Source organism: Coregonus lavaretus, assembly GCF_964263955.1.
Source record: "Coregonus lavaretus genome assembly, chromosome: 24".
Lineage (NCBI taxonomy): Eukaryota > Metazoa > Chordata > Actinopteri > Salmoniformes > Salmonidae > Coregonus > Coregonus lavaretus.
The window spans coordinates 38861097-38982992 of record NC_140011.1 but is presented as its reverse complement, the minus strand read 5'-3'; the positions used below and the strand labels follow the sequence as shown (position 1 = coordinate 38982992).

The window sequence follows — 121896 nt, the reverse complement described above, 5'->3', positions numbered from 1 at the left end:
GTGAAACATACAGTAGCAAAAAAATATGGTGCAATAATGGACAACTCTTTAATATAGTTTTCTGGTACTGAACATCAGCAAAATGTAACAGTGACTTGATTTTTGTACAATGAATGTAGTTAGATAGGTTGTATTAAATACATATACTGTTCTTTCTAATAAATGTAAAGTAATCTTTAACTTCAGATATATTCATCACAGTGTGTTAATCTTATAGCTTTGTAGTCCTGACATTTGACAACAAATACCTATCAAAGTCCTCTAATGTGAGATTAGGCGTCATAAAGATGGGACAGAAGATATCACACTATATTTTCCTCCATTATTGTAATTAGACATCATGACAAAATAATTAGATCGTTGAACATCCTAGGCCCCAGTTTGTCAACAGCAAATGAAGACCATCCAGATCTGGGCTTTGGTCCAACTCTCTATTTTGCAACGTACTCAGACAGAATCCCTTTAGCCAAGAGTGGTGCCAGTCATACAGTGGCCTTCCCATTAGAGAGAAAGAGAAGGTGTTTTAGTGCAAGTTCTGTTCAGAAAAAAAGTTTGTGTTAGTACATACTGTACAACACAAAAAGCTTTGAAAAATGTTGAAAATCAAAAAAAGCTTAGATTTAAAAAGGGAGACAGTGCTATTTTAATCCAACAGTTTGCTTGAAGCCTCCCAAAGCTTTACAGAAGCACTGCATGCTTTCGGACACGCTTGAGAATGAAATGCTTTGCTCAGGTACTTTCCATGCTTCTGGTGATGAAAAAAAAAAATACAGACTCTCACAAGTAAAAGTGAAAAACACTTAGAAATCAGGACAATGACTAAACTCTAAATGCAACCAGTCACCACCACTGAAATCTTGTGCTACGTTGTTCCTAATGAAGGACATACTAAACAGCATTTTCACTAGAGGAAACACACACAAAAAACACAGAATTTATATCACTGTTGTGATTCACCCCAAAATACAAACTTATTTGCACTGCATTGAATGAAATATGTAAGGGGTTATCAACAGCTTGCGGGGTGAAAGGCACTTGGTTTAATGCATGCTGATTTTCAAAGTTACTTGCGATAGTATACTAGGCCCACATTATGCTGTGAAACACTTGGACACAAAAAGAATGGCACTTCAGAGAGGTCATGCTTTATATTACTGATATGCAACTGCACCTCGCCCATTCTAAATATGTATTATATAACAACACAACTCAGGTCTCCTTATTAAGGATCATGTCAAAGTTGGGAAAATGAAAAGGCAGAGCTTTGGCAATATAAGAACATGAATGGAGAAGTGATATCCTTATTATCCAGGAGAATGAGTTAGAGGTATTGGTTAGAGGTAATGTCATAAAATGGTCATATAGCACCTTGAGAATATTTTGTTTTTGCAATTTATACTAGTAAATAAATATGTCTCTCTCTATATATTTACTGTACTTTAGCACAGAAGAAAATAGGATGTCATGTAAATGCTATTTTTTTTAAACTGTGATTATTTCGCACAGTTGTACCTAACTAGGTCCACATTGTGGTGGTCTATGCTGGAATAATAAATTGCTTGTAAATCCTGTTATTTTCTGGTTCCTGTGTGTGAGATTAATCAAAGTTGAACTTCAACTCCTCTTACAAAGAGCCTCTTATTTCAACATGAAGTCTAGTCTCATTACCCTGAATATGGGCACTCCACTCTACATGAAGGTATCCATTGATTAGAAGACCAAAATGAACACATTCCCTCCATGTTATTCTATTCTAATCGATTATATCGCTCACTGAAGGGGAAACCCAGACACATCACAGGGGCTATAAAGCTGAAGTATCCATTTAGAACCGGGATCATCAACTAGATTCAACCACGGGCCAATTTTTTCTTGAGCGGATGATCGGGGGGCCGGAAAATAAATACAACATATTTTTAGACCGCAAATTGACCGCAAGAAGCCCAAACAGATATAATATTTGACTAAAACATAATCCTTTCAAACCTTGATTACATTTGGGGACATTGCCCTGCGTAGGGCGCTGTCTTTCCGATGTTAAAATGGGTGTCCTGATTCTCTGTGCTCATTCAAAATCCCGACCTGACCACATTCCATCATGGCCACCTAATCGTCCCCCTCATTCCTAATTGGCATGCAGTGCATTTGGAAAGTATTCAGACCCCTTGACTTTTTCTACATGTTGCTACGTTACAGCCTTGTTCTAAAATGGATTAAAGAAAAACAGATCCTCATCAATCTACACACAATACCCCATAATGACAAAGCGAAAACAGGTTTTTAGACATTTTAGCAAATGTATTAAAAATAAAAAACAGAAGTACCTTATTTACATAAGTATTCAGACCCTTTCCTATGAGACTCGAAATTGAGCTCAGGTGCATCCTGTTTCCATTGATCATCCTTGAGATGTTTCTACAACTTGATTTACCTGTGGTAAATTCAATTGATTGGACATGATTTGGAAAGACACACACCTGTCTATATAAGATCCCAAAGTTGACAGTGCATGTCAGAGCAAAAACCAAGCCATGAGGTCGAAGGAATTGTCCGTAGAGCTCCGAGACAGGATTGTGTCGAGGCACAGATCTGGGGAAGGGTACCAAAAAATGTCTGCAGCATTGAAGGTCCCCAAGAACACAACGGCCTCCATCATTCTTAAATGGAAGAAGTTTGGAACCACCAAGACTCTTCCTAGAGCTCCTCTGTGGAGATGGGAGAACCTTCCAGAAGGACAACCATCTCTGCAGCACTCCACCAATCAGGCCTTTATGGTAGAGTGGCCAGACGGTAGCCACTCCTCAGTAAAAGGCACATGACAGCCCGCTTGGAGTTTGCCAAAAGGCATCTAAAGGACTCTTAGACCATGAGAAACAAGATTTTCTGGTGTGATGAATCCGAGATTGAACACTTTGGCCTGAATGCCAAGCGTCACGTCTGGAGGAAACCTGGCACCATCCCTACGGTGAAGCATGGTGGTGGCAGCATCATGCTGTGGGGATGTTTTCCAGTGGCAGGGACTGGGAGACTAGTCAGGATCGAGGGAAAAATGAAAGGAGCGAAGTACAGAGAGATCCTTGATGAAAACTTGCTCCAGAGCACTCAGGACCTGGGGCGAAGGTTCACCTTCCAACAGGAAAACGACCCTAAGCACACAGCCAAGACAACACAGGAGTGGCTTCTGGACAAGTCTCTGAATGTCCTTGAATGGCCCAGCCAGAGCCCGGACTTGAACCCGATCGAACATCTCTGGAGAGACCTGAAAATAGCTGTGCATCTAACCTGACAGAGCTTGAGAGGATCTGCAGAGAAGAATGGGAGAAACTCCCCAAATACAGGTGTGCCAAGCTTGTAGCGTCATACCCAAGAAGACTCAAGGCTGTAATTGCTGCCAAAGGTGCTTCAACAAAGTACTGAGTAAAGGGTCTTAAAACCTGCGTAAATGTGATATTTCCGTTTTTTATTTGTAATATATTTGCAAATATTTCTAAAAACCTGTTTTTGCTTTGTCATTTGGGGTATTGTGTGTAGATTGATAAAAAAAAAAAAAACGATTTAATCAATTTTAGAATAAGGCTGTAACGTAACAAAATGTGGAAAACGTAAAGGGGTGTGAATACTTTCCGAATGCACTGTATATCAGTCCTCACCTATCCATCTGATAGCTGATGTGTGGTGAGCGGTCTGGCACAAAAATGGTCGCCCTGCATCACTGAGGTGGGTGCTACACATTGATGGTGAATGAGGTGAGTTTCACTCTACTATGTAAAGCGCTTTGAGTACCTCAGTTGGTAGAAAAGAGCTATATAAATTCAATCAATTATTATTATTAATTATTATTATTTGTATACGATCACATATTTACATTTTAGTCATTTAGCAGACGCTCTTATCCAGAGTGACTTACATGAGCAATTAGGGTTAAGTGCCTTGCTCAAGGGCACATCGACAGATTTTTCATCTAGTCGGCTCGGGGATTAGAATCAGTGACCTTTCGGTTACTGGCACAGCGCTCTTAACCACTAAGCTACCTGCCGCCCTACGTCTCTCTATTATGCGTGGGAATACTTGGGAACAGATTTCCAAAATTAAATCCACTTGGAGCTGATTTCCTGATGTTTTTACAGTCTTATGTCCAGCAATGAAAATTATATTAAAAGAATTAATAATAATAATTAGCTCAGAAAACTTAAAATCACATGTGATTTGGCCCACGGACCGCCAGTTGCGAGACCCCGGTTTAGAACGTTTTCTCACCACCAAATATTGTAGTGAGAGGAAGTAATTTTCTCATTGATGAAACATCTGATTTCAATGAAAGTTTCTGTCCCAAAACTAGGATCTGTTACAAACACAGTGCACTACGTTTTATAGACTTTACGTTTTGCCAAAGTTTCAAAAACAATTGCGTTGTTTAGAAGGAGTGCAAGGTCGAATTGAGCTTGTGCACATGCGCACTTTCCTAACAGAAATATGCAAATAAATGCTACAACGCGCCAATAGGCTTTGCTCACATCATTGCTTGTTCTGCCCACTATGATTCATTTGCTTCCACTGTAACACACACAGATGAACTATCTTGGGTTACTTATAAACATATTTGAATATATTCTACTGACCAACCGGATATGAGTTATGTCAATGTTCAACATCCTGTCCGGCCCGATATAGGGAGGTCGTTATTTGCAGATGATGGGGCCTTATGGAAGAGGGGAAGAAATGTGCCATACATAGTCAGGAAGGTACAGGAAGCAATTGATGAGGTAGAGCGGTGGGCATTAATGTGGGGATTCAGGTTCTCTGTAACTCAAACAGTGTTCTTTACCTGGAGGGAGGTGGGAGATGAGGTATGCTTGAGGTTATATGGGAGAAACTTGGAGAGGGTGGGGGCCTTCAGGTTCCTTGGGGTATACTTTGATACTAGACTGACCTGGGCAGAACACGTTGAGAGAGTGGTGGGAAAGTGTAAGAAGGTGGTAAATGTGATGCGCTGTCTGACGGGGAAGGCGTGGTGGGCTGGACGTTCCTCATTGAAGACCATGTATGGAAGGGAGCTTAGTCCAACGGTAGTTATTCCTGTAAATCCACCATGGCTACTCCCGCCTCCAGTAGTTGAGCTAGAAATGTTGGAGAGATTACAGAAAGATAGGGAGGGGGTTGATCCAGCTGATTTCTTTAAGAGACATCTGGAAACAGTGTATCAGGATTTTGTGGCCATTTACACAGATGGTTCAAAAGATCCAAGGACAGGACGTACTGGGTCAGCATTTGTAGTGCCTGAATGTGGGGTGGCAGTCAGGAAACACATTACAGATCATCTGGCTGTATATTTCCGGCGGAGCTGATGGTCATACTGTTGGCCTTGCAATGGGTGGAGGAAGTTAAGCCAGACAGAATAGTTATTTTCTCTGACTCATGTGCAGTGTTAATGAGTCTCCAGTCCTTTAGCTTACGTAGCAGACAAGACCTGCTTTATGAGGTGCTACAAACCCATGGCAGGATTAAAGAGATGGGTATTCAGATAAGATTTACTTGGGTTCCAGCCCATGTGGGGGTGGAGGGGAACGAGGCAGTAGATGAACAGGCTAAACAAGCACTTAGTAGTGGGGATGTTGATGTTGAAGTGTCAATGAGCAAGGCAGAGGCAAAAAGACTGATATATATACAGTGATGGTGCAGAGATGGCAGGAACAGTGGAATATAAATAATAAGGGAAGGCATTTATTTCAGGTACAGAGGAAAGTCGGGGAGGGGAGGACGGCAGGAAGGGACAGAAGAGAGGAGGCTATTTTTACAAGATTAAGGGTGGGACACAGCCAGTTGAATAAGACATTAAACGTGATAGGAAAGCATCCATCAGGAAAGTGTGATTATTGTCAGGAAATAGAGACTGTGGAGCATGTATTGCTACAGTATGGGCAGTATCAGAGGGAAAGAGAGAGGATGAGATTTAGTATGAGGGAGAAGGGGATACAGGAAATTAGTTTAAATAGTATATTGAGCAGAACATCATTAGATATAGTCTCAAATATTTTGTTATCTTTTTTAAGAGAAACGGGGTTGGCAGGTAGGATTTAGTTTCTCCCTGTCTCTGGCCCACATTCCAGTACGGTAGGTGGAGGTAATGCACCATAACGTTGGATGCCAACCGCCGATAAACCCCACTGAAGAAGAAAAATAACATCCTGTCCACGTGTCCCGGAAAAACAAGTTGGGAGTTTATTTTATTTTATGAAAAAGCTAGTTTGATAGTTAGCTTGCTAGCTAACTAATCTAACAAAGTTGTAAAAACATTTTGAAAATGCTTTTGCATAGACTTAATGCTACCTCTTAATAATATAATAATAATATGCCATTTAGCAGACGCTTTTATCCAAAGCGACTTACAGTCATGTGCACATACATTTTTTACGTATGGGTGGTCCCGGGGATCGAACCCACTACCCTGGCGTTACAAGCGCCATGCTCTACCAATTGAGCTACAGTTAGTTATTTCCCCAGTGCTTTATGATATCTAATTTGAGTATGACTACCTGTACATCACATTATGTTGGTGATGATTATAATCATAGTCAGTTTTGTTCATGTGTACTGTTATGACTGAATGAATACTACTAGCTAACTGGTAAATGGTTGTTTCATCCATGTTCTCATATTCTGATAGGTGTTTTGAAATAAAACCCTCTCTGGCTTTATTACACAAGGTAACGAGGAGCGGGGCTGGAATGACCCTCCACAGTTCCTGTACGGGTTGCAGACAGCAGCACAAGGTGGACCCAAGAGGACCCCTCTCAACAAGAGAGTGCCCCCACATCAACTCACTAGATCCCCCTGTACGTTCTAGACTCTGAGAGAAATGTATATATTGCACCTTGAACACGTTTTTAAATCCATTAATATTTTGAGTACTTTGATGTCTACTCAGGGGTTGTGTGATTGTCTTTCTGATGACTGGAATTTCCCTAGATGTCAGAGAAGATAATGAATCATCCTGGTTCTATTTATCCACAGTAGTGGTGCGCGGGTCAGCTGTTTGTTCACCCGCACCCGCCCGGAATTGCGATCAACCCATACGCAACCGCCCGACTATATGTGATAAAGTGAAAATCTGAGGCCCTAACCCGCAAATATAGAAAATGCGCTATAGGATACAGTCAAATACTGCAGAACCATTTTTTGACAGGGGGTGCAGTTTTTTTGGTGTTGCCTGATTTGAGATATGTTTCCGACATTTTATAATATAGTAATATGCCATTTAGCAGACGCTTTTATCCAAAGCGACTTACAGTCATGCATACATTTTTTTTTGTGTATGGGTGGTCCCGGGGATCGAACCCACTACCTTGGCGTTACAAGCGCCGTGCTCTACCAGCTGAGCTACAGAGGACCACATTTTGGTAGGCAATTTGTTAGTCAACTTGTCTATAATTAGATACATGTAGCTTCTCTTTTGTCAAAAGTTGCCCTAGAAGACTAAATAAACCATTGCTCAACAGATTAATGTAATAGATTGAATGAATGCTTCAATCTAGTTGACATCGGTGAAGTTCTCTGTCATCTGTCGCGGGTCAAAGACGTTTAGGGGGAGAAAATAAAACAAAAACAAACGGGAAAGATTTTATTTGCAAAATGTCCAAATGACATCAGTTTGACCGGTTGTAAGTAAAAAGAAAGCTGTGAAAACGACCCAACGTGTTTCTGATAAGATTTCAGTTCAGCTTCGATGCATATTTTATGTGGTTGAAATGATATCAGCTTTTATTATGCATTTATAATGAAGACAGCACCTCTACAGATCGTATCTAACTGAGCATTGCATTCTCTCAAGATGCAAAAAGAAATAAATCATATTTCTCCACTCCTGTTCCCAAGTCCAAATTTTGCCTACATTTGGTGTATAATTTTACTGCAAGAAATGCTTAATTCTGCAGGAGTTATTATTAAGGCTATAGCCCTATTCGCACGGGACTAGTATTACTAGAGAACGTTGGTTATGTATTTATTACCCCAGAATGTCCGTTATTCCAGGGGATGATTCGGATGTGATAAGTTTTCCAAACTGCCCCCTGTAATTCTTTATTTTTCATTTTTTTAAATAAATTGAGAGTTATGATGGAAGCCTGGAAGTTTTATTTCTATGTTGAAGATATTTCAACAAGTCCAGGCGATAACAGGCTACACTGATAACTCGAGTTTGGTTTCTAAACCATAACAAACCATCTTTGGTATAGTGTCGCCATAATATGTTGATTGATGAAGTGTGATCATAATCATTAGGATATTTTAGCGATCCACAGTAGAAGACGTCCTAAATACCCACCAGGCCTTCAGATGTGAGCTAAACAGCTAGGCCTAACTTGCACTTGATATATGCGTTTTTAGGCTATGGATGAGAAAGTTAACTTGTTCAGAACTTTTAGTTGCGTGGTATGCTGCTTTGCGATATATTAACAGCAAGGGTTGCATTAAATAGACTCGATATTTTTTTATGATGCATTTGGTGATGTTCAATTCATTCGCTCAAAACGTATAAACAAACACAGGACTTTAGAGTTAACAGGTTATTCTGGTTAGTCAATGTCCAGATTTCAGTTTCCATTAACCCATCTAAACAGTAGGCTACAGTTCCCTTGACATGCCATAGGCCTATTTGAAGTCCTGTCTTTTGACTGTAGAATTTGTATAGCGCCTCACAATCATCACACATGACATAGCCGGCACTGCTATCATCCTCTTTTACCACTTCAACAAATCTTTTCCAAACATGACTTTTCTGGCCCTGCCTTCTATTTATTTTCAACTCTCCTTTCGCAGCTTTTGTCTTATTGAATTAAACCGCCCCGCGGATATAACCACGGGGACTGCGGATATAACCACGGGGACTGCGGGTTCTGAGTCAACCCGCGCATCACTAATCCACAGGTCCCGTCCCAGGAACTTCTCCACCCTCAACAGTTCCAATGACTCCTCCTACCAACCCACTGGCCCCACCTCCATGTAGTATGAACACGCCCCCTCTGCCATGTCAGGTCGCAGCCCCTCCTGTTGGTGGGATGATGATGATGGCCACACCTCCACCACCTTGCCATGTGGTAGAGCACACAGAGTCTGCCAGTGGCCAATCAGAAAGTGAGCCAGACCTCGATGATGTAGTTACTCTTCTCAACTGGGCACTGACAGCTTGTAGACACAAGTCAAAGTAAGAAGGATTTCTCTAGCTCTAGAATTCCCAGCCACGGTTGACACCATTTACAAATAGCATTGTGTACAGTTGAAGTCGGAAGTTTACATACACTTAGGTTGGAGTCATTAAAACTCGTTTTTCAACCACTCCACACATTTCTTGTTAACAAACTATAGTTTTGGCAAGTCGGTTAGGACATCTACTTTGTGCATGACACAAGTAATTTTTCCAACAATTGTTTACAGACAGATTATTTCACTTATAATTCACTGTATCACAATTCCAGTGGGTCAGAAGTTTACATACACTAAGTTGACTGTGCCTTTTAAACAGCTTGGAAAATTCCAGAAAATGATGTCATGGCTTTAGAAGCTTCTGATAGGCTATGGCTTTAGAAGCTTCTGATAGGCTAATTGACATAATTTGAGTCAATTGGAGGTGTACCTGTGGATGTATTTCAAGGTCTACCTTCAAACTCAGTGCCTCTTTGCTTGACATCATGGGAAAATCAAAAGAAATCAGCCAAGACCTCAAAAAAATTTTTGTAGACCTCCACAAGTCTGGTTCATCCTTGAGAGCAATTTCCAAACGCCTGAAGGTACCACATTCATCTGTACAAACAATAGTACGCAAGTATAAACACCATGGGACCACGCAGCCATCATACCGCTCAGGAAGGAGAAGCGTTCTGTCTCCTAGAGATGAACGTACTTTGATGCGAAAAGTGCAAATCAATCCCAGAACAACAGCAAAGGACCTTGTGAAGATGCTGGAGGAAACTGGTACAAAAGTATCTATATCCACAGTAAAACGAGTCCTATATCAACATAACCTGAAAGGCCGCTTAGCAAGGAAGAAGCCACTGCTCCAAAACCGCCATAAAAAAGCCAGACTACGGTTTGCAACTGCACATGAAGACAAAGATCGTACTTTTTGGAGAAATGTCCTCTGGTCTGATGAAACAAAAATAGAACTGTTTGGCCATAATTATGTTTGGAGGAAAAAGGGGGTTAATTGCAAGCCAAAGAACACCATCCCAACCGTGAAGCATCATGCTGTGGGGGTGCTTTGCTGCAGGAGGGACTGGTGCAGGAAGGAAAATGATGTGGATATATTGAAGTAACATCTCAAGACATCAGTCAGGAAGTTAAAGCTTGGTCGCAAATGGGTCTTCCAAATGGACAATGACCCCAAGCATACTTCCAATGTTGTGGTAAAATGGCTTAAGGACAACAAAGTCAAGGTATTGGAGTGGCCATCACAAAGCCCTGACGTCAATCCTATAGCAAATTTGTTGGCAGAACTGAAAAAACGTGTGCGATCAAGGAGGCCTACAAACCTGACTCAGTTACACCAGCACTGTCAGGAGGAATGGGCCAAAATTCACCCAACTTATTGTGGGAAGCTTGTGGAAGGCTACCCGAAACGTTTGACCCAAGTGAAACAATTTAAAGGCAATCCTACCAAATAATAATTGAGTGTATGTAAACTTCTGACCCACTGGGAATGTGATGAAAGAAATTAAAGCTGAAATAAATAATTCTCTCTACTATTATTCTGACATTTCACATTCTTAAAATAAAGTGGTGATCCTAACTGACCTAAGACAGGGAATTTTTGCTAGGATTAAATGTCAGGAATTGTGAAAACTGAGTTTAAATGTATTTGGCTAAGGTGTATGTAAACTTCCGACTTCAACTGTATGTAGTTCTGTAATTTCGGTTAACCCAAAACTAAAATCTTGTGTAATTTTGTCAGATGTCGTCTGGCCACGAGAGCTTCGTAGCTCTGTTATTGTGCACTGGGTGAAATGACACTCACTGCTTTACCAACCGAAATGCTGAATGTTTGACATGTGCCTCTTGCAGAAACAGGTGTGTGATGATGTGGCGAAGCGCCTGATGTTCTTTGAGGACATGTGGAGGTCTGGGAAGTTGTCACTTCCTGTTATGCGAAGAATGAATGGACTGGTGCAAGGTAGGAGAACCTGTTTACTTTGATAGATGATGTCATATTTCTACTGAGGAAAAATACAAGGGTCAATAAGAGGGTCACCCATTTATATGAAAGAAATTAGTTAAACAAATGTGGTTCAAATTACCCAAAACACCTGTGATGCTCCTGTCTTTGTGCTCCTGTCAGAGTTGAAGACCTGTAACTGGGATGCTGCTGATGAGCTCCATCGGGCTCTGATGGTGGACCATGTTAACGAGGTCAGTCAGTGGATGGTGGGGGTCAAACGTCTCATCGCTGAAACGCGCAACTTGAACCCAGATCTTCTGCACAGACAGGAGGTAGACCAGAGTCTAGACACCAGCAGCACTGTCACGAATTCAGCCGAGGCTGCCCCTCCTCCTTGGTCGGGCAGGCTTCTGTGTTCATCGTCACCGGAGTACTAGCTGCCACCGATCGATGTTTTCTGTGTTACACTTGTCTTGTCTGTATTGATCACACCTGTTACCCATTATGTTAATTTGTTTCCCTATTTTACCCTCTGGTTCCCTCATGGTGTTGTGCGTGATTGTTCGTTGTTTTGCTGTCTTTTGGTGAGCCGGTATTTGCTCTTCCCTGCGTGGAGGATTTGCTCTGCTATTGTTGTTCTAGTAAAGAACTTTGTTATTATAGTTCTGTGTCCTGCGCCTGATTCCATCCTACCGCTACACCCAGACGCATGACAAGCACCGCGAACTCCGACTAGATCAATAATTACACTTTTGGAACCTTTCTATTAGGTTGTGGAATCATGAGGACTTACTGTTGTCCTTGTGAAAGCCGTTGTAACACTCACTTTTGCTTTTGTATTGGGAGATTGCACATATTTTGACATGGGTTTCCTGTAGTTATGCAATGTGCATATTTAAAAATATTTTTTTTTGAACATTCTATGAATTGCATTTGATTGCAGTGTCAATTGCTATTACCGAGATCCACCAATTCGGACAATACAAAGATAGCTTTATCACTGTTGACACAGTCTTTCCCTGTCGTGTCTTGTTTGGTTAAGGTGCTTACAGTACCAGTCACAAGTTTGGACACTTACTCATTCCAGGATTTTTCTTTATTTTAAAAATGTTCTACAAAACTATGAAATAACACATGAAATCATGTAGTAACCAAAAAAGTGTTAAACAATTAAAAAATAAACATATATTTGAGATTCTTCAAATAGCCACCCTTTGCCTTGATGACAGCTTTACACACTCTTCGCATTCTCTCAACCAGCTTCATGAGGTAGTCACCTGGAATGCATTTCAATTAACAGGTGAGCCTTGTTAAAAGTTAATATGTGGAATTTCTTTCCTTCTTAATGCGTTTGAGCCAATCAGTTGTGTTGTGACAAGGTAGGGGTGGGGGGGTATACAGAAGATAGCCCTATTTGGTAAAAGACCAAGTCCATATTATGGCAAGAACAGATCAAATAAGCAAAGAGAAACGACAGTCCATCATTACTTTAAGACATGAAGGTCAGTCAATATGGAACATTTCAACAACTTTGAAAGTTTCTTCAAGTGCAGACCATCAAGCCTATGATGAAACTGTCTCTCTTGAGGACCGCCACAGGAAAGGAAGTCCCAGAGTTACCTCTGCTGCAGAGGAGTTACCAGCCTCAGAAATTGCAGCCCAAAAAAACGCTTCACAGAGTTCAAGTAACAGACACATCTCAACATCAACTGTTCAGAGGAGACTGCGTGAATCAGGCCTTCCTTCATGGTGAAATTGCTGCAAAGAAACCACTACTAAAGGACAACAATAAGAAGAAGAGACTTGCTTGGGCCAAGACACACGAGCTGGTGGAAATATGTCCTTTGGTCTGATGAGTCCAAATTTGAAATGTTTGGTTCCAACCGCCGTGTCTTTGTGAGACGCAGACTAGGTGAACAGATGATCTCCGCATGTGTGTTTCCTACCGTGAAGCATGGAGGAGGAGGTGTGATGGTGTGGGGGTGCTTTGCTGATGACACTGTCTGTGATTTATTTAGAATTCAAGGCACACTTGACCAGCATGGCTACCACAGCATTCTGCAGCGATACGCCATCCCATCTGGTTTGCGCTTAGTGGGACTATCATTTGTTTTTCAACAGGACAATGACCTAACACACCTCCAGTCTGTGTAAGGGCTATTTTACCAAGAAGGAGAGTGATGGAGTGCTGCATCAGATGACCTGGCCTCCACAATCACCCGACCTCAACCCAATTGAGATGGTTTGAGATGAGTTGGACCGCAGAGTGAAGGAAAAGCAGCCAATAAGTGCTCAGCATATGTGGGAACTCCTTCAAGACTGTTGGAAAAGCATTCCAGGTGAAGCAGGTTGAGAGAATGGCAAGAGTGTGCAAAGCTGTCATCAAAGCAAAGGGTGGCTACTTTGAAGAATCTAAAATCTAAAATATATTTTGATTTGTTTAACACTTATTATGGTTACTACATGATTCCATATGTGTTATTTCATAGTTTTGATGTCTTCACTATTATTCTACAATGTAGAAAATAGTCAAAAATAAAGAAAAACCCTAGAATGAGTAGATGTGTCCAAATTTTTGACTGGTACTGTACATCAAAGGTCGCAGTAATATCATATTTATCTGGGCCATTCTCTCTTGTACCGTCGTGGTCAAAAGTTTTGAGAATGACACAAATTCTAATTTTCACAAAGTCTGCTGCCTCAGTTTTAATGATGGCAATTTGCATATACTCCAGAATGTCATGAAGAGTGATCAGATGAATTGCAATTAATTGCAAAGTCCCTCTTTGCCATGAAAATGAACTTAATCCCCCAAAAAACATTTCCACTGCATTTCAGCCCTGCCACAAAAGGACCAGCTGCCATCATGTCAGTGATTCTCTCGTTAACACAGGTAAGAGTGTTCATGAGGACAAGGCTGGAGATCACTCTGTCATGCTGATTGAGTTTGAATAACAGACTGGAAGCTTTAAAAGGAGGGTGGTGCTTGAAATCATTGTTCTTCCTCTGTTAACCATGGTTACCTGCAAGGAAACACGTGCCGTCATCATTGATTTGCACAAAAAGGGCTTCACAGGCAAGGATATTGCTGCTAGTAAGATTGCACCTAAATAAACCATTTATCGGATCATCAAGAACTTCAAGGAGAGAGGTTCAGTTGTGAAGAAGGCTTCAGGGCGCCCAAGAAAGTCCAGCAAGCGCCAGGACCGTCTCCTAAAGTTGATTCAGCTGCAGGATCGGGGAACCACCAGTGCAGCGCTTGCTCAGGAATGGCAGCAGGCAGGTGTGAGTGCATCTGCACGCACAGTGAGGCGAAGACTTTTGGAGGATGGCCTGGTGTCAAGAAGGGCAGCAAAGAAGCCACTTCTCTCCAGGAAAAACATCAGGGACAGACTAATATTCTGCAAAAGGTACAGGGATTGGACTGCTAAAGACTGGGGTAAAGTCATTTTCTCTGATATATCCCCTTTCCGATTGTTTGGGGCATCCGGAAAACACCTTGTCCGGAGAAGACAAGGTGAGCGCTACCATCAGTCCTGTGTCATGCCAACAGTAAAGCATCCTGAGACCATTCATGTGTGGGGTTGCTTCTCAGCCAAGGGAGTGGGCTAAATTTTGCCTAAGAACACAGCCATGAATAAAGAATGGTACCAACACATCTTCCGAGAGCAACTTCTCCCAACCATCCAAGAACAGTTTGGTGATGAACAATGCCTTTTCCAGCATGATGGAGCACCTTGCCATAAGGCAAAAGTGATAACTAAGTGGCTCGGGGAACAAAACATTGAAAGTTTGGGTCCATGGCCAGGAAACTCCCCAGACCTTAATACCATTGAGAACTTGTGGTCAATCCTCAAGAGGCGGGTGGACAACAAAAACCCACAAATTCTGACAAACTCCAAGCATTGATTATGCAAGAACGGGCTGCCATCAGTCAGGATGTGGCCCAGAAGTTAATTGACAGCATGCCAGGGCGGATTGCAGAGGTCTTGAAAAAGAAGGGTCAACACTGCAAATATTGACTCTTTGCATAAACTTAATGTAATTGTCAATAAAAGCATTTGACACTTATGGAATGCTTGTAATTATACTTCAGTATACCATAGTAATCCAGGCTCTGTCGTAGCCGGCCGCGACCGGGAGACCCATGGGGCGGCGCACAATTGGCCCAGCGTCGTCCAGGGTAGGGGAGGGAATGGCCGGCAGGGATGTAGCTCAGTTGGTAGAGCATGGCGTTTGCAACGCCAGGGTTGTGGGTGCGATTCCCAAAGGGGGCCAGTATGAAAAATAAATAAACAAAATAAAAATAAAGTATGCACTCACTAACTGTAAGTCGCTCTGGATAAGAGCGTCTGCTAAAAATAAAATAAATAAAAAAATAGTAACATCTGACAAAAATATCTCATAACACTGAAGCAGCGAACTTTGTGAAGACCAATACTTGTGTCATTCTCAAAACCTTTGACCACGACTGTATAATCTCCCTTGGACAGCCTTGTAAACAGTATTTTGCTGGAGCTAAGATGAAGATCACTTAATTCGTCCAATTGTACACGGTACTATGTATTATTCCTGATGCATGAGAAAGCTTAACAGTTTACCGTTTTCAATGATCTGTCATCCCCATGTGCTGTACATAATCATAAGAGCAATAGCTACAATAACAATATGAAAGCCCATGATCTACTTCTGTTGGCAGTGGCATTGCACTTTAACATGGACCAAACACGAGAAGACCAAATAATTCCGATTTGTGGTGAAAGTGTTCCTTTTTTTTTTTCATTTAGTTATGTATCAGGTAGGTTAATGCATATTATCACAGACTGTTATTTTTATCTGTTCTCCAGTTAGACAAAAAGGATGTTCCATCTTTTCATACTGGTTGGTCTTCCTCTATAGAGACAGACGCCAGGAGAAGCCACGAACACTCACCAATAGGTGGCGTCTTAGGCCTATTTATCACTGTGTTGTAGGGAGCTGTGATTTCTAGAGAAACTTGGGCACTTTATGAGATGGGTGGACACAAGATTTTCAGTCTTCATTTAATAGAGATGAGGTGTGGCTTTGTTTTGACCGAGTGAGGACTGTGACAACAACAACGTTGTTTATTGTTGCTAAGTGAGACTGTTTATTGTTGCTAAGTGAGACAGTAATTCATGTGAACTCATTACGGAAAATGTCATCCATCTGAAAATTGTCCCAGTCTACATATGAAAGATTGGAGCATGTTTGTGGAAAGAATATGTTGGAGTAAAGTTTGAATGTTTCAATCAAGTAGTAATTGAGCCGTCTGTATCATGGAGCCTCTCCTTTGTCATTGTTGAATGAAAGTGGGTTTAAAGCAGGAGAGATGGTCCTCTTTGATCATGGAATGGTTTATTCAGATCTCCTGTGCTTTGTTCACAGATGCTGATTGACTAATACAGTCTTGTTCACAGCTGTTGATTGACTAATAGTCTTCTTCACAGCTGCTGATTGGCTAATAGTATTGTTCACAGCTGCTGATTGACTAATAGTCTTGTTCACAGCTGCTGATTGACTAATAGTCTTGTTCACAGCTGCTGATTGACTAATAGTCTTGTTCACAGCTACTGATTGACTAATACAGTCTTGTTCACGGCTGCTGATTGACTAATAGTCTTGTTCACAGCTACTGATTGACTAATACAGTCTTGTTCACAGCTGCTGATTGACTAATAGTCTTGTTCACAGCTACTGATTGACTAATACAGTCTTGTTCACGGCTGCTGATTGACTAATAGTCTTGTTCACAGCTGCTGATTGACTAATACAGTCTTGTTCACGGCTGCTGATTGACTAATAGTCTTGTTCACAGCTACTGATTGACTAATACAGTCTTGTTCACGGCTGATGATTGACTAATAGTCTTGTTCACAGCTACTGATTGACTAATACAGTCTTGTTCACGGCTGCTGATTGACTAATAGTCTTGTTCACAGCTACTGATTGACTAATACAGTCTTGTTCACGGCTTCTGATTGACTAATAGTCTTGTTCACAGCTGCTGATTGACTAATACAGTCTTGTTCATGGCTGCTGATTGACTAATAGTCTTGTTCACAGCTACTGATTGACTAATACAGTCTTGTTCACGGCTGCTGATTGACTAATAGTCTTGTTCACAGCTACTGATTGACTAATACAGTCTTGTTCACGGCTGCTGATTGACTAATAGTCTTGTTCACAGCTGCTGATTGACTAATACAGTCTTGTTCACGGCTGCTGATTGACTAATAGTCTTGTTCACAGCTGCTGATTGACTAATACAGTCTTGCTTGGATTGTGTAGTGGGAGAGAGTGCGATTGCATGTTGGCAGGGTCAAGGTTTTGTTCAGTACAATCTGTGTTTACTGATTCCCAATACTGTATCTCTCTGTGGTACTGAATAACCTGATGCCTGGGTTGGGGCAAATACTGTATCTCTCTGTGGTACTGAATAACCTGATGCCTGGGTTGGGGCAAATACTGTATCTCTCTGTGGTACTGAATAACCTGATGCCTGGGTTGGGGCAAATACTGTATCTCTCTGTGGTACTGAATAACCTGATGCCTGGGTTGGGGCAAATACTGTATCTCTCTGTGGTACTGAATAACCTGATGCCTGGGTTGGGGCAAATACTGTATCTCTCTGTGGTACTGAATAACCTGATGCCTGGGTTGGGGCAAATACTGTATCTCTCTGTGGTACTGAATAACCTGATGCCTGGGTTGGGGCAAATACTGTAGCTCTCTGTGGTACTGAGTTTTCTGCACAGAAAAGGAAAGCCACAATTTTGTAAATGCAGATAAAATATTCTTATTGTAAATTCTGCTTGTCTACAAATTATGAATGTACAAGGACTTATTTCGTGCTTCAGTTGCACTTCTCCACTCAGATGAAATATCTTTGCTCTCCTCATTGGATCACTAGTGATGGGCATTCCGAGTCTTTTCGGTGATCCAGCTCATTTGGGTCCGTTTACTTAAAGTCGGCTTATTTGGCTGCCAAATGGCTCTTGGTTCAGAATCCTTAAAAGTCGACTTAGAACCATGATTTTCAGAACCATCTAGAACCAATCTCCAATGTAAAGCTCAAAAAGTAGGCTACTATTATGTCAGATGAAATACATTTTTACCTGGGCAAATGATTAGATCACCTTTTTATTTTTAACGCATTGCAAAAATGAGCGTGAACCAGAATGTATTTGTATTTGTATTTATTATGGATCCCCATTAGCTGTTGCTACTCTTCCTGGAAAAAAAGAAAAATTAAGGCAGTTGTACATTTAAAAAACATTACAATACTTTCATAACAGTTTTCACAACATATTACGTTTTCATGTATGCGGAGCCAAATTAACGTCTCTTTCACCGATGCGATTCGGTTCCCGACGTTCACCAAAAAGATCAGTTCAAAAAGAGCCCTTCGTTCACGAACAACCCATCACTATTCTACGGTGGCACATTTAAAATGCAAGACTACCATCAACCAAAACATTATGAAATGTAGCTGGCTACATTCTTTTTTATGGTAAACATTAGAAATATGATGGCCATGCATCGTTTTAGAAAAACATACCTTGCTTTTACATTGTAAGCTAATTTACTTATGTGTGGCTGCCAGCCAAATAGCGTTGCACTCCTGTTGTCATTGATGAAAACAATTTTCTGCCAAATGTGTTGCACTAATGTATTTTGTGTGAAGAAAAGTTATAGTTGCACGCCCCTTATCACTCCGCTCTATTGAAGTAAACAAATACTGACTTTCAATATAAAACTCAGGTGAAATGGTTTAAAACACAGATTGTATGATGGTCTGTGTTTTGAAAATGCAGATTTCTGAAAGCTAATGCGACCTCTGTGAAGAGCCAGATTCCTTGGTTGGGGCTATAATCATATTACCTGTCCACCTGGGAGCTATAACCCAACGCTTCGCATTTATATAATCTCTAAGTTCTCCTTCAAGTTCCTCTGCGTACACATCTCCGACCACACGGACACCGTGGTGAAGAAGGCACGACAGCGACTCTTTTGGCTTGTCCCCCCGGCTTGTCCCCGAGGGCCCTCACCATCGAGAGCATACTATCAGGCTGCATCACAACTCCACCGCCGCTGACCGCAAGGCGCTATAGAGGGTGTTACGCTCCTCCCAACGCACCGTCGGGTGCACACTGCCTGCCCTCCAGGACACCTACAACACCAGGTGTCGCAGGAAGGCCAAGAAGATCATCAAGGACCTCAGCCACCCGAGCCACGGCCTGTTCTCCCCGCTTCCATCACTCAGACCCAGGCAGTATAGGAGCATCATGGCAAAAACTGTCAGACTGGCCAATAGCTTCTACCACCAGACCATCAGGCTGCTGAATAGCCACCACTAGGCAGCTACCTGCTCCCCCTGTTCCCCTCCTGCCCCCACCCCCCAATGGACATTTATCATTGTTACAGGTGTAAATATGTACACCCCAACACAGTCGTATAGAGGGCACGACAACTCCTCTTCCCCCTCAGGAGACTGAAAATATTTGGCATGGGCCCTAAGATCCTCAAAAAGCACAGTTGAGAGCATCTTGACTGGTAGTATGGCAAATGCTCGGCATCCGACCGCAAGGCGCTACAGAGGGTAGTGCGTACGGCCCAGTACATCACTGAGGCCGAACTCCCTGGCATCTAGGACCTCTATACCAGGCGGTGTCAGAGGAAAGCCCTAAAAATTGTCAAAGACTCCAGCCACCCAAGTAAAAGAGTGTTCTCTCTGCTACTGCACGGCAAGTGGTACCGGAGAGCCAATTCTGGGACCAAAAGGCACCAGAAAAGCTTTTACCCCCAAGACTGCTGAACAGTTAATCAAATGGCTACCCGGACAATTTACATTGACCCCCTTTTATTATTTATTTATTTATTTATTTTCATTGTTTTGTTATTGTTTTTATTGTGTTATTTCCTTTTTTTATTTAGCAAATATTTGTCTTACTTTTTAACTTTGCATTGTTGGGAATGGACTCGTAAAGGAACCATTTCACTGTAAAGTCTACATCTGTTGTGTCACGATCATCATTCATAGAGGAGGACCAAGGCGCAGCGTTGAATGCAAACATTTTATTTATTAGAATGATCACACGATCAAAACAACAAAAGGAAAACGTGACGTCCCTGGTTACATAAACAAACCAACACGGAACAAGAAACCACAAATAATGAATGCCTACCGGCTACCTAAGTATGACTCCCAATCAGAGACAACGAGCTACAGCCGTCTCTGATTGGGAGCCACCCTGGCCAACATAGATATACAACAACTAGAACATAAACAAATGAAAACTCACACCCTGGCTCAACATACTAGAGTCCCCAGAGCCAGGGCGTGACAGTACCCCCCCCTAAAGGCGCGGACTCCGACCGCGCCAACCAAATACAACAGGGGAGGGACCGGGTGGGCACTCCGCCTCGGCGGCGGATCCGGCTCCGGACATGACCCCCACTCCTTCTCTAACCCCCCAAAGTACCCCTGGTCCGGTCTGGCCCTGCTGACCAGAGCTGAACTGAACACTGGTGGAGCGGATTGCTCTAGCTCCGGCGTGATGCAGCACCTGACCGGTGCCGGACCCACCACCGGTGGAACAGGCACGGGCCGTGCCGGACTGACGACGCACACCACTGGCTTGGTGTGGGGAGCAGGAGCGGGCCGAGCCGGGCTGACGAAACGCACCACTGACTTGGTGCGGGGAGCAGGAATGGGCCGGACTGGGCTGGCGACGCGCACCACAGACTTGGTGCGGAGAGCAGGAACGGGCCGGACAGGGCTGACGAAACGCACCACTGACTTGGTGCGGGGAGCAGGAATGGGCCGGGCCGAGCTGGCGATGCGCACCGTAGACTTGGTGCGAGTGGCAGGAACAGGCCGGACCGTACTGGGAACACACACCACTGGCCCTACGTGGGGATCAGGAACAGGCCGGACCGGACTGGCAACACACGCCAGTACCTCTCGCCGTGCCTCTACATCTTCCACCCCCTCTTCGACCAGTGGCCCCCGTAACCTGGCGGCCTCCTCTGCCAATCCGCTGGGCCGCTCTGCCGCGGTCTCCTGCTGGCCAGTCGTCCACGGCGTTAGCCCCCCCCCCAAAAAAATTCTGGGCGTCTCCCCTACCCGTGGACCAGGTCTCCATGTCCCTCGCCAGCCTTTCGCCCTTCTGCCACAATGTCAAGCCCTTCTCTTCCTCATTCGGCTTGACCCAGTCGAGGAGGCGAAGGAGATCTGTTAGGGATCTCCCTGGCGATGGCTCCTGGACACGCTGCTTGGTCACATCTTGGTGGTTTCTTCTGTCACGATCGTCATTCATAGAGGAGGACCAAGGCGCAGCGTTGAATGCGAACATTTTATTTATTAGAATGATCACACGATCAAAACGAAAACGTGACGTCCCTGGTTACATAAACAAACCAACACGGAACAAGAAACCACAAATAATGAATGCCTACCGGCTACCTAAGTATGACTCCCAATCAGAGACAACGAGCTACAGCCGTCTCTGATTGGGAGCCACCCTGGCCAACATAGATATACAACAACTAGAACATAAACAAATGAAAACTCACACCCTGGCTCAACATACTAGAGTCCCCAGAGCCAGGGCGTGACATGTTGTAGTCGACACATGTGACCAATACATTTTATTTTATTTGTATATATTATTATTATTATTATTATTATTATTATTATTATTATTGTTGTTGTATTTTTATTATTGCTTCAATCACTTCGCTTTTTTACCTGCACTGTTGGAGCTCGGAGTTTAAGAATTTCAGTGTACCCTGCTATTAAATCTGCGACCCTGTGCTTGTGACTAATGAACTCTGTTGTAGGCTAATCATGGAAGGCTGGCAGTACCACAGCTCTGGCACAGCAGTGTTGTCACAAGGCCTTCTGCCAAAACCACTCCCCTGTCATTATTTATTTGGTGAGAACATAAAAAATACTGGGAAGTGAACTTGAATGTAATGAAAGGAATGTGCATTAACACTGTTGATTTCAACACATACTGCATAGTCTACAGTGCAAGCAGACACTCGCTGTGGAGGTTGAGAAACGCTCTCGTGTTATCACACACATGCCAGTGCATCGCCACTCCTTAAATCCTGAGTGGCTGGCTGTTGTGTCGGATGTTTTCTCATCCAAGCAATGGTGGATTGAATGGTGAAACACCTTTCTTGGATTAGCACTTACATTTCCTGATTCTTCTCCTGATTACTGGTAGGTGGTTGTTTTCATTCCACAAAGTGAACTTGCGTGACACATTCCAAAATCCTGGCCAATGTGAATGCATTAACATGATCTGACACAGTTACACCTATAGAAACAGTTTCATGCTAGAGTTAACTGATGCTATTTCTTTGCATCTTGCCCAGATCTTAGTTTGGTCTCCATGGTGTGTGTGGAGGAGACTGTTTACATTCCTTTTCTTTTAAAAGTCAAGTCTACCACCAGCTACAGTATATGATCAACTGTTGTAAAGTTTCCCTGTTAGCTCCCGAGAAAAGGCAAATCATTTTTATTTTGTTCAACAACTCTTCTATGTGTTAAATTTGTTCACCAACCATTTTGTTTGCACTGTTAGTTGTAGCGGAAGGTCATATCTATTACGTCATCCATAACACAGCTCCATCAGCCTCACAGTCGCAGCCGGTATATCTTCTGCACTGACAAATAACTAAAACACTTCCTTTAGAGAGCAACAGACAGAGCTCCAGAAATCAGCAATATTTCTTAAAACATAGCCCGCTGGGCAAAAACTAGTTGAATCAATGTTGTTTCCACGTCATTTCAACAAAATAACTCAATGTGATGACATTGAATCAACGTGGAAAACTGATTGGATTTGCAAAAAGTCATCAACGTAAGGGAATTTCATATTTTTTTCAGCCACACTTTTAACCTAAATCAAATGACATGGTGCCATTTTTTTTGTTGATTTCACATTTAATTCATGTTAGTTGACAACTCTACCAAATGTAAATCAAAACTAGATGTTGATGTCTGTGCCCAGTGGGGGGTGTCAGGCTCATGAGACCTCTATGTTTGAACGGGTGGTGGAGGAAAGGAAATTGACAGGAAATCCATACTTCTATTTGGTTGTACATGTGAAGATACTGTGAGACTGAGTTGTCCATGCTGCTGTAAACTGACTAAAAGAAGAACCGACAACCAATCACAGTAATCCTGCTGGGCTGTTAAACTCCCTCTCTCCAGATGAGGGGCAAAGCAAGTCACTCTCTCTCTCCCGCTGTGGTGGTGATTGCTGAGACCATAGGCACTCATACACCCCTAGCAGCACTAATACGCTTCCAACATCTTTGTTGCTACTTCTCCATTTGAATTGTAGACAGCTGGTTTCAATTTTATACTGCCACTTTGTACTTCTCTCTGTCAGTTATTTTTCACTGAGGTGAGAAGTAGTAAATGAACTTGTCCAGCGTCTCATAATGTGTGCCAAAACTACAGGTTGCTGCAATGAGTTGTTTATTCAGAATAATTAATGATGATTGTTAAGACTTCACAGGGCAGATTCAGACTTGACTATCCTGGCCACAGGCATAACATAGTATCTTTACTACAATTGAAACCTAGAGGATACAGGAAGGGCATCAAAGAGAACTGTGTGTCTAACCATTCCTCCCCCTCAATCATAGTAACTGTTGATGGATAGTAGGAGTTGTTGCTCCAGGTTTAGGAACAACACAAGGCAGGAAGAGTTGATGGAAAGTAAGAGTTGCTGCTCCAGGTTTAGGAACAACACAAGGCAGGAAGAGTTGATGGAAAGTAAGAGTTGCTGCTCCAGGTTTAGGAACAACACAAGGCAGGAAGAGTTGATGGAAAGAAAGAGTTGCTGCTCCAGGTTTAGGAACAACACAAGACAGGAAGAGTTGATGGAAAGTAAGAGTTGCTGCTCCAGGTTTAGGAACAACACAAGACAGGAAGAGTTGATGGAAAGAAAGAGTTGCTGCTCCAGGTTTAGGAACAACACAAGGCAGGAAGAGTTGATGGAAAGAAAGAGTTGTTGCTCCAGGTTTAGGAACAACACAAGGCAGGAAGAGTTGATGGAAAGAAAGAGTTGCTGCTCCAGGTTTAGGAACAACACAAGGCAGGAAGAGTTGATGGAAAGAAAGAGTTGTTGCTCCAGGTTTAGGAACAACACAAGGCAGGAAGAGTTGATGGAAAGTAAGAGTTGCTGCTCCAGGTTTAGGAACAACACAAGGCAGGAAGAGAAAAGGTCATGTCATGAGATGAATTTACACTTTAAGATTGAGATGTAGCCTTGAAATTGAATGGCTTTTCCTTGTAGAGAGATTCACAATATTTAACCTTGTAAAAATAAAGAAAGTTACCTTTCCGCTAACAGAACATACAGTGGGGAAAAAAGTATTTAGTCAGCCACCAATTGTGCAAGTTCTCCCACTTAAAAAGATGAGAGAGGCCTGTAATTTTCATCATAGGTACACGTCAACTATGACAGACAAATTGAGAGAAAAAAAGTCCAGAAAATCACATTGTAGGATTTTTAATGAATTTATTTGCAAATTATGGTGGAAAATAAGTATTTGGTCACCTACAAACAAGCAAGATTTCTGGCTCTCACAGACCTGTAACTTCTTCTTTAAGAGGCTCCTCTGTCCTCCACTCGTTACCTGTATTAATGGCACCTGTTTGAACTTGTTATCAGTATAAAAGACACCTGTCCACAACCTCAAACAGTCACACTCCAAACTCCACTATGGCCAAGACCAAAGAGCTGTCAAAGGACACCAGAAACAAAATTGTAGACCTGCACCAGGCTGGGAAGACTGAATCTGCAATAGGTAAGCAGCTTGGTTTGAAGAAATCAACTGTGGGAGCAATTATTAGGAAATGGAAGACATACAAGACCACTGATAATCTCCCTCGATCTGGGGCTCCACGCAAGATCTCACCCCGTGGAGTCAAAATGATCACAAGAACGGTGAGCAAAAATCCCAGAACCACACGGGGGGACCTAGTGAATGACCTGCAGAGAGCTGGGACCAAAGTAACAAAGCCTACCATCATTAACACACTACGCCGCCAGGGACTCAAATCCTGCAGTGCCAGACGTGTCCCCCTGCTTAAGCCAGTACATGTCCAGGCCCGTCTGAAGTTTGCTAGAGTGCATTTGGATGATCCAGAAGAGGATTGGGAGAATGTCATATGGTCAGATGAAGCCAAAATAGAACAGTTTGGTAAAAACTCAACTCGTCGTGTTTGGAGGACAAAGAATGCTGAGTTGCATCCAAAGAACACCATACCTACTGTGAAGCATGGGGGTGGAAACATCATGCTTTGGGGCTGTTTTTCTGCAAAGGGACCAGGACGACTGATCCGTGTAAAGGAAAGAATAAATGGGGCCATGTATCGTGAGATTTTGAGTGAAAACCTCCTTCCATCAGCAAGGGCATTGAAGATGAAACGTGGCTGGGTTTTTCAGCATGACAATGATCCCAAACACACCGCCCGGGCAACGAAGGAGTGGCTTCGTAAGAAGCATTTCAAGGTCCTGGAGTGGCCTAGCCAGTCTCCAGATCTCAACCCCATAGAAAATCTTTGAGTTGAAAGTCCGTGTTGCCCAGCGACAGCCCCAAAACATCACTGCTCTAGAGGAGATCTGCATGGAGGAATGGGCCAAAATACCAGCAACAGTGTGTGAAAACCTTGTGAAGACTTACAGAAAACGTTTGACCTGTGTCATTGCCAACAAAGGGTATATAACAAAGTATTGAGAAACTTTTGTTATTGACCAAATACTTATTTTCCACCATAATTTGCAAATAAATTCATTAAAAATCCTACAATGTGATTTTCTGGATTTTATTTTCTCATTTTGTCTGTCATAGTTGATGTGTACCTATGATAAAAATTACAGGCCTCTCTCATCTTTTTAAGTGGGAGAACTTGCACAATTGGTGGCTGACTAAATACTTTTTTCCCCACTGTATATCACCCTTGACAAAAAGTGAAGTCAACCGCGTAAAGTACTGTCCCTACTCTGTAGGCCTATGTATAAACCAAACTATTTGGATTATCACAAACAGAAGCTACTATCACTGAGTTTAGCTATGCAGTCCTGTGTCTGTACAGAGGGATGTGCTGTGGATGGCAGTTTCTACAGTCACAAGCCAGCCGAGAATTAGATCTCTCTGCAATTCACCTCGATATAGTGTTTATTGTTCCAAACACATAAGGCTGGTATGAGGAATTTGAGACAAAGGTCTTGGATCCATTTTCACTGCAATTGGCGTGTGTGTTTTCAATGCCTTTCTTTTGTGATTGGAGACATCACATCACACTCCATGGTGCCAGTCTGGTCTGGTTCCCAAAGTCTGTTGCCAAACTTCTTGACATGCAACCAATGCCCTTTCTAACACACTCTTATCAAACACACACCGTACACATTTACCAAAGCTAATCAAGTTTGTATTTTATTTTATCAATAGCATGTATATTAAATACGATACAAATAGGATAAGACATTTAAAAACACTTTTTTCATTTTTTCATAGGACAGTCACACGTTTTGTACAATACTGTATATGCATGGGTCTTACATTTCAGTCTTTTGTCTTCCTTCTCATGTCAGGGCGTTTCTTCCCAGTTACATCATGGCATTGTCATCTCAGAGAGCTGCAGGGTAACTTTCAATAAATATAAATGTCAGATCATCGAAAATGATTTCCTTTTATTGGAAAGAAATCGATTTTTTTTAAAACTCATTTTAACAGCCGCACATAATTCATCTGAGGCGGTGTCAATAATGTCCAGGCGGTGTCAATAATGTCCATGATTCACACCATGACCTGCAGTATCCAGGCGACTGCATCATTTTGATAAATGTGGAACGGCGAGTGTGCTTCCTTTTATGTTCCCTGGTCTGAAGATGGAGAGCTTTTTGATCATGGCCTATAAGGAGAATTTATAAAAAAAAGATTCCCCTAGTCTAGCCTCCATCTACCGGCTGTATATTGCAAACACACCGCCTCGTTTCCACCAAACAGTTACAGTACATTGGCCCTGGAGTTTGGCGCCAGTGCTGATAACACCAACTTTGTCAGTTCCACTCCCCTGACCTCATGTGGTTGGGTATGCACTGGCAGACGTAGTGGCTGTAGTAGAAGCCTGTTGGACAGTTGTTGCGTGGCTTTCTGCAGGGCAGCCGGTAACAGCTTGGTGGAGGGGAAGAGAAACAGACAGAACGGTTTGTTTTACATAATGTACTGTAGTTTCAATATAACTGTGGCCCATGTGCATGCCCCTGCGTGTATAGGCTACTTATGCGCGTGCGTGTAATCTGGGACCAATCCCCATAGCCGTAATGACTCTTTCCGGTGTGTGAAAAAAAAAATATCTCGCAGGAGAGGGGAATTCTGTGCTTACTGGAAAATCTCGTTACTCCATTCCAAAGTAATGTGTCAGGTGCCTTGCCTCAGCTTCATTTTAAGGGAAGGAAGCAGGATATTAATTCTCTCGCTAGAGTTGTTCTTCATATTAAAGCCTTATTATCGGGAAGTGGGAATAATATTTGTATAGTTATCGTTACGTTTAACAGATGTGCAGAACTGTGAACTATGTGAATTTGACGGTTCACTGAAATGTGTATTGCTCATTATACCCATACAGTATTTAACATGATACCATTCAGTATTTAACATGATACCATTCAGTATTTAACATGATACCATACAGTATTTAACATGATACCATACAGTATTTAACATGATACCATTCAGTATTTAACATGATACCATTCAGTATTTAATATTATACCATACAGTATTTAATATTATACCATACAGTATTTAACATTATACCATTCAGTATTTAACATTATACCATTCAGTATTTAAAATTATAAAGCGGATGGCTCGAGCCCTGAATGCTGATTGGCTGAAAGCCATAGTATATCAGACCGTATACCATGGGTATGACAAAAAAATAATTGTTACTGTTCTAATTATGTTGGTAACCAGTTTATAATAGCGTTGCGTTGTGCCTAAGAACAACCCTTTGCCGTGGTATATTGGCCATATACCACACCCCCTCAGGCCTTATTGCTTAATTATACCATACAGTATTTAACATTATACCATTCAGTATTTAAAGCTGCAATATGTAACCTTTTGAGCGACCCTACCAAATTTACATAGAAATGTGATTTATAGATCTGGCATTCTCATTGAAAGCAAGTCTAAGAAGCAGTAGATATCTTCTATGTGCACTATTTCTATGCTTCCCATTCAAAAGTTTCATTTTTGCGTCTTCTACTTTCGTTTTTGTACACCAGCTTCGAACAGCTGAAAATGCTATGTTTTTGGTTATTCAAAATACACTGTTCTCGGTTGCAACACTCACTACGAGTTCCAAACTGCCTCTGGAAGCAACGTCAGCACAATAACTGTTCGTCGGGAGCTTCATGAAATGGGTTTCCATGGCCGAGCAGCCGCACAAAAGCCTAAGATCACCACGTGTAATGCTAAGCGTTGGCTGGAGTGGTGTAAAGCCAGCCGCCTTGAACTCTGGAGCAGTGGAAACACGTTTTCTGGAGTGATGAATCACGCTGTACCATCTGGCAGTCCGGTGGACGAATCTGGGTTTGGCGGATGCCAGGAGAACCCTACCTGCCTGAATGCATAGTGCCAACTGTAAAGTTTGGTGGAGGAGGAATAATGGTCTGGGGTTGTTTTTCATGGTTGGGCTAGGCCCCTTAGTTCCAGTGAAGGGAAATCTTAACGCTACAGCCTACAATGACATTCTAGACGATTCTGTGCTTCCAACTGTGCTGGCAACAGTTTGGGGAAGGCCCTTTCCTGTTTCAGCATGACAATGCCCTCGTGCACAAAGCGAGGTCCATACAGAAATGGTTTGTCGAGATCGGTGTGGAAGAACTTGACTGGCCTGCACAGAGCCCTGACCTCAATCCCATCGAACACCTTTGGGATGAATTGGAACACCGACTGCGAGCCAGGCCTAATCGTCCAACATCAGTGCCCGACCTCACTAATAAACTAATACTCTTGTGGCTGAATGGAAGCAAGTCCTCGCAGCAATGTTCCAACATCTAGTGGAAAGCCTTCCCAGAAGAGTGGAGGCTGTTATAGCATCAAAGGGGGGGACGAACTCCATATTAATGCCCATGATTTTGGAATGAGATGTTTGCCGAGCAGGTGTCCACATACTTTTGGTCATGTAGTTTATATTTCACAGCGGTTTAGATGGTACAATGATTATCTTGTTGTGTTTTGCTCTTTTCAAATTAAATTAACTGTACCTATAACAGTAATAGCTTTTTGTTCCCAAGCTGTCCGATCCCACTTGGGTCAAACAACACGTATTATTACCTTGGCCACCGTGACAGCATCATAGTTCTGGGAAAAGTACTCGGGTGGTTTTCTATAAAGGTCTATGGGGACGTCCAGCATCATATGAAATGTCTTCTGTTTCTGTTGTACTATTTCTTACCTGCAGTTGTGTGCGTTGAACCTCTTGCCCTCTAGCAGGCAGGTCTGAGGGCTATCCCTGCACTGGCACAGGCACGTCTCTGGGTTGAGAGGCTGGCTACGGGGGCACTCTGCCCGGCACACACAGCCACACATCTCTGGGTCCCAGCGCTGGTTGGCTGGGCAGGTCACCAGGGTGGGCTGGTCCTCACAGAGACACTCACAGGACGCCTGGTCTAGACGCCAGCCCGGCCCACAGCTGGCCTCCGTCAGACCGTTCTGACAGACACACTCACAGCTGTCCTCGTCCAGGACTTTGTTGGGGCCACACAGCGCCAGCAAGGCCGACTCCAGGGGTTCTGCACCAGATGGTGGAGAGGAGAGATGCTATTGAGTGTCCCTTATTGACAGATGTCATGTGGTTTAGTACATTTCACTTCAATGTATATCGTCCTAATTTGCCAACTCTCTGACCTATGAGGTATCTCTGGGTGTTGGCGAACAGAAACGACTGTACTGGGGTTGTATGGGTATGGGGTCAGTTTAACTTACCCAGCTCTCTCTCAGAGAATAAGCTTGTGTCCATGGGAACACACAGGCAGCTGTTGGGGTCCCAGACCAGTCCTCTACTGCAGGGAACATCTGGCGGGGAACACCTGGAGAGGGAAGCAGGGACACACAGGCCAGGATCAGATCAGAGGTCTTTTCTTGGCTTAGGGGGGACTGCTTGGCTACTCTCACAAAGCATTCCTGTGAAGGGGTTGGACATCATGGGCAGTCTGTGGCTCCTCCCTGTGAGAGGGAACTCAATCCCCTGGCCCTCCTCCCTGTGAGAGGGAACTCAATCCCCTGGCCCTCCTCCCTGTGAGAGGGAACTCAATCCACTGGCCCTCCTCCCTGTGAGAGGGAACTCAATCCCCTGGCCCTCCTCCCTGTGAGAGGGAACTCAATCCCCTGGCCCTCCTCCCTGTAAGAGGGAACTCAATCCCCTGGCCCTCCTCCCTGCGAGAGGGAACTCAATCCCCTGGCCCTCCTCCCTATGACAGGGAACTCAATCCCCTGGCCCTCCTCCCTGCTGGCCTTGGCCTGGCAGACAGCCTACACACAACAGTCTGGAGCAGTTAGGCTGGACACAGGGAGAGGAGAGCAGGGGGAAACATGGCCTCTTCCACATGGCCTCAGTTCAAAGGCAAATGCACACGCAAAGCACTTTTGACCAAATATCTCATGATCTAGCTCATTCTCTTGCATCGCCACACCCTTGTTGCTGTCCACTTCAGATAGGATCAGATGGAAGGTCTCAGTATCCTTGGCTAAGTCAGTCAGCTATATTAGTACATTGCACCTTCTCACAAAGAATGTACATATACATTTTAGTAATTTAGCAAACGCTCTTATCCAGAGCGACTTAATAATATAATAATAATAAGCCATTTAGCAGACGCTTTTATCCAAAGCGACTTACAGTCATGTGCGCATACATTTTTACGTATGGGTGGTCATGGGGATCGAACCCACTACCCTGGCGTTTCAAGCGCCGTGCTCTACCAATTGAGCTACCGAGGACCACAGGAGCATAGACTTTCAGGAGGGTTAAGGGCCTTGCTCAAGGGCATATGGACAGAATTTTCACTTAGATGGCTCGGGGAGTCGAACCAGCGACCTTTTGGTTACTTGCCCAACGCTCTTAGCCGCTGGGCTACCTACCTAAAATATGATGAACCAAACATACTTCCTTAAAAACTGTATTGCTTAATGATAATTAAGTGTGTGTGTGTGTGTGTGTACACATTGTATCTGGATCGGCAGGGGCAGATGTGACTACTCCTCACTACTCACTCACACGGTGAGGTGGGCTGCGGCGGCCCTCCTGATGACAGAGTGCAGGGGCCTCTTGGACAGACACCCACAGGACGTGTGGTTGACGAACGCCACCATCACCACAGAGCGTTCACGGTGAGTTAACTCCACCAGCTGAGTCCACAGGAGAAACAACACTGTGTCAATGACTAAAGTTTCGGATGTGGTCTCTCTTATATCCTTTCTTACAGTGTACTATGAAACTACAACGCACTTAAATATATATGTTGAAACATGTTAATAGAATGTACTTACTAGATGTATTACAGTGTTACTACACAGGCATAAGAGCAACTTTACTTGAGTGTTAGCATCGTTAAACATTTTGAATGATGTCTAGTTTGTCCTCTGTTGCTCACCGTCTTGTTGCTGTAAGTATAGCTGGTGTTGGTGCAGTAAAGACCCTCGTGGGTACAGCAGCCCCCGCAGCGGTGCACAGACACACAGCGAGGCACGTAGAAGTGACTGGTGCTCTCTGGGTACTCTTTAGACACCTCCAGACACACCTCCCGAGGGGCACACATGGTACGCTGGATCTCCTCCAGAATGACTGGGGATGAATGGAGGAACATTAACAGACTGGTTATCAGGTAGGATTGGAGGGACATTAACAGACTGGTTATCAGGTATGATTGGAGGGACATGAACCGAGACAGATTATCAGGGATGAATGGAGGAACATTAACAGACAGGTTATCAGGGATATAGAGAATATCCTGACTGATATGAAATAGAATAGAACATCAGGAACATTCTGTTCTTGACCATCTTAAGTCACCCATCTAATAATGCTGCTGCATTAGGATTAGGCTATGTTGCTGAGGTAATTGGTTGGTTGCAACATCAAAGACATCGTCCCCACACCTACAATTAGATTTTTTGTAATGATTAATTTTATTTTGGAAAGCCCATCCCAATAACCACAGAGCCACCCAATAAGCCACATTATGTTGGAAATATAAGATTCATGTCATTTTATAAAATATTTAATTCAACAAATAATTTCCTTTTTAGTGCAATTTCTGTTGTCAGATGACCACCATACATAATTATGTGAAATTTGTCTCGGCAACTCAATATGAGAAAAACAGACAGTTTTATTTTTATTTATTTATTTATTTATTTCACCTTTATTTAACCAGGTAAGCCAGTTGAGAACAAGTTCTCATTTACAACTGCGACCTGGCCAAGATAAAGCAAAGCAGTGTTTAGCAACATGAGTGAAGGAGGCTTTGTTGTGAAATAGGAAGCCGATTCTAGATTTAACTTTGGATTGGAGATGCTTAATGTGAGTCTGGAAGGAGAGTTTACAGTCTAATCAGACACCTAGGTACCTGTAGTTGTCCACATATTCTAAGTCAGACCCGCCGAGAGTAGTGATTCTAGTCGGGCGGGCGGGTGCAAGCAGCGTTCGATTGAAGAGCATGCATTTAGTTTTACTAGCATTTAAGAGCAGTTGGAGGCTACAGAAGGAGTGTTGTATGGCATTGAAGCACGGACGCAGGCAATGAGGCAGTGATCGCTGAGATCCTGGTTGAAGACAGCGGAGGTGTATTTAGAGGGTAAATAGTCAGGATGATATCTATGAGGGTGCCCATGTTTACAGATTTAGGGTTGTACCTGGTAGGTTCCTTGATAATTTGTGTGAGATTGAGGGCATCTAGTTTAGATTGTAGGATTTTAGATTGTGTTAAGAGTGATTGTCTCCTGAGTGGCGCAGTGGTCTAAGGCACTGCATCGCAGTGCTAACTGTGTCACTAGAGATCCTGGTTCGAATCCAGGCTCTGTCGCAGCCGGCCGCGACCGGGAGACTCATGGGCGGCGCACAATTGGCCCAGCGTCGTCCAGGATAGGGGAGGGAATGGCCGGCAGGGATGTAGCTCAGTTGATAGAGCATGGCGTTTGCAACGCCAGGGTTGTGGGTTCGATTCCCACAGGGGGCCTGTATAAAAAAAATATATATATGTAAGTCGCTCTGGATAAGAGCGTCTGCTAAATGACTAAAATGTAATGTAATGTAAATGTTAAGCATATCCCAGTTTAGGTCACCAAGCAGTACGAACTCTGAGAATAGATGGGGGGCAAGCAATTCACATATGGTGTCCAGGGCACAACTGGGGGCTGAGCAAGCGGCAACAGTGAGAGACTTATTTCTGGAAAGGTGGATTTTTAGAAGTAGAAGCTCAAACTGTTTGGGCACAGACCTGGATAGTATGATAGCCTGCAGAGCTCTATCTCTACAGTAGATTGCAACTCCGCCCCCTTTGGCAGGTCTATCTAGACGGAAAATGTATTTCGGGATGGACATTTCTGAATTTTTGGTGGCCTTCCTAAGCCAGGATTCAGACACTGCTAGAACATCAGGGTTGGCAGAGTGTGCTAACGCAGTGAATAACTCAAACTTAGGGAGGAGGCTTCTGATGTTAACATGCAAGAAACCAAGGCTTTTACAGTTACAGAAGTCAACAAATGATAGCGCCTGGGGAGTAGGAGTGATACTGGGGGCTAAAGGACCTGGGTTAACCTCTACATCACCAGAGGAACAGAGGAGGAATAGAATAAGGATATGGCTAAAGGCTTTAAGAACTGGTCTTCTAGTGCTTTGGGTACAGAGAATAAAGGGGCAGATTTCCGGGCGTTGTAGAATAGATTCAGGGCATTATGTACAGATAAGGATATGGAAGGATATGAGTACAGTGGAGGTAAACCTAAGCATTGGGTAACGATGAAAGAGATAGCATCACTGGAGGTACCGATTGAGCCGGTCTCCGAGTGTATGGGGGGTGGGACAAAGGAGCTATCTGAGGCAGGTTGAGTGGGACTGGGGGCTCTACAGTGAAATAATACAATAAGAACTAACCCAAACAGCAATAGGCAAGGCATATTGACATGGGAGAGAGACATAACGCAATCACAGGTGTTATTCGAGAGAGCTAAGACAACAACTAGTAATGGCGACGAAAGTTTGGGCTGAGGATAAACAGATAAACAGGACAGGGTACCGTGTAAAGGAACAGTCCAGCAGGCATCAGCTGTGCAGCTGAGTGATCATAAGGTCCAGTGAACAGCAATAGGTGAGTCCGGGAGCAGTTCATAGGCTGCTACAGCACAGGCAAGCAGGAGGCACGGCTGTTGTTTGCCTGTGCTAGCGGGCCGGGGCTAGCAGATGGATCTTCGTGGTCGTCGCAACGGGAAGTCTGTTGAAACCACATCAGATGATTATGTCGGCAGACCAGTCGTGATGGATCGGCGGGGCTCCGTGTCGACACTAGGAGGTCCCGTCCGGTTGACAGAGAGGTAGATAGCCGGGAGATGGGCCTGGCTCAAGGCTAGCTCAAGGCTAACTGGTGCATCGGGACAGTGGTGATTATCCAACAACGGCTATTTGGTTGCAGCTAGCTGGTGCTTCGGGACAGTGGTGATTAGCCAACAACAGCCATTCGGTTGCAGCTAGCTAGTTGCGATGATCCAGTGTTAAGGTCCAGTGATTCAGTGATTCCGGCAGAAAATCCTATATGCTCTGGGTCGATAGCACTCTGTGCAGACCGATAATTGTCCAGGCTAGAGCTGGCTGGTAGGTAGTGCAGGCCACGGACAGTGGTGAAGACCGCTAACGGTGGCTAATAGCAAGTAGATGGCTGGCTAGTTTCAGCCGGAGGTTCTTGATAAAAGGTATAAAGAAATAATAGAATCCGTTCCACATTGGGTGAGGCGGGTTGCAGGAAACTATATTTAGTTAAAGGATGGAAAGTGAGATAGAGAAATATATACGAAAAAAAAGACTAAAAAACTAAAAAACTGGCTATTTACACGAGGACACAACAGAACACACGACCGCACTGCTACGCCATCTTGGACACAATAGGTGTGTTACCTCAAGTCCGCCACCAGGTACTCAAAGAGAGGATAATGAGAAAAGCTAACCATCAATGATACGACCTTTTAAACTTTATAGCGTCTGTCCAATAAACTTCCATTATATTGTCTGGGGAAAAGGACTGTCACGATCGTCGTAGTGAATAGACCAAGGCGCAGCGTGATGAACGAACATGTTTAACTTTATTATCTTTAGTGATAATAGACAACAAAACAAGAAACGACTCGTGAAGTCCACGGTAACAATGACCAACACGGAACAAGAACCCACAAACACAAAGGGAAAACAGACAGTTTAAATATGGCTCCCAATCAGAGACAACCAACGACAGCTGACACTCGTTGCCTCTGATTGGGAGTCACTCTAGCCAACATAGAAATAAACACAACAGAACTACCAACATAGAAATAAACACATAGAATGAACACACCCTGGCTCAACATATAGAGTCCCAGAGCCAGGGTGTGACAAGGACTCAATAGGTGTGTTACCGTTACTGTACCTGCTATTTCATCTTGGGATGTCTCTTGTAAAGTATCATTGTGAAATGTCTTCGAATTCAATATGGCCTCCTTCTGACTGGCATTTGGTCGTGGTCGATTGTCCGGCATGAGTGGTTTCTTTAGAAGAGCTTTAATCACTGGGTCTGATTGGTTTCTTTAGAAGAGCTTTAGTTACTGGGTCGGATTGGTTTCTTTAGAAAAGCTTTAGTCACTGGATCTGATTTCTTTGAATTGTTTCTGGCATCATTTCATGGAGGTTGGGTATGGTCAATGAAAGACAATGGAGCAAGATCAACAGTTGTGTAATGTGCCGTTTCTACCACTTAGCATCAGGAGGGAACTGAGGTCAGGCCACCTTATATCATTGTCCTTTATGTTGTAGTGGTCCACTCAGCTCTCCAGGAATACCTACATCTTCTGGGATGAGCTCCTGTGATCAGGAAGCAGACACAGCTATTCTGTGCTGACACCCTGAATCTCTGCGTTAAACTGGAGCACACAGCAAGAGAACACACATTCTCTAATGAGTGGGGAGGGGGGGAGTGAGGGGCCTCTTTAACTGTTAGGAAAATAAACAAAGGCCTTTCTCTCTCCTTTTAACAAAGACACACAGCTGTACTGCTCCCATCTGTGGGTTTGGGGAAAGAGAAATGGGGTTATCACGCTAACATTTGCCCCCTGTGGGATGGGAAGACAACTTTCTCTCTCTATTGGTGTAGGCTGTTATGAGGGCCAATCAACTGAAGAGCCTTACCGTCAATGGTGCCATCAGACTTGTACAGTGCCTTCTCCCTTGTCTTGCCCCAGGCCCAGACATCGTCTTCAGCATGGAGAGGAGGGGAGGTGCGGTGGGCTTTCCTGCGTAGGCAGTGCTGCACCAGACTGTACTCTGGGTACAGCAGCTCCACCAGCTCGTCCACATTGGACACTGTGTCTAAACCACTGAGGCCCTCCACAACCAGTGGGGCCTGTCGAGGAACAAAATGAACTATGAGAACAACAAATTAATGTATTTGATCTAACAAAATTCAATTACAAATAATTCAGTTGATCATGCACTACAATATTTTATCTAAAGATGACAGATGAGTATCTCAACAGAGTTTATTGAGTATCTCAACAGAGTTTATTGAGCGTCTCAACAGAGTTTATTGAGTGTCTCAACAGAGTTTATTGAGCGTCTCAACAGAGTGTATTGAGCGTCTCAACAGAGTTTATTGAGCGTCTCAACAGAGTTTATTGAGCGTCTCAACAGAGTGTATTGAGCGTCTCAACAGAGTTTATTGAGCGTCTCAACAGAGTTCCTCAACAGAGTTTATTGAGCGTCTCAACAGAGTTTATTGAGCATCTCAACAGAGTTTATTGAGCGTCTCAACAGAGTTTATTGAGCGTCTCAACAGGGTGTATTGAGCGTCTCAACAGGTTTATTGAGCGTCTCAACAGAGTGTATTGAGCGTCTCAACAGAGATGATTGAGTATCTCAACAGAGTTTATTGAGCGTCTCAACAGAGTTTATTGAGCGTCTCAACAGAGTTTATTGAGTGTCTCAACAGAGTTTATTGAGCGTCTCAACAGAGTGTATTGAGTGTCTCAACAGAGTTTATTGAGCGTCTCAACAGAGTTTATTGAGCGTCTCAACAGAGTTTATTGAGCGTCTCAACAGAGTTTATTGAGCGTCTCAACAGAGTGTATTGAGCGTCTCAACAGAGTTTATTGAGCGTCTCAACAGGGTGTATTGAGCGTCTCAACAGAGTTTATTGAGTGTCTCAACAGGGTGTATTGAGCGTCTCAACAGAGTTTATTGAGCGTCTCAACAGGGTGTATTGAGCGTCTCAACAGTGTGTATTGAGCGTCTCAACAGGGTGTATTGAACGTCTCAACAGGGTGTATTGAACGTCTCAACAGGGTGTATTGAACGTCTCAACAGGGTGTATTGAGCTTCTCAACAGGGTGTATTGAACGTCTCAACAGGGTGTATTGAACGTCTCAACAGGGTGTATTGAGTGTCTCAACAGAGTGTATTGAGTATCTCAACAGAGTGTGTTGAGTATCTCAACAGAGGTTATTGAGTATCTCAACAGAGTGTATTGAGTATCTTAACAGAGTGTATTGAGTATCTTAACAGAGTTTTTTGAGTGTCTTTACAGTGTTGTTGTTGTATCTCTCTGAGTTTTGGTAAAGCTAGACTGGTACTTTATCAGGGAAACTGAGCCAGTATGGGAAAACTAAGCAATGCAAGATCATCTTTTTTCCATTGAGATTAGCCAAGTTCTTTCTTTGAGAATAGGAACAAGGTTATTATGTCTGTTACAATCAAAGTTCTGCGTATTCCGATGAAAGCCTTGAGTTCACTATCGGACTATATATAAAAGTCCACATCCCACTAAACAACATATATATATATATATATATATATATATATATATATATATATATATATATATATATATATATATATATATATATATAGCTGCTTCTTATGTTGTTTAGTGGGATGTGGACTTTTATGTAACCCGTTTGTGTGATGTCGGATCCACTGGACTTGGAACGTGCAAATGTCATCCCTTGTGGCTGACCTTAAGCTATCGCTCATATCACCTAACACGAGGCCATCCCCTTGGCAACATGAGGTCATGACTGACCAATAGATAAACAGTGCATCCATCCCACATGATCTGGCATATTCTTCAGAGTGAATGTTTGTCATCACACCCAACCTATTGTCAGTTTACCTCACAATTTAAACAACGTAGCCACAACTCTGAATGGCTCTTGAGTCAATTGTAACCATAAAAAGTCACTTTGCTTGTGTTTCAAACAAATCCTCACTGGACTCTATTGTCTAATTGGACAATCCCTCAGTCCCTCTCTCCATTCAACCTTTTCAAAGGCAGACATGTCTGTCTAAAGGTATGGCCTACCACCCTCAACAGGGAAAATAGACATGCACAGCATGATTTATTCATTCATTCACCTTCAATGACGCACAATGTAGCCACAGAGGAGGAGGTTTTATTGTCAAATAAAGACACACCCACTATAGTGAAACCAACAACTAAGCCCTGAGTAAGGAGTGTGGGAAACTGCCTGTCTTGTCTGTTTATTGAATGATAGAGATCACTTTAGTCAACAAACTGATTGTCAACAAACTGATGTAGTCAACAACACTAGTCTAATACTTTCACAGGCCTATTTCTGTACTGAAATCAGAGTTCTGTGCATAATAAAGGTTCACCATGCAGAAAAGCGTAATCTGGTGAATTCTTATCTGTACCGTTAACGTACTATATGACACATAATCCAAGAGCAGCAACCGGTTATTAGTTACTCACCTCTGTTTCCTCCTCGCCTGGGTAATACTCATCATAGTCATATCCATGAGTGAGATTGGTGACATTGAGAATCCATATGACTAAAGATAACATCCACATAGTGTGTCGTTGATGATAGGGGGAGCAGGAGGAGGACGAGGGGGAGATGATGAAGGATCAGCTAATGCCCCACAGTTGAACTCTCATCCCACAGAGCACGAGGATTTCCTCTTCCCCTAGCCAGGAACGGACCTTGAGTAAAATGAGGCCCGTAGAGTGCCTTTCAAACACAGCATTTTCCCCCAGGAAGGATCTTCTTCCACTTCATACAGCATGTATCATTGTGTTCTTTCCAAGTGTTTCCATCGCTACTCCCTTGAAACCTCTGCCATCGAGTTTCCCTCTGAAGGCTTTGTATTTGGAATCAGATTCTTTGTAGGTTAGGTTAACCAGAAAAGAGGTGTAGAGATTGAGAGGACAGGTCCCATAGACGTCCTGCAGGTCCAGATGTGGTGAGAGAGTGCAGTCTGTCTCATGTGAAGCTGGAGTACAGAGGAGGTGAGGGCAGACATGTGTGACAGCAGACAGGCTCCCTCGGTAGAGTGCACTCCTCTCTCTCTCTCCCACTCTCTCTATTTTGGGAGGAGCTGCCACCGCCTCTCCAGACTGGGAGTTAGCATGTGTGTGTGTCTGCCTTAGCCTGAGAGAGCCGTGTGTCTCTGAGCTTATTGAGCACGCTTTTTAAGGTGCTATATTTTCCGTACCTGGAATATCTGTATGTTCAAACGCTCACTCTGTATATTTCCCTATAACATGCTGAGGCAATGTGGTTTTCCAGGAAGGTGTTCATATCTGGCTTGTCCTTCTCTCTTATCACCATACCACCTGGCCTCCTGCCTCTCAGGCTGGTCTACTGTACTGCTCTGTATAGAGCACCTGGCCTCCTGCCTCTCAGGCTGGTCTACTGTGCTGCTCTGTATAGAGAACCTGGCCTCCTGCCTCTCAGGCTGGTCTACTGTGCTGCTCTTTATAGAGAACCTGGCCTCCTGCCTCTCAGGCTGGTCTACTGTGCTGCTCTTTATAGAGAACCTGGCCTCCTGCCTCTCAGGCTGGTCTACTGTGCTGCTCTGTATAGAGAACCTGGCCTCCTGCCTCTCAGGCTGGTCTACTGTACTGCTCTGTATAGAGCACCTGGGTCTCATGCCTCCTCAGGCTGGTCTACTGTGCTGCTCTGTATAGATAACCTGGCCTCCTGCCTCTCAGGCGGGTCTACTGTTCTGCTCTGTATAGAGAACCTGGCCTCCTGCCTCTCAGGCTGGTCCACTGTGCTGCTCTGTATAGAGCACCTGGCCTCCTGCCTCTCAGGCGGGTCTACTGTTCTGCTCTGTATAGAGGGGAGAAGCAGAAGCACTCATTCTATGATTCAATGCTCTGAAACAGCACATACTAAACTGCATGATGTCCTTATGGCTACATGCTGTATGATGGTCTACTATCCTCCTCGACCCTCCCATCGCCAACAGGCTACAGTAAACTTTAGATATGTCTTGCCTGTCTTCGTAAATCACCCTGTTCCGCTTTACCCTTGATCTGTACCTTTCACCCTTTTTCAGCATTTCCGTGGGTGTCAGTGCTGGCATGGTGATCTGTGGAGTGAATATTCCTACGACTACAATGTTTCTTTTGGATGATTGAGCAACAGAAAGAGTTGAACGGTAATAGGGCTGTTTATGAGTTAGGATGCTGTATGAAATGATTTTCTAATTTTTGGTCCCCTGGTATTGACGCAATGCTCTTTAATCAATGTCTCAATGCAATGTAAGAGTTGATGCAATCTCACATCTTACTTGTTGAATGCTTGAGTCCCCCTAGTGTACAACTGCTGTACGTCCGTCGTCATGCTGCTGGCAACCAGCCCCCCAGGCAGCAATGCAGCCAGGCAGCGAGCACAGCTCAGCACTGACCAGCCACAGTCATTTCTCTTAATGAGCTCAATCCTCCCAAGCAGGGGCAATGGTCACCCACCCTGCTCTTAACGAACATCTCCCCATCTACATGATCTGGCTCATGCCTTTCTCCCACGGCCGGAACACTCATTTCCTCCCAACAACTGCTCTGTTTCCCCCCATTGTTTTCTGCTGAGTGATAGAGACATAGCCTGGAGTTTGTATGGACAGCTGGTGGTTTTCAAACTGAGACACTCACCTAACAAACTGTATTACTGGAGTCTTCTGTATATGCATTGTCTCTAGTTGGAGCAGGAGACTAAGGCAATGGAAGAGGAATGAATGGTATTGCATTGTTCCATGATCTCTCCCATAACATCAACAGTGTGAAAGCCAGCAGCTGGCCATTGTATACTGTAAGCTTAGCAGCTCTTTATTGGGACAACCAAGATTTGTCCAGTTTGTAGACTCTAGACAACATTATGCATGGCACAATAGTGATGATGTGCTCTTCTCTCAGCCACGTAGCTCTCTTTTCTCGACATACCTCTCTTTAATTGTTGAACACCACATTACAGTGGATGTATGGTGAATGTAAAAATTATATGAATACAAATCCTGTTTTTAATGTGGCCCAGAGTGCTGGAGGCAGATTTTCCAGTGCACAGTAGCAGGTCTTGTCAGTGCATATCTGAGATATCTGCCTGCGCATTAAATCTCTTACGATTGGGGACGTGTTGGAGCTTGCGCCTAACGCAACTCAGAAACGTGAACTCTCCTATGAGGCAAAGACTAAAGGTGTGAAGGAAGAGGAAGTCCAATATTCGTCACAGTGCTAACGTTCGAGTCTGAGAACGAACTAGATGTGGCTAACGGTCAGCTAGGTCGCTATACATTTACTATGTTATGTCTAGTTTATGAGACCAGGCTGTGCAGACAGACAAAGGTTGCAGGTTAGACATGAGAACAAGGCGGAAGGAAGCTATTCAGATCTATGCTAAGACCCAGTAAATCTCTGTGATGTGACAGGCAGACAGCTCCCAGGAACCTCCTCCGGGCTCTGGATTTACTGGCAGGAAACTCAATGGAATGTTGTGTTTCTCCCACATAAACTGTAGGCCATGGCCTGGGGCCCTCAATGCGTTCATAGATAAAACATTAACCTAAACCCACATGCCAATGTAATAGCACCAAGACTAGTACGGATCCATGTTACCGTATGTACTCATTAGAGATGGATGATTCAGATTTCAGATGGCAACTCTTGAAAGGGAAGACATTATTTGTATTATTATTATTATTCATTCTTTTTATAGGGGGTAGATCAGCTTTAATATTGCAGATAGATTGTAACTTCCATCAATGTAATTATTTGGCTTTGTTTTTAAATGCGACCCGTTACAGGAAGCTAGGCGTACAGTTGCTTGCGAAAGTATTCACCCCCCTTGGCATTTTTCCTATTTTGTTGCCTTACAACCTGGAATTAAAATTGATTTTTGGGGGGTTTATATCATTTGATTTACACAACACTTTGAAGATGCAAAATATTTTTTTATGTGAAACAAAAAAAAGAAAACTGAAAACATGTCTCAATAAGCTTGGCACATCTAGCCACTGGGATTTTTGCCCATTCTTCAAGGAAAAACTGCTCCAGTTCCTTCAAGTTGGATGGGTTCCGCTGGTGTACAGCAATCTTGAAGTCATACCACAGATTCTCAATTGGAATGAGGTCTGGCCTTTGACTAGTCCATTCCAAGACATTTAAATGTTTCCACTTAAAACACTTGAGTGTTGCTTTAGCAGTATGCTTAGGGTCATTGTCCTGCTGGAATGTGTACCTCCGTCCCAGTCTCAAATCTCTGGAAGACTGAAACAGGTTTCCCTCAAGAAAATCCCTGTATTTAGCACCATCCATCATTCCTTCAATTCTGACCAGTTTCCCAGTCCCTGCTGATGAAAAACATCCCCACAGCATGATGCTGTTGTTCTCGGGGTAATGAGAGGTGTTGGGTTTGCGCCAGACATAGCGTTTTCCTTGATGGCCAAAAAGCTCAATTTTAGTCTCATCTGACCAGAGTACCTTCTTCCATATGTTTGGGGAGTCTCCCACATGCCATTTGGCGAACACCAAACGTGTTTGCTTATTTTTTTCTTTAAGCAATGGCTTTTTTCTGGCCACTCTTCCATAAAGCCCAGCTCTGTGGAGTGTACGGCTTAAAGTGGTCCCATGGACAGATACTCCAATCTCCGCTGTGGAGCTTTGCAGCTCCTTCAGGGTTATCTTTGGTCTCTTTGTTGCCTCTCTGACTAATGCCCTCCTTGCCTGGTCCATGAGTTTTGGTTGGCGGCCCTCTCTTGGCAGGTTTGTTGTGGTGCCATATTCTTTCCATTTTTTAATAATGGATTTAATGGTGCTCTGTGGGATGTTCAAAGTTGTGGATAATTTTTTTATAACCCAACACTGATCTGTACTTCTCCACAACGTTGTCCCTGACCTGTTTGGAGAGCTCCTTGGTCTTCATGGTGCTGCTTGCTTGGTGGTTCGTCTTGCTTAGTGGTGTTGCAGACTCTGGGGCCTTTCAGAACATGTGTATATATTCTGAGATCATGTGACACTTAAATTCCACACAGGTGGACTTTATTTAACTAATTATGTGACTTCTGAAGGTAATTGGTTGCACCAGATCTTATTTAGGGGCTTCATAGCAAAGGGGGTGAATACATATGCACGCACCACTTTTCCATTATTTATTTTTTGGGACTATTTTGTGTATGTCCATTACATGAAATCCAAATAAAAATCAATTTAAATGACAGGTTGTAATGCAACAAAATAGGAAAAACGCCAAGGGGGATGAATACTTTTGCAAGGCACTGTATGTCGGACGTCACTTATTCACAGAAGAGGCATTTATTTTACTATTTATTTTATAAATGTTTTATGCGTTTTTTTGCAGAGATGCCATTTGGAACATGTGAACTTTCATGTGCCTTAAAAATAAACTTGTATTCCATCTGTAATTACGAATAAAATAGTTTAATTACAAGCCCAGTTGGTTTAGCCACGGAAAAAGATGGTCTGGACATGCCGGGAGATGTGTTCTTGTGGAGTTCACAGTACAGCTATATGGACACTCAATCATTACGGTATTTTTTATTGGTAAATTTACAAACATATATAATGATAAATAGACTTGAAACTTGTATCTCATTATGGTGTATGGTGAAATAAGTATAGCCAGTTATAATTGTAATGGCTTAGCTGATAATAACAAAAGAAGAACAATATTTACATGGCTCAAAGAGAAGGAATATAATATCTATTGTTTACAGGAAACTCATTCAACAATTCGAGATGAAGTAGCGTGGAAAAAAGTATGGGGGGGGGGGGAATATACTTCTCCCATGGGCAAAGAAATTCAAAAGGGGTGATGATATTAATTAATAGTAATTTCGATTCGAATGTGCAAATTGTCCAAATAGATACGCAAGGTAGATGGATTATTTTAAATATGTTATTGGACCATAAACAGATATGGCTCATTAACCTTTACGGACCAAATAATGATGATCCACAATTCTTTGACAATATATATAATAAATTATCAACCCTGCAAGCAATTCAAGACAATATTATTATGGTGGGGGATTATAATACTGTTTTAAATAGCTAAATTGACCGTAAAGGAAATCACACCACAAACAATCACCCACATGCTCTTAAGGAAATTGTGAATGTCATGGATACGTTAGAACTAGTAGATATATGGAGGCTTAAATATACTGATCTAGTGAGATATACATATTCTCGTTGGCACCAAAAGTAAAAAAAGTGTTGATAGGGGACAGAATGCGGTCGGACCATCATATAATAGGCATATACATTACACTTACTGAATTTCCACGTGGGCGAGGATATTGGAAATTTAATCAAAGCCTATTGGATGATAATTTATTTATAATTAGAACAAAGGAATTTATAACTGACTTTTTCCAACATAACATAGGTACAGCGAATCCCCTTATTGTATGGGACACCTTTAAATGTGCCTTTAGAGGCCATGCAATTCAGTACTCATCTCGAAAACAAAAGCAATTTAAGTCAAAAGAGTTTATACTAAGAAAGGAAATAGAAAGTCTAACAGAACAGATAGATGGCAATAAAAACTGGAACATAGAGGCTCAGAATAAATTAGAGAAAAAACAAAAAGAAATGGAGAAACTTATTCAAGAAAGATCAAGTGTAATATATTATAAAAATAAAGCAAACTGGATGGAATATGGGGAAAAATGCACAAAATTCTTTTTTAATCTTCAACATAGGAATGCTACCAAAAATAACTTTATGAAACTGGTTACAATTGACGGAGTCACCCATAATTCACCAAATGATATTTTGAAGGAAGAAACAAAGTACTTTAAGCATATGTTTAATTTTCAGTCGCCTCCATCTCCTCTAACTGAAGCTAATTGTAGAGATTTTTTTCTATTGATAATGTCAAATTAACAGCCATACAGAAAGACTCATGTGAAGGTGAACTTACAGAGGAGGAACTTCTGGATGCAATTAAAGACTTTAAGTCTGGGAAAACTCCAGGGTTGGATGGCATACCAGTCGAGGTATCCCAAACCTTTTTTGATATATTAAGAGGACCGTTATTAGCATGTTTTAACCACTCCTATGTAAATGGTAGATTATCTGACACTCAAGAAGAAGATCTCATTATTACTGAAACAGGATACAAGTGGAAAATATAAAGATCCAGTCCATTTACAAAATTGGAGGCCCCTCACACGTCAGTGTTGTGATGCAAAGATTCTAGCAAAATGTATAGCGCATAGAATTAAAAAGGTATTGTCGGATATTATTCATTCCAATCAGACAGGTTTTTTACATGGAAGATACATTGGAGATAATATAAGGCAAGTATTGGAAACAATAGAACACTATGGAAAATATGGGAAACCAGGCCTGCTATTCAAAAGGCATTTGATAAAGTTCGACTGGTGCATTTCAATTTTGGAGAATCTCTTATAAAATGGGTCAAAATCATGTATAGTAACCCTAGGTGTAAAATAGTAAATAATGGCTATTTCTCAGAAAGTTTTAAACTGTCAAGAGGAGTGAAACAAGGTTGTCCACTATCGGCATATCTATTTATTGTGGCCATCGAGATGTTAACTATTAAAATCAGATCCAATAATAATATCAGAGGATTAGAAATCCAGGGCTTAAAAACAAAGGTGTCATTGTACGCTGAAGATTCATGTTTTCTTTTAAATCCACAACTAGAATCCCTCCACAGCCTCATAGAGGATCTAGATACATTTTCTAACCTCTCTGGATTACAACCAAATTATGACAAATGTACTATATTACATATTGGATCACTAAAAAATACAATTTTTACATTACCATGTAGTTTACCAATAAAATTGTCTGATGGTGATGTGGATATACTTGGAATACATATCCCAAAGGAAATAAATGATCTCACTTCAATCAATTTTAATAGAAAGTTAGCAAAAATAGATAAGATCTTACTACCATGGAAAGGAAAATACCTGTCAATTTGTGGAAAAATCACTCTGATTAACTCTTTAGTATTATCCCAGTTTACCTATTTGCTTATGGTCTTGCCTACGCCTAGCGAACAGTTTTTTTAATTATATGAGAAAAAAATATTCAATTTTATTTGGAACGGCAAGCCAGACAAAATTAAAAGGGCATGTTTATATAATGAATATGAATTCGGAGGACAGAAATTATTAAATATTAAAGCATTAGACCTATCACTAAAAGCTTCAGTCATACAAAAGTTATACTTAAATCCGAACTGGTTCTCAAGCAAATTAGTAAGATTGTCTCACCCAATGTTCAAGAAAGGCCTTTTTCCCTTTATTCAGATTACAACAACTCATTTGCAGTTATGTGAAAAGGAAATAATCTCCCAAATATCACTATTTCTAAAACAAGCCATAGAAAGTTGGTTGCAATTTCAATTTAATCCTCCAGAAACGACAGAACAAATAATGCAACAAATATTGTGGTTAAATTCAAACATACTAATTGACAAAAAACCTTTATTTTTTGACAGAATGTTTAAAAAAGGTATAATCTTCGTAAATGATATCATCGGTAGGACTGGTGGAGTTATGTCGCACATGCAGCTAACAAAAACATATGGAAATGTCTGCTCTACCCAAAATTACAACCAAATAATTGCAGCCTTACCGCAATAGTGGAAGAGGAAAGTGGGAGGGGGAGAAAGTAAGGAACTTGTCTGTCGGCCTTGCATTAAAAAACATAATTGGTTAAGGAAAACTGTGATAAATAAAAAAGTATATCAGTTTCACTTAAGGTCCAAAGGATTGACAGCCGTCCCATATAGATTGCAAAATAGTTGGGAAGAGATTTTTGACGTACCGATCCCATGGCATAGTGTTTATGAACTGACACGCAAAACGACACCGGATTCAAAAATTAGAATCTTTCAATTTAAATTATTATATAAAATTCTTGCTACCAATATAATGTTATTTATATGGGGGATACAATCTTCCCAGCTCTGCAGATTTTGCTGTGAAGAGACATAATCATTAGATCATTTGTTTTGGTTCTGTCCATTTGTAGCTTGTTTTTGGACACAGGTCCAGGAACGGCTAAAGGATTGCAATATTTACCTGGAGCTAACCTTGCAGATAGCATTACTGGGTGATCTGAAAAGTCATAGTCAATCAATCAATAATATAATAATACTTTTAGCAAAAATGTTTATTTTTAATTCACAATCTGTAGAAGCAATGAGAATAGAAAGGTTCAGAACTTTTGTAAAACATCACAGTACGGTTGAAATATATATGGCAAATAGAAATCCTATATGGATGGTGTTAAGAGATAGATGGGAGGTATTGAATAGAGTTGAAGGATGGGACTAATAACAAATAACAACAAATAATAACAAAGATAGCTAATAATGTAAGCATACTGTGTCCATAATAAGTATATAGGTTGTATGTTGGGAGCTTTTGGGAAAGAGCACAGTTAGAAAGATATGGCATATAGAAGCAAACCGGATGGACATCATGAAAATGATCGGAGAGGTTGAGAGTAGAAGTTCAGGAGCAAAAAAACAATATATATCTATATATATATATATAATAGAATTATTGTAAAATTAACTGTGTCCATAAGGTGTGGATAGTAAGTATAGACCGGAAGTAGAGGCCTGGGCATTGTTGTTCACTAATTTACTCCAAGTAGGGAAAAGTAATAAAGGGGAGTATATATATAAAAAACATGGGGGATTGGAAGTGATGCAGACAATTACATTGATAGAAGATACAATCTATCTGCAATATTAAGCTGATCCATCCCCCAGAAAAAAAATAAAAAATAAAAAAATAGAAAAAAGTTTAAAAAGAAAAAGAAAAAGAGCTTACTGCTTTCAGTTTGAGGAACACTGGGATGAAGGGGTCTTGTGCTGTTTGCATTGGGGAGGTTGATAAGGAATCTCTCTGTTTCTGTCCGTATGAGCTCGTGTTTGGAAATCATGCCAGAGGTCCTTTGAGCTTGCTGAGAGAAAGGTTGTTGCAAGGCGACACCTTAAACACAAAAACAAATCTGTTGGAGCATGTTAGCGCTTCTTGATACAGATTGCAATGCGCCTTCACAAACAAAAATGAACGTTTGGTATGATCAAATGGCCTGAAACCGCACTTTCGATGTGGGTGACCCAGTCCTGGTTTTGTTGCCCGTTCTGGGGTCACCGTCGCAATCTCGCTTTTCAGGCCCTTACCCCATAGTGAAAAAAATTGGTAATCTGGATTACATCGTCACACCGGAGCGGAGGAAGAAAAAAACGGCTGTGTTATGTCCTCTGTAGCTCAGCTGGTAGAGCACGGCACTTGTAACGCCAAGGTAGTGGGTTCGATCCCCGGGACCACCCATACACAAAAATGTATGCACGCACGACTGTAAGTCGCTTTGGATAAAAGCGTCTGCTAAATGGCATATTATTATTATTATTATTATTATGTCAACATGTTGCAACAATACTTCCCTCGGTACGATCGGGCGGAGAATTCGGTGGAAACCGGTAGTGATGTTCTGCATGTAGCCACTGCTGTCACCGTTGACTATAGTCTTCCTCAAGAGCACGAGGAAAGCCCAATACACCCTGTGCCTGTGGGACAGCTGAGTAACTCAGAGATGCTAGAAAACCTTGATGTCTTTTTGGCAGACGTATCCGGAGGAAAAAGGCGACATTGTTGCACTGCTTTTACAGTATCAGGGTTAATTCTCAGATGTGCCAGCTCAGACAAATGTACTAGAGCGTGACATTGATGTTGGGGACTCTGCCCCAATCAAACAACATGCCTATCGAGTAAATCCTGAAAAGAGAGAGAAGCTCCACAGTGACGTGGAGTTCATGCTTGAGCATGGCATTGCACAACATGGCAACAGTTCATGGAGTTCGCCCTGTGTATTAGTACCCAAGGTGGATGGGTCTCTGTGGTTTTGTTCAGATTTTCGTAAACTCAATGCCGTTACTAAGTCTGACTCGTACCCTTTGCCCAGGATTGACGATGGTGTGGACCGTGTTGGCACTGTGAAGTATGGGTGCGTCCTCGTATAAAAAACACTACTCGACTATCGAGAAGGAGACGCTCGCTTTGGTACTGACTCTTCAGCACTTTGAGGTTTATGTATTGGTCTCTACCCCTTTGGTGCTCAATGCCGATCATAACCCTCTCGTTTTCCTGCAAAAGACGAGCTCCACGAACCACCGACTCCTTCGTTGGAGTCTCATATTTCAGGAGTTTCCCCTTGAAATCAGACATGTCTGTGGTAAGGACAACTTGGTTGCTGATTGTCTTTCAAGGGTTGGCAGTCAATCAGTTTTGTGTATAGCCAGTGTGTAGTCCTGGCTCACAATTTATTTTAACGCACGTTTTGCCGTTTTGGAGATTTGTTTTGTTTTGGTTGGGCTCGTTCCAAGGGGATGAGAGTTAAAGAAATGTATACAGAAGGTAGCCCTATACAGAAGGCAGCCTTATACAGAAGATAGCCCTATTTGGTAAAAGACCAAGTCAATATTATGGCAAGAACAGCTCAAATAAGCAAAGAGAAACAACAGTCCATCATTACTTTAAGACATGAAGGTCAGTCAACACAGAACTTTTCAAGAACTTTTAAAGTTTCTTCAAGTGCAGTCGCAAAAACCATCAAGCGCTATAATGAAATGTGGCTCTCATGAGGACCGCCACAGGAATGGAAGACCCAGAGTTACCTCTGCTGCAGAGGATAAGTTAAATAGAGTTACCAGCCTCAGAAATTGCAGCCCAAATAAATGCTTCACAGAGTTCAAGTCACAGACACATCTCAACATCAACTGTTCAGAGGGGACTGTGTGAATCAGGCCTTCATGGTCGAATTGCTGCAAATAAACCACTACTGAAGGACACCAGTAAGAAGAAGAGACCTGCTTGGGCCAAGAAACACGAGCAATGGACATTAGACCGGTGGAAATGTGTTCCAACCGCTGTGTCTTTGTGAGACGCGATGTGGGTGAATGGATGATCTCTGCATGTGTAGTTCCCACCGTAAAGCATGGAGGAGGAGGTATGGTGTGGGGGTGCTTTGCTGGTGACACTCTCTGTGATTTATTTAGAATTCAAGGCACACTTAACCAGCATGGCTACCACAGCATTCTGCAGCTATACGCCATCCCATCTGGTTTGGGCTTAGTGGGACTATCATTTGTTTTTTCAGCAGGACAGTGACCCAACACACCTCCAGGCTGTGTAAGGGCTATTTTACCAAGAAGGAGAGTGATGGAGTGCTGCATCAGATGACCTGGCCTCCACAATCCCCTGACCTCAACCAAATTGAGATGGTTTGGGATGAGTCGGACCACAGAGTGAAGGAAAAGCAGCCAACAAGTGCTCAGCATATGTGGGAACTCCTTCAAGACAGTTGGAAAAGCATTCCAGATTAAGCTGGTTGAGAGAAGGCCAATAGTGTGCAAAGCTGTCAACAAGGCATAGGTTGGCTACTTTGAAGAATCTCAAATATTAAATACATTTTGATTTGTTTAACACTTTTTGGTTACTATATGATTCCATATGTGTTATTTCATAGTTTTGATGTCTTCACTATTATTCTACAATGTAGAAAATAATAAAAATAAAGAAAAACCCTTGAATGGGTAGGTGTGTCCAAACTTTTGACTGGTACTGTATATACAGTATTTATGTATATAATATACATATGTATGTATGTATGTATGTATGTATGTATGTATGTATGTATGTATGTATGTATATATATATATATATATATATATATATATATATATACAAATGTGGCTGTTTTGTCTGGTATTTAAGTGATGACAGCCAGTAGACACCATGTTTATACTGGAAAAGGCGATGCATTTAAATTGATAATGTTGTGAAATGGAAGTTGTTTTCTGTTGGTTGTGAGCAAACTTGTCCAACAAAAATATAGGATATATACATATATATATAAGGGGGAAGGTGTTACTGGATTTTGTTTTTTTCATGTATATTTTGAGGTTGTACATTAGCACGTGGGGCGCACCGATTGGTGTCACCTCGTTAGTCAGTATGTGTTACACCTGTACTGGCTTGTCATCTCGTTACTTGGAATGTGTTTCACCTTTAGTTGCCTCTCCCTATTTGATTTCTAGACAAACAATCCTTTATCTATTTTCGTTTTGTTCCACTTTTTGGTTTACTTCCTCTTTTTGGTTTACTTCCGGTTTTTAATTTTGTTTGCCTGATCTTGGGCAAATTTAGTGGGGGCTCATGGTGGGTGTCTTTTAAGCCCCAGTTGTTGTTGCTAGTCAACTTTTAGTGGACACCCTTTTCAGAACACCCCACCTGTTTCCTTTTGGTTGTGGTCAGTGATTATGGACACAGCATGCTTACATTATTAGTTTTGGTTGTCGTTAATGACACTTTGTTTGTCCCCGCTTCTGTTCCAGTGAAACTATTTGGTTTTCTTGCTGGGGAACGTAACATTAGTCTAAAGTTATTATCAGGTTAGTCTAAAGGTAGTCTCAGGTTAGTCTAACGTTAGTCAAAAGTTAGTCTGAAATTAGTCTCAGGTTAGTCTAAAGTTAGTGTAAGGTTAGTATAAAGTCATTATCAGGTCAGTTTCAGATTAATCTAAAGTTATTATCAGGTTAGTCTCAGGTTAGTCTAAAGTTAGCCTCAGATTAGTCTCAGGTTAGTCTAAAATTAGTATCAGGTTAGTCTCATGTTAGTCTAAAGTTGTTATCAGGTTAATCTCAGATTAGTCTAAAGTTAAGGATGTAATAGAATGAGATATGGGAGTGATATCTCACAGTGAGAAGAAGTTGGGGAGGATCAATCTGTGAGAAGTAGCACATAACCTTTTGTCTCGCAAGCCGCCTGATCTCGCAAGCTTACATGAATGTTCACGTATGTATCGCTGGAATCAGTCGGGTAATTATGAGGCTACGTCACCTTAGGCAACATAGTGAGATGTAGCTGGGTGGCTAGTTTCTTAGAACTCTGTTAAATTGTGTGCAATGGTGCTGCCCCCTAGTGGTATAAACAGTCACATACCGTTAATCGTTATAGTAGGGGAATTTTTCATAAAATATTGGCATAAATTACAGTTATTGGTCTGTGGTTTGTCGTCAATCATCCTTACTCTTTTTATATCTAATCTCGCTTGTGCATTCTTACTTTTTATGATTCGTTTTTGTGGTTATGAAGGGGTATGTGCCATCTTCCAGAATTGCAAAATAGTTTAGCAGGAGAAGTAACTTGACTGTTTATGCAATGTTTAGGTTCTTGTTTTTCAACAAATGAGGGCAAATTCCTGATAGTAAAAATAAAAGGTTTTGCTTCTCCAAAATGGTATATATACGTAAGCATATTTTGGGTAGGTATGCATGCAAAACATATCCTTTACCATGAGTGGCTATGGGGTTAATGAAATGTATAGTAGCCTACCTGATAGCATAACTTTGCATTGAATATATGATACTACAATAACTACCTCTACAACTATTATGACCTGGTATCAGGAATTCATAGAAGGTAGGAAATTAATTTGAGCTTATTGCTCTTTGAAAAGCTTTTTTATATGATTGCATACTTACAGTATATTTCCATTTATTGTTAATGTTCTTACACTCAAGGCAAGACAAAATACAGTAATCGTTTTGTTACATGGTTACAAGCACTCAAGAAAAACTTTAAAGATCAAAATATGTTGCTACAACTCATAATAATATACGTACGTTTCTCATCCCCTTGGAACGAGCCCACCAAAACAAAACTCATCTCCAAAACGACAAAACGTCCGTTCAAAATAAATTGCGAGCCAGGGCTACACACTGGCTAAACACAAAACACAAAACTTATTGACTGCCTACCATAATATAAAAAACTTTCTGCAATAACTATGTATTGTGTTACTTAGGCATGCTGAAACGTTGATCTCAGTTCACTAGAATTGGTGTTGAGAACTTTGTGAGTATTGGAAACACATATCAAACTGCATATGTAACTGGGTCCATTCTCCAATCATTTTTAAAGAGATGTATTAAGCAGTGGCTCACAAAGCAGTATTCATGGCAGGCTTCCCCAAAAAATGTACCAAGAAAAAAACATAAAATAATAACTCTCTGTGTTTCATAATTTCCCTTCAATTCGCAAGAGGCTGAATGTGTCACACCACAGAAAGCATCCAAGCGAGAGAAACAACTTGAATTGTTGAATCACATTGTGTCATTGTCCTCCGGTGGCTAGCTAGCTTAATTACTTAATTTTCCGTACTGGCCAATGATTATAACGGCGATTGTGATCCAACCATAAATTCATACATTGTGCCCCTGGCCTGAGAGGATGGAAGTTCAAAATGTAGCTAGATGTAGTATGCTAATGTTATCTAGCTGGCTCATCGTTGCCCATGAAAGGAAGTTAGGCTAGTGAGCAAGCATTTTAGCCAGGTAACCTAGGACAACAAAAACTTAAAGTGTGTACTTTATGACAGAGTGATAGACCGTTTCCTCAACATGAAAGAGAGGAGGATGGCCTTGGTGTTTCTCTACAAGTAGGGGTGAGTCAACATGTTTTTTTTCTACTTGCACAAACAGAGGACAGAGGTTGCTCTCTGGTCTTGTGATGAAACAAAGGTGTGGTTGAATTTATTCTGCCACTGTGTCTTCTATATATCACGGTGGCAAGGCATATGAACTAACAGGTTATAGAGCAAACAATGCAATTATCACAACACATACGTTGTGTAATTTGTAAGTCGCTCTGGATAAGAGCGTCTGCTAAATGTAAATGTTGTAATATGGCTTTTTCTTCCTGACTTGGCTTCCCTAGGGATTTTACCCATGCACCACTTCTGGCATTAAGCTGTCACAGTCCGATCAGAGTTAGCCTAGAGATCAAGATACTTTACAATGTAAATATAAAAGTTACATGGGGTAGAATAATGTCATTCTGGGCTTATGGTCATTTTCTGTACATAAAATGTTCAAGGCATTCACGCTTAGTTCCTGTTAAAACTGTTGTTGCTTACTAGAACTTGACTTTGTACTTCGTAAAAAGCTACTGTATGACACTAAAACCATGTTCTATACAATGAGAGTCAAGACATTTGGATCACCTGGTGTGTCTAGTCCATCCATCACTTGCCTATGACCGACAGAAAGTCATCTATTAACGTATAGTAATTGAGGATGGCCTGATGTGCTCTCAGCAGAACTGGTAGTTGTTATTCTTCATCACCAGGGGCTGCTCCTCTTCTTCCTGGTTCAGTGTCTGATCACAATCCTCACTAATCTTAGCTTGATCATACTGCTCTCCCGCCTCCTGCTGTGGCGTCTCATCCTGCACATTCATGTAGGTCTGGCAGAAGAAAGGATACTTAGTGTCACATTAAAAGTGTTGATGTCCCCAAACCATTTTACCCCACCAAATTATATTATTCTTACTGTAAATACATTTTTTAGGAGTGCAGAAAATCTAGCTTTAGGAAATAATTAGAAGTTAGCGGAATGCTAAGAGAGAGACTGTAAATGTAAAAAGACTCTACAGTGGATTACTGAAGTCCATCTGACCTGGTCTGGCAGGTCAGGCAGTAGCCTCTGGATAAGCTGGCCAATGGTACTGAAGTTTGGACGCGCTGTTGGTTCCATGTTCCAGCACATCTTCATGATGGTGTATCTGAGGAGAACACTCAGTTTCAGATGCTGCAGCAGGTTGTCAGGTTACTTCATCGCTCTTCGCTGATATGTCCATCCTGAAGTATAATACTCACATCTCTGGAGGGGCAAAGTCCGGCTGTGACATGTGGCATCCATCTTTGATCATCTTGTAAAACCGGGTGTCCACCACAACATTAGGGTATGGGCTCTTACCTAGAAATAACAACAAAACATGTATTTAAAAAAAAATATATATATTCTCACATACTTTGATTCAACATAAGACATAATTTGTGTCATCACATGCCAGTGTGACCCACCCAGAGAGAAGACCTCCCACAGCAGTATCCCATAGGACCAGATGTCACTCTGCACCGTGTACACACAGTCAAATATGCTCTCAGGGGCCATCCACTTCACTGGCAGACGGGCCTGGGAAGGAACATAGTTCACAATCATTGGAGAATCTGAGCTTCCTAAACTAAAGTGATTTCTTTATACAAATTGCATTAACTCACATTTCCTTTCACCACATAGTTGGAGTCATTCTCAATGTCTCGAGCGAGCCCAAAGTCGCAGATCTTAGCCACGCAGCCATCGGTCAATAGGACGTTCCTAGCGGCCACGTCCCTGTGAATGCACTGCAAAGACAACATGGGTTTCACTCATATAAATGACTAAAATGTAAATGTAAAATATAGTCATGTGTCAATCTGCATGTTACACTACATGAGTTGACTTAAATTACAATTGCATTTTTCTATTACGTTTTTGGATGCAAGGAAGTCCATTCCCTGAGCCACCTGATAGGAGAACCTTAACAAGTCTTCTATGTCCAGCGACCAGGTGCCTGTCTCTGGATCCTCACATAAAGAACCTATCAGGGAGAGAGAGAGGAAGAGAGAGACTATATGAGACTTAACAGTGTATATTACCACCCTTCCACTCCACAACCTAGCAGAGACAAAGATGGAGGAAGAGTGTATAACAACCCGCTCTGTGTTACTGTGGTGTGTAGATGGATGTTGATTACCAAGAGGGCAGTGTTTGGGCCTCTGCGCTGGACGCATGTCCTGGTAGTTGTCTGAGCTGGAGCAGGAGATCCCACTGTCACTGCAGACACATAGAGGACTTAGAGGTTACACTACGGTCTACACTGTACAGGTACACTGAGTGGACAAAACATTAAGAACTCTTTCCATGACATAGACTGACCAGGTGAATCCAGGTGAAAACTATGATCTCTTATTGATGTCACTTGTTAAATATACTTAAATCAGTGTAGATGAAGGGGAGGAGACAGGTTAAGGAAGGATATTTAAGCCTTGAGACAACTGAATATTAGGAAGGTGTTCCTAATGTTTTGTACACTCAGTGTATTCTGTGTAGGAATTAAAATGTATGGTCAGTGATAACGTAGAGACCATGACGTGCGTCACGAGGCGTTAATGCCTTGTTAGTATAGAATGTGGATTGTGATACGGCACCACAGAGAGCAATGCATAGAATGAGGGCAGTGGGAGGAGGTTACTGGCTAATAGAATACACAGCTTTGTCACCTGTTTGACAGTACATAAAACATGTGTGGAGACTGAAACTTTGTCTCACATCTATTTTCTCATTTCTCGTTTTGGTGCACTTTCACTAACCCAGAAACCATGTCTCTGCTGGGAGACTGGAGAAAGGAGAGTGAGTTGAGAGTAGAGAGGCATGCTAGTGATCAGTTCAGCCCACCTCCTGACACGAGACTCCTGGGTACATGTGTTCTTGTACTGATAACTATCCCCTGGAACCTCTGGAACCCCTTGTACGCTCAGGATGGAGTCCAGGAACAGCTTGGCCTTGCCACGCAGGAAGTTCAGCAGGTCGCCATGGCTACAGTACTCCGTGATCATCAGCATTGGGCCTGTGGTCGAACACAACAATGAGATGACCGATTTGGTTAACCAATGATACTCACCAACAAGTCATGTTTACCTTCTTCTATGGAAATGCAAGTACAGAAAATAGTTTGTCACACCTCCTTGAGTACATGCCCCCAACAGGTTAACAATGTTGTCATGACATCCCAGGTGACTGAGGATCTTCAGTTCTGACATCAGAGCCTCTCTCTCCTCTGAGTGGGCGCTTGCTGAGGAGAAGTAACTCTTTCATTATTGCATGTACTGAGATACTGCTTCTTCTATGATGGGAACTACTTGCCAGCATGTATCCAATAACAGTTATGTATTTTACAATCATTTTGACTTCCTTCTGTAAATTAAAAGCAATGCTGCAGGGTTAAAGATTTTACAAACAGTATGAGGAGGCTAACTCACGCTTGAGCATCTTTACTGCCACACGGGTGGTCATGTTGTCATCGGTCCCCAGACCATAGGCAGTGGCCTCCACCACTTTCCCAAAAGCCCCTGCTCCCAGAATCTGGCCTGGAACCCAGAGTATTCAGTCAGTCATTACTGTTTCGTGTACTGGTCTCTATTTTAACCCCCAAAACTGCAATAAAACATACCAAGCCTCAGCTTATCACGAGGGAACTCCCACTTCTTGTTATAGGGAAGTTGAGTAGGATCAATGAAGGTGTAGTTATTCCCATCATTGTCCTCAATGATCTTCCACCGGACTTCATATTTGGGTTTCTATGAGAGAAAACATGTGTTGTGTAATGGTCTAACTGCAAACGTATTTGGGCAGTGACAGCCAATGAACGAGCCAGTAAATGCAGCTCACCTGCTTGTATTTGTACAGAACGATGACAAGCAGAAGGAACAGAAAAGCTGCTGTGCTGGTGGCTCCAATGAGAGTGAGGGTGAACAGCTCGGATATTACAGGTGGGATTGAAGCAGGAACATCTAAAACATAGATGCTCTTGAAGTCAGCTCATGACATTATTCAGTACTGCACAGGGACATGAGAAATAACCTGTGGCTGTTTCAGTACTAGTCATAATAAGACACGACCGGCGCCATGTGAGAATCTCGCCAAACTTTTGTTTGTGTAGTGTACTGTATGTCTGTAATCGTCGTCTTACGCGATACGAAGACGTCCCGCTCTTCACCAACCAAGTTAAAGGTCACACACTCCACTGTGACGTCCTCAGTTGAGAGACTGAGGTTCAGCTCACTCTGCACCTCCATGGTGCTGGTGAAGAGACGCTGCACCTCCACGGTGTCATTGTCCCCATCACACCTGACAACAGAGAAACATCAGGAAGAGCACAGACAGTAGGCCTGTTTCATTTAAGAGTGAAACAGCTCTCTCTGCATCTTGTACTGTGGAAAGCTTTTGTCTTATTGTTATCCAGTTAGAGAACCTACAATCAATCAAATTGAGTTTATAAAGCCCTTTTTACTTCAGCAGTTTTTACACTTACGTGTTTTGTATTCCTGGGCACTGGTACCAGAGGATTGTGGGAGCTGGGTATCCAGAGGAGGTGCAGATCAGGGTGGTGGAATTCTTCAGTCTGAGCATGGCACTGGGTTTCTCTACTCAGTCAGAGAGGACAGACAGCATCACACTGTGTAAGTCATCATCACGTCACTCTCAGATCACGGCACAGTTTTGCTCCATATTTTCTTGCTAGTTTGAATGTTGGTGTGACCGCACAAGCATTTCGCTACACCTGCAACAACATCTGATTTGATTTGATTTGACTTACGGTAGACTTGGATATTGAAGGTGATGGAGCTGTCGAGGCGTGTGCTCCTGGTGTGGAGGGTGTACTGGCCTCTCTCCTCAGACCTCACTCTCTGTAGCAGCAGGCTGCTTTCGTACCTACAGGGTGGCAGGACAGGATCAAATAACAGCACAGGCTTCTGTATTTATTCAGCATCTTTTATAAATGATGTGAAACACACATTCAGAAGCAGACAAATCATGTAGAGTAATTATTGGGAAAATAATTACCTGTTATTGCCTCGGACGGCCCATGTGACGTCATGAGTGGAGATGTTGTGACTGTGAGACATGGGCACGTCCCACCACTGCTTCTTGATTTGGGGATAGGCCTCGATCAGAATGCTTATCTCAAGGTTCTCCCCTTCTTTCACTTCAACTAAGGAGCCATTTTGGTAGAGATTTGGTGACAGGCGGGGTATGAGCCTAATGTAAGGCTCATCTGATGAGGGAGAAGGACAAACGGAGAGATAACATTAGAGATAACATTAGAGAACATTATTTTGATCACGAACTTCAACAAAACTTAACATTTTAAAGTTTCACACCACAATTTCCTTTGAGGATGCTGAGCTGAGTTTCACTTTTAAAACAGGTTTCCGTGTTTGGTGTTTGTGAAGATCAACACTAGCCTCGTACTACCATCCTGATCTCGCGGGCTTACATGTTCCCATGTAGCGAAACATATTAGATGTTAACGAAATATGTTAGATGTTAGCTGAACATATTAGATGTTAACGAAACATATTAGATGTTAGCAAAACATATTAGATGTTAGCGAAACATGTTAGATGTTAGCGAAACATGTTAGATGTTTGCAAAACATATTAGATGTTATCGAAACATATTAGATGTTAGCGAAACATATTAGATGCTAGATCAACACTCCCTTTCCCTAATGCATACCTACGACCTGCAGGTAGGTGGTGGAGCTGTTGGCCCCAGCCTCATTTATGGCTGTACAGGTGAAGTTTCCTGTGTCAGACATGGTCACAGCCGGGATAGTCACTGTACTGGTGATGTGGACCTGCTTGTCCTGGTCCACATCTTGTGAGACTTTCAATGCCTGTATAAAAAAAAATCATAAAAAAGATCTTCAGACATATACTGTATCATACAAGCTAACAGAGGAGACATCTATGATTTAACGACAGAAATTGAGGACAGGTTACTGTGTAACATACTTTGAGAGAGGAATGTTTCCAGGTGACGTTGTAGAAGTGGTTAGGGTTACTGGTGATGCAGGGTATGAGGAGCTGCTCTCCAACAATACTAACATACCCATCTACCTCAATTAACACAGACGGTGGCCAACTCAAACCTGGAACAGACACAGAGAAGTAGATGTGTTTAGATGCTTTACATTTACATTTACATTGTAGTCATTTAGCAGACGCTCTTATCCAGAGCGACATACAGTTAGTGAGTGCATACATTTTCATACTACCTTTGTCATTTAGGTCAGACAAGATGTAGTGGTAAAACATGTGGGTACCCTAATGTAAAAAAACACTTATTCACAAAATAAACCCTATTCACAAAAATAAAAAGGTGGGTAAACTGATACATGTATACTACATTAACCCTTATAAAACGGTTAAAAAAACAACAACAAAAAACAATAGTAATGCAATGGTCAGCGACCCTGGTGATTGTTGGAGAGCTACTGGACGTGGATGGTTTAGCTCCAGCCCAACACAAAACTACTTCATTCAGTTTATCGAGACCTTGAGTTGATTAGCTCTATCAGGTATTTTGGTACTGTGTTGGCTGGAGCAAACCCGTGCATACCACTGTAACTCTGCAGGGCCAGGGTGATATTCATTAGTATCAAAGTATCAAAAGGTTTTGCAACGGAAAATGAAGCCCTAGTGAATACAACCCAAGTGGCAATGCCAACTTTAGTATAGGCCTACAGTTGCTATACTTTGGTGTAGTCAGTGCTGCATCAACATTACCATATGAGTTTCCATTTTATAAAACGTTTTAAAGCCATGTCTATCTTTATTTCCCAAACATAATTCATTACAATCACAATCGTTTTAAGCATCTTTTGACACAGGCTTAACACCTATCATACACTTAGTACTTTAAAAAACAACCCTTTTAACCCTTTTAACCCTTTTAACATAAGCCTTATATCCCAGCGATAATGCCTTGCATTACGCCTGGGGGGAAAAACACTTATATTTGCTCAAACTGCTATTGGCTCAACCATTGGCTCAACATACCCCATGGCCATTGGCTCAACATACCCCACTGGCTCAATTTACCCCAAGGCAAACATTTTGACTATATTAGCCCACACAGCTACAACTGTGCTGAATCTACTGCTGTTCAACTTCTCTCCCCTCTGGTCAGGCATTGTAAAAGGAACTAGGAAAGAAAACAGGCCTGTCTACCTATGCACACAGACATTTCAGTCATTTAGCAGACGCTCTTATCCAGAGCGACTAACAAATTATGTCTGATGATGTTACAAAAATGAAATACAGTGCCTTCAGAAGTATTCACACCCCTTGACTTTTTCCAAATGTTGCCGTGCCTTTGGGACTAATAACTTCAATGTCCAACAAATACAAAATGCACAGACATCTACTTCATCTTACTTTTAATGACAATGATGGGGATATCTTTGGAGGATCTTGTGACCCCATTGATCTTTGCGCTGCAGACGTAGTTTTCACTGTGGCTGGTCAGAAGGTGTCTTATCAGGATACCTCTCCTGGGATTGACAGTGTAGTTCATGTCGGGGGGTGTTGGGTCTCCGTTGGCCATACGGAGGGACAGGTCTGTGGCACTGGGGTCTGTCAGCTGACAGAGGAGAAGGTCCCTGCCTTCCTTCACATCTCTCAGGACGCGGGGGGTTACCAGGACGTTATTTGGATCTATAAGGAACATAACAGGTTGAGCAATAAATATGACATTATGTGGTGAGGAAATGTTGACTTAACTTGTGACATATTTGCTGATAAACGTAAAATATTGTGTGTGGCTGTGGCAGCTGGACAGATTATAATAACAATGATCATCTAAAATGTTTAGAGCACATTTCCCACGCTCAACATCCATAAAAGATACCGACCCATTTTATGAAAACACTTACCTTTCACATAGATGTGGACCTCTGAGAACAGGTCTGGTTGGTTGTCAAACGCACACTTGTATGTGCCAGTGTAGTCCGCTGTAAGGGGTATGGTGCCGGTGGTAATCACACTCCCCAGTCTAGTGTTCCTCTTTTTGAACGCTGTGGTAGACCAGGTGACTGTGCTGTCCCCCTCACAGGTCAAGGTGAACGGCGTTCCAACAGGCACAATCCTCTCAGCCTCCCTCAGCACCACAGAGTTCAGCTTGATCACTGGAGGACTTCGCTCTGTCAACAAACCAAAGACAGAACCAGGAATAATCAATCAAGATTAACAGTCCCTCACATGTCCCTCACATGTCCATCACATGTCCCTCACTTACCCTCACATGGCCACTCACATGTCCCCTCAGATGTCCCTCACATGTCCCTCACAAGCCCCTCACATGTCCCCTCACATGTCCCCTCACATGTCCCTCACATGTCCCTCACATTTCATGGAATATAGACATAGATTATGGTAATAATATATTTCAATGAATTATCACATTTGTAACTCTAAAACCTATCTTCTCAGGGATGAACATGTTCAAGTGGATGCCCCACTGATTTGTATTTATTCAGTTTATATATTTGATCTTCAACTTCAATCAATAAAAAAAAAAGATATGTGAACATTTGTTCAGAGATCTCTCACTTTGACACATTTGTAGGGTGATTGAATGCGTTACGGACAGTTTGTTGTACAAATTGTTGTTTTTCAGGGTGGTGGTCAAAAATGTTTTGAACATTTTAAAGACCTCAACTGAAAACATATATCACTGATTCATCCTTGCATAAGGAGGGTGGAGTAATAGTCAGACAGAATTGAGTCATCAGTAGTAAATGTAGAGCTGGACAGATAGATAGAACATGATCTACCTTGGATGGAAGAGGAAGAACAATTTAAAGCTGCAATATGTAACGTTTTGGGCGACCCGACCAAATTCACATAGAAATATGAGTTATAGATCTGTCGTTCTCATTGAAAGCAGGCCTAAGAAGCGGTAGATCTGTTCTATGTGCGCTATTTCTATGCTTCCTGTTCTTAAGTTTAGTTTTTGCGTCTTTTACTTTCTCGTTTGTACACCAGCTTCAAACAGCTGAAATTACAATATTTTGGGTTATTGAAATGTTATTTCACAGTGGTTTGGATTCTGCCATGATTCTCTACATTGCTTGTTTTATCACATTAACTGAAATTAGGCTAACTATTAGAATTTTAGCAACCAGGAAATTGTGGAGCTCCACAAAGAAGACTTGTAAAATAAATGTTATTTTGAATCTGTTTATTTGGTTTTTAGGCGATTCAGACAGTGATGCTATACATTGGTAATCAATCATGGATGTTCTAATCTAAAACAGTCAAAAATAAACAAATCAGATCATGTGATTTAGTATTGGGATATCAGACTGTGATTGGTTCATCAGTTCATTGTTAAATCCATACAAGCAAATTGACTTTATCAGTGCATTCTCTATTGTATGCCTTATTGACCAAGCTTGGTTTAGTAGCAGGTTATTGCCCACAATCTGAAACTGGATTGAACTGCTGCTTAGTTTGTTATGAAGATTATTCATCCTGATTGGACAGCCTGTCTCATGCAGGTTAAGATCTGAGCGTCTCATTGGCTGTCAGCGTTGGGTTTCTTGGCCAGTTCCTGGAGGTGGGTGGAGATGCGAGACACCTGTAGCAGCAGGGCCTGGTGGTTCTCCACCAGGAGACTCTGGTGTCTGCCCAGGTTCTGCAGGTCATTCAGGTGCTGAGCTCCCTGGTCCTTCATGGCCGTCAGCAGCTTGACGACCTCCCTCTGGCCGCTGGACACCTCTCGGTGCTCCTGGACCAGCTGAGACAGCACCTTGACCACCTCTACTCTCCAGCTAGCAGCTTCTCGCTGGTCCTGGGTCAGTTGGGAGAGTAACTGTTTCAGCTCGTCCACTCCACAGCAGAGAGACGTAGGGGCCACCACCGGGTCTGGAGGAGCCTGACTGGACTCTGGGTTGGCTGGGAGGAAGACTGGTTTAAGGGCCCCCATGGTCATGCCAACTGGTTCACTGGCAGGGGGTTCTTTGTCACCTGAAAGAGGGTGAAAACACATTGTCTCATTGTTGAATGTTGAGTGAAGACTTCCCATTTTAACACGCCAACAAACCTGCAAGAAAAATACATTTTATTTGACTGTACAACACAGTATTTCACTTGTATTGTATAAAATAAAATAAATGGACATCAAACAATCCACTTACTTTGAATCAGTGAAGCGCATCATCTTGAATTTCTCCTTTGTCAGGCATGATACCAACACTTCAGTACCAAAGTTATGTCATTTGCTGTTACTGACCTGACAGAATTTTATCATATGGTGAATTATGAGTTATTTCAATGGTAATGCCTTAGAGATCATCCAAAGAAAAGGGGTAAGATTCAAGGAAAATGTAATTTCTTGGTATACATCAACGTCACCAGCGAGAATTATTTTGCAATAAACGCATTTCTGACTATTTCATATTTGAGTGGTTTTTTTCAGGGAGAAAGGGGAAATGAGAGTGTTCCTGAGCTGGTTTAAGTGTATTTTTGTGTGTGGAAATGTTTTAAACGAAACCCCCGATAGCGTCTAGCTCCAGGAAACACATTGTGCTGGGGACTTGCTGGACGGATCCAGGTCTCGGGGGGCCTGTTTCCCATTCCCACTCTCACTTCTGCTTTTTCTGGGGAGGTGGCGGAGTGGGGGGACCCACCAGGAGCTGGACAGGTTCTGTTAGCTCTGTGTGTCCCCCACCGTGATCCCCCTGTCCCCCCTGCTCTCAGATGTCAGAACCCACAAAGCTAAACACCTGCTCTCACTGTAACAGTCTTGGCTAAAGGAGAATACCTCAAAGTCACTGACATTTTATCCATTTGAGTCCAAATTCTGTTACATCCATGGTTACATTTTTATGTTTAAAATGTAATTAAGATTAAATTGCATGTATCTATAGTGTTAAATATTTAAAACAAACATATTTGACTGTTATAATGCCCATTTTATCTATGCAAAATACAATAAAACTATGGTAATTTTTTATCAAAACAACACATGAACATATGATACATTTTAGTGAATATTGACAGCACCATGAGATTTAAATGTCTCGTTGGTTAAAAAATCACAACATATCCTCTGAACAATATTCAGAGAACAAAGGAGCTGATTTTAAACTACTTCCTACAATATCACTAGGGTAGCATTGATTAATGTGCTTACCTTGGGCTGTGCAGAGCATAATGCCCAGGAAAAGGGCCAGGAAGAGCATATTCTGTCCCTCTCACTGTCTCTGTCTGTCTATCTGTCTGTCTCTGTGTAGTCTGTCCGCTCTACTCAAGGGTTGTTAAGGAACTAGTTGACTGGGGTGGCTTGTAAGTCCTGATATCCTCATGCCGTCACAACTTCCCCAAACTCACCTCCCACAGTGCTTACAGCCAGTACATGTTAAAGTAGTTTGGGTGTTCTGAATTATTTTGATGGATGAATCATTGTCTTTTAGTAGTATAACAACGTTTAGACAATGTTTTAACACATGGTCAGTTAAATTAGACATGAGTGGAAACAAGAGTAAACATCTTTATTACATATATTTTAAATATAAATAAGCAAATGCCGCTAATTAAAAGACATGAAAAACCATTAAAACATAATGAAAACTATGTCATTTAGTACATCTCAAGAAATTGCATGTGAAGTATCAAATGCCCTTTCAATGTGTCTGAGCTGACACACTCAAGGACACTTGCCATAGGCCTTTCAGTATAGAGCTGGAAGTTCAACAGCTTTCTGTACAAGACAATGCTCTAGCCAGGCAAAAAGATTAGGCACAACAAAGATACGCTGTACTATTTATGAAACATGTAACATCACAAATGAATTCTGACATTTACAATCAGTGCCTTTAATATGCTACTGAAACCTGATGGAACAACCCTGACCAACAAATAGCATGAGTACCCTTAGATAGGGTAGACCTGCCTTTAGTTTTGTTACACCTTACGTGTGGATTGATCTACAATACACTTTAACATTTGAAGAATTGGTGCCTCTAGGGCCTTTCAAGAATGTCTGTTTATGATTGTGTTTGCTTAATGTGTGTTGTGTATAATAACGTCTATTTAAATGTGTATATGAATGTGCATTTTGTATTTTAATGTGTATTGTTGTGCTAAACAGGGCTCATCTGGAAAATAGACCTTGGTCTCAGCATCGACTCCCTGTCAACATAAAGGTTAAATAAAAATGTAGTGCTTAATGTTTTTCATCAATTATACAAAACATAATTTAGTCTTAAATTGATAAGGCATTTGATGAGAATGAGAAATGCAAATATAAGAGGCGCAATACTGCAAACTTACAGACGTAGGATCTTAATTTGAGCCTGTTTGCTACAGCAGGAAAATAATCCTGCAGCAACAGGAAATGTGAATTATTATGTGGATTATAATTAATGGACATTTTTGTAAGGGTTGATACATTTTTTGTATGGGAAAATCAAGTCTGAAATTTCGAAGTGGAAATAAAAAATGTCAGAAGCCCTTTTAAACCTCAAATACACTACAAGTTCTCCTGCAACAGGGTGATCAAATTAAGATCCTACATCTGTACATTCTATATAAATTATGTATTCTCTCTTCAAATATACTTATCTTTACAGTTTGGCAACTTCAATTAGATACAAATTGTATATAATATGACCATATCCATTGGCATTCGTCAAACTGCTGACGCTGTTTTTTGTAAATCATAAAATTAAAAGGGAAAGAGTACCTCAAAGATATATATCACCAATATACACACATAATAATGAGAAAAATAGTAAGATAATGTGTTTAGAGTTTAACTAATATACATTGTCCTGTACAGTAGACACTTCTAACATCAGCTCCCTAATGAGGCTACAGGAAAGTCTCCTCCACTTCCGGGGTGCATGGAGACTGGGGGAGCTCGTCTTCTTGTGTTGGGGCAGATACCTCTTCCTCTGTGCTGGCTACTGGCTCTTCTAGGGAGGTTTCTGGCTCTAGGGAGGCTGTATCAGTATCATTCTGGTCAGTCGTGGTAGGAGGGCTAACAATGGAAGGTAGCAGAAAAAAAACAGTGGCTTTACTTTATTACGGCTTTATTACTGTCAGATGAAAATCAATAGAACGGTGTTATCATAAGCCTGAGTGTGGCTGGCCAATTATTGATAACAATAAGCAAGAAAAACAAAAACCCAACGTCCAAAAAGCTTTGAAGGAAAGCTGACATGACATGAGGCAGTGCAGAATTGGGCAATCCTCAAATGCTGCCCCTGACTCATGCAGTCACACTTCCTGTGGCAAACTGGCAGCCACCGGGTTCACAGAATAGACACACACTCTGTGGAGAGAATGTCCTGTGATACCTTGATGTACTCTGTGTGGCGGTGTCCAGCACCTCACCACTTCCTGCTTCTGCCTCTATGGCTACATGGATATCTGGGACGTCGATGATGTATTCAGTCTGGGAGGGGCCAGCCTCCTCCCAGGTCTCCCCTGTCTCCTGCCCTGCTAGATCCCCCGGGGAGACCAAGGAGACGTCCTCTGGAGACACAGCCATGTTCCCTGCTGGTCTAGGTTTGGTCTTGACTATAGCTGGGTGGTCGCTCTTCAGAAAGCTCTCATTCACCTGGGTGTATTTCTGGGACGGTTTGGAAATGATATGTATCTATTAATTGTAGATATACATGAGAAATCAACATATTAAATCGCCGTAGTGTTGAGGATTATCTATCACGGATGTCGGTACCTTTCTATAAGCCTTAGACAGCAGGTTTCCCATCGAATGAACCAGAGAGGAGAACTGTGGCCTCTTCTCCAATTTCTCATCCCAACACTTGCACATGACATCATAGCTGAAAGAAACAAAATCAAACTCAGAGTTAATGTCACCTCGTCCTATGTTTTACTTACAACCACAAACATTCCTACAGACAAAGAGAGACGGACGAGGCCTCACATCTTGTCTGTAGCATGAGCGGGTTTGGCCATCCTATAGCCTGTGTAAAACTGTTGATTCATGGGAATATCAGGATGGGGTGTTCCTCCTGAAGTTAGGCAAAAACAGAGCACATACCTAATATCAAGGCAAAAACAGAGCACATACCTAATATCAAGGCAAAAACAGAGCACATACCTAATATCAAGGCAAAGACAGAGCACATACCTAATATCAAGGCAAAAACAGAGCACATACCTAATATCAAGGCAAAGACAGAACACATACCTAATATCAAGGCAAAAACAGAGCACATACCTAATATCAAGGCAAAAACAGAACACATACCTAATATCAAGGCAAAAACAGAGCACATACCTAATATCAAGGCAAAAACAGAGCACATACCTAATATCAAGGCAAAAACAGAGCACATACCTAATATCAAGGCAAAAACAGAGCACATACCTAATATCAAGGCAAAGACAGAGCACATACCTAATATCAAGGCAAAGACAGAGCACATACCTAATATCAAGGCAAAGACAGAGCACATACCTAATATCAAGGCAAAAACAGAGCACATACCTAATATCAAGGCAAAAACAGAGCACATACCTAATATCAAGGCAAAAACAGAGCACATACCTAATATCAAGGCAAAAACAGAGCACATACCTAATATCAAGGCAAAAACAGAGCACATACCTAATATCAAGGCAAAAACAGAGCACATACCTAATATCAAGACATGCATTCATAAATGACCTCTAGTTGCAATAAAGAAACAATCAAAATACGTCCATAATATGCAGAGAATATTATATTTACCCAGAGTAAAGATCTCCCAAAGCAGAATGCCAAAAGACCAAACATCGCTCAAGGTTGTGTAGATGTTCTGGAAGACACTCTCTGGAGCCATCCACTTCAGTGGCAGGAATGTCTACAATATCAGAGACAAACATGAATATATGCCATTTAGCAGACGCTTTTATCCAAAGCGACGCTTTTATCCAAAGCGACATTCAGTCATGCGTACTGTTAGGTAACCATTGAGCTACAGAGGACATTAGGTAACCCATTTTAGGTTAAGACAGGTGCAATATAGAATTACAGGTGTACTTGTGGCAAATGGCATTCTGTTTGTGGTACAGCGACAATACTTGACATTGTTTTGGTAGTCTGACCAAAGTCCTGTACCGTCTATACCATAATGACTCTGGGAAAGCTGTTTCACATCCTCTCCTGATCTACCACCAAAAAAAAAAAAAACAGCCAAGAAAATAACCTGAGTTCACAGCCCAGATATCCCATAACTGAACTACATTTCTGGCAACAACAACTTCAATCCAGTGGGAAGTTTTAGCATTTAAAAACCCTCAGAACATATTCTATGCCAGCTTTTTTACCTAAAACATATTTTATACTCAGGATGTACAGAATTAACCAGCAAGATAGCAGATCTGTAAAGATATAAAAAAAAAAAAAAAGCTTAAACCAGTTTGCACAAAGTGCGTCACATTAACCCACGCCTGGAAGTTCCTTATAAAAACAGCCTTTCAGTTTCAATCACTTTCACCTCAGAACATAATGGCTGTTTGATGGTTTCTTCCCCTCCATTACTTAGTACACACCAGGGGCGCAACTTTGGTTTTAGAAGTGGGATGACATAATCATATATTTTTTATCCAGCCGGATAAACACTCCAAACAGCCTACCCGACCGCTCGGAGGCGTACGCATGGTCCTAAAGCACACCGTTGCCTCGTTTTGTACCACATTCCAATGATAAAACTGGGGGAACAAAAATAGAATTTCAGAATGTGGGGGGGGGGGGACATGTTTCCTCACGCTCACCCTCTCTATCTCTGTTCAATAAAGTCAAATACCTTAAACATACTCACACTGCCTTTGTCTATGTAGTTGGAGTCATTCATGAGGTCACGGGCCAGGCCAAAGTCACAGATCTTAACCAGCTTTCCCTCACAGATGAGAACGTTTCTGGCAGCCAGGTCATGGTGAACACACTGTGAGGACAGGGACAACAGTTCAGACAAGCTGTTATTGAAGTGTCATGTGGGTTCACTAAGATAATTTCCACGTGGCATCAGTAATTAATGAATGTTTGATGTGACATGGCATGAAATGTTATTACGTGATACTGTATGAATAAGAATGGATTGTGAAACTATTCCATATGTTATTTGAATCTGTTAAAGCGGATATAGACAAGCTGTAATGAGTCATACGTTCTTGGATGACAGGAAGTCCATGCCCTTAGCCACCTGGTAACTGAACCCCACTAGATCGGTGTAGCTCAGAACAGGGGAGTCATTGATAGACGTCGCCACGTCTGCTCTCTCTTGGCATGAGCAACATAACAGAGAACGAACAATAGTCACAAACTATGAGACAAACTGTGCAGACAAATTAACAACTGATGGTTTTGATCAAAGTACTGTTTAAAGGCAATGTCTGGTTACAAATGAGGTTGAAACATGAACAATATCTTATTATGGAAGCTGCTTGCATGTCAAAAATCAAGGTGGAGAGAGAGGCTTCCCTATTTTGGTCTCTTCAGCAGCATTTCAACATCAGAGACAGGGTCTACCCGCCATCTGTTTGACAGGGATGTTGAAATGTCTCCAACACACTATATCAGGCTGAGGGTTAGTGTTGTTTCAACTATATCAGGCTGAGGGTTAGTATTGTTTCCACTATAACAGGCTGAGGGTTAGTATTGTTTCCACTATAACAGGCTGAGGGTTAGTGTTGTTTCCACTATAACAGGCTGAGGGTTAGTATTGTTTCCACTATAACAGGCTGAGGGTTAGTATTGTTTCCACTATAACAGGCTGAGGGTTAGTGTTGTTTCCACTATATCAGGCTGAGGGTTAATGTTGTTTCCACTATAACAGGCTGAGGGTTAATGTTGTTTCCACTTCAGCAGGCTGAGGGTTAGTATTGTTTCCACTATAACAGGCTGAGGGTTAGTATTGTTTCCACTATAACAGGCTGAGGGTTAGTATTGTTTCCACTATATCAGGCTGAGGGTTAGTATTGTTTCCACTATATCAGGCTGAGGGTTAGTATTGTTTCCACTTCAGCAGGCTGAGGGTTAGTATTGTTTCCACTATATCAGGCTGAGGGTTAGTATTGTTTCCACTATAACAGGCTGAGGGTTAGTATTGTTTCCACTATATCAGGCTGAGGGTTAGTATTGTTTCCACTATAACAGGCTGAGGGTTAGTTTGTTTCCACTTCAGCAGGCTGAGGGTTAGTATTGTTTCCACTATATCAGGCTGAGGGTTAGTATTGTTTCCACTTCAGCAGGCTGAGGGTTAGTATTGTTTCCACTATATCAGGCTGAGGGTGTCACGATCGTCATACATAGAGGAGGACCAAGGCGCAGCGTTGAAGGCGAACATATTTATTTATGATAATGATCACACGATCAAAACAACAAAACGATGACGTGACAGTCAATAGTAATACACAAACCAAATACGAACAAGAAACCACAAAGAAAGAGTGCCAAACGGCTACCTAAGTATGACTCCCAATCAGAGACAACGAGCTACAGCCGTCTCTGATTGGGAGCCACCCTGGCCAACATAGATCTACAAAACCCAGAAAGTGAAACCTAGAACACACATAGACTATACACACCCTGGCTCAACATATTAGAGTCCCCAGAGCCAGGGCGTGACAGTACCCCCCCCTAAAGGCGCGGACTCCGACCGCGCCCACCAAACACCACAGGGGAGGGACCGGGTGGGCACTCCGCTTAGGCGGCGGATCCGGCTCCGGGCCTGATCCCCGCTCCCTCTCCAACCCCCCAAAGTACCCCTGGTCCGGTCTGGCCCCGCTGGCCGGAGCTGGACTGCACACTGGTGGAGCGGATTGCTCTAGCTCCGGCGTGAAGCATCTGACTGGTGCCGGACCAGCCACCAGTGGAACAGGCACGGGCCGTGCCGGACTGACGACGCACACCACTGGCTTGGTGTGGGGAGCAGGAGCGGGCCGAGCCGGGCTGTCGAAGCGCACCACTGACTTGGTGCGGGGAGCAGGAACGGGCCGAGCCGGGCTGACGAAGCGCACCACTGACTTGGTGCGGGGAGCAGGAACGGGCCGAGCCGGGCTGACGAAGCGCACCACTGACTTGGTGCGGGGAGCAGGAACGGGCCGAGCCGGGCTGACGAAGCGCACCACTGACTTGGTGCGGGGAGCAGGAACGGGCCGAGCCGGGCTGACGAAGCGCACCACTGACTTGGTGCGGGGAGCAGGAACGGGCCGAGCCGGGCTGACGAAGCGCACCACTGACTTGGTGCGGGGAGCAGGAACAGTCCGGACCGTACTGGGGACACACACCACTGGTCCTACGCCGGGATCTGGAATGGGCCGGACCGGACTGGTAACACACCCCAGTACCTCTCGCCGTGCCTCTACACCTTCCACCCCCTCTTCGACCAGTGGCCCCCGTAACCTGGCGGCCTCCTCTGCCAATCCGCTGGGCCGCTCTGCCGCGGTCTCCTGCTGGCCCGTCGTCCACGGCGTTAGCCCCCCCCTAAAAAATTTCTGGCCGTCTCTCCTACCCGTGGACCAGGTCTCCATGTCCCTCGCCAGCCTTTCGCCCTTCTGCCACAATGTCAAGCCCTTCTCTTCCTCACTCGGCTTGACCCAGTCGAGGAGGCGAAGGAGATCTGCTAGAGATCTCCCTGGCGATGGCTCCTGGACACGCTGCTTGGTCACATCTTGGTGGTTTCTTCTGTCACGATCGTCATACATAGAGGAGGACCAAGGCACAGCGTTGAAGGCGAACATATTTATTTATGATAATGATCACACGATCAAAACAACAAAACGATGACGTGACAGTCAATAGTAATACACAAACCAAATACGAACAAGAAACCACAAAGAAAGAGTGCCAAACGGCTACCTAAGTATGACTCCCAATCAGAGACAACGAGCTACAGCCATCTCTGATTGGGAGCCACCCTGGCCAACATAGATCTACAAAACCCAGAAAGTGAAACCTAGAACACACATAGACTATACACACCCTGGCTCAACATATTAGAGTCCCCAGAGCCAGGGCGTGACAGAGGGTTAGTATTGTTTCCACTATAACAGGCTGAGGGTTAGTATTGTTTCCACTATATCAGGCTGAGGGTTAGTATTGTTTCCACTATAACAGGCTGAGGGTTAGTATTGTTTCCACTATATCAGGCTGAGGGTTAGTATTGTTTCCACTTCAGCAGGCTGAGGGTTAGTATTGTTTCCACTATATCAGGCTGAGGGTTAGTATTGTTTCCACTATATCAGGCTGAGGGTTAGTATTGTTTCCACTATATCAGGCTGAGGGTTAGTATTGTTTCCACTATAACAGGCTGAGGGTTAGTTTGTTTCCACTTCGGCAGGCTGAGGGTTAGTGTTGTTTTCACTATATCAGACGTGTTGTTTGTAGGCTGCTTACCATAATAGGCAGAGATCAACCAAGCTTTCATCAAAACATCTGTAAACAGAATGGCAATCAATGCCTTCTGTTTATAATTAATATTTAGTTGCTATGAACAGGCATCGCTACCTTGTCCTTGGTTGCTGTCCTGATGGTAGGTTGTCTCATAGACTGACGGCTCAATGTCTGCATACTTGATGTTATCGCTCAGCTCTTGCATGGGGACAACATTTAAAGAATCCTCCTTGGTCATGTCCATGTAACCCCCATCGCTCTCTCTGCCAAACACAAAGGGGCACAAATGTCACGCAACAGTAAGTGACAGTATGTCTTTGATTGTGAAGTCAGTAGTGTGTATTTTGGAGGGAAGCAGTCTTGCCTTTTTTTTTGAGATTTGGACTGCACTCTCTGTGCTGTTGCTGCACATGTCAGCATCCCTGTGGTTTCTATCTGCATAGTACTGCAGGAAGGTGTGCTTGTTGCGGTGGAGGTAGTCAGCCAAGTTGCCATAGCGACAGTACTCAGTTATTAGGTAAATAGGTCCTTCAGGACAGAGAAAAATGGGGCAGTTGTTGACACACACACTTTGGCTGACATATGGTAATATGTTAAGGCCTAGATTCAATCCGGACCGCGGAAGATCTGCGTTATAGCGCGATTGACATTTAAAGGTAATTTCCAATTGAGCCGACATATGCAGCGTTTATCATGAATACGGTTTCCACGAACACAAAAACATTGCCTTTAAAAGGTGCACAGACAAAAAAAGAGAATTCGATTGAATCTAACCCTAAGTCGTTAAAGTAGTGGTATGTTTCCCAGTTCCCACCTCGTTTGGTACAGGCCCCCAGTAGGTTGACGATGTTCACATGGGGCCCAAGGTGACTCATTATTTTCAGCTCAGATATCAGAGCCTGAGTCTCACTGCTTCTCGCTGTGGCTGTAAGTCAAAGGTAATAGGAGAACACACAGCGTTGCAATATTAGTCAGTGGTAGAGAAAGAGGACCTAGGTCTGTGGTTTGTGTGTAAAATTGAGGAAATGTTTTGAAGATGTTGGTAAAGCGTAAAGCACTCACACTTGAGCATCTTCACAGCCACTTTGGGGGTGGACTGGGTGTGACCAAGTCCATATACTGTGGCCTCCATGACCCTCCCGAACGCTCCAGGTCCTAGAGTGTGACCTAGTGTGACAGAAAATGAGGTGTACTGTTAGCTTAGCTAATGCCAAATCTATCAATAAAGTATGATTTATACAGTATATAGGCTACAGTATTCACACAATTATGCTAAAACAGATTTCCTGAGTTGTAGTATTCCCTCACCCAGGACCAGGCTGTCTCGGGGCACCTCCCACTCACAGTCATAGGGCAGGTGCATAGGGTCGATGTAGGTGCACTCATGGCCGTCTGAGCTCACTGACTCCATCACCTTCCATCGAATCTCATATATATGATATACTTTATTGTCCCCGACGGGAGATGTGTCTTGGACAATTAAAGAGTGCTGCGGATTCCACATAAATACATAGAATCAAATTGATTCGGCATACATAGAATAACATGACCATCATATACCCACACAAATGTTTGTTATGTCATCAAGGCTGTGACTTAGGTGGCAGTTCAGTTCCACATGAAGACCATTTAGACCTACTGGCCAGACTCCAGTCATCATCCCTAATGTCACAGTCTCATCTTTCAACAGTAGCGTCACTATCAAGACAAATGTGATGGGAAGTGACTTTGGGTCCTTGAAAAGCACTATATATGATAAGGCCCATGTATTAGTATTAGGAGATGGAGATGGATTTCTGTGTGTGCGTCACCTTTCTCCAGAGGGCGATGAGGATGATGAGGAAGATGACGGTAATGACCACCAGGGCTAACACTGCAGCCAGCACAGCCACCTGGGAGAACAGAGCTGCGGACACACACAGAGAGAGAGAGAAGGAGCTCATACAACAGGTGGTCCTCTGTAGCTCAGTTGGTAGAACATGGCTCTTGCAACACCAGGGTAGTGGGTTTGATTCCTGGGACCACCCATATGTAAAATATGTATTTGGATAAAAGCGTCTGCTAATTGACATATTATACACTCTGTTAGTCAAAGAGTATTTTCATCAGTTAATCAAAAGTTATTTGACATCAGTTGTTGATAGTTACTGAAAATACTTATTTTCATTGTGTCATAGTCATTGACTTTAACTAATGCTGAGTCAGTGCTTACAGTTGGAGACGAGTTTGATATCCCAGGCCCTGCGACCTCTGTCGTTGCGGGCCTCACAGCGTACTGACATAACACTCTCCATGGTCTGAAAGGTCAACAGGCTGTGGACCTGGTAGACTCCTGAGGTCTCAATGTAGCTCACGTTCACCTGGATGCTGACGTTGTCTGGATCAGCCAGAAGAGGCTTCCATGCTGTGGTCTTACTGCTGCATCTGGGTGATGAGGTCATAATTGTGGATTATCTTGGTGGTGAGTTGGGGTCAATTCCATTTCAATTCCAGTCAATTCAGAAAGCAGACCAAATTCAAATTCCACTTCCACATTTTCTTCATTGAAAAGCATTGAAGAGAATTGGAATTGGAATTTCAGTTTACTTCTTGAATCGACTGGAACTGAAATGTAATTGACCCCAACCCTGGAAAATATGCTTGTTCAGTTTGTGAGACTTTCTATCTAAGTGAAATATTGGGTGACTGAAAAAAACACTATAGACTATTGAGTGTCTAAAATAAGCAACAGGTCTAACAATTACGACTCTAATGTTTACGGCTGTGACCCTAGTGCTGCACTACCCTCTACAGTTTGAGAGGAGAAAGTCGCAACACAACTGAAGAGGCTGAATATGCTTCATTGTGTTTGTATTTATTACGTTCCCATGCCTTCACAGCTGTACCAGTGAATGGTGGGCGTGGGGACCCCCTCTGTGACACAGAGCACACCGTGGCCCTGGTCCATGTGCTGGTCAGACAGATCTATTATCTTCGAGGGAGCTGCAGGGAGAGGGAATATCCCATGAGACTGTGAAAAGTAAGTAGTGAAACATAGGTAGATCATTGTTTTATCATTAGAAATAAACTGTTCAACATCCTTTAAATTCCAATGTGATAACTCAATAAAGTAAAATGGCTGAGTGAATTGTGATCCCATCTGTAATGTAGACACGTCTAATGCTCCAGAGCGGATAATAATATCTCAGCTGTGTATGTATCTTACCCTTGACCTGCAGGTTAAAGGTTATCTCTTTGACGTCATCTTCATTGGCCACCTGGACGGTGTAGAGACCCATCTGTTCCATCCTGACCCTTACCAAGGACAGAGTACTGAGGTAACTGGAGGTCAAAGGTCAAAAGGAACAGAACACAATCAATATCAATACAACTTTATTGTCCATGTTACAGCGAACAACAGAAATGTGTCTAATTCTATGTATTTATCATGGGGCTTATGCATTGATTGTCATCATAATCAAATATTTTATTCCGTTGGGATGTACATGACATGTATGATGGGTACCTGGTCTTATGCACCTGTTTGGTGTCTATGGATACCGTGTCCCCAGCGAGGGTGGTGTTGTCTCTGGTCCATAGCACCTGAGGTTTGGGATACGCTTCGATCTGCACTGTGAGCTCAATGCTCTCGTACTGCATCGCTGAAACATTGGTGCTGACGGAAGGTTCCAAGTCCACAAAGCCCCGTTCTGTAACATGGCATTGGGATAGAAGATTACTACCTTATAGATACATGACAAGAACCTCAATCAGTTAGTGACTTTCCAAAACAGAAGTACACAAAGCCCATTGAGCCCCCAATGCATAGTATTTCCGCTTTTTCAGTTGATGAATTAAAAAGTGTTACTAGGCTAATGTTGTGAGTTTGGAAAAGCTTTGAGGGCTCAATGGGCTCACCCAGAACAGTGCCAGTGAGATGAACCATGGCTGACTGTCCTGACATGGTGTCCTGTACCCGGCAGATGTACTGGCCAGAGTCCTCCAGAGTAGCACTGGAGATGTTCAAGAAGGAGCGGATTCTGAGCTCCCGGTTCCCAGATAGAAAGTCTGTCAATGGCTCAATTATCTTCAGATGGAAACAAAATATAACAAAAGTAAGAACAGCTTAGCAACAGCATAATTATCAACAAAAAGGAGTTGATTATGCTTGGTAATATGTGTCACATATAATCAGGGGCGCAACTTTGGTTTTAGAAGTGGGGGGGACATATTATTATTATTTATTTTTTATCCAGTCGGATAAACACTCCAAACAGCCTACCCGACCGCTCGGAGGCGTCCTCATGGTCCTAAAGCACACCGTTGCCTCGATTTGTACCACATTCCAATGATAAAACTGGGGGGGACAAAAATGAAATTTCAGAATGTGGGGGGGACATATCCCCCCCGTTCCCAGTGAAAGTTGCGCTCCTGCATATAATCATTCACACAATAGTTCACTCACCTCTTTACGAGGAAACTCCCATCTGAAGTAAACTATCGCTACTTTTTCTACAGTACAATTAACCATCAAGGCCTCGCCTTGTTTCAGCACCGTCTTTGAGAGAGTCATAAAGGTGTTCATGGACTTGGGTACTGGATAGAATAAAACGGAAAGACAGAGGACATCATAACAGGCCCAACATTCATGCGGGCTGGTCTTCAAAAGCATTTTACAGCTAGCTTTTTAAAGACCATTTTAAGAGATCTATTGAGTCACTTCCTTTTGGTCAAAGTTTCACTTTGAGGGTTGTGTTGAGGGTTAGTCCTCTGTAGCTCAATTGGTAGAGCATGGCGCTTGTAACGCCAGGGTAGTGGGTTTGATCCCCGGGACCACCCATACATAAAAATGTATGCACACATGACTGTAAGTCGCTTTGGATAAAAGCGTCTGCTAAATGGCATATTATTATTATTATTGACACAGAGCCTTACCCACAGTGCTGTCAAGTGCAGTCGCAAAAACCATCAAGCGCTATGATGAAACTGGCTCTCATGAGGACCGCCACAGGAAAGGAAGACCCAGAGTTACCTCTGTTGCAGAGGATAAGTTCATTAGAGTTACTAGCCTCAGAAATTGCAGCTCAAATAAATGCAACATCAACTGTTCAGAGGAGACTGTGTGAATCAGGCCTTCATGGTCGAATTACTGCAAAGAAACCACTACTAAAGGACACCGATAAGAAGAAAAGACTTGCTTGGGCCAAGAAAGACGAGCAATGGATATTAGACCAGTGGGAATGTGTCCTTTGGTCTGGAGTCCAACTTGGAGATTTTTGGTTCCAACCGCCGTGTCTTTGTGAGATGCAGTGTGGGTGAACAGATGATCCATGCATGTGTATTTCCCACCTTAAAGCATGGAGGAGGGGGGGTTATGGCGTGGGGGTGCATTGCTGGTGACACTGTTACCTGGCCTCCACAATCCCCCGACCTCAACCAAATTGAGATGGTTTGGGATGAGTCGGACCGCAGAGTGAAGGAAAAGCAGCCAACAAGTGCTCAGCATATGTGGGAACTCCTTCAAGACTGTTGGAAATGCATTCCAGGTGAAGCTGGTTGAGAGAATGCCAAGAGTGTGCAAAGCTGTCATCAAGGCAAAGGGTGGCTATTTGAAGAATCTCAAATATAAAATATATTTTGATATGTTTAACACTTTTTTTGTTTACCACATGATTCCATATGTGTTATTTCATAGTTTTGATGTCTTCACTATTATTCTACAATGTAAAAAATAGGAAAAATCAAGAAAAACCCTTGAATGAGTAGGTGTCCTAAAACTTTTGAGCGGTAGTGTATGTCCACCATATGGAAGGGAAGTCAATTGTGAAACCAGCACTGATTTGTATTAGCTTTGAATTGTCACAGTTTGTCCTTCCATAGTCCTCCTGTAATTGATTCATGGCCTATGATGGCCTAGAATGGTCTAGGATGGCCTAGGATGGTCTAGGATGGTCTAGGATGGGCTAGGATAGTCTAGGATGGCCAAGGATGGTCTAGGATGGCCTAGGATAGTCTAGGGTTGCATAGAATGGCCTAGGATGGTCTAGGATGGGATGGTCTAGGATGGTCTAGGATGGGCTAGGATAGTCTAGGATGGGCTAGGATGGCCTAGGATAGTCTAGGATGGGCTAGGATGGTCTAGGATGGTCTAGGATGGCCTAGGATGGACTAGGATGGTCTAGGATGGTCTAGGATGGGATGGGCTAGGATAGTCTAGGATGGGCTAGGATGGCCTAGGATAGTCTAGGATGGGCTAGGATGGTCTAGGATGGTCTAGGATGGCCTAGGATAGTCTAGGATGGGCTAGGGTGGTCTAGGATGGGATAGGATGGCCTAGGATAGTCTAGGATGGGCTAGGATGGTCTAGGATAGTCTAGGATGGGCTAGGATGGTCTAGGATGGTCTAGGATGGCCTAGGATAGTCTAGGATGGGCTAGGGTGGTCTAGGATGGGATAGGATGGCCTAGGATAGTCTAGGATGGGCTAGGATGGTCTAGGATGGTCTAGGATGGCCTAGGATGGGCTAGGATGGTCTAGGATGGTCTAGGATGGGATAGGATGGTCTAGGATGGTCTAGGATGGGCTAGGATAGTCTAGGATGGGCTAGGATGGCCTAGGATAGTCTAGGATGGGCTAGGATGGTCTAGGATGGTCTAGGATGGCCTAGGATAGTCTAGGATGGGCTAGGATGGTCTAGGATGGGATAGGATGGCCTAGGATAGTCTAGGATGGGCTAGGATGGTCTAGGATGGGATAGGATGGTCTAGGATGGTCTAGCTGTCTATGCCGCTGCCTCCGGATCACATCTAATACATACTGCTATTTCAGAACACTCTCTCCTCTCTACCTCTGTCCCATCCAATAAAAAACTAACAAATACATGAGGAGTGGAACTGCCCCAATCCTTAAAAACAACACACAAAAAAACAATAGAAGGTTCATACAGGGTGTTTAGTCTCACCCGGTACAAACACTGAAATGTCCTTGGTCTCCTCTGTCGAGGACTCCTCACAGACGTAGTTCCCAGAGTGTCTCCAGGTGACGTTGTGGAGGACCAGCACACTGGTGGTTCCCCTGTTCTCCACAGACACTCCCTCCAGGCTGGGGTCATGGGCAGACTTCCAGGTCACCTTGCTCCAACCAGAACAGACCACTGTGAAGGAGGAGTTGGTGCTCAGTGTGACCTCCTTCTCGCTGGGGCTGAGCTCCAAACTGAGGCTCTCTGGACAAAACTGCAGGAGCACTGGGAAATAATGAGATAAACAACACAGACACATGTTACAAATGTACAGTCTTGATCAATTACAATGTAACTACAGTGTAAAATCACATTTAGCTTTTTCTTACCTGCAAAGATGGCCACCAAAGATAGAGCCTTTGCCAAGCTCACCTCCATAGTGTCAGCTAAATTGATGATACACTCTGTTAAATAAAATACAAATGTGAAGGAGTCATGTTAAATAAAATACAAATGTGAAGGAGTCATGTTAAATAAAATACAAATGTGAAGGAGTCACGTTAAATAAAATACAAATGTGAAGGAGTCATGTTAAATAAAATACAAATGTGAAGGAGTCATGTTAAATAAAATTCAAATGTGAAGCAGTCATGTTAAATAAAAGAAAAATGTGAAGGAGTCATGTTAAATAAAATACAAATGTGAAGGGGTCATGTTAAATCAATGACAAATGTGACGGAGTCATGTTAAATAAAATACAAATGTGAAGGAGTCATGTTAAATAAAATACAAATGTGAAGGAGTCATGTTAAATAAAATACAAATGTGATGGAGTCATGTTAAATAAAATACAAATGTGAAGGAGTCATGTTAAATAAAATACAAATGTGATGGAGTCAGTAAAAGAGTGTAGAGAGAGAGGCCTTTGAATAATGCGAGACTCACTATATTATGTTTTTAAAGGGTGGGGGATTGCCTAGTCACTTTATCTCTACCTATATGTACACATCTACCTCAATTACCTCGTACCCCTGCACATCGACTCGGTACTGGTACCCCGTTACTCATTGTGTATTTATTCCTTGTGTTATTTTTTTTCTATTATTTCTCTATTTTCTTTCTCTCTGCATTGTTGGGAAGGCTCTTAAGTGAGCATTTCACTGTTAGTCCACACCTGTTTTTTATGAAGCATGTGACAAATAGTATTATTTTCCCGCAAAAATCCTTTCTGAATTGAAATGTAATCTGATTCCAATATTTCTGCTGTTAACGTAACTGATTATAGTTACAGTTTTTTTGCAATCAGATTACATGTAATCAGTTACTTCCCAACCCTGATTGAGAGGCATATTTGTAGTTTTCAGTATTGAGCATGTGTTAATCTGTGACCCAAACAAGGCCTTAATTAATTTGACACATTTTCCATGTAGTGTCTGAATTGAAGGTAGGTGGTGGTTTTACAGTAATGGGTTGACAGTGTTTAATGCAGTAAAGGGAAATAAGTAGCTTGTAAAGACGGAAGGGTGCATGGGCATGAAACTCGACTGAAATGTACAGAATAATAAAATGTCGGTCAATTATGCTAGTGAAACCGCAGTTGAATAGTCAATCAGTGGAGGTCAGTGCCATTTAAGATGAGGGAGGACGATTGTTTTTCATGAGCATGACCTTATTTCTATTACAGCATATTGGATGACTGTCATTCATATTCCATTCACCCAGTTCAATGTAACAGCGATACGTTTAGGCTACTACATGATACTCTAATTTTCCCTGTACCCATCATGACGTTGCTACAACCTAGCCTATGAATGAAAGTGTACAACGTAGGTGCACACAGGTCGAGAGACAAATTTGAGGTGACAGACAGTGACACATGGACAGACAGTGACACATTCAATACCGCCTTGCACACTCTTGCCTGCATCTAGCTGATATAGGGTGTAATCATTGGTCCAACAGTTGCAAACGAGAGTTTCTATTGGACAAATTCAGGTATGTTTATCCCCGTTTTGTTCCGTTTGCTTCCATTTAAGAAACATTTTTCAACAGAATCGTCGGAATGAATACACCCCTGATCACGCGTAAACACAGTTCACTTTCATAGCAGACACGTTGTTTTCCTTCTCGCATCTATGCGCTCTCCTCCTCTCACATCTTCCCTTTGCTTGTGGACTTCAATGCACAACACATGTGACCATGAGAAAAAACCTTTCCAAGCCAAACCGCTAAACACAGCCTACATCGTTGTCACTATATTAGCTAAAGTAACGTCATAGTCAGCATAGCTAATAGAACTAACGCGTTAGTAAACCCGCTACAATAATGCAGTAATGTTACAGTGTACAGTCAGTAAGCAGTTACATTGGCGGGCCCCGATGGCAATAAATTAGTAAAACCAAAAGCTTACCTTGACTTGGAAGAGTTCCAGTGTTGTGTCATAGCCAGCTAGCTAACATAGCATCGCTCTGTTTGAGCAGGGTGTTTCAGTGGGCTAAACTAGCTAGTTGCATTTGCTAGCTAAGTAAGTGAAACTGAAAGTGAAAAAAAATGACAAAATCTCTCTCTCTATTTCTCTCTTGCTTCTCTTTCATTTTGGAAGAAATTAATTTGTTAAAAACTGTTCAACTACTGTCTTTCTCTCTCTTTGAGTCAACTACATTTTATGCACTGCAGTGCTAGCTAGCTGTAGCTTATGCTTTTAGTACCAGATTAATTATCTGATCCTTTGATTGGGTGGACAACATGTCAGTTCATGCTGCAAGAGCTCTGGTAGGTTGGAGGACATCCTCCGGAAGTTGTCATAATTACTGTGTAAGTCTATGGAAGGGGGTGAGAACCATGAACCTCCTAGGTTTTGTTTTGAAGTCAATATACCCAGAGGAGGACGGAAGCTAGCTGTCCTCCGGCTACACCATGGTGCTACCCTACACAGTGCTTTTGAGGCTACTGTAGACATTTTACATTTTAGTCATTTAGCAGATGCTCTTATCCAGAGCAGAGAAACCAGTAACGTCTCACAGACAAACCTGTGGGTTGGCAGTTGCAAAATAGTCTGGGCTGGTTGCAGACAGAGAGAAGCAGCCGTGAAACCCCCCTTGTCGTGTCGTGTGTTCGAATAAGAGAGAGAACAACAAATATGATAAGGACAATATGGCCGTCACTTACCTTGGGAGAGTGCCTGACCACCTTTTTCAACACCCTGTCTTGTCTGTTGACCAGTAGGATAGCTATCTGTGCTCCTGTATCATATCTGAGTTGGAGAGAAGTCCTTAATGTTGATGTTGAGTGAGCTCCTTCAATCTGCAGCGAGATATAGGTAGAAACCTTCAATCAGGAGTGTGCCTTAGGAGAGTGTACGGGAAGTAAGCTCCTATGCATTCATAAAAACTCCCGCAATACCCAACAATCCAATCCTCTTGAAGCCATTAGGGTCAACAGTTTCTCCTCGTCCTTGAATAGGACGGCGTTCTGGCTAGACTTGCTGTGTCCATTCTAACAAAAAGAGGACAAAAAAAGCAAAAGCTTATCTATTGGCAGAAGTCTGTTATCACCTTGAAAGTCAATATTCTTCTGTTTTCCGATCGAGTGCTGAGAGAAGGGCTCCTGCTGTTCTTTGAGGCTATACTGAAAGGTACTCTCTGCATCTGTTTTCAATCTTGGCTTTTCACCCCTTCTTTTTATTCTCCCTTCTCAGGATGTGAGTGGATGCCTAGAGATCTCATGGCTCTCGCCAGCAGCTGAGCTTTTTTTTTTATTTGTGGGATTTTTTGTAGTGGGGGAAGGGGAGGCAGGGTCAGTGAAGAGATTTAACTGATCTCTGTAAAGTCACTCTTGGACAGACAATGTCTAAATGTTCAGTGTGTGTGTGTGTGTGTGTGTGTGTGTGTGTGTGTGTGTGTGTGTGTGTGTGTGTGTGTGTCTTAGTTGAATCAACACTTTTTTGGAGATTCCACTTCAAACTAATTTACCTGTACTGTGTATGGTATCATATTCATATGGAATTTCCCCCATAGCACTGCTGTAGAGAGATGTTAGTACTGGCATGTTCCTGCTGTCTCTGACAGAGCAGTGTTTGTCATGGCTCTGCTCTGTGGAGGACACACACACATGCACATACACACACACACAGACAGGAAATGAGGCAGACCCTGATTGCTGACCTGACCAGTTTTAGACCAGTGTGTGTGGGGTATCCGTCACCTCCCTACTCAGCATGCAGACAGAGGCCAACATATTCTACTGCTGCCTTTAAGGTGGGTATACATTGCCTTCGGAAAGTATTCAGACCCCTTGACTTTTTCCACATTTTGTTAGGTTACAGCCTTATTCTAAAATGGATTAAATAAATAAAAATCCTCAGCAAACTACACACAATACCCCATGATGACAAAGCGAAAACAGGTTTTTAGACATTTTAGCAAATGTATTAAAAATATTAAAGAGAAATACCTTATTTACATAAGTATTCAGACCCTTTGCTATGAGACTTGAAATTGAGCTCAGGTGCATCCTGTTTCCATTGATCATTCTTGAGATGTTTCTACAACTTGATTGGAGTCCACCTGTGGTAAATTAAATTGATAGGACATGATTTGGAAAGGCACAGTATAAGGTCCCACAGTTGACAGCGCATGTCAGAGCAAAAACCAAGCCATGATGTTGATGGAAATGGAAGGAAATGGAAGAAGTTTGGAACCACCAAGGCTCTTCCTAGAGCTGGCCGCCCGGCCAAACTGAGCAATCGGGGGAGAAGGGCCTTGGTCAGGGAGGTGACCAAGAACCCGATGGTCACTCTGACAGAGCTCTAGAGTTCCTCTCTGGAGATGGGAGAAACTTCCAGAAGGACAACCATCTCTGCAGCACTCCACCAAGCCGGAAACCGCTCCTCAGTAAAAGGCACATGACAGCCTGCTTGGAGTTTGCCAAAAGGCACCTAAAGACTCAGACCATGAGAAACAAGATTCTCTGGTCTGATGAAACCAAGATTGAGCTCTTTGGCCTGAATGCCAAGCGTCACGTCTGGAGGAAACCTGGCACCATCCCTACGGTGAAGCATGGTGATGGCAGCATCATGCTGTGGGGATGTTTTTCAGCGGCAGGGACTGGGAGAGTAGTCAGGATCGAGCCAAAGATGAACAGAGCAAAGTACAGCGAGATCCTTGATGAAAACCTGCTCCAGAGCGCTCAGGACCTCAGACTGGGGCGAAGGTTCACCTTCCAACAGGACAACAACCCTAAGCACACAGCCAAGACAATGCAGGAGTGGCTTCGGGACAAGTCTCTGAATATCCTTGAGTGGTCCAGCCAGAGCCCGGACTTGAACCCGATCAAACATCTCTGGAGAGACCTGAAAATAGCTGTGCATCAACGCTCCCCATCCAACCTGACAGAGCTTGAAAGGATCTGCAGAGAAGAATGGGAGAAACTCCTCAAATACAGGTGTGCCAAGCTTGTAGCGTCATACCCAAGAAGACTCGATGCTGTAATCGCTGCCAAAGATGATTCAACAAAGTACTGAGTAAAGGGTCTGAATACTTATGTAAATGTTATATTTCCGTTTTTTATTTGTAATAAACCTGTTTTTGTTTTGTCATTATGGGGTATTGTGTGTAGATTGATGAGGGGAAAAACAATTGAATCAATTTTAGAATAAGGCTGTAACGTAACAAAATGTGGAAAAAGTCAAGGGGTCTGAATATTTTCCGAAGGCACTGTATGTTACATGTCATCAAGCTTAAAGGTCCAAAGCACCACAATGTGATTAAAGGTCCAAAGCAGCTATTTTTATCTCAATATCAAATCACTGCTTGGTAACAATTAAGTATCTTACTGTGTTTGCTTTGGAAAAAAAGAAACAAAAATTAGCAAAATCCTTCTTAGCTGAATGCAATTTTTTAAGCAATAATTTTGTCAGGACTGTCTGGGAGTCGTCTGAGGGGCCTAATTGGAAGAGCTTAATGGAAGGGATGTGTATCCTGTAAACTAGCTGTTATTGGCAGAGATTAGGGCAAACTCTCTGTCCATAAAACCCCACCCAGCCAAACAAGCTGAAATTTCTGGTTTTTTTTTTCAAACAGCTCTTAAACTAAAAATGCATTATCATAATTTTCCAAATTTCACAGTATTATTCCAATCTCATGGTGTGGAAATCACAGGAAAATCACGTTTTTGACTGCACTGCCCCTTTAAATGATAGTGGTGACATTATTCTTACTTATGTTACCCTCCAGTTTAATCAGAGAATAATGTATGACTTTAATAAGGAGTGGTAAAGCTAAATGTAATTTGGAGTGCTCAAAGCCTGAAAAGACATTGGAAGTAATTTGATGTGTATAGTAGCAGAGCATGTTGTAGTAGCATAGCAATCAATGTGAGGGAAACCATTTGGGGAGATCTATATCTGACAGTACAATGTATCTAAAAAGACTAATATAAAGAAAAGTAAATGAAATGGGTTAGCAGTCCATGAATGACACCCACTGTACAGCTATCTTAATTTGACTCTGCTTCTCACAGCAGGAAAATAATCCTACAGCAACAGGAAATTTTGATTATTATGTGGATTATAATTAATGGACATTTTATGTAGGGGTTGATACATTTTTCATTAGGGCAAATCAAGTCTGACATTTTAAAGTTGAAATTATAAACTTTAGAAGCATTTGAATACACAACTATTTGAATTTCCTGTCTCCATGACAACAGAGTGATCAAATGAAGATAGCAGATCTGTATGTACTGTATGTCTCTGTGAGTTGGAGGTCTGTGCTGCAGCTTGGTTCATCTTCCAAACTCAGTACATCTGTCTGTCAACACGTGGGAGATTTCTGTCCCTCCAGAAGTGGGACAAACTGGTGGGAGCAGAGCAGAGGCTTGACAGCAAGCAGACACAGAGATCTTTCAGCCATGCGAGTCTGTGTGTGTGTGTGTGTGTGCGTGTGTGTATCAACTGTATCCTGCACATGGAAACCAGGAGCACATCTTCATCCCAGTACTGTTGTATGCCCAGAGTATGACCGTCAGTTTCCATGGTGATCTGCAGCAATATACAGAAATGATATGTCATCTGTTTTTGTTTTTACTTGGCGTAGTGAAGATAACTTTTGGCCAAAGGAGTTGAAGTAAAGGAAATAAGCAGTATAATACTGCTTATGAGGACATAATTCCAGCCAAGGAGCCAGTTCAGAGAAGAACGATTCCCTTGCTCATCGTTACAGTTGCTACTGTTCACTCTGTTTACTTTCAAATGAGGTTGCTTTCATCAATTTGCCTGTTAAACATAATTCACTCTATCGCTGTGTTCTTATAAAGCCAATGCAAGTTTTTGTTTGCTATTACCATGTCAACAAAATTAAGTTTTTGTAGGAATGGGAATATTCAACTGAAAAAAACAACGCATTCTTTTTCTGCTCCCGTTCCACTTCTGGGGTGTATTCACTAACCAAATGGAACATTTGACCAATCCACTACATTTGTTGCTACGGTGCGAAACGTTTTGCTACGGTATGCAACTAATAGATACACCCCATTTAATGTGCACAATTTAATGGCTTGTTCCTCATTGATGCCACAGGGGGGAGACAGACACAGCCTTCACATCATGTGTTCACATGACACAGCCTTCACATCATGACCGCAGACTATTTATTTATTTATTTATTTATTTTTGTAACCTTTATTTAACTAGGCAAGTCAGTTCAGAACTAATTCTTATTTACAGTTACAGCCTACCCCGGCCAAAACCGGACGACGCTGGGCAAATTGTGTGCCGCCCTATGGGACTCCCAATCACGGCCGGATTGTGATACAGCCTGTGACGCCTCCAGCACTGAGATGCAGTGCCTTAGACCGCTGCGCCACTCGGGAGCCCCATGACCACAACAATAAAATACTCCATCTACAACTGTCTGGGTATAGTTGTAAAATAAAATATTAGTAAATGGGATGACATTATCATTAAGTTATTATCATTAAATTATCATTATCAGTAAGTAAGCATTTCACTGTAATGTCTGCACCTGTTGTATTCGGCGCATGTGACCAATAAAATTTGATTTGATTTGATTTACAATTGTGGGACCAAGCAATAGTTGATAAAATATTAAAATAAAACTTTGACTGCAGAGTGTTTGAAATGTGGATTTAAGAAAATCCCAGAGAGCACTGCTCTAAAAACAATTATCACATACTTTCTCACATAATTGATTTATATGAATAAATTGATAACCTAGATTTAGTTATAAGCATAAGCAATAAATAAAGCTTCATAATAAAGTTGTCCTCTGACCGTGTGTCTTGAGTTAAAATAAATAATATACGGTAGTGCTATAAAATGTCCTGTGTGAAAATGGAGTCTATCCCTGTTCATTGTATCTAAAGTAGAGAAAATAGCACAACTACATGTCTAAAAACCTGAACATTAATCTTGTGGAAATTAAATGGTCACATGCCTAACTAAACCTATACCATAACACTTTTGCACAACATTTAGAAATACAAATCTGAGTGATTATTGTAATTATAAACTGTTACTGGTCCCTAATGACAGTCTTGGACTCAAATTCATATTTTAAAACCATTTGATCTCTCTCTCAAGTTACATTTTATTTGGAATAGTCATAGAGTATGCCATTCAGCATGAATTAAATGTGGAAAAATGCCCAAATTATGAATGTAAACAAATTAAACAATGTAAATTCTCCCACTGCTGGTGTTCTACTGAATTACATGTATATATTGGCTCTACACCCGTTCCTCCACCTGTTACATTGAACTGAATCAGCAAACCAGCCAGTCAGCCAGCCAGCCAGTCAGCCAGCCAGCCACTCAACCAGTCAGGCAGCCAGACAGTTAGTCAGTCAGTCAGTCACCCAGTCAACCAGCCAGTCAGGCAGTCAGCCAGTCAGTCAGTCAGTCAGTCAGCCAACCAGCCAGTCAGTCACCCAGTCAGCCAACCAGTCAGCCAGTCAGCCATCCAGTCAACCAGTCAGTCAGCCAGTCAGTCTCCCAGTCAGTCAGCCAGTCAGTCAGCCAGGACTTCACTGTCTCCATGAGACACAGGTCATTCCCCCTGACTGGCTTCATGACACCCTGTGATGTTGACCAGGAAGTCACACCTAGTTGTGAAGTGTGACCTAACACTTTCAAGTCTGGTTGAGGAACCCAGCATAGCACAGTCCTCCTTCTCACACAGCTCAGGTGAACACAGCACTATCCCACACAGAACACAGGGCTCCCAGATGGCTACTTAGGTGAAAAAGAGCAGGGAGAGAGAAGGGAACAGTAGACTGCTGCTGTGAGACACAGGGGAGCTCAAAGTCTCTGTAGCACTATACTATATATAATATATTATAATATACTACACTATAATATAATATAATATAATATACTATACTATACTATACTATAATGTACTATAATATACTATAATATACGACATTATACTATAATATACTATAATATATAATGCTACACAAAATATACTATAATATACTACACTACACTATAATATACTACACTACACTATAATATACTATAATATACTACATTATACTATAATATACTACACTATACTATAATATACAACACTACTATAATATACTACTTTATACTATAATATACTATCCTATCCTATAATATACTATACTACAATATACTATAATATACTATACTACAATATACTTCTCTATACTATAATATACTATAATATACTACATTATACTATAATATACTACACTATACTATAATATACAACACTACTATAATATACTATAATATACTACTTTATACTATAATATACTATCCTATACTATAATATACTATACTATAATATACTACACTACTATAATATACTACATTATAATATAATATACTACACTATACTATACTATACTACTATAACATACTATAATATACTACATTATACTATAATATACTACATTATACTATAATATACTACATTATACTATAATATACTATCCTATACTGTAATATACTACACTGTACTATAATATAATATAATATACTATAATATAATATAGTACACTATACTATACTCTGCCCCACCAATGCTTTATCAGAGTGCTCCCACTGTTCATATACTGATTATTGTCAGATTATTATTAGAACATTAACTGGTCCAAACTGGTGAAACTGTTTCGAATTACTAGTGCTGGATGTTAAACTGCCATAAAGTGTGATATAAATAGCCTACATTATATTATATTGAATTACATAAAAGGTAGGTAGGCCTACTTCTTTTGATACTGACAGAATGCTAAAAACTGTCACCTGAACTGAAATACATTGAATTAATTAATTATTACTATATTGTTATCATTCTAATTATTTGATGATATAATTATTCTGGTTTGTAATGTTTATACCCTTTGAAGCTGTTTTTATAAAAATCTGTTTTACAGTAGGATAGAAATTAAAGTGACATATGAAATAATACTTGGAATCTCCTTCATCAATCATAAATTATGTTTTTTAATAAATAGCTAATTTATAAATAGCTATAGTTAATTACATGTTTTGAGTAATTTAGCTAAAAACTTTCTTACTTAAATACATTTAGTATTATATTTTGTAATAGCAGACAACTCAATGAAACGGACTATACAAACTTAATTCTAGATCTAAATAAACAATCGAAAATGTAAAGAAAACTTGAAATATTATGTTCTATTTCGTTAGTAATTATTTTAACAACTTGAACAGTAAGGTCTGAATCAGTTACAATGACCTGCATGGACCATTTAATGTTCTCTTTAATTATTCGAAGTTTAGGCTACAAAATCAACTGTATGATTTGATCGTGTGATTTGGCTATGAAGTCTTATTTCTTTTTAAATTCAATGTATTTCAATGGTATCGAAATTAGACACAACGTCAAATCAAATGTTATTGGTCACATTCCCGTGTTTAGCAGATGTTATTGCGGGTGTACCGAAATGCTTGTGTTTCTAGCTCCAACAGTGCAGTAATGTCTAACAAGTAATATCCAACAAATTCACAACAATACACACTATTCTATAGTAAAGGAATGGAATTAAGAATATATACATATTTTGATGAGCAATGTCAGAGCGGCATAGACTAAGATACAGTAGAATAGTATAGAATACAGTATATACATATGAGATGAGTAATGCAAAATATGTCAACATTATTAAAGTGACTACTGTTCCATTATTAGTCTATGTTAACTGTGTGACCCTCATGAAACCTTGCTAAAACCTGCATGTTTCTTCACCCGACTGGTTCAATTATATTTCTAAAGCACAAGAGAAGGATGGGTGACTAACAGCAGAGAGACATAAACTGAGGGCATCGAGAGGGCAATGAGTTGTATTAAAATTCGAAATATTCCACGGGCCACTTCCTCCTGGTTTAGAACCCCCAGCCAACACCCTCGCAGATTGGGGCTTTACAGGGAATGTTGTGAAAAGGTAGGCATGATACTAGACGGACATATCACCTCAGAGATCTGTTTGAAATTCCCCTCAATACAGCCGTGGAGCCGCGCTGTCTGTTTCAGCCCAGCACAGAAAGAAAAGGCCTAGATTTCTTTACCCCAAAGAAGCAGGACTATTCCATTTTTATATAATCATACAAATAAGTTTAAATTTAAGGTCACTTGAAATATTTTAAGCTCCAGTGGGAGAGTAAAATATAGGCCAACTCATGAAATAAAGATAAATATATAGGCCTAATATTACAAAGATTATATCACACAAAACAATTATGGGCATGAGCAATTTTGAAGAGCACAATACATAATGTATCTAAGGAAATATAGTTATTTTTAAGAGGGTAGTATTACATTTAATATGGATTTATTAGGGCACATGTATATGCACAACATGCGTTTATGCTATCTGTTCATTTGAAAAAGGCCATGGCCACTCCAGGGCTCTCTACCACGTTCCTCGACCCTTCCCCATTTTATTCCACAAGGCATATTTGGGCGTTATGCGGACACTGCAGTAGCAGGTTCTCCCGTTGAGAAAATCAACATGAACTCATGTTAGTTTCTCCTGTGCGATTTGTAGCATTCTTCTAGACGCCCGGGACGGCTTTGATGCTGGTGCTCGGCTGCCTTTGAAATGCAGGGCCTTCTCTAATGCAAATTCACCCTGATGGGATAAGGCGAGGGAGGGAGATGAGGGCTATAAAATGTTGACGTCAGCACAACAACTCTTAACTGGCAGCGTGTCTAGCAAACAAGAAGTTAAAGAGTATAAGTGGACCAGCCAGGTGGAGGAGGTCTTTGGTTAAACAGAAACCCGGGGTAGAGGAGGCAGGAGCAACGCGCTGGACGCACACTATGCGCATGAGTTTCCATTCGGAAAGATGTACGTGAGTTATCTTTTGGAGAAAGACACCAGCATGTACCCAAATTCAGTGCGACATCCCAGCCTAAACTTGAACCATCAGAACTTTGTTCCCGCACCTCCGCAGTATTCGGATTTCAGCGGATACCACCAAATTCCTGGGATTAACAATGACCCTCACCACAGCCAGACGGGGGCCTGGAACCCCGCTTACGCACCGCCGACCCGGGAAGACTGGTCGCCCTATGGGCCAGGGACAGGACCGTCCACATCTAATCCGGGACCAATTGGCTATAGCCACCCAGAGTTCGCTCCAGTCCCACAACCCGGGCTTCTCCCGTTGTCTGTCAACTCATCTGTAGGTCAGCTTTCTCCCATTTCTCAGCGCAGAAACCCTTATGATTGGATGAGGCGGAGCGCACCACCGGCAAATTCAGGTAGGTTACCTGAGGAGGTGTTTCATACATTTTTGTAATCAAGGAATGTATCATTTTGTTGTCCATAAGACCATAGAAAATAAAGACTAAATCATACAAAATAAATTTAATTTAATTTACATGTAGCAAAGCAGACACTTATAAGAAATATAATGGGTCAAATTCAGTGTCTTTGGTCCATTTTCTTTCTGAAACCACAGATACTGAAATACTGTACGCACCGTAGTGAGAAGAAAAAGATCAACCAGAACAACTGGGCTTGCAAATGCGTGCACCTGTTCACTGAATTCAGAGACGAATTCATGTTTCAACTCAGAAAGATGGAATACCAGGTTACCTGGCCGTCGCTTGGATGTTCATAGCTGATTCATTCGTTAGTATTTGTTCAATCCCATCAAAGTATTTGACGTTGCATATTGTCATGTGATATCATTACTGACATACACTTTATCTTGCGCGGTCATCAGCATATTTGGTCCTCTCGTGCTCACTGTTCTTTTGTGAAGTCATGAATCACACCTCGCATGCCGTCATAAATTAGTGGTATTATCTCGTGAGTTTTATGGTTATAATATTGCCTATGTAATGTATTTACAAGTTGATGGTAAACCAGGGTATGTACTTTAATTGCATTGCAATACGTGCTAAATGATTATCCTTAAGATTATAATTGCCTATCATCATGCAGTAAAAAGGAGTAGGCTAGTATAGCCTATAACATGCATAATATAGTCTAGGCTATATCAATTACTTTATTACCATATTCATGATCATCGTCGAATTAATCTTTGATTTTGTCTGGTGTAGCCTATAGGCTTCACAATTATGTTATGCTCCTCCTATTATGTGAGCAATCCCTCGTTTTCCTTACGACAGATTTCATAATGTTACAAGATTTTTTCATAATATCATTAAGAATTCTCTAGTCTGCTGAGACGGCTTAACCTGGAAGTGATCAGATGAAAGAAACCGTCTGGGGTTTGAAGATCTTGTAATGTAAATTATGCGGTTGGTTGTCTTCTTGTATGTCGTAGGGCTCTAGAATTGTTTGCTATGTTGTAATTCTTTGTTAGCCATTATGTCTCTAGGCAGGAGTTCTTGTTGTCAATTACTTTGATGTCGCTCGCTTGGTTCACGCTTGTCCTCCACTAGACCTTATGCGTCATAATGGCCTGCTGATATAATACGTCAGGCATTGACATCATATCACATAACATTAAAAAAATATATACATATTTTACTGAATTGAGTTGAATGGGCATGGAAGCACATTGGTGTACTGTTCCTACAGATTTATTAACTCACTTACTGTATATGCCTGTATTTGAGTTCGATCCTCTATGGCCCTCAAACTCAACTCTGGACCACTTTTTATTTTATCTATTTATTTTTATTTGTTTATTTCACCTTTATTTAACCAGGTAAGCCAGTTGAGAACAAGTTCTCTTTTACAACTGCGACCTGGCCAAGATAAAGCAAAGCAGTGCGATAAAAACAACAAACACAGAGTTACATATGGAATAAACAAAACATACAGTCAATATCACAATAGAAAATCTATATACAGTGTGTGCAAATGTAGTAAGTTATGGAGGTAAGGCAATAAATAGGCCATATTGCAAAATAATTACAATTTAGTATTAACACTGGAGTGATAGATGTGCAGAAGATGATGTGCAAATAGAGATACTGGGGTGCAAATGAGCAAAATAAATAACAATGTAAATAACAATATGGGGATGAGGTAGTTGGGTGGGCTAATTACAGATGGGCTGTGTACAGGTGCAGTGATCGGTAAGCTGCTCTGACAAGTGATGCTTAAAGATAGTGAGGGAGATAAGTGTCTACAGCTTCAGAGATTTTTGCAGTTCGTTCCAGTCATATGCAGCAGAGAACTGGAAGGAATGGCGGCCAAAGGAGGTGTTGGCTTTGGGGATGACCAGTGAGATATACCTGTTGGAGCGCATACTACGGGTGGGTGTTGCTATGGTGACCAATGAGCTAAGATAAGGCAGGGATTTGCCTAGAAGAGATTTATTGATGACCTGGAGCCAGTGGGTTTGGCGACGAATATGTAGTGAGGGCCAGCCAACGAGAGCGTACAGGTCACAATGGTGGGTAGTATATGGGGCTTTGGTGACAAAACGGATGGCACTGTGATAGACTACATCCAATTTGCTGAGTAGAGTGTTGGAAGCTATTTTGTAAATGACATCACCGAAGTCAAGGATCGGTAGGATAGTCAGTTTACCGAGGGCATGTTTAGCAGCATGAGTGAAGGAGGCTTTGTTGCGAAATAGGAAGCCGATTCTAGATTTCACTTTGGATTGGAGATGCTTAATGTGAGTCTGGAAGGAGAGTTTACGGTCTAACCAGACACCTAGGTATTTGTAGTTGTCCACATATTCAGACCCGCCGAGAGTAGTGATTCTAGTCAGGCGGGCGGGTGCAAGCAGCATTCGATTGAAGAGCATGCATTTAGTTTTATTAGCGTTTAAGAGCAGTTGGAGGCAACGGAAGTAGTGTTGTACGGCATTGAAGCTCGTTTGGAGGTTTGTTAACACAGTGTCCAACGAAGGGCCAGATGTATACAAAATGGTGTCGTCTGCATAGAGCTGGATCTGAGAGTCACCAGCAGCAAGAGCGACATCATTGATATACACAGAGAATAGAGTCGGCCCGAGAATTGAACCCTGTGGCATCCCCATTGAGACTGCCAGAGGTCCAGACAACAGGCCCTCCGATTTGAGAAGTAGTTGGTGAACCAGGCGAGGCAGTCATTTGAGAAACCAAGGCTATTTAGTCCGCCAATAAGAATGCAGTGATGGACAGAGTCAAAAGCCTTGGCCAGGTCGATAAAGACGGCTGCACAGTACTGTCTTTTATCGATCGCGGTTATTATATCGTTTAGGACCTTGAGCGTGGCTGAGGTGCACCCATGACCAGCTCGAAAAACCAGATTGCATAGCGGAGAAGGTACAGTGGGATTCTAAATGGTTGGTGATTTGTTTATTAACTTGGCTTTCAAATACTTTCAAATAAGGCAGGGCAGGACGGATATAGGTCTGTAACAGTTTAGATTTAGAGTGTCACCCCCTTTGAAGAGGGGGATGACTGCGGCAGCTTTCCAATCTCTGGGGATCTCAGACGATACGATAGAGAGGTTGAACAGGCTAGCAATAGGGGTTGCGACAATTTCTGCGGCTAATTTTAGAAAGAAAGGGTCCAGATTGTCTAGCCCAGCTGATCTGTAGGGGTCCAGATTTTGGGCAAGTTGCAGCGGAGGGTGCAGAGCTGGTGGCCGGGGTAGGGGTAGCCAGGTGGAAAGCATGGCCAGCCGTAGCAAAATGCTTATTGAAATTCTCGATTATCGTAGATTTATCGGTGGTGACAGTGTTTCCTAGCCTCAGTGCAGTGGGTAGCTGGGAGGAGGTGCTCTTATTCTCCATGGACTTTACAGTGTCCAAAAACGTTCTGTTTGAAAAAGCTAGCCTTTGCTTTCCTAACTGATTATGTATATTGGTTCCTGACTTCCCTGAAAAGTTGCATATCACGGGGGCTGTTCAATGCTAATGCAGTACGCCACAGGATGTTTTTGTGCTGGTCAAGGGCAGTCAAGTCTGGGGTGAACCAGGGGCTATATCTGTTCTTAGTTCTGCATTTTTTGAATGGGGCATGCTTATTTAAGATGGAGAGGAAAGCACTTTTGAAGAACATCCAGGCATCCTCTACTGACGGAATGAGGTCAATATCCATCCAGGATACCCGGGCCAGGTCAATTAGAAAGGCCTGCTCGCTGAAGTGTTTTAGTGAGCGTTTGACAGTGATGAGGGGTGGTTGTTTGACCGCGGACCCATTACGGACGCAGGCAATGAGGCAGTGATTGCTGAGATCCTGGTTGAAGACAGCGGAGGTGTATTTAGAGGGTAAATTAGTCAGGATGATATCTATGAGGGTGCCCATGTTTACGGATTTAGGGTTGTACCTGGTAGGTTCCTTGATAATTTGTGTGAGATTGAGGGCATCTAGTTTAGATAGTAGGATGGCCGGGGTGTTAAGCATATCCTAGTTTAGGTCACCAAGCAGTACGAACTCTGAGGATAGATGGGGGGCAAGCAATTCACATATGGTGTCCAGGGCACAACTGGGGGCTGAGGGGGGTCTGTAGCAAGCGGCAACAGTGAGAGACTTATTTCTGGAAAGGTGAATTTTTTAAAGTAGAAGCTCAAACTGTTTGGGCACAGACCTGGATAGTATGATAGAGCTCTGCAGGCTATCTCTACAGTAGATTGCAACTCCGCCCCCTTTGGCAGTTCTATCTAGACGGAAAATGTTGTAATTCGGGATGGAAATATCTGAATTTTTGGTGGCCTTCCTAAGCCAGGATTCAGACACTGCTAGAACATCAGGGTTGGCAGAGTGTGCCAACACAGTGAATAACTCAAACTTGGGGAGGCGGCTTCTGATGTTGACATGCAAGAATCCAAGGCTTTTACGGTTACAGAAGTCAACAAATGATAGCGCCTGGGGAGTAGGAGTGATACTGGGGGCTACAGGGCCTGGGTTAACCTCTACATCACCAGAGGAACAGAGGAGGAATAGAATAAGGATACGGCTAAAGGCTTTAAGAACTGGTCCTCTAGGACGTTGTAGAATAGATTCAGGGCATTATGTACAGACAAGGATATGGAAGGATATGAGTACAGTGGAGGTACACCTAAGCATTGGGTAACGCTGAAAGAGGTAGCATCCCTGGAGGTATCGACTGTCACGATCGTCAGGGAGAGAAGTAGACCAATGCGCAGCGTGTTGAACGAACATGTTACTTTATTAAATTAAAGCACGAACAAAACAACAAACGACTCGTAACGTCCACGGTGACAAAGACCGAACACGGAACAAAAACCCACAAACACAAAGTGAAAAACAGACAGTTAAATATGGCTCCCAATCAGAGACAACCAGCCAACAGCTGACACTCGTTGCCTCTGATTGGGAGTCACTAAGGCAAACATAGAAAACGACAAACTAGAACCCCCAACATAGAAATAAACCACATAGAATGAACACACCCTGGCTCAACATATAGAGTCCCAGAGCCAGGGTGTGACAGTACCCCCCCCTAAAGGCGCGGACTGCGACCGCGCCTCAACCAGAGAAAAATAGGGGAGGGCTGGGTGGGCATTCCTCCTCGGCGGCGGTTCTGGCTCCGGGCTTGCCCACCACCCTCCAACAAACCCCCCATAGCGCCCCTGGTCCGGTCTGGCCCCGCTGGCTGGAGCTGGACTGGACGTAGCAGGAGCGGTAGGCTTCAGCTCCTTAGTGGAGCAGTTGAGCGGTACCTGATTTGGCACCGATGACCCAGGCACGGGTTGTGCCGGACTGACGACGCGCATCTCTGGCTTGGTGCGTGGAGCAGCAACTGGCCGGACCGGGCTGACGATGCGCACCCCTGGCTTGGTGCGTGTAGCAGCAACGGGCCGGACCGGGCTGACGATGCGCACCCCTGGCTTGGTGCGTGGAGCCGGAACGGGCCTCACCGGACTGACGACTCGCACCCCTGGCTTGGTGCGAGTGGCAGGAACGGGCTGAACCAGGCTGACGTCTCGCACCGTAGGCTTGGTGCGAGGGGCAGGAACAGGCCGGACTGGGCTGGCGACGCACACCGTAGGCTTGGTGCGTGGAGCAGGGACAGGCCGGACTGGGCTGGCGACGCACCCCGTAGGCTTGGTGCGTGGAGCAGGGACAGGCCGGGCTGGGCTGGCGACGCACACCGTAGGCTTGGTGCGTGGAGCAGGGACAGGCTGGGCTGGCGACGCACACCGTAGGCTTGGTGCGTGGAGCAGGGACAGGCCGGACTGGGCTGGCGACGCACACCGTAGGCTTGGTGCGTGGAGCAGGGACAGGCCGGGCTGGGCTGGCGACGCACACCGTAGGCTTGGTGCGTGGAGCAGGGACAGGCCGGGCCGGGCTGGCGACGCGCACCGTACACTTAGTGCGGGAAGCAGGAACGGGCCGGGCCGGGCCGGCGACGCACACCGTAGGTTTGGTGCGAGGGGCAGGAACAGGCCGGGCCGGGCTGGCGACGCACACCGTAGGCTTGGTGCGAGGGGCAGGAACAGGCTGGGCTGGGCTGGCGACGTGCACCGTACACTTAGTGCGGGAAGCAGGAACGGGCTGGACCGGACTGGTGACGCACACCATTTGCTTGGTGTGAGGAGCGGGACTGGGTTTCATCATAACCCTCCGCTCCCTCAGCTGCCTACCGAGTTCCTCTCGCCGTGCCTCATTTCTCACCCTTTCCCTTATCGCCTCCAATAGCTCCATCCTCTGCAACACTAACTCCTGCTCCCTCTGCGCCAGTAGCCCCCTTAACCTGGTGGCCTCCTCACCTAATCGCCCTGTGGCAGCCTCCTGCTGCCCAGTCGCCCCTGCCGTGTGTCCCCCCTAAAAATTTTTTGGGGTTGCCTCTCGACCGTCCGACGCTGACACTGCTTACGCCGTTGCTCCTCTCTCCGTCGCCTCTCAACTGTCTCACTCCATGGCTGGCGATCCATCCCGGCCAGGATCTCCTCCCAGGTCCAGGACCCTCTCCCGTCCAATATCTCCTCCCATGTCCAGGCTGCCTGCTCCTGGACACGCTGCTTGGTCCTGGTATGGTGGGTTTTTCTGTCACGATCGTCAGGGAGAGAAGTAGACCAATGCGCAGCGTGTTGAACGAACATGTTACTTTATTAAATTAAAGCACGAACAAAACAACAAACGACTCGTAACGTCCACGGTGACAAAGACCGAACACGGAACAAAAACCCACAAACACAAAGTGAAAAACAGACAGTTAAATATGGCTCCCAATCAGAGACAACCAGCCAACAGCTGACACTCGTTGCCTCTGATTGGGAGTCACTAAGGCAAACATAGAAAACGACAAACTAGAACCCCCAACATAGAAATAAACCACATAGAATGAACACACCCTGGCTCAACATATAGAGTCCCAGAGCCAGGGTGTGACATCGACTGAGCCGGTCTCCGCGTGTATGGGGGGTGGGACAAAGGAGCTCTCTGAGGCTGGTTGAGCGGGACTGGAGGTTCTACAGTGAAATAGTACAATAAGAACTAGCCCAAACAGCAATAGGCTGGGCATATTGACATGGGAGAGAGGCATAAAGCAATCACAGGTGTTATTCGAGGGCTAAGACAACAACTGGCAATGGCGACAAAAGTTTGGGCTGAGGCTAAACAGATAAACAGGATAGGGTACCGTGTAAAGGAACAGTCCAGCAGGCATCAGCTGTGTAGCTGAGTGATCATAAGGTCCAGTGAAAAGCAATAGCTAAGTCCGGGAGCAGTTTGTAGGCTGCTACAGCACAGGCGAGCAGGAGGCATGGCTGTTGATTGCGCATGCTAGCGGGCCGGGGCTATCAGATGGATCTTCGTGGTCGTCACAACGGGAAGCCTGTTGTAACCACATCAGACCATTAAGTCGGCAGACCAGTCGTGATGGATCGGCGGGGCTTCGTGTCGACACTAGGAGGTCCCGTCCGGTTGACAGAGAGGTAGATAGCCGGGAGATGGGCCTGGCTCGAGGCTAGCTCAAGGCTAACTGGTGCATCGGGACAGTGGTGAATTAGCCAACATCAGCCATTCGGTTGCAGCTAGCTAGTTGCGATGATCCGGTGTTAAGTTCCAATGATTCAGTGATTCTGGCACAAAATCCGATATGCTCTGGGTCGATAGCACGCTGTGCAGACCGATAATTGTCCAGGCTAGAGCTGGCTGGTAGGTAGTGCAGGCCACGGACAGTGGTGAAGACCGCTAACGGTGGCTAATAGCAAGTAGCTAGTTAGCTGGCTAGCTGGCTAGTTTCAGCTGTAGGTTCCACATTGGGTTAGGCGGGTTGCAGGAAAGTATATTTGGTTAAAGGATGGGAAGTGAGATAGATAAATATATACGAAAAAAAAAAAAAAAACTGCCGCAACACGAGGACACAACACAATTCACGACCACACTGCTATGCCATCTTGTAATCTATACCAGTTCCACTGCATTTTTTATTGTTCTCCTCTAATCAGGGACTGATTTAGACCTGGGACACCAGGTGTGTGCAATTCATTATCAGGTAGAACAGAAAACCAGCAGGCTCTGGACCTCGTTGGCCTAGTGTCTGCTGGTTTTTATTTTTTCCTTTCAATTAAGACCTAGACAACCAGGGGAGGGGAGGGGAGTCCCTTACTAATCAGTGATCTTAATGAATCAATCAAGTACAAGGGAGGAGCGAAAACCCGCAGGTACTTGGCCTTCCATGGAATGAGTTTGACACATGCTCTAAGGCCTCTACCTGAGATCCTCAATATGCCTACACATGTCCCAGCATCTTGTTTTGATTGACATTTTGGACATAAGTATGTCATCAGTTCAAGCAAGCGGGCCTATTTCACATGAGCCTACACACAAGCCCCTTCAGGCCTCACCGATGATCGCTAAATAACTGGTACTGAATTTGCAAGCATGTAGTTTGAAGCCATGTGAATCGTAGACCAAACTGGCCAGCCTAGTGCCACAGAGTGAGATGGCTATACAGTGCATTCGAAAAGTATGCAGACCCCTTGACTTTTTCCACATTTTGTTACGTTACAACCTTATTCTAAAATTGATTAAATATTTTTTTACGTCATCAATCGACACACAATACCCCATAATGTTAAAGCAAAAACAGGTTTTTAGAAATGTCTGCAAATTTATAAAAAATAAAAAATGAAAATATAACATTTACATAAGTATCCAGACCCTTTACTCAGTACTTTGTTGAAGCACCTTTGGCAGCTATTACAGCTTTGAGTCTTCTTGGGTATGATACTTGTAGTGTATTGAGATTATGATGGTGTTAAATGTTTTTAAGTGGAACTGAAAGAATGTTCATTTTAGTATCAAGAGGGAATGTTTTAGTGTAATGTCACATACAACAGACAGGAAGTGTGTTGTAGACAGGGGAGACTGGTGATTGGCCAGAAGAGGGAGCCCATCTTTTTGCATTGTTTATAAGTAGGGGTAAACGAAGAAGAGAGGCAGAACGGCCATTCCAATCTGAGGCGCCGTTCTCCGGGTGTCATGTCACCTGTCACTTATGCTAAAGCTTGTGATCTGAATAAACTTATGATCAAGGATTCAGTATGAGCGGACTCCTTTGTTTATCAGCAATAATTGCCACCACTCACTCGATACGACATACTACAAGCTTGGCACACCTGTATTTGGGAAGTTTCTCCCATTCTTCTCTGAAGATCCTCTCAAGCTCTGTCAGGTTAGATGGGGAGCGTCGCTGCACAGCTATTTTCAGGTCTCTCCAGAGATGTTCGATTGGGTTCAAGTCCAGGCTCTGGCTGGGCCACTCAAGGACATTCAGAGACTTGTCCCGAAGCCACTCCTGCGTTGTCTTGGCTGTGTGCTTAGGGTCATTGTCCTGTTGGAAGGTGAACCTTCGCCCCAGTCTGAGGTCCTGAGCGCTCTGGAACAGGTTTTCATCAAGGATCTCTCTGTACTTTGCTCCGTTAATCTTTCCGGCGATCCTGACTAGTCTCCCAGTCCCTGCCGCTGAAAAACATCCTCACAGCATGATGCTGCCACCACCATGCATCACCGTAGGGATGGTGCCAGGTTTCCTCCAGACGTGACGCTTGGCATTCAGACCAAAGAGTTCAATCTTGGTTTCATCAGACCAGAGAATCTTGTTTCTCATGGTCTGAGAGTCCTTTAGGTGCCTTTTGGCAAACTCCAAGCGGGCTGTCATGTGCCTTTTACTGATGAGTGGCTTCTGTCTGGCCACTCTACCATAAAGGCCTGATTGGGGGAGTGCTGCAGAGATGGTTGTCCTTCTGGAAGGTTCTCCCATCTCCACAGAGGAATTCTGGAGCTCTGTCAGAGTGACCATTGGGTCTTGGTCACCTCCCCCGAACGCTCAGTTTGGCCGGGCGGCCAGCTCTAGGAAGAGTCTTGGTGGTTCCAAACTTCTTCCATTTAAGAATGATGGAGGCCACTGTGTTCTTGGGGAACTTCAATGCTGCAGAAATGTTATGGTAACCTTCCCAGATTTGTGCCTCGACACAATCCTGTCTCGGACCTCTACGGGCAATTCCTTCAACCTCATGGCTTTGTTTTTGCTATGACATGCACTGTCAACTGTGGAACCTTATATAGACAGGTGTGTGCCTTTCCAAATCATGTCCTATCAATTTAATTTATCACAGTTGGACTCCAATCAAGTTGTAGAAACATCTCAAGGATGATCAATGGAAACAGGATGCACCTGAGCTCACTTTTGAGTCTCATAGCAAAGTGTCTGAATACATATGTAAATAAGGTATTTTTTTAAATGTATTTTTTATATATTTGCAAAAAAATTCTAAAAACCTTTGTCATTATGGGATATTGTATGTAGATTGATGAGGGAAAAGTTTTTTTGAATCAATTTTAGAATAAGGCTGCAACGTAACAAAATGTGGAAAAAGTCAAGGGGTCTGAATTCTTTCCGAATGCACTGTATAAAGCTTTTCTCTCTGTATAGAACACCTATCAGAAATCAAGTTGTTGTCAGTGCCTGGGACCACTTATGATTAACAGAGGAAGCATGAGCACAGACTTGGGTCTGCCATAAATGTCCAGTTCACTGCACCTAATGGGCCCGGCTGGTTAAAAAATACATTTTTAACCCAAATTTGTCATTCCAGTTCATGTGATTATCTGGTTGTCCCAGACGGGGAGTTTTATGGTCCATGTTAGCGATTAACTCTAGACAAGAGCCATGTCACTTTATCATATCAGTCAGCCAACCATTCATTCTCATGAACGTCTCATTAACCTCCACCGCTAAACCATTTATCTTAGCAGCCATCAGGGACATCATTACACAAGTGCAGCGCTACAGATTGTGTGTCAAACGCATTCTCTACTTATACAAAGTCAATATTGCCACTTTTTAAACTTTTCACGTTTGGATTCACATCATGGGTTCTGGAATGCTGTTGGTATTTTTGTTGCTAGTTCCAGCAAGGGAGACTATTGTCTGACTGTTTAATATTTCCGGGTCCTCTACAGTTTTTTTAGGATGCTTTGTCACCTGCCATTCAGATTAAATGTTTATGTACAGTCTCAGTTTGCACCTTGGAGGCCTCGTGACGCAAACCGTGTTGTCGCTGGTGATGGGAACCACTCCAATCAGTACAGTGTTTCATTAACGCAGCATGGAGATTGTATGGGTCAATACCCCCGTAGACATGCACCTCAGACGCCGTCTGTTTGGGAGTGGTCCGCCTGTGTCAACATGGTAATTAGAAAACAACGGTCATCAGAGAAGAGGTAGTTATTATGAATCAGGAGGTGAAGATAATCATTTAGGGGTCGATGGGAGCAGGAGGGTGTGTTCTGTGTTTCAACAGCCTAATGGTAACTCTCTGGTCATCAGGCCTGGCCTGGCACCTTTACAGGCAGGCCCCTCCCCCTCTCAGCTCACACATTTTCATTTTCAACTTGGTTGCTGCACTTAGGTCCCTCATTCACTATGGACAGAACGAAGTGACTTTTGATTTCCGGTACCTAATTAAAAAGACTAACTGATCCCAGGGCTTTGCTAGTTTATCTGTGTGTGTTTTAGTGAGAGGTTTCATGTGTGAAATGAAGCAGAAACCACATTTTCACATCTGTCTCATCTTTATCTACTCCTCTAATATCGGTTATTTACGGCATGTAAGTTGATGTGAAATCTGACTGTAGCAGCAGCCCAGTCGTCCTCCCATCGTGACCAACGCAGGTGAAGCCCTACTGAGAATCACATCTCAATCTTATGCAAATTGTCTGTTCAGCTAGTTTGAATGGCAAACAATACGGACAGGGTAGAAATTCTATTAACATAACGTCTGTTAAAGTTAAAATAAACACAGAAGTAGTTTTTTATAATCTCTACATTACGAACACAATCTGAAAGTTGACTGATGACTATACTGTAACTCTGTTGCAGGTGGTAAGACACGAACGAAAGACAAGTACCGGGTGGTGTACACAGATCACCAGCGGTTGGAGCTGGAGAAGGAGTTCCACTACAGCCGCTACATCACCATCAGGAGGAAAGCAGAGCTGGCCACCTCTCTCTGCCTCTCAGAACGACAGGTCAGACACAACACCAGGGGGCAGGGAGTCTCTCTGTGTGTCTGTCTCTCTCTCTCTCTCTCTCTCTCTCTCTCTCTCTCTCTCTCTCTCTCTCTCTCTCTCTCTCTCTCTCTCTCTCTCTCTCTCTCTCTCTCTCTCTCTCTCTCTCTCTCTCTCTCTCTCTCTCTCTCTCTCTCTCTCTCTCTCTCTCTCTCTCTCTCTCTCTCTCTCTCTCTCCCTCCCTCCCTCCCTCCCTCCCTCCCTCCCAGCCACAGAGCACTTATCTCCAATCTTTTGTTTATTCCACAGGTGAAAATCTGGTTTCAGAATCGGCGTGCCAAAGAAAGGAAAGTGAACAAGAAGAAGATTCAACAGCCTCAGGCAGCGTCCACAACAACATCTACTCCACCCGGCAATGTTGCCATGGTGACCAGCAGCAGTGGTTGCCTAGTGTCTCCGTCCCTACAAATGACTATCAAAGAAGAATACTGAGGACGACGGTCTGATGTAAAAAAAAGAAAAGACTTTGGGCCAAATCTGACCTGCAATAGAGACCCCAGTCAACAAGGCAAATGCAGGGGTCAACACCTACAGAGAAGATATCTAAAAGACTGGCTGCTGTTTCCTGAGCTTTTGTCCTGAGCTTTTGTTTTACAAAAAATGAAGGAACTTCTAAAGGACAAGACAGACCAACACGAACATTGGCTGTGTACAGTAGATTACGTGCTGGGTTTCGACGAATAACATATTGAATCATCGGGAAATTAATAGAAAATAAAGGCCCGTGTTCTGTGGTCAGAGGCGATAGGACGGACACCTGCTGTGCACACATTCATGTTGGTCTGTCTTGTCCTTAACAGAAAGAGAGACAAAGAACTGAAAAAGAGAAAAGCTATAAATACAGTGCATCGGAAAGTATTCAGACCCCTTGACTTTTAACCACATTCTGCTACGTTACAGCCTTATTTTTCATCAATCTACACAGAATAGCACATGATGACAAAGCAAAAACAGGTTTATATAAATTTTTGCAAATTTATAAAATATAAAAAACGGAAATATCACATTTACATAAGTAAAGGACATTCAAATACTTGTCATGAAGCCACTCCTGCGTTGTCATGGCTGTGTGCTTAGGGTTGATCCTGACTAGTCTCCCAGTCCCTGCTGCTGAAAAACAAGCCCACAGCATGATACTGCCACCACCATGCTTCACTGTAGGGATGGTGCCAGGTTTCCTTCAGACGTGATGCTTGGCTTTCAGGCCAAAGAGTTCAATCTTGGTTTCATCAGACCAGAGAATCTTGTTTCTCATGGTCTGAGAGTCCTTTAGGTGCCTTTTGTCAAACTCCAAGCTGGCTGTCATGTGCCTTTTACTGAGGAGTGGCTTCCGCCTGGCCACTCTACCATAAAGGCCTGATTGGGGGAGTGCTGCAGAGATGGTTGTCCTTCTGGAAGGCAGAGATAGTTGTCCTTCTGGAAGGTTCTTCCATCTCCACAGAGGAACTCTGGAGCTCTGTCAGAGTGACCATCCGATTCCTGGTCACCTCCCTGACCAAGGCCCTTCTCCCCCGATTGCTCAGTTTGGCCAGGCGGCCAGCTGGTGGTTCCAAAGTTCTTCCATTTAAGAATGATGGAAGCCACTGTGTTCTTGGGGACCTTCAATGCTGCAGAAATTTTTTTGGTACCCTTCCCCAGATCTGTGCTTCGACACAATCCTGTCTCGGAGCGCTACGGACAATTCCTTCGACCTCATGGCTTGGTTTTTGCTCTGACATGCACTGTCAACTGTGGGACCTTATATAGACAGGTGTGTGCCTTTCCAAATCATGTCCAATCATGAATTTACCACAGGTGGACTCTAATGAAGTTGTAGAAACATCTCAAGGATGATCAATGGAAACAGGATGCACCTGAACTTTTTTTGCTTTGACATTATGGGTTATTATATGCAGATTGATGAGGAAAACATTTTATTTAATCATTTTTAGAATATGTCTGTAACGTAACAAAATGTGGAAAAAGTCAAGGGGTCTGAATACTTTCTGAATGCACTGAATATATAAATATTAAACTGTAGTCTTTTACTGTTATCATGGCTTCTACTGTTTCTTCTGCTCTGCTCATCACGTACTGGAAATACCTGTAAATGGTTCTGATTCCACGCAATAATAATAATACCTGTATATTTTCAAAGTAATTTGTATTAAAAGCTTTATTGTAAACTCTTGAGCTCATTCTTTATAGTAGGGAAATGGAGGATATTTGGAGCACATCTTTAAAGAAATCTATAATCCTAAAAACGTTTACAACATGACTATCTGTCGTAGACATCATTTTAAAAGCATCTACAATGTGAAATCATACTTTAATGTTTTACAAGGCTAAGTAAGTTTGACCATAAGCTAACTCCACACTTCATATGCTTTTTAAAGGCACTAAAGTGACAACTGTGAACACATGGGAATAGCTGGGATAAACATAATTGAAGAAATATGATTTCAGATGACACTTCATCTCGGAATCAAAATAATTTGAGAAAGTTAAAGGAAACAATGTAAGTAATCATTGTGTTTGGTCTTTATAGATTTACAATGTATTATTTTGTATCATCATGGTGTGGGGCTTTGAAAATCAGCAGGTTAGAGGCGAGGCATCATGTAATTAAAAAGTGGTGCAGTGGTTGATAGTGAAAATGAGACAGACAAGGCCAGGGACAATGAGACAGACAAGGCCAGGGACAATGAGACAGACAGGGCCAGAGACAACAAGACAGACAGGGCCAGAGACAACAAGACAGACAGGGCCAGAGACAACTCACCTAGGAGCCATGATTGTTTGCACAGTAAAAGTGAGTGGCTGGATAAGGAGTGGCTTCAGGAGAATAGAGTAGTTTCAATATCATGTCCACCATTCTACCTGTTGTAACAGCCCTGTGACACCATGTCCACCATTCTACCTGTTATAACAGCCCTGTGACACCATGTCCACCATTCTACCTGTTATAACAGCCCTGTGACACCATGTCCACCATTCTACCTGTTATAACAGCCATGTGACACCATGTCCACCATTCTACCTGTTATAACAGCCCTGTGACACCATGTCCACCATTCTACCTGTTAAAACAGCCCTGTGACACCATGTCCACCCTTCTACCTGTTATAACAGCCCAGTGACACCATGTCCACCATTCTACCTGTTATAACAGCCCAGTGACACCATGTCCACCATTCTACATGTTATAACAGCCCTGTGACACCATGTCCACCATTCTACCTGTTATAACAGCCCAGTGACACCATGTCCACCATTCTACCTGTTAAAACAGCCCAGTGACACCATGTCCACCATTCTACCTGTTATAATAGCCATGTGACACCATGTCCACCATTCTACCTGTTATAACAGCCCTGTGACACCATGTCCACCCTTCTACCTGTTAAAACAGCCCAATGACACCATGTCCACCCTTCTACCTGTTATAACAGCCCTGTGACACCATGTCCACCCTTCTACCTGTTATAACAGCCCTGTGACACCATGTCCACCCTTCTACCTGTTATAACAGCCCCGTGACACCATGTCCACCCTTCTACCTGTTATAACAGCCCTGTGACACCATGTCCACCCTTCTACCTGTTATAACAGCCCTGTGACACCATGTCCACCCTTCTACCTGTTATAACAGCCATGTGACACCATGTCCACCTCTCTACCTGTTATCACAGCCCCGTGACATCATGTCCACCCCTCTACCCATTATAACGGCCCTGTGACATCATGTCCACCTCTCTGTCTGTTTTAATAGCCCCGTGACATCATGTCCACCTCTCTACCTGTTATCACGGCCCCGTGACATCATGTCCACCCCTCTACCCGTTATAACGGCCCCGTGACATCATGTCCACCTCTCTACTCGTTATCACGGCCCCGTGACATCATGTCCACCTCTCTACCTGTTATCACGGCCCGTGACATCATGTCCACCTCTCTACTCGTTATCACGGCCCCGTGACATCATGTCCACCTCTCTACCTGTTATCACGGCCCGTGACATCATGTCCACCTCTCTACCTGTTATCACGGCCCGTGACATCATGTCCACCTCTCTACCTGTTATCATGGCCCCGTGACATCATGTCCACCTCTCTACCCGTTATCACGGCCCCGTGACATCATGTCCACCTCTCTACCTGTTATCATGGCCCCGTGACATCATGTCCACCTCTCTACCCGTTATCACGGCCCGTGACATCATGTCCACCTCTCTACCTGTTATCACAGCCCGTGACATCATGTCCACCTCTCTACCTGTTATCACGGCCCCGTGACATCATGTCCACCTCTCTACCCGTTATCACGGCCCCGTGACATCATGTCCACTTCTCTACCTGTTATCACGGCCCCGTGACATCATGTCCACCTCTCTACCCGTTATCACGGCCCCGTGACATCATGTCCACCTCTCTACCCGTTATCACGGCCCGCGGAGCAAAGGCACACAGAGGATGTCTATGGTATCTACCCTGCTTCATCACACACAGCACATACCTATTTGCCAATCTCGTAACCAAAGACAGGGCGTGGCGTCCAAAGGGCAAGGTGAGAGAGGTGGTGAGTAAACAGAGCAGGATGATACATCTACTGGGGAACATCTCCTGACCCCAGGCCAGGGAGGAGCACAGCCATGGGGTGAGATTCTGACCCCGGGAGGAGCATGGTGGGTGGTGAGATTCTGACCCCAGGGAGGGGAACAGTGGGTGGTGATATTATACGTTGTACAGGTAGAGCCAATACTGTCCCATTTGGAGTCATAGATTAACAGACAATGTTAGAAACTCTCTTTACTGTGTCCTTAAACACACTAAAGTATGCTTTAGTTCCGCCTCACAGATAAGAAATGCCTATTTGAATGATGAGTACCTAACCAGAGTGTAGTTTGTATGTCTGACAGAGGGCGGTGTTCACTGTTTTAATGTGGTACATCTAACACACTCTATGAGATAAATCTTCCTTATACATATTTTTGCAACCATACAAATGTATCAAGAATCTGAGTCAGCTACCTCCTCTCACTGAGGCAAGGAGCACATTTAAATATCAATCATTTGTTATTCGTCTCTACCCAGACTTGACAACCCAATGTGGAGTGACACTTGGTTAGGACAAAGCATTTCCTGTTGTGAGTCAGGTCTTATTTGGATGCATGGAAATTGTAAATGACAATGGCTGTGACCTTTGACCCTCAGTTACATTTTGCTTCAAACACCAAGGGTGGTATCAGTAAGATAGTATGTGCTGACATGGTTCTGTACTGTCTTTGATATCAGTGCCCTCCTGAACACCAGGAAGTACCTCCAAAAAGAGTCATCTTCAACTTGTGCCTGAACCCACTGCCAGCCAGCACAAGGGTTGTACTGACACTTATTTGTGGGTGGGGTTGTTTTCGCTCTGGTCTCCAGGAGAACGTTTCTGAGACGTATCTGCCTTCCATCTAAACACTAAAGACATGACAAGAAGAAAGGCCCAGATGATGAGTAGGTTTACATTTTTTACATTTTAGTCATTTAGCAGACGCTCTTATACAGAGTGACTAACAGTTAGTGAATGCATACATTTTTCATACTGGCCCCCCGTGGGAACCAAACCCACAACCCTGGCGTTGCAAGCGCCATGCTCTACCAACTGAGCTACAGGGGACCTTTAGCATCTGCTGTGTGTTTAGTATCCAGCCCTGTTACTTCTACCACCTCTCCCAGAGTCTCACTGAGAGGTTGGTCTAGCCACAGAAACACTGGCCTCTTTGTGCACAGGTCAGCACCATTAGGGGCATCGTCATGGTAATGGTGTTATGTTGGTTTATGTAATGGTATCAGAACATGACAATCATTTGGTCCCTGACATGAAATAGACATGATGATGGCTCTAGGATTCAAAGGAAGCTGCTAAAAAAGATTTTTGATATATATCAATTTAAACACATTTGTAATAAACATTTTTCTCTTTCAGTGGTTGCTAACAGAAACAATTATTTAAAAATAAAATCAGTTAACTTGAAACTAAATTAGCCCATTTATGTGATAAATATGCTCTCAACAAACTGCAACTGACCTTTCTCCTGGATCAATTGAAACTTGAATTGTGAAGACAGAAGTGCCATTATCAAAATGGAATCTGTTTACAGCCAATCAAAGAAGGGAATGTTTTCATAATCTATGTAAACAGACAATTCTTTTAGCAAATAAAAAGAAACCAAAACAGAGCAAAAAACCCTTGCCACCTTCAATAAAAACCAATTGCCTCTGCAGTGCTGATTCTTACTTATATAGCCACGTGTTTATGGGGCAGTTTTACCATAAACTTTCATTGACAATATACTCACTGCCCCCTAATATCCTCTATGTTGGTCAGATGTATTCTAAATAAACACAGAAGCTGTAGAGTCATAGTAGTCAGAATGGTGTCAGTGCAGTAGCTGTCTAGAAATGTGCCCTTGTCAGGTAAACCTTTTAATTGAGACTACTGGTATTCCCAAAGCACGCGCCTGCATGTTGAAATACAAAATGAACACAGAGACTCAGAGACTGAACGAACCGTAGATTTAAAAACTTTTTTTTTAAAGGAAGATAAACGGCACAATACTTTCAGGTGGTTAATAATTTACAAAAATTATACGAATGAAGAAATAAAATATATATTTTGTTTTACACCCATGTTGGTGAATATAGGAAAATAGAAGGTTTTCACACAACATTTACACAAGCTATTTTACACCAGACCGTTTATAGTAACGTCATAACCATTCTATCAGTAAGACTGATTGTAGTGTGTCAATTGCATGGTGCCTAATTAAGGCCAGAAGCCATATATACCGTCAGCTTCTATCAGTAAGAGATGTTTGACAGACGGTGATAACCAAGGCCCCTAATCCCCTCCCATCAGGCTGAATAGACTTAATGCTACGTTAGAAATCCACAGTGGTCATTTGTTATGATCCAGACAATATTCATAGAGGGTTAGAGGGATTATATATGGCATATTAAAAGTTATCACTACATAAGGCAATATTAATATGCATTTTTAAATAAAGGGCAAATTGGACATGGCATTGTGCATGGTCTCTGATTGCGATGGGGACTTTTTGGCTTTGCAGAGCGGTAAATTCAGTGACCTCAAGTGAGACAGACTTGAAAATGCCTCGTGGCACTTTTGACAGACTTACCTTTTGCCTGACACGACATTACAGAACCCAATCCCAACCAAGTTCATGTTTGGCAACTCTGCAGATATGGGGCTTTATGAGTGACATTCAAGGGCTAGTAAAAGGTGAATGTGTAACCAATAAAAAGTAAAAGGAAGTAAGTCATCAAGTATGTCCTCTAAGGTCTGCACGTCAGTAGGCTATTCGATTTAGTATGATTTCAGTTAGACATATCAGTATTCTCACCACATTACAACAAATATCTGTCACGGTTCAGACAGACGACCAGAGGACCACAATTGCGTCACACCAGAAAGTTTATTAAACTTAAGGGAAAAGGGAAGTAGGGAGTGAATGAAGGCTCCAGGGGTAACAGGGATCCCGTCCAATGCGCTGGGTCTGTGCCCCCCCCAGTGGCAGCGATGCGTCCTATGAAGCCGGTGGTGGGTGGTCCAGAAGTCCTGGGGGGGGGAGACACAGACACAACAGGGCGGAATGAAACCAGGCAGCAGTACAGTTCAAGGGAAATCCAAAATACGTAGTAGCAAGGCAGAAGGCTGGTCAGAGTTACCGGGATTGAAGAGTAGTCAGGAGTTGTAATGGCAGAAGCAGGTCTGGATCTCCTGAGGCAGAAGAGTATCCAAAAAACAGGCAGGTCCGGGGTCACAAAACCAGGGTGAGCCAGAAGCGCGAGCAAACAGGTTCCGGGTGTGAGCTTTGCAGACGATCTGACACCGGAGAGCTGAAAGACAGGGCCTTAAATACTGGGAGAGGTAGTGGGTAATGCAGCGCAGCTGGCAGAGTAATTAGAGCAGAGCAGAGCAGGGACAGGTGGAGCTAGTTAGGCTGAGTAGAGAGAGTGGTGAGCAGAGTGGAAGAAAATTAAGGTGGTAACCCGGTGGAGTGAGAGGCCCATGACAGAACCCCCCCCCCAAGGGACGGCCCCAGAAGTCCCAAGAGCAACACCACGCCGGGCGGGAGGAGGGGAGCCGGAGGAGGGCTAGAACTCCTCCGAACGGTCCGAGTGAACGTCCTCATCCTCGGAGGAAGCCGGAGGGCCGTGGTCGGGAGATGGGACAGGTCCCGAGACAGGATCAGGCACAGGACAGGAAGCCGAGCGGGCCGGACGGTTAGGGACCCCTCTGGGGCGGCCCCTACGGATTGCAGGTTGATCAGGATGCCGTTGGTGGAAAGCGGTGATGAGAGTCCTATCCACAATCCGACTAGCTGGCACCCAGGTCCTTTCCTCAGGTCCATAGCCCTCCCAGTCAATGAGGTACTGGAGACCCCTACCCCTCCGTCTGGACCGAAGCAGGCGGCGGACGGTGTAAACCAGACCACCATCGACGAGCCGTGGAGGAGGAGGACCAGGCGCAGCAGGGACCAGCGGACTCTCATGGATGGGCTTAATCTTAGACACATGGAAAGTGGGGTGCACCCTCAGGGAATTAGGCAGTTGGAGCCGGACAGCAGTTGGGCTAATCACTCTTATGATAGGGAATGGGCCAATGAACCGAGGTGCCAGCTTCTGCGACTCCACCCTGAGTGGCAGGTTCTTCGATGACAACCACACCCTTTGACCAACATGGTAGGTGGGAGCAGGAATTCTCCGACGGTTGGCCCCGGTAGTGTAGCTGGCAACGGATCTGAGGAGTGTGGCTCGGGCTTGTGACCAGGTGCGGCGACATCGACGGGCAAAAGCAAGTGCAGATGGGCAAGTAACCTCCTCTTCCTGGCTGGCAAATAGAGGAGGCTGGTATCCATAAACACATTGGAAAGGGGACATACCGATGGCAGAGCAGGTCAGAGAATTGTGTGCGTACTCCACCCATGTCAATTGCTGCGACCAGGAGTGGGGGTTGCGTGAAGTCATGCATCGCAGTGCCTTCTCGAGCTCCTGATTAGCCCGCTCTGACTGCCCATTGGATTGGGGATGGAATCCGGAAGTCAGACTGACTGTGGCTCCCAGCAGGTGACAGAACTCCTTCCAAAAAGCGGAGGCGAATTGTGGACCACGGTCAGAAACTACATCCTTTGGCAGTCCGTGGATCCGGAAGACGTGTTCCAGGACCACCTGGGCGGTCTCCTTGGCGGTTGGGAGCTTGGGGAGGGGAATGAAGTGTGCCATCTTGCTGAAACGGTCAACGATGGTGAGAATGACGGTCATGCCACTTGAAGGGGGCAGCCCCGTGACAAAGTCAAGGGCGATGTGAGACCAGGGACGTCTGGGCACAGGCAGGGGCTGCAGCAATCCGGCTGGGGGCTGGCAGGACGACTTGTGTTGGTTGCAGATGGGGCAGGCTTGGACGAATTCCCGTACATCCTTCCTCAGAGAGGGCCACCAGAACCTCTGGGCGAGCAGGTTGTAAGTGCGGGTGGAGCCAGGGTGACAAGCTAGGCGGGAGTCATGTCCCCACTGAACGACCTGGGACCTCAGGTCTTCGGGGACAAAAAGGCGGTCAGCTGGGCAAGTGCTGGGACCTGGCTGGTTACGGAGAGCCTCCAGCACCTGTTCCTCAACAGCCCAGGTCAGAGCTGCAACGATGCAGGGACTTGGCAGAATCGACACAGGGTCCTTGGAGGGGGTGTCATCCTTCTGGAATTGACGGGAGAGGGCGTCTGGCTTGGTGTTGCGTGATCCAGGCCGGTATGACAGAGTGAAATTAAACCTGGTGAAGAACAGGGCCCAGCGGGACTGCCTGGAGTTCAACCGTTTGGCCGTGCGGATGTACTCCAAGTTCTTATGATCGGTCCAAACGAGAAATGGAATGGTGGACCCCTCCAGCCAGTGACGCCACTCCTCCAAGGCAAGCTTCACAGCCAGCAGCTCACGGTTCCCTATGTCGTAATTGCACTCAGAGGGGGACAACCGACGTGAGAAAAAGGCACAGGGATGGAGCTTCCTATCCTCCGCAGCCCACTGAGAAATCACAGCACCAACTCCCACATCCGAGGCGTCCACCTCCACAATGAATTGCCGGTCCACATCAGGCATCTGGAGGATGGGAGCGGAGGTGAACCTCACCTTGAGGGTACTGAAGGCTTTGTCGGCTGCTGGGGTCCAGGTGAAGGGTTGCTTGGTGCTGGTTAGAGCAGTGAGAGGGGCAGCAACGGTACTGTAGTTCCGGATAAACTTCCTATAGAAGTTAGCAAACCCCAGAAACTGTTGCAGCTTCTTTCTGTTCTCCGGAACTGGCCATGAAGTGACTGCTGATACTTTGGCAGGATCCATTTGGATACTTCCCTCTGCCACTATGTACCCCAGGAAGGCCACTGTCTTGACGTGAAACTCACATTTCTCTGCCTTGGCGTAGAGGGAATTCTCCAGAAGACGATGAAGGACTTGCTGGACATGGCGGGTGTGTTCAGACAGGTTTCTGGAGTAGATTAAGATGTCATCCAGGTAAACGAAGACAAACTTGTTTAACATGTCCCGCAGTACATCATTCACTAGAGCCTGGAACACAGCAGGAGCATTGGTGAGGCCAAAAGGCATAACCAGATACTCGTAGTGGCCTGTTGGTGTATTGAATGCGGTTTTCCATTCATCTCCCTCCCGGATCCGCACTAGGTGGTAAGCGTTTCTGAGATCCAACTTGGTAAAAACAGTGGCTCCCTGGAGCAACTCAAAAGCAGAGGTGAGCAGAGGCAGAGGGTAACGGTTTTTCACTGTGATGTCGTTGAGTCCCCTGTAGTCGATGCAGGGGCGAAGAGATCCGTCCTTCTTCCCCACAAAGAAGAAGCCAGCACCAGCAGGAGATGAAGATGAACGGATTAATCCTGCGGACAGAGAGCCATTGATGTAGTCCTCCATGGACTTTCTTTCAGGAGCAGACAACGAATAAAGACGACCCTTTGGAGGAGCTGTTCCAGGGAGGAGGTCGATGGCACAGTCGTACGGTCGGTGAGGGGGCAGAGATGTGGCTCTTGCTTTGTTAAACACCTCTCTGAGACCATGGTAGCATTCTGGGACATTGGAGAGGTCAGGAGCGGAGTTAGTAGGTACTGGCCGAGGGGGTAGTGCGGCAGCAAGCAGGCAGGTTCGGTGGCAGTCCTCTCCCCACTCCCTGATCACCCCGGTCACCCAGTCGAGCTGAGGGTTGTGCCGGCGGAGCCATGGGTAACCCAGGATGAGGGGTTGGCCTGGAGAGGGGAGCAGGTGAAACTGGATAGTTTCTTGATGGTTTCCGGACAGACCCATCGAGACCGGGGCCGTGACATGAGTGACCGATCCGAGTAAGTGTCCGTCCAGTGCCCGGGCAGGAATAGGAGGTGTCAAACGGAGGTTCTCCAGTCCCAGTTGGCGTGCCAGCTTGATGTCCATTATGTTGGCTTCGGCGCCAGAATCCACCAGAGCAGCCAGGGTGTGAGTTGAGTCAGAGAGGCGGAGGTGAACTTGCAGCAGGGGTTTGCGGTCGGAGGACTGGATGGTCATTGAACTCAACCGGACTCCCCCTATGCCCGGTGAGCTTCGGCCCTTTAAAGGGCAGGTTACCACACGATGTCCATCACCTCCACAATAGAGGCAGAGGTTTGAGGTGAAGCGGCGCTGGCGCTCTGCAGGAGTGAGGGAGGCTCGCCCAATCTCCATAGGCTCAGACTGATCAAGCTGACCTGGGTGAGTGGCAGTAGATGACAGGAGCCCAGTCGGATCTCTCCGAATGCCGGTAGTAGGTGGACCTTGGCGCCCCCTCTCACGACGACGGGTCTGTATCCTTCTGTCGATCCTGACAGTCAGTGCGATGGCTTCATCAAGAGTGGAAGGCAGTTCATGGGAGACCAACTCGTCCTTGATATAGTCAGCCAAACTATGGAAGAACGCGTCCACCAACGATGGTGTGTTCCAAGAACTTCGTCTAGCCAGGGTTCGGAAGTCGATGGAATGGTCTGCGACTGTACGTCTGCCTTGTCGAATACTGAACAGTTCACGAGACGCCTCTGCGGTGGGTGAATCCAGGTCAAACACCTTCAGCATCTCCTCAGCAAACAGGTCGAAGGTTGCACATGCGGGGGTTTGACGTTCGAACTCTGCTGTTCCCCAGAGTCGAGCTCGGCCCGTCAGGTGAGTGATGGCATACCCAACTTTAGCCCCCTCCGTGGCGAAGGTCCTTGGCTGCAAGGAGAACTGAAGTCGGCAGCTAGTCAGGAATGGCCGGACCTGGGTTGAATCGCCGTTGAACCGCTCGGGGTTTCCAATCTTGGGTTCCGGAGCAGCGGCTGCAATGACCGGGGCAGGTAACTCGGGGGCTGGGCTGGTGGGCAGACTGGCTGGGGTAAGGTTGGTGAGGAGTTGAATGATCATGGCGAGTTGTTGTTGCTGCTGCTGGAACTGCTGCTCATGCTCATCGGTTTCCATGTCGGGGAAAGTGTGCGCTGAGTCCATAATGGTCAGATCGTACTGTCACGGTTCAGACAGACGACCAGAGGACCACAATTGCGTCACACCAGAAAGTTTATTAAACTTAAGGGAAAAGGGAAGTAGGGAGTGAATGAAGGCTCCAGGGGTAACAGGGATCCCGTCCAATGCGCTGGGTCTGTGCCCCCCCCAGTGGCAGCGATGCGTCCTATGAAGCCGGTGGTGGGTGGTCCAGAAGTCCTGGGGGGGGGAGACACAGACACAACAGGGCGGAATGAAACCAGGCAGCAGTACAGTTCAAGGGAAATCCAAAATACGTAGTAGCAAGGCAGAAGGCTGGTCAGAGTTACCGGGATTGAAGAGTAGTCAGGAGTCGTAATGGCAGAAGCAGGTCTGGATCTCCTGAGGCAGAAGAGTATCCAAAAAACAGGCAGGTCCGGGGTCACAAAACCAGGGTGAGCCAGAAGCGCGAGCAAACAGGTTCCGGGTGTGAGCTTTGCAGACGATCTGACACCGGAGAGCTGAAAGACAGGGCCTTAAATACTGGGAGAGGTAGTGGGTAATGCAGCGCAGCTGGCAGAGTAATTAGAGCAGAGCAGAGCAGGGACAGGTGGAGCTAGTTAGGCTGAGTAGAGAGAGTGGTGAGCAGAGTGGAAGAAAATTAAGGTGGTAACCCGGTGGAGTGAGAGGCCCATGACAATATCACAATAAAAACACAATTTGCCCATCATTTCTGTTTAAATGTTTTATTGAATTCGGTTGACATCTTCACACACCTTATTTGAAAAGCCTCTTCATCTCAGATTACCCAGTGAACAGTTACAAGGAATTCTCTTTGCCGAAATTCTCGGTCATGTTCGATTCATGACCATTGTCACCTCTTCTACACTTAATGTATAGAGTGGTTGTCTTGTTCAGGTGTGAAGGACGTCACGTCAGGTGGTAAGTGTGGCAAGGACACAGATGTCTGAGAATCTCTCTAGCTGGATTCTAACCTGTATTTATGGCTAACAAGTTTCTAAATTGGGCTTCCCTGCTCCAGACAGAGGATCCAGCTGTGATGAAAAGAGAGGAAGTGGAATTCTCGTCTGCACTCATACAGTACATTTACATCCTTTGTTATCTGGGATTTACAAGGAGCTCCATAAACACTGTCTCTTCTCGTGGTTTCCCTTTAACTTCATATCTGCAGGCATTTCTTTTGATTTTACTTACAGTATTAGCAATTATTTACTTTTCTATGGTCTCATTATATGGTCTTATTCAGAATCATAACCTGTGTTGGCAAAGGTTAAACTGTGACGGGAAGTCAAGCATCGGACAACATGCATTGGAACGAAGAACATTCCATACTCTGCTGGGTTTAGATGCATTCTGAAGTCTGATAACTCTATTGGTAGACTCTGGATCAATACATGTTAACAAGGCGTTTACTTTAAATAACACACATAAATGGGGGAGCATTCGTAGCACATGTGATTCTATGTGTTTCTGTCGGCTCCATGAGCTGGAGTTCCTCCTCACCTCTGACCTGGTGTCAAAGTTCACACCGCATCACTAAACTAGCCTGGCCAGTCACACTTCACAGCTCCCTGGATAGGGTGAGGCCCAGAGGAACAGTGGTACAACAGTCTACTGTAAGAGACTATGGTGGGAACGGGACGCTACATTCAAACATGATGATTAGCATTGCTGATCCTGCTATGTTCTGGCTTTGTCTTTCTGCTGAAGCTTGTGAATGATGTCTGTGATTATGGGCTGTCATCATCAGGCCAGGGCTGTCAGTCTAGTGTGAATTGGCCATGACAAGCCTGCTCCCAGGGCATGTCAGCGCTTGTACTCTTCTGGTGAAAATAGGGCAAATTAATTGGTTAAAACAACAAACTTGTTAAAACCAACATTTAATCATGATTCAAAAGGCAATTTGGGCTGGAACGGGCCATACGTATTTCCATGATTTTACAAACTCTTCATTCAATGGTAAAAATTGAATAAACAAAGAATGATGTAATTTGACCCCAAAGTTCACTTTGGGTTCCAGGTGACTTTTCCACCCTCCTTTGATGCGGTGTCTGCCAGTCCTTTGACAAAGGCAAGCCTGCGATAAGTAGCCTTTTCTTTGCGGTCGTTATGTTTTACTGCCGATTGTAAATCAGTTTCTGAGACGGCAACAATGGGCTACAGCCGCTTTTGATCTGACTGGAAAGGAGTGTTTCTGTAAACTACTCGACAAGCCTGAGGTCAAGGCTCTGTCAATCTCTCCTCCTCAGTGAGGTTGAGGAAAACGTGCACAGAGTTGTCGTAGAAAAGCAAGTGTCATATTTGACATGTTAGCCTATACTGCATGTCAGCCACTGTCAATAAGATAGATGCTAAGCTACAGGAGTGTTTTGCTAGCACAGACTGGAATATGTTCCGGGATTCATCCGATGGCATTGAGGAGTATACCACATCAGTCACCAAGCTTCATCAATAAGTGCATCGATGACGTTGTCCCCACAGTGACCGTACGTACATATCCCAACCAGACGCCATGGACTTCAAGCAACATCCACACTGAGTCAAAGGCTAGAGTTGCCGCTTTCAAGGAGCAGGACACTAATCCGGACGTTGACAAGAAATCCCGCTATGCCCTCAGACGAACCATCAAACAGGCAAAGCGTCAATACAGGACTAAGATTGAATCCTACTACACCGGCTCTGACGCTCGTCAGATGTGGCAGGGCTTGCAAACTATTACGGATTACAAAGGGAAACCAGGCTGTGAGCTGCCCAGTGATACGAGCCTGCCAGACGAGCTACATGCCTTCTATGCTCGCTTCGAGGCAAGCAACACTGAACCATGCATGAGAGCACTCAGAGCATGCGTGGACCAACTGGCAAGTGTCTTCACTGACATTTTCAACCTCTTCCTGACCGAGTCTGTAATACCTACATGTTTCAAGCAGACCACCATAGTCCCTGTGCATAGTCCCTGTGCCCAAGAACGCCAAGGTAACCTGCCTAAATGACTACTGTAGCACTCACGTCTGTAGCCATGAAGTGCTTTGAAAGGCTGGTCATGGCTCACATAAACAATCATCCTGGAAACCCTAGATCAATCAATCAATCAATTTTATTTTATATAGCCCTTCTTACATCAGCTAATATCTCGAAGTGCTGTACAGAAACCCAGCCTAAAACCCCAAACAGCTAGTAATGCAGGTGTAGAAGCACGGTGGCTAGGAAAAACTCCCTAGAAAGGCGAAAACCTAGGAAGAAACCTAGAGAGGAACCAGGCTATGAGGGGTGGCCAGACCCACTCCGATTCGCATACTGCCCCAATAGATCCACAGTTGAAGCAATCTCAATTGCACTCCACACTGCCCTTTCCCACCTGGACAAAAGGCTCAACGTTCAACACCATAGTGCCCACAAAGCTCATCACTAAGCTAAGGACCTTGGGACTAAACACCTCCCTCTGCAACTGGATCCTGGACTTCTTGACGGGCCGCCCCTGGTGGTAAGGGTAGGCAACAACACATCTGCCACGCTGATCCTCAACACGTGGACCCCTCAGGGGTGCATGCTTAGTCCCCTCCTGTACTTCATGGTCACCTACGACTGCGTGGCCAAGCACGACTCCAACACCATCATTAAGTTTGCTGACGACACAACAGTGGTAGGCCTGATCACCGACAATGATAAGACAGCGTATAGGGAGGTCAGAGACCTGGCAGTGTGGTGCCAGGACAACAACCTCTCCCTCAACGTGAGCAAGACAAAGGAGCTGATTGTGGACTACAGGAAAAGTAGGGCCGAACATGCCCCCATTCACATTGACGGGGCTGTAGTGGAGTGGGTCGAGAGCTTCAAGTTCCTT

General features: G+C 43.5%; 3 protein-coding genes and 1 pseudogene across 4 annotated transcripts; 1 reads left to right on the top strand and 3 right to left on the bottom strand.

Annotated features, from left to right (window-relative positions):
- Positions 1-6525: 6525 nt before the first annotated feature.
- On the top strand, positions 6526-105966 carry LOC311099871 (annotated as a pseudogene). The gene is made up of 6 exons: positions 6526-6535; positions 6705-6833; positions 8923-9199; positions 11053-11161; positions 105347-105495; positions 105784-105966. The product of its transcript is annotated as an uncharacterized misc_RNA (transcript).
- LOC311099673 (vascular endothelial growth factor C-like) lies at positions 26602-39799 on the bottom strand. Its single transcript, XM_084140393.1, has 7 exons — positions 39217-39799; positions 36639-36852; positions 31864-32054; positions 31488-31618; positions 30197-30300; positions 29667-30003; positions 26602-27373 (listed from the first exon to the last, which is right to left on the bottom strand). The coding sequence occupies exons 1-7, from the start codon at positions 39313-39315 to the stop codon at positions 27259-27261; spliced, it is 1191 nt and encodes a 396-aa protein (XP_083996519.1). The 5' UTR covers positions 39316-39799; the 3' UTR covers positions 26602-27258.
- LOC311099772 (macrophage colony-stimulating factor 1 receptor 1-like) lies at positions 53287-65522 on the bottom strand. The gene is made up of 21 exons (XM_084140516.1): positions 65405-65522; positions 62142-62408; positions 61645-61923; positions 60220-60356; positions 59942-60101; positions 59267-59477; positions 59019-59134; positions 58734-58845; positions 58392-58549; positions 58091-58212; positions 57873-57999; positions 57682-57789; positions 57384-57494; positions 57098-57269; positions 56397-56476; positions 56131-56240; positions 55882-56004; positions 55684-55795; positions 55477-55576; positions 55277-55382; positions 53287-55064 (listed from the first exon to the last, which is right to left on the bottom strand). The coding sequence occupies exons 1-21, from the start codon at positions 65451-65453 to the stop codon at positions 54912-54914; spliced, it is 2913 nt and encodes a 970-aa protein (XP_083996642.1). The 5' UTR covers positions 65454-65522; the 3' UTR covers positions 53287-54911.
- On the bottom strand, positions 67084-80993 carry LOC311099351 (platelet-derived growth factor receptor beta-like; the record flags this gene model as incomplete). Its single annotated transcript, XM_084140069.1, has 21 exons — positions 67084-67252; positions 67572-67846; positions 67955-68060; positions 68165-68252; positions 68975-69086; positions 70047-70169; positions 70392-70504; positions 73733-73881; positions 73984-74146; positions 74433-74543; positions 74681-74785; positions 74927-75107; positions 75430-75524; positions 75831-76042; positions 76480-76600; positions 76824-76939; positions 77124-77307; positions 77516-77684; positions 78063-78193; positions 80559-80840; positions 80945-80993. 21 exons carry the CDS (start codon positions 80991-80993, stop codon positions 67084-67086), a joined length of 3054 nt encoding a protein of 1017 aa, XP_083996195.1.
- Positions 105967-121896: the final 15930 nt, after the last annotated feature.

Bases quoted from the DNA above. Each gene is read 5' to 3' on its own strand.
- LOC311099772 (XM_084140516.1), bottom strand. From the start codon at position 65,453: ATGCTCTTCCTGGCCCTTTTCCTGGGCATTATGCTCTGCACAGCCCAA. The intron at 62,409-65,404 runs GTAAGCACATTA...GTTTGTTGACAG, and splicing joins TATGCTCTGCACAGCCCAAG to AGCGAAGTCCTCCAGTGATC. The intron at 55,796-55,881 runs GTGAGTTAATGC...GTTCCTTCCCAG, and splicing joins ACTATGTGGTGAAAGGAAAT to GCCCGTCTGCCAGTGAAGTG.
- LOC311099673 (XM_084140393.1), bottom strand. From the start codon at position 39,315: ATGTGGATGTTATCTTTAGTCATATGGATTCTCAATGTCACCAATCTC. The intron at 36,853-39,216 runs GTGAGTAACTAA...GTTCCTCGACAG, and splicing joins CAGGCGAGGAGGAAACAGAG to GCCCCACTGGTTGTGGAGGG. The intron at 32,055-36,638 runs GTAAGGCTCTTC...ATTCATCCCCAG, and splicing joins GTCTGATGGCACCATTGACG to TCATTCTGGAGGAGATCCAG.